The 121896-nt window shown below is 42.9% G+C and overlaps 1 protein-coding gene across 2 annotated transcripts; it reads left to right on the forward strand.

The window, feature by feature from the left end:
* The first annotated feature begins 5175 nt into the window (after positions 1-5175).
* LOC148013753 (protein EMSY-LIKE 3-like) lies at positions 5176-119922 on the forward strand. 2 transcript variants are annotated; one of them, XM_087668591.1, is made up of 10 exons: positions 5176-5426; positions 63612-63805; positions 67984-68093; positions 68310-68547; positions 68632-68796; positions 85210-85278; positions 85367-85681; positions 86005-86067; positions 86198-86264; positions 119275-119922. In XM_087668591.1, the coding sequence occupies exons 1-10, from the start codon at positions 5399-5401 to the stop codon at positions 119493-119495; spliced, it is 1470 nt and encodes a 489-aa protein (XP_087524717.1). In that variant the 5' UTR covers positions 5176-5398; the 3' UTR covers positions 119496-119922. The 2 variants fall into 2 exon arrangements, with proteins under 2 accessions (XP_087524717.1, XP_087524718.1); XM_087668592.1 differs by having other exon boundaries at positions 63618-63805.
* The last annotated feature ends 1974 nt before the right edge of the window (positions 119923-121896 follow it).

Raw genomic sequence — 121896 nt, forward strand, 5'->3', positions numbered from 1 at the left:
TGTATTATCTGGGTCAATTGACCATATTTTGGCAATGGATGTAGTTCCATGTGTATCTCTTTGGCATCATTGCCTTGGGCATACGCCTTGAAAGGAATGAAAATGCTTACCTGTTTTGCAGTATCTTCCGCCCCTTGACTACAAGTGCTTTGAGTCTTGTGATCATTATTTATATGATTTTCATTACTTTCATGGATGACTATATGCATAAGGTCTAGGCATATCCTATTAAGCATAAATTGAAAGTCTTGGCTATATTTCAGCATTGGCTTGCTTTGAGAACCAATCTAGGTATAGGTTGAAATGCCTAAGGTGTAATAATGGGGGTGAGTATGTCTCTAAAGCCCTTGAGCAATTTTGTGATGAGAGGGGTATCAAGCGTCACAACTGATTGCCCTATACATGCCACCCCAAAATGGTATGGATGAGGACATGAATAAGACAATTCAAGAGAGTGAGTTAGCAATATGCTTAGCTAGGCAAGCTTACCACAACATTTTTGGACAGAGACAATTACTACTGCCATCTACTTAATAAATCAGTTCCCATATACTACTCTTGATTATTAGGTTACAGAGGATGTATGGTCTGAAAAACCTCCCCTCGTATGCTCATTTGTGTATATTTGGTTGTGAGGCTTTCTGCCATGTTTCCAAGGACAAGGGCAATAAGTTGGATCCTAAGTCAAACAAATCCATATTTCTTGGTTATGGTGATGCTAGTGAGATGGGCTATCACCAATGGGATTTGCAGGCTCAGAACGTTATTCATAGCCATAATGTTGTTTTCCATGAGGAGAAAATGCGTAAGCAGCCTGAGCATGTCATTGAAGTATGTAGGGTGATATTTCAGGAGGAACCTCTGGCTGTACAACCAGTTAGACAACATGCAACAATAGTTGATGCCCCAATGGCCCAAGTCCATGATGCTCCACAAGATGTATAGGCCCCACATCCAGTTTTGAGGTGGTCTACTAGAGATAAACGATAGTTTGTGTGGTTTGAGTCCTTTATGGATTACATTATGGTGACAAGTGCTAGTGAGCCTCTTACTTATGATGAGGCCATATGTAGAGGTGATAGTCACTCTTGGAAGAGGGTCATGCAGTCAGAGTATGACTCGTTGCATAAAAAATCATACGTGGGATTTGGTTCCTTTACCTAGTGGAGAGTATGCTTTGCCATACAAGTAGGTATACAAGTTGAGAAGTACCCTTGGACACTCCAAGCCAGGATACAAGGCCAAATTAGTTACTAAGGGCTTCAAGCAAGAACTTGATGAAGTCTTTTCTCTTGTTGTGAAGATGACTACCCTATGTTTGGTACTGGCTTTGGTTGCTTGGCTTGACTTGGATCTTTATCAGATGGATGTTTAGATGGCTTTTCTTCATGGGGGGGACTTGCATGATGAGATTTACGTGGAGCCTAAGGGCTTTGTAGAACTTGGCAAGGACCATCTAGTGTGTAGATTGAGAAAGAGCCTTTATGGCCTTAAGTAGGTACCTAGGGAATGGCACCACAAGTTTGATGCTTTTGTGTATTCATAGGGATATTCCCACAGTGATATGGATCCATGTTTATACACACATAGAAGCCTTGTGATGGCAACCTTATAATTTTGATCCTTTATGTGGACGATATGTTGATTGTTGGGAGTGATCATGATGAGTTGGATGCCTTGAAAGGTTAGCTCAAGAAGAGATTTGAGATGAAGGACATGGGGCATGCCTCACATATTCTTGGGATGCACATTGCATACAATCACTCTAAGGGGCTCCTCTAACTTATCATAGAAGGAGTACATCTAGAAGGTCTTTAGGTGGTTTCATTTTGGAGGATGTTAAGCCTATTGGATGTCCTTTACCTTCTCTTGTGAAGGTTAGTTAAGTCGATTGTCTGCAGTCTAATGAGCAAAAGGCCGAGATGGCCGAGATCCCTCATGCATCCACAATGAGTAGTTTGATGTATGCCATGACAACCACTCATCATCCTAACATAGCATTTGCAGTGTGAGTTGTGGCACATTATATGGCTACACCTGGTAGATGGCATTGGGATGCTATCGGGGCTGTCATGGAGTACCTGAAGGGGGGGCACAACATCTATGTGCATATGTTATGGTGGCCAGGATACATGAGCCATGGGTGACTCTGATTATGCAGGACATACAAACAATAGAAAGTCAATCTCTGGCTATGTCTTTACCTTTGTTGGAGGCGTTGTTTCTTTGATGTCTAGGGTGCAAAAATGCATAGTCCTATCCACTATAGAGGCAGAGTATGTTACAGCCCACTGAGGCTTGCAAGGAGACTCTCTGGTTAGGTCACCTAGTGGCAGACCTTGGCATTATTGATGTGGTCCCTACATTGCATTTAAAATCTATGAGTGTTATTCAATTGGCTAAGAATATGATCTTCCATGCGAAGATGAAGCACATTGAGGTGCATTACCACTTTGTTCAAGAGGTCATTGAGGATAAGTCAATTGACCAAAATCCTATAGATCTATTCACTAAAAGTCTCTTAGCAGAGTGTTTTGCCTTATGTATTAGGAAGTTGATGGACATTGGATGAGATGGCGTCTTTCCTCATCATGTTGTACTTATGTACATTTGTACTTTGTCACTTTTTTCTTGTTCTCTCCTCATTAAGGGCACATTCACCTTTAATGGAAGGTTGTTGGGAATAAAGGCGCATATGCCTACCTGCTCATGTATTAGTTGCATTGACAGTACCCACATACCTGCACACCTATACACTGCAGGTGGTGAGCATCCATCGCTATCACTTCATTCTTTATTCTTTCAATGACATTTGAATAAAGGAAAGACCGGTCACGTATTGTGACCGTTGGAGTTTCCACATCTTGTGTCTCTTTCTCTCTTGCTCTTGCTTCTTCCACCATAGCTCTTGCTTCCACTCTGTGCTTCCACTTCAAGGCTCACTCCCTTCAAGTATATGGTGGAAATAATGGTATAGGCAATGAGGCATATAACCTCCTCAATAATTCTTTGGACACAGTTAGGTGCAAGCTCACCAAACAATAGGCACAAAATGGCATTCACCATTGAATACGAGTGTTCGCTTACATAATCATGTCTTTCAACTTGACTAATGTGCCTATGCCACCTTTTAGTGACTCATGCGTACAATCTTCAAGGACATGTTATGAAAGTGGCTTGAGGTGTTTGTAGGCAATCTTTGCATTCAAACAATTTGGTATGAACACCTAGACAAAGTTTGACTAGTCTTTGAAAGATGGTAATAATATGGTCTCTCTCTAAACTCCTTAAAGTGCCAATTTGGGTTAAAAATAGTTGCATTTAGGGCACACCACCAAAGAATGAGAAGAATCCATATCAAGCTATGATGGATCCCAAAACCTTATTGTATACCCAAGGATACTATGCTAGAAATGTATATTTATGACTACCAATGGTTCAACAACTCATTCCATCTTGAGCTTATGCACATTCTTGAAAATGGTCCCCAAAAACCTTATTGTATACCCAAGGATACTATGCTAGAAATATGTTTTTATGGCTACCTAAGCTTTAGTATATTGTTTCATCTTGAGCTATATGCACATCCTTGACAATGGCTCAACGGTGTCCAAACTATCAACTACCATCCTATTTGATCACTAAATTTCAAGTTATAACCATCGAACCTAAAATGAGGAACTCTACTAAGCTAGAGATTATGCACATGAGAAATGAGCTTGCTGTGCAATCAATAAATACTTTGATTATTGCTACAAACTTTTGGAAAGTCAAGGTGATAGTTGAACTTCCACTTTCAATAAACTATAAGGGTATCCAATGTTTCTTTGGCCACACACAGAGTAATATCAGTGATTTGTGTTGAGCTATGCATTGATTGCTACACCTCTATACATTGTGTTTGAGTGGACCAAAGATTGTCAATGCACACATGAGACACACTAGAGAGCACAACATGGGCTTCCAGTTTAGGGCCACTCGAAAGAAAAATATTAGGACAATAGCTAAGCTCTTATGGAAGCAAGTGATTTCTCGATTTGATTGCCCCATCAATATAATGAGTGACCAGGGCATGCATTTTATCGACAAAGTAATTGCTCACTTGTTATACAGCTTCATGGTTCTTCAAAAAAAATCCTCACCCTATTGTCCTCACAAAAATTGCCAAGCCAGAGCAAGATATAGTATCTTGATTAATCTATTGATGAAAACAATCTCAACCTCTAGGAGTGACCATGACAATAAGCTCATGGCAAGCTTGTAGGCATATTGAGTTGCCTATAAAACCACAATATGATGAACCTCATTCAAGCTGGCTTATGAAACAGAAGGCATCCTTTTGGTTGAGTTCTTTGTCCCCGATCAATGAGTTGTAGTGCGAGAATGCTAGGAGACTAAGAAAGATTGGACCAAGCATCTGATAGAGTTCAAACAATTATCAAAAACTCAACTCTTAGCAACACATGCTTTACAATGTGAAAATACAAGTAGGAAGGCCTAGTTTAATAAGCATGTTGTGACCTTGTGTTGCTTTATTCCATCAAAGGCCACAAATAAGAGATGGAATTTAGATGTATTGCCCTTTCCACATGCCTCAATTTAGTAAAATGAGCAACAAGGAGCTTGAAACCCTGAAAAGCAAAGGGATCGGCTTTTTTTAAACATGAGTTATATCGAGAAATACTACCCACCTATACATCCACTACATGAACAACCCATGCTACTACCACCCATTGCTATTTGCGTAGTGAGCCTCACGAAAATATACCCAAACGATGAGAAAATAGTATCACCAACATATCTTAGGGTAAAGCTCATAGCAAAAAGACAGTATATTGGTAGTCTCTTCTAGCCCTGCAAGTGCTTACGGCTCCATTAATGGTCACTCTAGGTGGTCCTCAGTAGTTTGTACTGTTGGCATGGTGTATGAGGTACCAGGGTGCTCCTTGATATCAATAGCCGTACTTTGGAGGCTCAAAGAGGTGAATTTGGATATCTAAGGTGGTATTAATTAAAATGACACTAAATGGATGGGAAAATCAGATGTGCAAAACGCGAACATGTGAACTCAAATTTGAAGTAGGCGGTGCGACAAGAGAATGGAGGGGCCTAGCACTCACACAAGCATTAAGCCTAATGAGGCTATAAAAGGCGCTTACTTTCAGGTCTCACACAAAAGCGCACTGGCCCTTGGGTACCTTCCTCCTTTTGGCGAGGGAACATTCAACAATCTCACACACACGCACACAAACACAGACACAAAACGCAAGCACAGCGGGAGTAGCCCAAGCCAACAGAAACGAGCTACCATTACCCACCTCGCAGATACAGGATTCAAGCCTTCTGACATGTCTTCCATGCCTTCCTCTCCTTCGTTCGCCTGAAGGCGCAACAGGCTATGGACTATGAACGCTCTGATAGCAGCGGTATGCACCTTTTTGCTCCAGTGCTGGAATTTCTCCTTCTTCTTCCCTTTTCCTTTTTTGTTCTTTTGGCTTGAGAAGTGGCGGAGAATCTCCTCACGAAGTTAGGGTTCACCCTAGAGCTGTCGTCTCGCTAGCTGGTTCCCGTTCCAATGCGGCGAAATCAGGCTGATCCCGATTTCTTTTGGACAATATTTTAGGTTTTACTGCATGCTTGCGAAATTTGCTTGTCCCTTCATGTCAGAACGCACAATTATCTGCAGGGATTTTCAGAGCTTCTACTTGATACTCACATATAGAGAGGGCTCTGTCTGTTAGCTACGTGCTGTTCTTATGCCTGTTGCTGACAGGTGCAGGAAGACGCATATTGTGCAAACTAGGGTTTATTCTGTATGCGTGGATCAACTCTTCATTTGATGGAGAACTGAACTCCTCCTCGGAACAAAACACAGATTATGTGTGAGAGTTGTCCCTTTTCGCTGATTCAAGAATTCACACAGTTATGGGGGGATTTCGTATTTTTTGGGCAAATGCATAGGGATATGATAGTTGAAGAACGGCCGTGGAGCTGTAGGCATGTGAAGATTTCCAGCCTTCAGGAACTGAGTATGCTATGCAGCATACTTGCAGTTCATCCTATAAAACAAATAATCTCATATTTTTATTTACAATAGATATCAGCAGTGTGAAGTCCCTTTACTGGTCCTTTCTTGGCATGTCTGACAGTAGTTTTTGATATTTATGATATGTTAGACTTTTGCATCAATCTTTTCTAATGCTTAGAAGGTTTGGCTTTCAAGCCAGCATTTTCTATCACTCCATGTGTATCACGATCTTGCTAATTAACCACTTCTCACATGAAGTTGGATAATATTTTATCTCAACCATGATCTTATTCCCTTTGGTGCATGAAACTTGATCATATTGTGCTTTTGCGCGTAGTTTGTTTCTTGTTTGCTTCTTTATGTGTCTATGCATGTGTAAAACTAATGAACATATAAAATACAACACTTCAAAACATGCACATACACACATGGCTGTGGAGCTGTAGGCATGTGAAGATTTCCAGCCTTCAGGAATTGAGTATGCTATGCAGCATACTTGCAGTTCATCCTATAAAACAAATAATCTCATATTTCTATTTACAATAGATACCAGCAGTGTGAAATCCCTTTACTGGTCCTTTCTTGCCATGTCTAACAGCAGTTTTTGATATTTTTGCTATGTTAGACCTGTGCATCAATCTTTTTCCAATGCTTAGAAGGTTTGGCTTTCAAGCCAACATTTTCTATCACTCCATGTGTTTCATGATCTTGCTAATTAACCACTTCTCACATGAAGTTGGATAATATTTTATCTCAACCATGATCTTATTCCCTTTAGTGCATGAAACTTGATCTTATTGTGCTTCTGCACATAGTTTGTTTCTTGTTTGCTTCTTTATGTGTCTATGCATGTGTAAATACTAATGAACATATAAAATACAACACCTCAAAACATGCGCATGCACACATGTAGGTGTGTATGAGTAAGAATCTTAAGGAACACGCACGTACATGTACAAAGAATGAGGACATTAAAGTTCTGGCAAGTGGAAAAGAAGCTTGAAAGTGAGTCGTGATATTAGTAAGAGTTTGGGTTTATTTGGTGACTTCTAGGTAGTCCTTGCATATCGATAGGAACGAACGACAAATAAAGGTTTGAGACCTTGGTTGAGAGTTAGCTATCCTCACCACTAGTTGTCTCGGTTGAGATGTCCCCCTTCGGCTACAACTCAAGTGTGTTGATGGTGGTGCTTATTTGGGTGAAGGGAATATGTATATTGGCATCGTTGACTTGAACGGATGTTGAAGCTTAAAATCTACTCAATAATGGTAAATGGCTTAATAGTGATGATGGTGATTCCTTCCACAAGGAACATTGAGAGTCTTTACATTAGGGTGGAGAGCTTGAGGGAGTAGGGGGTAGAGAGCTTGAGAGGATAGAGTTTGAAAGTAGAGAGCTTATCGAGTTTGAAATTTGAAATTGAAATGAGAGGGAAAGAATCTATTGTATGAGAGAGAGAGAGAGAGAGAGAGAGAGAGAGAGAGAGAGAGAGAGAGAGAGAGAGAGAGAGAGAGAGAGAGAGAGATGTGTCTACATAAGGCCACAGACACAATCTAGACTACATTTGTCTAATCTCTTATCATCAATAAAGCAAGATGACAATAAAAGTAACAATAAAATAAGTGGCCTTTGAAAATAAATGTACAATGAGACAATGCTAGAGTAACAAGCATGTCTAGTGTTGAGATGAAATAGATGTTCTAATCTAAAATCCAACACTACTACTATGTTGGAGACTATAGGTTGTGGATGATCCGAAGGTTTGTGCATGATGTTAGCTATGATGTGGTCCCTAGCTGCTCAGTTGTTATGCTTGGTGGTGAGTCTTTTGTCAGAAGTGGAGCAGCGGTGGAAGCATAAACATGTGCTGAAATAAACTGCTGAAACACAAGACAAAAAGAGAAAAGAAAAGAACACGATACAGATGAGAACTCAGATGTATGCACGGGAAATGGAATCCATATATCTGAACACGAGACAGTCGCATACAACAGTGAATCACTGGCTGCGTGGGCACTGGCACTGGCTCCTCTCTCCACAGAGTCTGCAGATGGTGAAGATGAAGTGACTGACTGAGGAGGAGCCACTGAGTATAAATAGGCTGAAAAAGTGGGGAGCAATAATGCTGGTCGGACAACATTAATGCTGGCCGACTGGTGCATAAAATGTCCCACTGGCATAAAATGCCACACCAGAAAAATACCTAAAATACCTAATAAAAAAATGCCCAGCCCAGATCAAGCTCAGACTCACACATGAGCTGACAAATACTCTGCTAACACCCTCTCTCAGATCATGAGTGATCTGATACAATACAATGGTACAATGAAAAGGGATCAGAAACTATACAACATAGAACCACCAAGTAGAACCATGGATACCCAAGCAGTGGGTGATCAAGCCACCACCAAGGTGCCTCGGAGAAAACCTGATGTCGATGTCGATCGTACCAAACATCTGAAAATAGAGAAGATCATAGAATGTCTCTGTGTCCATCACCAATGTCTCGCAGGAGCATACAAGACCATCCTGTCAAAAATGCCGCTGAACATAGGTGACCATGGATTCCCCGCCTTTGGCCAGACCGCCAAAGTGTCCCCTCATGTGAGCTCCAGACGAAAGCCTCCTGCTCTCTGTCAGATAACCAGCTCAACATGAACCTGGATGTCAATCCCAGCTCCAGGATTTGATTCCGCCAGACTGAAGTCGATGCGTCAGGGACGTCCCTCTCTGGAACCTGTGCACCTGTATAAAAATATAGATGAGGCGCGGCTGCCCCATCTGAACACCCGCTCACACTCCCTCTCTGGCACAAGAGAGTCGTGAGGGATGACCTCATCATCACCACTAGAAAGCAGCCGAGGAAGGGTCACCAAGCACTTCCCGCGATCCGAAGAAGAGGATCCCTTCCGCGCCTTGGACTTCACCTTGGTCGGAGGATCGGAGTCGGAGTCTGATGAAGGAGAGGACTCATCGGTAGAGTCAGCATCCCGCTTCGTCTTCTGCTCCTTCGTCCTGGAAGCCGCTAACTTCTTGCAGTCCTTCCGCAAATGTCCCTTCTTGCCACAGTGGTAACACTGGGCCTTCGACTTCTTCTTCCCGTCACCCCTCTCTGAAGCTACATAAGCCTCATCTCCATAATGTGCCGGAAGCCGCCCCTGTAATCTCAAGGATGTCTCATGCTCAAGAAGCATCGAGGTCATATGTAACTTATCATCAGTGGAAGTGCACGGAGGAGCCATATGGAGAGGATAAGAAGAGAAGTAGAGAAGAGATGGAATTTAGAGAGGAAACACAGCCAAAACACAAGCACAGACTACAGAAAATGAGAGTTCACATGCAATATAACCCAAAATCTGATCAATAGAAGACAAAATCTGCTGCAGAAAGTCAAAAAATCAGTCAAAAACTGCCAAAAACAACAAAAACGGCCTGAATTAACAGTCACCCAGCCACGAGAGACGCTGAACCAGCAAAACGCAGGCTGTAAACTGGAGAAAAAACAGGTAGAAAACTGTCGCCAGCAGCTGCAGATGAAAAACGCAGGCAGTAGAGGGTGCGTAGGCAGCAGAGGGTGCGGAGGCAGTAGGCGATGGCAAAACTGCAAAAAACGCAGGCTGAAAACAGCCCCAAAACAGGTCGCCTGGCTGCGACAGCAGTCGTCTGATCAGCAGGGGTACAAAACAGTCCTGAAATCAGCAAGAAAACACAGCAGAAACACAAATCCTGAAAACTGATACCATGTCAGAAGTGGAGCAGCGGTGGAAGCATAAACATGTGCTGAAATAAACTGCTGAAACACAAGACAAAAAGAGAAAAGAAAAGAACACGATACAGATGAGAACTCAGATGTATGCACGGGAAATGGAATCCATATATCTGAACACGAGACAGTCGCATACAACAGTGAGTCACTGGCTGCGTGGGCACTGGCACTGGCTCCTCTCTCCACAGAGTCTGCAGATGGTGAAGATGAAGTGACTGACTGAGGAGGAGCCACTGAGTATAAATAGGCTGAAAAAGTGGGGAGCAATAATGTTGGTCGGACAACATTAATGCTGGCCGACTGGTGCATAAAATGTCCCACTGGCATAAAATGCCACACCAGAAAAATACCTAAAATACCTAATAAAAAAATGCCCAGCCCAGATCAAGCTCAGACTCACACATGAGCTGACAAATACTCTGCTAACATCTTTGGCGTCTTGTAATGATTGCTTTGATTTGACTGTAGTTACTAGTATTGCCTTGGTCATTGTTCTAGTAGATGGGTTGTCATGCTTGACAAAGTGAAATGGCTCTGTCTTATGTGACTTTGTGGTGTGGAATGGAGATGTTTGGCAAGGTGGTTTTGTCTTTGCTAGGCTAATTGTGTTTGTAGGATATGATCTATGGAAAGAGTCTGTCATTGCTGTTTGTGTGGACCCCTTTGGGTGAGATAGCCTCCTATCTTGTAGTAGTGTTGTATGGCACATTTGGAGCTCCAAGAGGAAGAGCCCTATGCATATTTAATGCTCGTACTCTATAACATGATTAAGATGTCCAAAGCCATCACGAAAGAGGTAGTGGCACCATCCCCATGTGCCATAGTATAATGTACATCTATATATGTAGTGCTCCTCTCTTAGGTTTTTGGTCACAAAGCTAGCATATCCTATCCTCCATTGGGGTGTTTTTCCATCTGTTTATCTAGTTTGGATGTTGTGGGAGAGATGGTAGTCCATGTATAATGGCTGAATAGTGGATCCATCATCAAAGAGGCACAATAAGTGACTCTAGAACTCCATCCTTAGTTTTAGAGGGAGTGGTGGGTGGTGTCAAAAAATGACTAACAGAAGGGTTTGATGCCATGTCCAAAAAATGACTAAGGGACCAAAGGGATACTAGGGTTTGTGGGAAGAAACACAATGTGTGTATGGCAAACACTGAGAGAGAAGAGAAACTCAAAAAACACAAAAGAACCCAGTGATGATGGACTGAATCATCCTATGAGGAGAAAAGCTGATACAACGAAGCGGAAGCTTAGAAGATGATTGCATTGTCTTGTTTGAATTAGGTGGTAGCACCTATGGGAATTTGCACAGTGAAGGGAGCGAAACACAATCCTTTGGGCAATGGGATATCAAAGTAATCACTAGAAGGTGAAGGACAATTGTGGAGGGAGTGAGCCACAGTCTGAGCCATAGTCCTTTGATGCTATCGAAGATGAGGAAGATGATCACTAGTTGTCAAGGGAGCAAAGCATAGTCCTTAGATACCAAGAAGTCGACAAGGTACCAAAACGTCAAATAGAAGATGATGTTAGAAGCTTGGGAGATGAAAATGCAAGGTGGGTGGATGTGTTAGCAGATATGTCAGCTCATGTGTGAGTCTGAGCTGCAGAGGCTTGGGCACATTATTTAGGTTATTTAGGCATTTTTATTGTGTCAATTTATGGTCATATTGGGCATTTATTGCTGGCCGATCTAACATATTTTATGGCATTATTTGTGCCTATTTATTCTAGGCTTCTTCTCCTTAGTTGGTCAATTCACCACTTGGAGGTCTCGTGGAGAGAGGAGCTGGTGCCGGTGCTCACGTAGCCAGTGACTCACTGTTGTATGCGACAGTCTTGCGTTTGATATATGGATTCCATTTCCCGAGCCGACATCTGAGTTCTCATCTGTATTGTGTTCTTTCTTTTCCTTTCTCTTTTGTCTTGTGTTTCAAGAGTTTATTGCAGCTTATGTTTACGCTTCCATTGCTGCACCACTTTTGACATGGTACCAAATTTCAGGATTTGTGCTCCTGCTGTGTTTTCTTGCTGATTTCAAGATTGTTTTCACCCTTGTTGATCAGGTGACTGTTGCTCCATACAGGCAGCCTGTTTTACCTGCGTTTTCTGCAGAGTTGCCATCGCCTACTATCTACAGCCCCTCTGCTGCTTGCATTTTCAGTTTTCAGGCTGCTGCGACAGTATTCCAGCCTGTTTGTGGCAGTACTCAGTCTGCGTTTTGGTGTTCCTGACTCCTTCCTGGCTGGTCGACTGTACTTTCAGGCCGTTTTTACTGTTTTTGGCAGTTTTTGACTGATTTGTTGATTTTTTGCAGCAGCCTTTTTCTTCTTTTAGTTAGATTTTGGGTTATACTGTATGTGAACTCTTGTTTTTTGCAATCTGTGCTCGTGTTTTGGGTGCGTTCCCTCTTCGAATACCTTCTTTTCTCAATCCTCTACAGATGGCTCCTCCATGCATATCCACTGATGATAAGTTACATAGATCTGATTATCTTACATGGAGTGCTGTGATGAAGGCTTGGTTTATACAACAATGGTTACAGGGGAGGCTTTCATCAGGTTCAGGTGAGGCTCTTGCAGCTTTAGATAGGGGTTCGAAGACGAAGAAGTCGAAGGCCCAGTGTTACCACTGTGGCAAGAAGGGCCACTTGTGGAAGGATTGCAAAGAGTTAGTGGCTTCTAGGAAGAAAAAGGAGTAGAAGACGAAGTGGGATGCGGACTCCTTCGACGAGTCATCATCTGCCTCAGATTCTGACTTAGATCCTCCGGCCACCGAGGCAAAGTCCAAGGCGCGGAAGGGGTTCTCTTCTTTGGATCGTGGAAAGGGCTTGGTGGCCCCTTCCTCAACTGCTTTCTAGTGGTGGTGATGAGGTCATCCCTCATGACTCTCTAGTGCCAGAGAGGTAGTGTGAGAGGGTGCTGAGATGGGGCAGCCACGCCTTATCTATATTTCTATACAGATGTACAGGATCCAGAGAGGGATGTTTCTAACGCATCAACCGAAGCTAGGCAGGTACAAATCCTAGAGCTAGAATTGACATCCAGGTTCATGATGGACTGGTTCTTTGATAGAGAGCAGGTGGCTTCGTTTGGAGCTCACATGAGGGGACACTTTAGTGGTTTGGCCAAAGGAGGGGATCCATGGTCACCTATGTGCTGTGGCATTGGGGACAAGATGGTCACGTGTGCTACATTAGTGACATTTTTGACAGACATTGAGAGCTACTATGATCTTCTCTGTTTTCTGGATCTGGTACAATCGACATCGACATTAGGTTCTCTTCGAGGCACCTTGGTGGTTGCTTGACCACCCATTGCTTGGGTATCCATGGTTCTTCTTGGTGGTTCTATGTTGTATGGTTTATGATTGATTCTCATTGTATCATTGTATTGTATCAAATCACCCATGATTTGAGAGAGGGTGTTAGCAGATATGTGAGCCCATGTGTGAGTTTGAGCTGCAGAGGCTTGGACACATTATTTAGGTTATTGAGGCATTTTTTATTGTGTCATTTTATGGTCATATTAGGCATTTATTGCTGGCCGACCAACATTAAATGTTGGCCGACCTTTCATATTTTATGGCATTATTTGTGTCTATTTATTCCGGGCTCCTCCTCAGTTGGTCAGTTCACCATGTGGAGGTCTCTTGGAGAGGGGAGCCATTGCCGTTGCCGATGCAGCTTGTGGCTCACTGTTGTATGCGACAGTCTCGTGTTTGATATATGGATTCCATTTCCCGGCATATATCTGAGTTCTCATTTGTATTGCGTTCTTTCTTTCCCTTTCTCTTTTGTCTTGTGTTTCAACAGTTTATTATAGCTTATGTTTATGCTTCCATTGTTGTACCACTTCTGACAGGATGAGCATCTTGATTGCAAAATGCAAGCAATTGGGGCTGCAGATATGACGCTAGTTGCCAAAAGGCAATCGCTAGGGAGAGGATGATGATGGTAGGGGCTAGGAGTTGATGCCATGGGTGAAGGAAGGCCTCTAGATCCAAAACATAGATGCCAACAAGACGCTAAGTTGATGGGAGCTAATGCCAATTGGTGGAGAGTCTTGAGATGTGACAAATGCAAATTGCAGGATGACGCTAGATGTTGAGGGTTGGTGTTTAGATGTGGAAAGCTGATGTATGATGTGGGAAGATGATGCCAGGGAAGGAGATGGTGGAAGAAGGCCACGAATTGTGATGTCCTATGGTAGGGGTATGGGCAGTGGAGTGGAGAGGGAAGAGTGTCGGAATGACGAAGGAAGAGGGATGAAGAACGATTAAAGTGGGGTGAAGAATGAATGAAGTGATGGCCTATTTATAGGCATAAGTTGTCTAGGGTGGCGCACCATTGTGTAGGCGCCCCCATTGAAAAAGTGACCAAAATGAGGACACCAACCCTTTTTGGGGCTGTCAGTGTGAAACCCTAACTGAAATGTGTAATCTGAAGTAGTGGTTTCTCAACACGTGGGTCCATGTTCTCGCTGTCTTTTTCTGGAGGATATTAGCTCTAACTATTTGATTGACTAAGAGAAAGTGCAAGGCAGTCAAGATTGTAATGATTAATCAAATGGTGGGAGATGGTCAATATCCGAACCATGTAGGTTCCTCATCCAGATAGACATTTGTGAAAACCAATAGTCCTTGCCCTTTGTTGCTAGTTGTCTAGATGAAGTCAATGCCAATCTATAGTATTCTTATTGTGTGAGCTCCCATAGTCAATGCCAAAAAGTCATTTCTCTGAAGAGTGCCTCTGTGACTTTAGGCACGGTTTTGAGCTTTGCTCAGACGACGGGTTGTGAAGTGGAGGGTTTACTCTGAATCACATATGCTATCATCACAATTGATGGCCTCTCCATGCTATCCTACTCTCTTTGTTTCAATTCGATCAATAAATGGGCTTAGGCGCCTATGGCAGAAGTTGTAGCCCCATACCTCTGCTCCATATAGTAGTATAGATGTGACTAGGGTGTCAAACAACCATATTTTGGTGCGAGGCTCCTAGAATTGTATGTGAGCACATTGACTCTCAAGTCCCCCTAGTGCTACATAGCCTCATGCCAAATGGGACTTTGCTGCCCCTCTCCACGAAAATCATGAGCCAAACAAGGTGACTCCTAGATAAACATACTCCCTCACATGCTCCACACTTCCTCCTCCAAATATGAATTGATACATGGATCTAGTCACTTGAAGTGTTGAAGACCATGGTTTTGGTCTTTTCCAGGTCTATTTTGAGGTCTCTATCTCTACAAAATGCATGCAAAGCATTTAGTTGGCATTGTAATCCGCCCAGAGAATCCAAAATGAGAACAATGTCATCTGCATATAGTGATATCGATGTTAGCGCCTTTGCTAGGTTGGAGTTGCAACTCCTCCTTGGATCACTGTAATCGAACACCTCATCTATATATAAACCAAGCAACATGGGTGAAAGAGGATATCCTTATTTCACTCCTATTGTACTATTAATCCTCTTTGATAGCCCCTAATGTGCTTGTATATGGCATGCCATTGTCTTGTATACTGCATAAATACTCCATTGTATAACTTGTGGTACTTCAATATCCTGGGGTTTGTGCATGATGCACAGAGAGGCATCGTACCAAATGCTTTGTGAAACTCCACAAAGCTGAAGTAGATCCTTTTGTCTCTGGTGGCTCAACGCCCTCGATAATGGCTTTGAGTGTGAGGATGTGGTTCAGTATGGTATATACATGTTTGAAATCTATTTGTCCTTGTGCTCTTTTGCCTTGCATCTCAGCCCACGCATTGAGTTTCTACTCTAGTGTGGATCCATATATCTTGGCCAATGTATGGCTGATCATGATGGTGCTATTATTGCGAGGGGTCAAAGGATCACCACTCTTAAAGAGTGGGATTATAGTATTGTCTGACCAGCTCATAGGGAAATCCTCACATACTGCTCTATTGAATATGCATGCTAGTATATCATGAGCATGTGAGAAATGTTTTTGGTTATCCTCATCTTGTGCCCTCCCATTCTCTAATCTATAAATCACATCTCTAACCATTTTCTAGGTGAAGGAAGACCATTGTGTTGGCCTATAGGCTTGTGGGGCTGCATGGGTGGTAGTCTTGGCACATCATTTAGCTGTTTTCCATAGTCAAGACAAACATCTAAATATGTAATTTGTATGAGGGGTTGTCTCTCATGAAACATCTTCCATGCACTCTTGTTATCCTGCCCAACATATATATGATCTATCCCTTCCTTTTTGTTGCCAAGTAGTCTCACTTTTTTCCACAAGGCATTTGAAGAGCTTCCTTGCTTGATGATATGTCTGAGTGCCTAGCTCCACTTCTCTTTGTAAGTGAGGTGAGTAATTCTATACTTTGTCATTGTATGAGTTATTGTGGGGAGCAATAGAGCACGTGGTTCTACATTAGGGCAAGATGTGTGGGAATGCATACATGGTTGATCTACGTGGGGCCTCTACTGTCAAAAGATGATGTACCAGCAAGACAATAGGGTTTGCGGGGAGGAACACGGAGTGAACTCGGTAAACACTGAGAAGACAAGAGGAGAAGAGAGAAGAAACTCTGATGAATGGAATGATGAAGATTTGAATCATGGAGTGAATGTGATACAAGGGAATAAGGGTGCCGTAGCACAAGAAAGATGATGAAGACAGGCACGAACCACGAACCGCAATGTCCTCGTGAAGAGGTGTGAGGGTAGTGGAGAGGTTGGAGAGAATAGGTGACAGACTAAATGAATCAGCCGTGAGGAACGAGTGACAGAGGTAGCTTATAAATAGGCAAGAGACTGTCTAGGGTGGCTCCTGGAGGGAGGGCGTCAGCTGTCTAGGGTGGCGCCCCACTGTGGGCGCCCAACACCTTTTTGGGGATGTCCACTGTGAAACCCTAAACGCAAAACGCGAAACCCTAAATGCAAAACATAGAACACGAAATCCCAAACGCAAAACACAGAACACAAACTGCATGTGAAGGGTTTCTCAACACCCCCACTTAGGCCCAAAAAGATGAAGAAGAGAAGAGTGAGGTGGAGATGGAATGCTATAGGCTGAAGAATATTCATGCAATAAATGGCACTTGGACAGTGTCCCTCGTGGGGAAATTGTTCATTTGTCCAAGTGCCCTAGTACAAAGATGATGAATTATGCAATGCATAGGAGGAATGTTGGACTTTGTGTGTTGCCGAGAACCATAAGGATATGTCTGTACTTGATCTCGGGAGTTGGCTCCATGTTGACCAAGTGACCAAGGGAAGAAGAAGAAGAGGAGGAGGAGAAGATGTAGAGGATTTCTAAGATCCAAGATTTCCACCCGAAAGGTAACGTGCAGTAAAGAACAGTAGATAGAGTGAACTGGAGAACTTGAAACTCAACTTCGGGAGAGAAGCCACTAGCTCCGTACATCTATGCAAGAAGGAATACGAAGGCCTTGTCACCAAGTTGTGGCTGAACCTCCAAGGCGTCGGTCTAGGTAGATCCTCAAGATCCTGGGTATCAATAGGTGAGATGACTGCTAGAAGGAAGCCACCCCATCCAAGGGTAGAAGAAGAAGGTAAAAGGCCTCCGCTAGGGTGTATGAAGGTGTGAGAGTGCGCAACGGAAGAAGAATACGAACACAGAGGAGAGGAGAGAGAAAGCAGGGAATGAAGGAAGAAAGTCTGCACTGACTGAGATGAATGCTGAATACACTGAAATGGACAGAGCAGTCCCTGCACGCAGCTCGGAACGTCAGTGAGGGCACCAGAACAGACTGGAGGCAATGGCAGCACCAATGCCGGAGCGGGAGACGACGGAGACAGTGCTGTACCTGCAGAATACAATGCTGGAATGACTGGGGGGCTGCTATATATAGCCCCCAGGCTAGTAAACTGGCCGACGTGCCAAATCTGGCCGACCTGGCCAGATTTGGCCGACCAGCCAGATCTGGCCGACTTTGGCCAGATCTGGCCGACCTGCCCAGAAAACTAGGCCGACTGCACAAAAACAGCCCAGTATGGGCTGTGTGTCTCCCGCAGGCTGTGGACTGATGAAAACAGCCACTAAAGGACTGACAGAGCTCCTCTGTCTCCTGTCAGACTCTGACATGAGCTCACAACTAGGAGATGACAGACTAAGAATGATAAAGAGCAGGCTAACACCCCCTCTCAGCTCCTGGGAGGGTCTGAAGACCCAAGAACCGCATGTGATGAAGCAAAGAAGCCTGAGGCAAAGGCTTCGTAAAGAGATCAGCTGCATTGGCCGCCGTAGGACAATAGACCACCACCAGCTCCGAATCCACGATCCGCTCTCGAACATAGTGATACTGAACCTCAATGTGCTTCGTGCAAGCATGAAACACCGGGTTCTTGGCCAGAGCAAGAGCACTCTGGTTATCCACGCGTAGCTCCGTAGGTCCGGTCTGGGAAAAGCCAATCTCCGCTAGTAAGCGACGGAGCCAAACTGCCTCCATAGCGGTCGAACATAGGGCCCGATACTCAGCCTCTGTAGAAGAAAGTGCCACAGTAGGCTGCTGCTTGCTGCTCCAAGAGACAGCACCGGATCCAAGGGTGAAAGCATAACCTGTAGTGGATCGTCTCGAATCCACATCACTTGCCCAATCAGAATCACTCCATCCAGAAAGGGTAATCCCATCTCCATACATGATCCTGAAGGATCGAGTCCCCTGTAAATAGCGAAGAACTCGCAAGGCTGCCTGCCAGTGATCCTGGGTAGGAGTCTTCATAAAAGAAGACAATAAAGCCACCGCAAAAGAGATATCCGGCCTAGTGTGAAGCAGCCAGATGAGAGAGCTGACAAGGCACCTGTAACGAGTGGCATCTGTAAGGGGAACCCCATCTGTCAAAAGCTTGGACTTTGGGTCCATGGGGCATGAGATAGGCCGACACACAGCCATATCAAACTCCGAAAGAAGCTCGGAGATGTACCTATGCTGCGAGATAAAAATGCCTTGTGCCATCTGATAGATATCCAAGCCTAGAAAGAAGTGAAGGATCCCTAGATCCGTCATGTCAAACTCCTGCTGAAGAATGGACCGAGTATGCTCCACCTGCTGAGTGTCGCTCCCTGTAATGATAAGATCATCCACATACAAGATAAGGAACACAGAAAGAGAATCCACAACCCGCAAGTAGAGATTGGGATCATAAGCGGAGCGCGCAAAGTCACTCTGTAGAAAGAAGCGGTCAATCCGCTGGTACCAAGCACGAGGAGCCTGCTTCAGGCCATAAAGAGCCTTCCGCAGCCTGTAGACATGGTCCTCCTTCCCTTGCACAAGAAAACCAGGAGGCTGTGAAACATAAATCTCCTCCTCAAGAACGCCTTTCAGAAAAGCAGACTTGACGTCCATTTGATAAACAGGCCAACGGTGGTGAGCAGCAAGAGCCAAAAGAACTCGAATGGTGGACATCTTGGCTGTAGAAGCAAAAGTCTCGAAGTAATCCAAACCTGTGCGTTGTGCAAAACGCTTGGCAACAAGCCTAGCCTTATGCTTGTCCAAGGAGCCATCTGCAAGATACTTGGTCTTAAAGACCCATTTCACACCTATCACCTTCCGTTTCGCGGGACGCGGGACAAGTTCCCAAGTATGGTTTCGCTCGATGGAATCGAGCTCGGCCAGCATAGCCTGTCTCCAAATATCCTGTGCAAGAGCCTCCTTCACAGTGGAAGGCTCGGAATCCTGAAGAATCTGTGACATAAGAGCATAGTTCACACATAATGAACTATCCCGCTGGGCCTGTAAACGTGCTGAGCGACGTGGACCTGTAGAAGAAGCAGGAAAGTGAGTAACACCTGAATCCTGTATGAGCCGGCGATACCATAAAGGAATCCTGAGAGACTCCTGCTGCTGTGAGGGAGACCGGGTGGTCTCCGGAACCTGCAAAGCACCCAAATCGGAGAGGGACTCCCCCTCACCGAATGAAGGTAGATCCTCCGCATCAGAAGAAGGCTGTATATCCCGTGAAGATCCCGAAGTGGAGGTGGAAGAGCTCGTAGAAGACGGAGTCACATCCACCAAAGGGGAAAGGGAAGCTGAAGGAGGAGGAATAGGGGGGGGGGGTGCTAAGGGGTATCCTGGAAGGAAGAGAAGGTGGGGGGGGGGGTCCGTTGATGACGAAGAAACATCTGTAATGGAACCATCAATCGGATCCTCAGAGGTCGAAGCCTCATCAAAGATCACATCCCTGCTCACCTCAACCTTCCGCGTCATCGGATTGTAGAGCCGATATCCCTTCGTGGTCGTGCTATAACCCACGAAGATAAGCTTTCGCGACTTAGAGTCGAACTTCGTCTTCCTCTTCTTCTTGTCCACATGGACAAAAGCATCGCACCCAAAGATGCGAAAATGGGACACGGAAGGCTTCTTGCCAAAGAAAGCCTCGTAAGGAGTCATGTCCTGTAAAGCCGAAGTCGGAGACCGGTTGCGAATATGCACCGCTGTAGCCACCGCCTCACCCCAAAGGAAATGAGGAAGACTCCTATGCTCCAGCATAGATCGGGCCATCTCCACCATGGTCTGATTCGCACGCTCCACCACACCATTCTCTGATGGTGTGTTCGGATGGGAATACTCCACCCGAATACCATGATCCCTGCAAAACTGAGAGAAAAGGTGAGAAGTGAACTCGCCACCATGATCAGCTCGAACGCCATGAACCTTGGAAGTTGTTTGAGTCTCCACAAACACCTGCCACTCACAGAAACGGGAGTACGCCTCGCTCTTGTACTCCAAGAAATAAAGCCACATATAACGACTAAAGTCGTCCACAATCAACATCAAATACCTGGCCTTCCCAAGGGAGGCCGTGCCCATAGGTCCGCAAAGGTCGGTGTGAACCAACTCAAGTGGAGAAGTAGCCCTCCTAGAAGCAACCTGAGGGTGAGGCTGCCTGTGCTGCTTGCCCCTCAAGCATCTAGGGCACAAAGTGTGAAGAGGAGGGAAATCAGGAAGTCCCTCCACCATCTTTCTCCTAGAAGCCCGCCGAAGAGAATTGAGGTTCAAATGACCATACCGAGCATGTCAAAGCAGCCCAAGCTCATGGGAAGTCCTTGCAGCCAAGGCTGTGAGCGTATAAAGCCCACCCTCCTGTGTACCTCTCCAAAGAGCATCACCTGTAGAAGCATCCTCCACTGTGACTGCATCCTGTGTAAAAATGACTCGGGTACCTAGTTGAGTAAGGCCATGCACAGATAATAGGTTAAAACCCAAATCAGGAACATAGAGAACTTTGGCGGAGGAAGACCGCCTGTCAGAAAACATAGGTAAAGTCCCCACGCCTCGAACAGGGACTGTAGAGTTGTCACCAATGGTGACTGTACCCCCTCTGGAACGAAGATCCTGAAGCCAATCCTGATGGAAGGTCATATGTGAAGATGCTCCACTGTCGACGAGCCAAGGCTTCTCATGTGTGGTAGAAGCTAGGGCTGTATCCTCCTCAACAAAGACATGCACAAACGCAGATTCTGTTGTGGCTGGGGCCGCCTTCGAGTCCTTCTCCTTAGGCTTTAAATGGGGATACTTCTGCCAACACTTCTCCTCGGGATGAGTGCCCTTCCCACAATGGGGACATTTGGGCTGCTTCTCCTTCGCATCCTTCTTGTCCGCCTCCTTCTTGTCCTTGGCCTTCTCCTTCTTTTGTTTCTTCTTCTTGCCGCCACCTGTGCCGGCCGTAAATGCCTTGGTGGAGCCACTGGCTCCCACCTCTTTGAGTCGCTCATCATGCTCCAAGACAAGCGGGGAAAGCTTCTCCCATAGGAGTGTCTCACGGGTCCTCGAGGTGATGAGGCTGGCATAGAAGACATCATAACGGGGTGATGGCAGCTGAGTCAACAGAATCATCGCCATATCCTCAGACGATATCATACGACCAAGAGAGGCTAACTCGCCTCGCATATCCTCCATCTTCGTGATGTGCTCCTTCATGGAAGGAGAATCATCAAGACTGAGCATCCGCAACTTCTTCTCCAAGGAAATCTTGTGGGCAAATGTCTTGTGCTGATACAAAGATGCAAGCTTCTTCCATACTTCCGCCGCGGTTTGTAACCTGTGAACATGTACAAGAACGGAATCATGGAGACTCATAAAAAGAAAGGAACGGGCTCGAGAGTTGAGTCTATCCCATAAGGCTGCACGGTCCATAGAGGTGCCATCGGACGAATCCATGGGGGGACGGTCGATGGGTGAAGAAACAAGCTCCCAAAGGTCAAATGTATCTAGGATGTAGGCCACCTTGCATGACCAGAGGGAGTAGTTGGAACCATCCAACTTATCTTCCTTCGGAAAGGAAGGGAGAATCGGCACTTGAATAGAGGGAATCAAGGAAGGCATCCGCACATCTGAAGCAGTCTTCACGGAAGAGACCTTCGCGGTAGATGGAACCCTCTGAGATGCATGGACTGAAGAAGGACGAGTGCGAGGAGGTTCTTCCCGACGTCGAACCTCATGATAATCCCGCCTCCGCTCAGAGGAATGATGAGAAAGAAGTTCATCCTCTGAGTCATCAAAGCCTGAAAACTGGTAAGACATCTTCCAATCTGCAAAATACCAAAAAAAATTGTGCCGATGTCGAAATATGACCAGCAATGTGGTCACCAACCACCAAGACGCAGGCTGAGAATGCCTACAAACACCTGGATCTGCAAAACGCAAAGATAACTGATGACGATCACCAGAAAAGAGACCACCAGCACCAGGAAACAGCCAGGAAAGAAGTCGCCAGCAGGAAATGTGCCGCCTGGAGTGGAAGCGACCAGCAGAACAGCAAAACGCAGCGTGTAGATGAGTCGCCCAGCAGAAGGAGGGACAGCCTGGTGGAAAGCGCAGGGTGGTTGCGTCGCTGGATGACGTGGCAGCCTCTGTAGACAGCGTGGACAGAAAACACAGGCTGAAAAGCCTCCAGAAGAAGTCGCCTGGCAGTTGTTGATCAGATGGCAGCAGCAGTAAGGTATCTCACTCCCGAGGGTATGTCCTCCGTGCTCTCAATCAGGCGATGATACCATGTAAGAGTGCGCAACGGAAGAAGAATATGAACACAAAGGAGAGGAGAGAGAAAGCAGGGAATGAAGGAAGAAAGTCTGCATTGACTGAGATGAATGCTGAATACACTGAAATGGACAGAGCAGTCCCTGCACGCAGCCCGGAGTGTCAGTGAGGGCACCAGAACAGACTGGAGGCAATGGCAGCACCAATGCCGGAGCGGGAGACGATGGAGACAGTGCTGTACCTGCAGAATACAATGCTGGAATGACTGGGGGGGCTGCTATATATAGCCCCCAGGCCAGTAAACTGGCCGACCTGGCCAGATTTGGCCGACCAGCCAGATCTGGCCGACTTTCCAAATCTGGCCGACCTGCCCAGAAAACTAGGCCGACTGCACAAAAACAGCCCAGTATGGGCTGTGTGTCTCCCGCAGGCTGTGGACTGATGAAAACAGCCACTAAAGGACTGATAGAGCTCCTCTGTCTCCTGTCAGACTCTGACAGGAGCTCACAACCAGGAGATGACAGACTGAGAATGATAAAGAGCAGGCTAACAGAAGGATTGAGCGGTGGGTGGGGACTCCTTTGAAACTAGAGGCATAGGAGCCCCCTTTGAAGTCGCAGTAGATGTAGATGTCCCGTCTCAGAGGGCAAGGAAAGATCATCCCCCTTTGAATCCCCCTCTGAGGTAGATAGGGAATCCAAAAACTCATGGATCATGAACTATGAAATGTCTGAGGATGAAGAAAGTGTTGCCAGTCGTGTTGAAGGAGGTATCTGGGTGGTGAAGAATGCCCAGAGGTGGCCTCTTGAACTTGAGTAGGTGAGGGTGAAGGGTGGGGCTTAGATTGAGAAATGAGTGGGTAACAGTTGCTGCTTCTCAATGGAGTGGACACTGGGTTGGGAAGCCGAAGAAGAGGAAGGAGTTGAGCAGCCACTGTCTCTCGAAGGAGCGGATTGACGAGAAGACGATATTAAACAATCACTATCTGCCGATGGAGTGGACTGTAGAACTGCAGGCCGTGGTAGCCATTGTACTCGAAAATAGATGGGAGAAAATTGTAGCTGGCATTGTGACGATCTCCAGGAGGTCATAGCACTAATCGATCGTCCATGTGCTCAAAAGAACTTGGTGTGCATCGGATGCGTCTTATTACCTTGAGCATAGTATTCTGATAGCCGAAGCAAAACGATCTTTGTGGCCCAAAAAGGAGAGGTGGGAAAGGAGTGCCTAGTAGAAGAAGGAGTGCCTGGTAGAAGATGCATATACTCAAGGGGTGGGGAGCAAAGGTCAAAGTAAGCAAGCATCAGTGTCGTGTCCGCTGATGCCATAGTAGGAGCACCCAGTAGTTTGGTCATCTATTGGTAAAGAAGCCATGGACACTAGTGTGCCTTGTTGAAGAAGGAAGAGGTCAGCCATGAACCATGAACTGCAATGTCCACCTCGAGGGCTAGAAGGGTGGTGGAAGTGTTGGAAGTGAGCTGCTAGCGAGAGGAGGATGCAACCAACAGAAAAACGTAGGTGAGGAGAGAAAGACTTAAAATGCAGGTGAGGAGAGAGAAAGACTTAAAATGTAGGTGAGGAGAGTAGAAAGACTAAAAACGTAGGTGAGGAGAGAGAAAGACTAAAAACGCAGGCAGTGGAGAGCAAATCTGCTGCGATAGGTTGAGGAGACAAAAATAGCCGCTAGCAAAACAGGGAAGAGCTGCTAGCAATCTGGTTGAGCCGCCAACAGTAGGGAGGTGGAGGCAGCAGCAGCAACCCTGAACGCAGGTTGGAAAACAACAAATGCAAGAGGGAGCAGTTGCCAGTTAGGATGTTGATGTAGCGGAAGAAGAGAAGTGGATGCCAAACCCGCCACCGGTCTTTGTCTTCATTGGAGTGGGGGATCTTTGTTGCTATTTGAGTAGATCTAGCTCTGATACCATGTCAAAAGATGACGTGCTAGTGAGACAGTAGTGTTTGCGGGGAGGAACACGGAGTGAACTCGATAAACACTAAGAAGACAAGAGAAGAGAGAAGAAACTTTGATGAATGGAATGATGATTTGAATCATGGAGTGAATGTGATACAAGGGAACAAGGGTGCTGCAGCATAAGAAAGATGATGAAGACAGCCACGAACCACGAACCGCAATGTCCTCGTGAAGGGGTGTGAGGGTAGTGGAGAGGCTGGAGAGAAGAGGTGACGGATTGAATGAATCAGCCGTGAAGAATGAGTGATAGAGGTAGCCTATAAATAGGCAAGAGATTGTCTAGGGTGGCGTCCAAAGGGAGGGCGTTAGCTGTTTAGGGTGGTGCCTCACTGTGGGCGCCCAGCCCCTTTTTGGGGCTGTCCACTGTGAAACCCTAAACGCAAAATGCGAAACCCTAAATGCAAAACACAGAATGCGAAACCACAAATGCAAAACGCAGAACGCAAACTGCATGTGAAGGGTTTCTCAACATCTACTAAGTCCCTTGTACATTGCTCCAACAATTTGCTCAAATTCAGCGTTTGTAAGTTAGTTTGCAAGGAGCCACTATGGATATGTGAGGTATTCTCTATACAATAGCATTTAGGATGTTCAGGGAGGTGTGGTGTTCCATCTCTCATATGCCCACAAGAGATCACAAATGTCAAAATAGCATGATCTTTTGCCATGCTAGTTGGTCTCTTGGATACCTTCAAGTTTAGGATGTTTTGTATCAACGTTGGTGAGCCTATCAAGTAGTTTAGAATGCTGCCCCTTCTTTATGATTCCAACATGTTAAGAGTGTTTGATCCTTGTCATTGTGGTTGGCCATCAAAGATGGCTAGTCTACGTGCACTTTGTAGGACTAATATATGTCTCCCATTGGTGCTTACTTATTTGTCATGGGCTCTCTTGCATAGACCTACTTCATGCATGCCAATCTCTTTAGACATGGCACTATCATGCATAAAAAAGTCACTTTGTTTGTCTCCAATATGTGCATTGAAATTCCCCACTAATGGTGTATTCCTAATGCTAGCATATCTCATAATGTGCTCTAAAGTATATCAAAGGGTGATCCATCTTGTATGGCATATGAGGAGTTTGCAGAAAGAAAGTAGTATATTGCAATGAATATATCTCTTAGTCTCCTTAGATGTATCTTGACCCATGAGTATTGTGCATCATCATCTCTCTTCATTACCTGCATCATCCCTTTGAGGTCTTCGTGATATAGTACGCCCACACCTCTAGAATCCCTAGTGCTTCTTGGTTTTCTAGCTATTGGATGAAATGCACTTCCAGCATGTATCCCTGAACTTGTGGTAGGCAGCTACCTTTACATTGGTGTGTTTTTGTGTACATGGCTTTGTCTATGTTTTGGAAGCTATCTTCCAAGTAAACAACATTCAAGCGTAGGGCTGCATTGTAGTTCCATACTAATATCCTAAGTGTCTCATAGGCCTTGTACCGTCATGTGGGCCTTCTTTTAGTGATGATTACTTGTTCGCTGTCCCTATAAATAGTCCATTTTTTGTCATGGAGATGTGAAATTTTGATGCTTTTGTTAGCGTTTGATTAGGTTATTAATCAAATGCGCAAATGGGAGGTGTGTATGTGATGTGCAAGTTAATTAATTCACAGTGTTGGGCCAAGGACCCTGAGTAGTCAATGGGCTTTAAAGTCAAAAGTTGTAATAAGTTGTATCGGTCAAGTACTAGGTAGTACTTAAAGACAATTGTTGGTGTGGGACAATTTATTAGCCATTAATGTTAGTGGTGGCATTAAGAACTAGGCACTAATTGATTAATCAATACTAGTTCTAGGGCTAATAAAAGCTCAGGACAGCGTCGGGGACAAATTAGTATAGGCAATTTAATTATTGGTTGGCACAATTATTTCTGAAGCACAAATTTCAAAGATTAATTGATTTTTAGAATTAATGTTCTATTCTGAAAATTAATTGGGCTGGAAATTGCTAGAACCTGGATAAGGAAGGCTGCCACTTGGCAAAACTTCTTATGCGAAAGGTGGGAAGGCTGTTAAGGGCTGGAGGAGAGAGATAGAAACTGAATTTCAATTGTGAGCTGCTGAGGAGAGTTCGGCTGCTGGTGGTGACTGCTGTTTGGGACCATTGTCTGCAGTGGGAGCAATAACCTGCTGTTGGTGACTGCATTTTGCCTGTGGGGATCAGCTGTAGGAGAGTTTGCAGTAGTTGATGACAGCAAAACTGCATTCAGCTGCTGGTTAACATGCATTCACAGCAAGGCAGCATAAAATCTCAGCCAACTTTGGCAATGAAACTCTGAATTTTCTCTCCTTACAGCTTCCTTCTATTCTCTCAGCCAGTTCACAGCTTCCTTCAAGAGATGCTCGGCCAAATTCGGTCCTAGGAGGTTGCTATTGAAGAATTTCTGTCGATAAACCCTAATTTACAACAGAAACTAGGATTTGACAGCAACCTTTGAGAAGTGTGCTAATTTTTTGGAATGAGAACAGGAATGGGGTTGGGGATGGGGATTGGAATTGCCGTTGCCTCTCACCATTAGAGGGGGCTCAAACAAGGGGACATGGGATGATGGGCTAGAACTAGGATGTGAAGCTAGAAAATGGTCATCCCAATCACAGTCTGAAGTCTCAATTTTGTCTACAAGTGTCTTAGCATCTTCTTGTGGGCTGCCCTTCTCCTCCCATCCTAACTACTTGTACATGTATTGCCCTAGAGTGGCATTCATTGCCTCAGTCTTGTTCATTGATGTGTTAGAGAGTCATTCCTTGGACGGCGGATATGCAGCAGACGGTACGGATAGACCAATCGCAGAGCCACATCAGCAGGCAGTACGGACAGATTGGTTGGACAGTTGCCACGTTAGCAGCCGGTCAGGTACAGCAGCAGTTGGACTGATTTATGCAGTCAGCTGCATTAAATGCAGCCGACCTGATTCTGGTCATTTTTGTGGTATTTTCTCTGCTATATATATAGCAGTCCTATCCAGCACTTGGTTATCTTAGATATGATTGAGACAGCCTGCTGGTGACTGACAACATGTGGGCTGACGGAGATCGAGGTCCTCAAGGTGGAGACATGCAGATATTCTCTCTGCACCTGTGTATATTTCTGCATTCCTATACAACATTCTACATTGCAGATTTTCTCGAGGATCGCTTGTTCGAGGTTTGTCGGACATATTGGTGAGCTAACAACCATGTGTCTCCTGCATTCGTGGAAAACTGTATTGGGATGCGATTCCCAACAAAGCTTCAAGGTGGTTTACTTCACCTATGGAGCTTGTCTTTACGGATCTTTGTGGCCCAATGAGGACCGAGTTCCTAAAAGGGAGCTTGTGCTTCATGTTGATCGTAGATGACTACAACAGGATGACATGGGTCTATTTCTTGACGTTGAAGTCAGAGGCTTTCTCCCACTTTAAGGATTGGCTTCTCTTTGAGGAGAATCGATCTGGCTGGAGATTGAAGACCTTGCACTTAGACAAGGGTGGTGAATTTGTGTCTAATGAGTTCACTTGTTTTTGTGCAGATAGGGGCATTCACCAGGAGTTTGCTAACACCAACACTCCTCAAAAGAATGGCATTTTGGAGCAGAAGAATCGAAGTGTGATCGAGATGGCATGCACCATGATGGAGCACCGACAGACACCTAAATTTTTGTGGGCCAAGGCAGTGGTGGCTACTGCTGTTCACATCCTCAATTGATCTCCCACTTCGGCCGTTGACAGGATGACACCTTTTCTTTTGAGGCTTACTTTGGGACTAAGCTTGATGTCTCTTATTTCAGGATCTTTGGGTGTGACGCCTATATGTACATCTCAAAGAAGTAGCGTAACAAGTTTGAGGCGGTTTTCCGAAGAGAGGTTTTTGTTGGCTATAGCTCCCAATCTCAAGGTTATCATCTGTTTGATCCTGTCAAGCGGGATGTCTACACTAGCCAAGATGTGTGGTTCATGGAAGTTTCTGCCATAGAGAGGGGTGAGGAGCACCCTGTCCTTGGAGATCTAGGGGAGAGTTGGGCTTCCGAGACAGTTTCTTTGGAGCCAAAGCCTCTTGATGGAGATTCTTCTTCTAATTCATAGTCTTTCCTTCCACTGGCCATTCTAGTGGCGTTTCTACCGGTGGATGTACCCGAGTCTTTAGCAGATGGAGAGGGATGGGGAGAGATCCGGCCTTCTCCTTGTTGGGCCCGTGATACACTTCAAGATTCAAGGATCGAGGGGGTCCTTGAGGAGTGGGAACTGCAGGATGGACCGTGGAGGTCACAGAGGAATCAAGTACATTCTAGGAGCTTGTTTGCTCTAACTATTGTTTGATGACCTGTGTTATGCAAGATTGAGAGCGCACTACAATAAAGGAGGCTTTGCAGTTCGACCATTGGCGAACTGTGGGAGCTTTCGCTCAACCGCCAAGACCCTCGGATTGCTTATTGTTTCAAGCGTTCCAAGCCGAGCACTAATGGCTACCTCTCACATTGTCGACGCGCCATCCATATCTACGGGTGTAGTGAGCTTACCTCCATGCCGATCGAGTTACCTTCTCTCCCGCGCACTCCGGTAGCTTCACGATCCAAGTGCAAGCTTCAAGCAAGCTCCACCCTCCAAGCTCCATTGCCATGAGCAAGACAAGAGAAGAGAAGAGAAGAGAAGAAGAGAGGAGAAGATGGAGAGCTTCTTCTCCTTGGTCCCTCACCCTCACACACTCACTCTCTCACACTCTTACACTTCCTCTCTCAAGCACAAGCTCAAGCAAGCAAGAAGAAGAAGAAGAAGAGAGCCACTTTTGGCCACACACAAGAATGAGCTTCTCATTCACTTTTCAACTTTATATACAAAACCCTAAATCCCTTTTGGGTGGTCATCCCCTTATCCCATTTTTTACATGGCCGGCCGTGGCCTAGGCTCTTTTTCCCATTGTCCTTCTATCTTCCTACCTTCCTTTCCACCGCCCATCTACATTTACAAATTGCACGGGTGAGACCCCGGCGCTTCTTTAATTAAACCATGATGCGCTTGCGCTCTTTTACAAAAGTATTGACTTGCGTTTTTTCTTGCGCGTCTTTCTTCCTTATTTAGGACTTTTCTCCTTGTGCATCTCTATCTTCCGTTTCACTTTGCCTTGGCCTTTGTCTTCTGCTTTAGCTTTTTCGAATTTTTCACCTTCGTTCGTTTGAGGGTTAACATTACTCCCCTCCTAGACGAGTGCTAGTCCCATGGCACTCACCGTCATAGGTAGCAGGCTTTAGCATGCACCGAAGACGTGGGTGGCAAGGACGTCTGTGGTTGCCATGGAGGAGTGTTGGTAGTGGTGGGGAGGAAGGTCGTTGGGGGCACGTTGGTGGTTTAGGTGGCTGGTGGTAGGGCTATTGGAGTTGGTGGTAGGGCTTGTCTTTGTGGGGATTGCACTGATGGAGTACAAGTGACGGTTTGTTGGGGATTCTGCACATGACGATTCTTGGCGGGCTTGCAGGATGATAAAGGATAGGAATTTAGAGTTGAGTGTCGATGAAGAGTAAACGACATCTTCGTTGGAGTCTTCAATACGTGCAATTGAAAACCTCTCATAGGTGGTCTCTCCCTAGGGGTAGTGCTAGTCTTCTCTATCGTGCACAAGACATAGTTTAATTAGTTTGGGAGATATGTTGAACTTTAAGCAAGCTGAGAGTATTGTCCTGCACTTGAGGACCCAAACTGTGTATATATTTTGGTGCAGATATCAGTGAGTGCTCGTGCACACTTAGATATTACGTAGTTAGAAGACCGCGGGCTGGTTTCTCATAACGATGTGTAGATGAAGCAAAGTTATCCATATTGAGAAGAAGTACACGTAAAGGTATACGCGACATCCTTTGCAATGTGACTGCACGACGTAACATAATTGAACATAGGGACATTGCACTATCGGTAGCTGGTAGCTATTGGACTTGTGTGATGAGGACAGTGTACTTTTCATGGTCATTTGTGCGGTGCTTATCACAATTGATTGCAATGGTATTAAGACAGAGTGCAAGAGGGAATCGTGTGAATGGGTCAGGGTGATAGGTCTAACCATAGGCGAGACAAGCTCCCTAGGTATGTCCTGCCCTTGGTGTGCCCTGAACAATTGTGGGTGATGCTAAGGGGCTAGGGGACTAGGGACGGAGCCAGCCGACCAAGGTCACTTGACACACCTAATTTGAGGACCCCTAAGTGTTGTGCTGTGATCGTGGGTGCTTGTTATCTTTTCGTTCTTTTTTTTTTTCCCTTTTTTGTTTTATTTTTTTGTTTCTTTTTCTTATGCTTTTTTCTTTCTTTTTTTTTTCTCTTTTTTTTTTTTGACTTGCCTGAGTACAACCATTGCAATATGTTGAGGCTATCAGCCTTTTAATGGGTTGGAAAATGTCAAGCTTCGAAGGCTCAAGAAATGGATATTACAGTGATGATTGTGCCCTAGCCTCATTGTTAGAGAAACAGTTGTTGAGATGGGGAGATACACTTGAGATATTGCAAACCTCTATTGACATGCGATGTCGGTACAATTGAGGTAACAGCTGCCGTGAGCTAGTTGTAGAGCTTGACCCAGAAAGAGAGCGTAGCCCATGACTATGCTTTGGGCCATGCGATGTGGGCGGTTGGCAAGGGTGATTTTTCGCGTTCGGTAGCGTGGCTTTGTCGCGGTTCTTTGTGAGGTTGATGGTCTTGCAATGACTTGGGCATTGAACATGCTTGCACGAAGATTTGTGTCATCTTGCATTCACTTGCCACTTCATGAGAGTATTGTCAGAAGTGGAGCAGCGGTGGAAGCATAAACATGTGCTGAAATAAACTGCTGAAACACAAGACAAAAAGAGAAAAGAAAATAACACGATACAGATGAGAACTCAGATGTATGCACGGGAAATGGAATCCATATATCTGAACACGAGACAGTCGCATACAACAGTGAGTCACTGGTTGCGTGGGCACTGGCACTGGCACTGGCTCTGGCTCCTCTCTCCACAGAGTCTGCAGCAGATGGTAAAGATGATGATGATGATTGAGGAGGAGCCACTGAGTACAGCCCAGATCAAGCTCAGACTCACACATGAGCTAACAAATACTCTGCTAACACCCTCTCTCAGATCATGGGTGATCTGATACAATACAATAGTACAAGGAAAAGGGATGAGAAACTATACAATATAGAACCACCAAGTAGAACCATGGATACCCAAGTAGTGGGTGATCAAGCCACCACCAAGGTGCCTCGGAGAAAACCTAATGTCGATGTTGATCGTACCAAACACCTGAAAATAGAGAAGATCATAGAATATCTCTGTGTTCATCACCAATGTCTCGCAGTAGTATACAAGACCATCCTGTAAAAAATGCCCCTGAACATAGGTGACCATGGATTCCCCGCCTTTGGCCAGACCGCCAAAGTGTCCCCTCATGTGAGCTCCAGACGAAAGCCTCCCGCTCTCTGTCATATAACCAGCTCATCATGAACTTGGATGTCAATCCCAGCTCCAGGATTTGATTCCGCCAGACTGAAGTCGATGCGTCAGGGACGTCCCTCTCTGGAACCTGTGCACCTGTATAAAAGTATAGATGAGGTGCGGCTGCCCCATTTGAACACCCGCTCACACTCCATCACTGGCACAAGAGAGTCGTGAGGGATGACCTCATCACCACCACTAGAAAGCAGCCGAGGAAGGGGCCACCAAGCCCTTCCCGCGATCCGAAGAAGAGGATCCCTTCCGCGCCTTGGACTTCACCTTGGTCGGAGGATTTGAGTTGGAGACTGATGAGGAGAGAACTCATCGGTAGAGTCAACATTCCGCTTCTTCTTCTGCTCCTTCTTCCTGGAAGCCGCTAACGTCTTGTAGTCCTTCCGCAAATGTCCCTTCTTGCCACAGTGGTAACACTGGGCCTTCGACTTTTTCTTCCCGTCGCCCCTCTCTGAAGCTACATAAGCCTCGCCTCCATAATGTGCCGGAAGCCGCCCCTGTAATCTCAAAGATGTCTCATGCTCAAGAAGCATCGAGGTCATATGTGTAAAACTGACAGGAGTCGATGATGTCTGCGCCCGCAAAGCATTGGCCACTCCATCAAACTCCGGGGGGAGCTTATAGAGGACCGTCCCGACGAGATGCCCCTCAGGAAGAGCAGTTTGCATGTGCCGAAGCTGGTCCTGTACTTGCGTAACACGAAGAAGAAAAGACTGAATAGTATCTTTCGGCTCAAACTTCATCTGCTGGAGTTGGCCATAAAGTGTGACTGCCCGCATGGTGGAAGGTGCCTCCTACATGTGCTGCAACTTCTGCCATACTTCAGGAGATGTCCTACAGGAGGTAACCGCTGGTAAGACCGCTTTAGAAATACACCGAAGCAACGCCGAGTAAGCACGGGCATCGTCCGAGTCCCATGTGAGCACCGCTTCCTCATGGTTGTCCTCATCAAAGTCTTCAGGAAGAGGAAAAGGACGGAGAGGACGAGGAGTAGCTCCACAGACAATGTACCATAACCGCTTCTGCACAAACCAAGCTTTCATGACAGCACTCCATGTGAGATAATCAGGTCCATGTAACTTATCATCAGTGGAAGTGTACGGAGGAGCCATATGGAGAGGATAAGAAGAGAAGTAGAGAAGAGATGGAATGGAGAGAAGAAACACAGCCAAAACACAAGCACAGACTGCAGAAAATGAGAGTTCACATGCAATATAACCCAAAATCTGATCAATAGAAGACAAAATCTGCTGTAGAAAGGCAAAAAATCAGTCAAAAACTGCCAAAAACAGCAAAAACGGCCTGAATTAACAGTCACCCAGCCATGAGAGATGCGGAATCAGCAAAATGCAGGCTGTAAACTGGAGAAAAACAGGTAGAAAACTGTTGCCAGCAGCTGCAGATGAAAAACGCAGGCAGCAGAGGGTGCGTAGGCAGCAGGCGATGGCAAAACTGCAAAAAACGCAGGCTGAAAACAGCCCTAAAATAGGTCGCTTGGCTGCGACAGCAGTCGTCTGATCAGCAGGGGTACAAAACAGTCCTGAAATCAGCAATAAAACACAGCAGAAACACACATCTTGCAAACTGATACCATGTCAGAAGTGGAGCAGCGGTGGAAGCATAAACATGTGCTGAAATAAACTGCTGAAACACAAGACAACAAGAGAAAAGAAAAGAACACGATACAGATGAGAACTCAGATGTATGCACGGGAAATGGAATCCATATATCTGAACACGAGACAGTCGCATACAATAGTGAGTCAACTGGCTGCGTGGGCACTGGCATTGGCTCTGGCTCCTCTCTCCACAGAGTCTACAGATGGTGAAGATGATGATGATGACTGAGGAGGAGCCACTGAGTATAAATAGGTTGAAAAGTGGGGAGTAATAAATGCTGGTGGGCCAGCATTAATACTGGCCGATTGGTGCATAAAATGCCACACCAGAAAAATACCTAAAATACCTAAGAAAAATGCCCAGCCCAGATCAAGCTCAGACTCACACATGAGCTGACAAATACTCTGCTAACAAGTATATGCAAGTCACATGTGTCAAGTACAATGAACAAATGCAATCATATCAAGATATTACTTTTTTAAAATCTTATGATGCTGATTGCGATGCCTATTCCGGTGCTTGTTAAAGACGTGACATATATTAGCGATAGGTAAGAGAAGCGTGTACAAGTGGGGAGCTTTCCCCTTTAACCATTTAAAGACAAAAAGTTATGGCAGGATGACCTTTGTTAAGTTGCTTGCATATCATAGGAGCTACTCTATTTGCACAAGGCGGGGTGAGTCCGGGTGGTCAGGTGATTGAGGCTATGCTGGTGAGGGGCTCTTGTGAGGTTGGGCAGGGAAGATGTCGGCCGAGACTTGAATGGTGTAGTTTTTGGCCACAACCGTTTCCAAAATACTTTTGAACAATGCATCGAATTTTTCCTTGTCTCAAGCTGCCTTTTCAGCCTTTGAGCACCTGGTGCACGAGCGTCTATTGGGGGCTCGCACAATCGGTGTTGCCACGCCTTGTGTGCTTCTTTGAGCTTCTATTCCCTTGGCCTGGGGATTCTTCAACCTACGTCCAGGGTGGTGTTGCTTGGGAACTTGTTTCTTTGCATACCTTTTGAGGCTAGGCATGTAGCATACTGGCGGAGGAGCTTGTGCTGCATGTTCGCTTCGACGGCGGAGAGCGTTTTTGCAAGCCAGCTGCCCTAGGTGCTCCATGTCTTCCTCGTAGGGGGGACCTGCAAAATGCGAACGAAGAATTAGGCCTTGATACATAATAAAACCATTCACATGGAAGGGATTATAGTGTGGGTTATCAAGCGCATATGACGAGAAGGGGAGGGGTGAGGCATGCAGCGTTTGTTGTAGAGGGATGGCCCCCATGATGATGTTCGTTTGGCCTCCAGCCATTAGCAGATCTTGGCTTATGCTAAGTTACGTGGACTGGTTGTCAGGGAGCGGGACAGGGCTCATCCTCGAAAGGATAGACCATAAAGGGGAAAGGTGTATAGGAAGGGACGGTACCCTGTCCACACCCTGAAAGATGTTGGTTAGAGCTTCCTATGGTGGTGATGAGGGTTACATGCCCTTCACCTGGAGGCAGGAATGATCACACAACTTCTAAGTGAGGACCTGAGGAGCTTAGCCTGTTGAACCCAACTCTTCTCCCTGCGCTTGACTATCACTGCTTATGTGTGTTGACATTGTCTATACAGGCCCACAAAAGTCATTGTTCATTTATATACATATCTATGAATCCATGTTACTTCACGAGGATAAAAGCCAATTGTAGAACTCCGGATTGTATTGGAGCGTGGCACATGCATCTAGTACTCGTGGCAGCTTACTCAATACCGATAGATATTTTGCAACATCGAGTAGCATGGAACCTTGTCCGAGTCTACTGGCAACATGTAACTCCTCCTCAGCGAGAACCTTATCAGACAGAGAGTTCTCTTGGCTAGTTTCAGCTAAGTCCATACCTCGAATGGCAGTCAGCACTCCAAAGGAAGTTGGTGCCACATAGGTTGGGTCTCTTTGAGACCACCATTTAGCCAATCGCTCCTCTGAGACTGTCATGATCTGGGCTCCTAATTCGGCCATTGCAATGCGGTTTTCACACCAACGTTGTTCAAATTGACTCTGACCCTCTGATAGTCGCTTTAGTTGCTCTATCTCTAAGAGATTTGGTTGGCAGAGTAGAGATGAGTCGCATGCTTTCATACAAGAGCCTGTTATAGTGCTTGTCAAGATGTTCTTGCTTTTCCTAGGATAAGGGAAATGACAAGTATTCTTCAAGCTGCTCTTTAGGGAATACGCCCATGTCTGCCAGGACATAGACACGTGCGAACACTTTGAGCTTAGCATCCAACTCGGTTAAGCATTCTGTGACGCTTCTATGTTCAACGAGGGCTTTCTCGGTTGCTATCTCATGCAAGGTTCTAGAAGTTTGCTTGGGCTTCAGTATAGCTGGGGGCTCAGGCCTAGACGAGCAAGTTTGGCCAACGCTAGGATTTCTTATGCTCTTGGGGTTTCCATATTTCTCCTGAGGCTTCGTTATTGCGTCATGGTTCTCCTTGGATGTGACTGGTATGAATTTGTCACCCTGTTGTGATAGGATTGTATCCACTCTTGATTGGTCAATGCGAGTTCTATTGTCGGTGGATAGAGTGTTGGAAGTAGCCATTGATGGTAACGACTGCTTTGATTTTTCAGAGTACACGGATGCGTCTGAGGTTTCATTGCTATTAGGAGAGGCATCAATGGGGTCATTGGTGGATGGACTCCATGCTTTATTCCTCAGCTCTCCAGCGCTCTTGATGCCAATGTTCTTGGGGTCCATAACCACTTGTAACTGCTGTTGTTTTCGCTGTTTTCTCCTCTTTTTCTTGGTCAGTGAAGGTGCATCTCTCAACGACTCAGGACCCTGGACTAGGTCAACCGTTGATGTGCTTGGTTGGGCCTTAGCAGTCTCTCTCTCTGGTGTGTCCTCATGGGATATACCCGCGGCCTGTTGAATGGCCTCGCTAGGTTGTGAGGGTACAACTGTCTCTCTTTTTGGAGAGTCTAGCTCTTCAGCCAATTCCCTTGTGTTTAACTTCTCCAGCCTAGGCTTTAGGCACTTTGGAAGTGCTGGAGTTGTCAAGGAAGTTGGTTGCGACACCTCCTCCACAGGTAAACTACTAAGGACATGTTCCACAAGGGACATTGTCATGGCTGAGGGCTGTGGCTGCTGTGATCCCTGATTGGAAGTAGTAGCGGCTAGTCTAGTGGGCAGGCTACCCTTGGTGAATTGAGGTGTCAAGTCCCTAGGGCGATTGGAAGTGGTCGTGTCTTTTGTTGCCCTTTGAGTATTCATCTATGTAGATCGAGAATGAGCTGATCTAGTCGCATTAGGTTGCTTAGGCATATCCTTGGGCCGAGAGCTACAGATGGTGTCATGTCCCACCTCTTGGACATTTGGAAGCTTAGATGGAGATAGAGATTGGGATTGAGCAGCTGCCCTTGACGACTGCTGTTGTGCTTCCTGTGTGTGTTTGGGGCAAGAGGGTGTAGGAGATCTAGGACTCTTAGGTGGACGGGGCACATACTGGATGATTTGCTCGAGGCTATCAGACGATTGTGCTATTTGCTTTGTTGAGCAATGAGCCTTCTTACGAGCAACGTTGTGCTTCTGGTGCTCATTATCCTCTTGGGAAGTCAAAAGCTCCTTGAGCACTAATGGTCTTTGTACACGCTCAATGGTTACATATGACATCTGCTTATTAAGCGTGCTAGGTTGAGGCTCTTTCTTTTGAACACTCATGTTTGGTTTCTTGCCTCGAGATTTGGAGTTTCTCTTAGGTTTCCTCCTGTGCCTCGTTGCTTTTGGTGCAATCTAGCCTTCAGCTGATAGAGGTGGTTTAGTAGGGGGTTTTGGTATCCAAATCCATCGGTTACCTACGTAATATCCTTGAGCATATTGCAGCGCTTTGGATATCCATCGCGGCGTTGTGCTGACCCTCCATCGATGTCTTCGTCTATAAGGCTTGGGCTTCTTTTGGGGTCTTCTACGATATTTGTAAGTTCAAAGCCCGTCCTTGGCATTGTCTCTTGACCTTCTTGTTTCAAGTATGGCCTCACTCACTGGTTCTCGTTGTTCGACCTATGCTTGTATGAGCTCTTCCAACAAGTCCTTGCTCTTGTTCGTAGGCTTGACTGTTATGTTAGCACCTTCCTTGCCTTTCCCTTGAGGTTCGATGAGGTCACCCTTGCTAAAGGTTGTGACTATCCTCACACCCTGTAGTGTCAGGTGTATCCTTTGTGCTACATAGTCCGTCTCACACTTGGTCGCCCTTTTGAAAGGTCTTCCCAGGAGGTTTTCCTTTCCGCAAGTAGCATTATTTGGAGGAACATGAAACAGGATAGGCAAGCTCTCAGTTTCAATTGTCGCATTTTGTACTTCCCCATAAGTGCTTGTGGGTGTCCCCCGTAAGGGCTAAGAGTTGCATTAGTCGGTGTGAGCTCTGGTTGGCCTAGTAGAGTCCATGATTCATAGGTCAAGATATTAAAATCTGCTCCTTCATCAATCAGAGCATCTATAGTATGCTCTCTTTTTGCGGTGAGTTTGACACTAAGATAAGCAAGTGGTACTATGTCTTCGTCTTCCGGGTCTTGGCTTGTAAATTTAAGCCTTCTAACAAATGCCCTTGAGTCCTCATCTGCACGACCATATGTGGATTCTCCACTGATGTCTTGGATCGTCAGTGCAGTGCTATTCAAGGTACATCTCTCGTCAAGAGTGTCATGTCTAGTCATCTTCGCATTTGTAGCTTGCTGATATTGCATTTTGCTCTAACTAGACACGGTCTGAACACAATGTCTTTGTGTTCTCATGGTGTGGCCTTTTTGCTTTTGATGGCTAGTTTGGCCCATTGATGTTCTAGGGTCTTTGCTTCTCTCTGTTCGGGTATGGGCTTTTGGTTGCTCTTTTACGAGTGAGGATCCATGCTCGTGTAGAGCCATTACTACACTAGGGTCTAATTTGGAGGACCTGTCACGGCGTGCGTTTTCTCTCCAATATACTTGGGGGAGGTGTGGAGGGGGCACCCTCTGCGGGGGTCCGGGGGGAGCAGTCCCCCCGGGCCCGCAAGGCCGTTACGGTAAACATCGTGCGTAATATGGAGGACCGTTTATAGCCAAATTTTGAACTACTTACTCTAGGTTTCAGCCCAGTAATGGATCTGTGATGTGCCTTTAGCTCTACGTAGCCTTTGGGGTCAATTTCGGGGTTTAGATGCGTCAAAGTTTGTGTTCTAGATACTTGATTGATTTTGACAATTTTTTGTCTGATTTTCAGGAGTTCGATTATCAGAATCGAACGTCCAATTTTGGGTTGGTCCGATTAGCCCAGTGGTCCGATTTTGGTCACGTCCAATTTTTGGAATCGGACGTCCGATTTTGATAGGTGTCTGATTATGAGTGGTCTGATTCCTTGTGTCCGATTTCCAAGGTCCGAGTGTTTGATTTTCCGATCAGTCAGACAAGGGTGGTCCGATTCTGGGACTGGTTCGATTCTGGGGTGGTCTGATTCTGGGATTGGTCCGATTCTGGGAATTGGATCGGAAAGATGGTCCGATTTTTAGAGTTAGACGGTTTTCGAAGAGGTCCGATTTTCGGAGTCGGACGGTCCGATTCGAGGGATAGGGCAATCCTATTCTGGGACTCCGACGAACTGGTCCGACTGCGTGGCCGACGGCCCGTGAGCTACACGCGATGCCTCTAGGTTGACGTCTACTTCACCGAATCGTGCCGTGCCGCCTAATTAGATGCAAAGCCACAGAGGGAAATGCCTGGCGTACCTGAAAATGGTGTGGCGCTCGAATCGACCAGCACGTTGACGATCTCCTTGCAGCTCTCTCTCTTCTCTCTCTCCTTGGCTCTCAAGCACACTCTCTTCTCAGAGAGCAGGATGCCAAATGTCGCATTTCCTAGTTCCCTAGGTCTCTTATTGCCCCATCCCAGTTTGCTGTGACCTCAGAGGTTAGTCCCTCATACTTCTCCAGCCAGAAATTTGAATCTGTGCCCCTATTTCCCTGTTTCAGTCTGTTATACAGCAACAGAAAACCTTACTGTTTTACTTCTTTTTTCCTATCCTAACCTTAACCTAATGCAACAAAAATCAAAACCAGAGATGGAGATGGATTGTTCTATTCTAATATTCAACAACAAATCAAAAATCTACTTGCTAAGGAGATCGAATACCTCTTCAAACTTCCTCGCTTCCTACCTATCTACCTTAAGTATCGGTTCGGGGAAAACCCTACTTCAATGCTCGATTCGAAGCGCGCAAGCACTCAAGGCTTCAATCCGTTGGTCGCGGCAATGGAACCAAAATGTGGGAGCTTTCGCTCAACCGCCAAGACCCTCCGACCGCTTATTGTTTCAAGCATTCCAAGCCAAGCACTAATGGTTACCTCTCACATAGCCGACGCGCCATCCATATCTATAGGTGTAGTGAGCTTACCTCCATGCTGATCGAGTTACCTCCTCTCCCGCGCACTTCGGTAGCTCCATGATCCAAGTGCAAGCTTCAAGCAAGCTCCATCCTCAAGCTCCACGCTCCAAGCTCCATTGCCACGAGCAAGAGAAGAGAAGAGAAGAGAAGAGAAGAAGAGAGGAGAAGATGGAGAGCTTCTCCTCCCCGGTCCCTCACCCTCACACACTCACTCCCTCACACTCTTACACTCCCTCTCTCAAGCACAAGCTCAAGCAAGCAAGGACAAGAAGAAGAAGAGAGCCACTTTTGGCCACATACAAGAATGAGCTTTTCATTCACTTTTCAACTTTATATACAAAACCCTAAATTCCTTTTGGGCGGTCATCCCCTTATCCCCTTTTTTACATGGCCGGCCGTGGCCTAGGCTCTTTTTCCCATTGTCCTTCCATCTTCCTACCTTCCTTTCCACCGCCCGTCTACATTTACAAATTGCACGCGTGAGAGCCTGGCGCTCTTTGAATTAAACCATGATGCGCTTGCGCTCTTTTACAAAAGTATTAACTTGCGCTTTTTCTTGCGCGCCTTTCTCCCTTATTTAGGACTTTTCTCCTTGTACGTCTTTATCTTTCGTTTCACTTTGCTTTGGCCTTTGTCTTTTGCTTTAGCTTTTCCGGATTTTCCACCTTCGTTCGTTTGAGGGTTAATACGAACAGCTATGGAAGTTGAGTTGGAGGCTATTGAGAGGAATGACACTTGGTACCTTGCGTCTCGTCCCTCTCACAAGAAGGTGATTGCACTCTGTGGCGGACAACTATGGAAGTCGAGTTGGAGGCTATTGAGAGGAATGGCACTTGGTACCTTGTGCCGCGTCCCTTTCACAAGGTGATTGGCGTCAAGTGGGTCTTCAAGACCAAGTACCTTAGCAATGGTTCTTTGGACAAGCACAAGGCTCGCCTTGTTACTAAAGGTTTTGCTCAATGCCTAGGCATTGACTTCCATGATACTTTTGCCCCCATTGCTCGTATGGCAACTATTCGAGCTGTTCTTGCCTTGGCTTGCTATAGGAGATGGCTTGTCTATTAGTTGGATGTGAAGTCCGCCTTTCTCAATGGTGACTCGTAGGAGGAGATCTATGTAAAGCAGCCTCCTGGCTTTGGATACTTGGACGGGAACGTTTATAGGTTGCGGAAGGCCTTGTATAGCCTCAAGTAGGCTGTGTGTGCAATTTGTCTTCCCCTTTCGGGAGAAGACTGATAAGGCCTATCGAAAGACTCCCTGGCATTTGCCCTGAAGTGAAAATCTCTTGGAAGACCATCAGTAGGGGGTCCTTTACCACTTCCTAGTAGGTAGTGAAGAAGACCTTAGAGAGGCCATCCTCTCCCGGGTATTTTTGCTCGTCTTGTGTATGGAAAGCCTCCTCTAGTTCCTTCTGTGTGAAGGGGGACTAGGAGGGAGCGTCCCATCTCCTTAGTAATGAGGGACAAGATGTGATCCTAGACTTGTTGTCTACATCGCTGTCCTCTAGCTGAGGCTGTCTCCTGCTAGAAGAGGCGTTTGTAGTAGTCGATGGCAATCTCCATCACCTCGTCTGGGCTAGAGCGAGTCCTTCCATACTGATCTTGAAGGTTGCGTCTTTGCTCTCCTGAAGTGCAAGGCTGGTGCACTTGAAAAAACTCCCTGCACATCGTGTCCCCCTTCCGCGGTGAAAAAGCTGCTGAGGTGCGGAAGGAGAACTCCAAGCGCCTATCCTCTAAGCTAGCAATGGCTGCTCGTGCGCGTACTTCCTGTGCGTGGAGAGTGAAATCCCGTGGTGCCTCTTGTAATAATCTCTGCAAGGTCCCGCCAGAGTGCTCTCTCCTCCTCCCAGCTTTGCTGCTTGGCCTGTATGGCTGCCTCTTTGCAGATTCTGCTCGACTCGCCTATGACCTCTACAACCTCCTCTGCGATCCGGTCCCTATTGCCCCACTTCTTGGTCCAAATTTGCTCTATGTCTCGTCACCTCCTCCCTTCTATAGATCGAGTTAGGGATCCGATAGGATGGTGTGTCTAGGGCAGATGTTGGGGGATCTAGTGTTAGGAGAATCGGACAATGATCGAACAATGTGGTTTCTGCCAATTGTCCAATCTAGCCTCCACGAGAGCCTCTCCACTCTTCCACATAAAACCTGTCCAACTGCTCCAGCATGGCTTTACCTAGCCGCCTATATCTCCAAGAGGAGTCGAGCGACCTCTCCCTCCTATGGAAGGCAGGGTCTCTCCAGGCATCGCGTGCTCCTGTTGCCAATAGAAAGACCTCTCATGTCTCCTGCTCCTCCCCAGCCATGCCCTGGTAGTTTTTGTCTCTGCCCTACTGGTTCTCCAAACCCTCCAGGTTGTTGAAGTATCCTCCAATGATCTAGGAGTCCACCTTTGGGAGTCCATCCGTGATCTCCACCCGGAACTTGCTGTGTGCCCTAACCTCCGTAGGGGTATAGACATTGAGGACTCCAAGGCACGAGTCCCCAATATCCAATCTGATCCATAGAACCCTCCCTGCCACTATCATCCCGTGGGCTCGTACATAGGCGGTGAGACTCAGGCCGATAGAGGTGCATACGCCTCCACTCCTGCCGTGGGCACCTATAGCATGCTCCCAGTAAGTGTGCGAGCTGCTTGGGAGTACCTTCCCTACCCACTGGGCCTGGGTGGGAGTGAGCTTGTGCTCTTGTAGAAGTAAGATGTCGATCCGTTCGGCAAGGGCAGACTACAGCTTTTGCTAAACAATCAACTTCCTGGAACCACATGCCCCATTGTAGTGGAGACTATTCACATTTCAGGATGCAAGGTGTAAGCTCATGGGGGAACTTGCAACTGACCGAACATGCATCTCTTCGGTGTGGAGGCTGTTGATGAGGAGGAAAAGCTATGGGGCATGCAAGTCCACTTTGCCGTGGGCCTAGACCATAGGGGTGATAGATGCTCCAGATGGTAATATCAGGGCATTTATCAGCCATGCTAAGAGTTGTGACTCTGTACATTGGTAGAAATGGGCCGCTTGTGCCAAGGGCCACTCGATCACATCCCTCGGAGCTCTCCATTGTGGAGGGGCTCGAAAGATAATGCTCAAGTGTGGGACCTCGGCGCCAGCCCACCAGTTAATGTCCATCATGCAACCAGGCTACTATTGTGCAAACAATGCTAGTCCTTCTCCCATCCATTGAGAGATGTGGTCTGCCACCTGACTCTTCAACTCCTCCTTTATCTGTGTCGTCGTCCAATCCCCCTAAATGAGAGGATTGAAGGAAAAAAGCGTAGTTTGGTCCATTCAATGGTGCTAGTAGATGGACCTTGCCCCTTCTTGACTTACGAACCACGAAGGTTTCCACCTCTAGAGGTAGTGGGAACTCTCCGTGCTCCACAACTCTCAGGTAGAACCATGGGCCACTGTGGAAGAACTCTTGTAGCAAGAACTGTGCCTGTCTGGAAAAGTGTGATGGGCGGCACGGGCAGAAGAGCTGGTGACTGTGTGGGAGGGGGAAAACTGTTGGTGCGAGGAGAATGTAGGCGTGTGTAGCTCATCACCTCCTATGCGAGGGAGGGGGTGCGTTTGGGGGGGATCACCTACATTGGGTGCAGATAAGGGGAGTGCTTGGCAGGGGAGGTGGTGGGGGGGAAGAGGATCGAGGGATGGTGGGATAGTCGGAGGTACATGGTGGGTGTTGGGGGGGGGGCTGGTGGCCCTGGAAAGGGGGGGCTGTGGGCTAGGGTCAATGGGCGGAGTGTGGGAGGTGGGTGTGGGGGTTGTGGGATCTTAGGTGAGGTAGTCTGAGGCATGGGTGGTGGTTGTGGGAGACTATAGTCCTGCCAGGTGGGGCAGACAAGGGGGGGATTGCGGCGTGCTCTGCCAAGGGGGCGTTGCTTGCCCTCCTACTCCCTGCTGTCAAGGCTGCGTCTGAGAAACTGGCTGCGGCCCCCCCTGCCATCCCCCTCTTTGTTGTCTCTAGACCCGTGTGAAGCTGTCAACGACTACTTGCGGGCATGTTGGTGGAGCCGCCTTGGCTTTGAAACGCGTACAATCTGCTGTCTGATGCCAAAAGTCGTGGTAGCTCAGGCTTTGTCTTGGTTGCCTAGTTACAATGACTTGCTGCCTAAAGGAGTGACCTGGTGCCTCAATCTCCAGGGATTTTTGGTATACTCATTGTGTCTTTCACGGCCACTCGTACCTTTGGGACTCCTGCAGTTGTTACTGCATCTGCGAAGGAGGCAGGAAGAACTGTGCCGAAGAGTCGTCCAAAGTCCTCCACTAACTGGTGGTACTCTACCGCCAATCCGGGGAAAGGTAAGGTGACTAAGTGTCTGAGAAATCTGTTGTGGAGTGCAAATGACTTCACTGTGAAGCCGCTATACTAGGGAACCATGTAAATGATCCCCTTTGTGGAGGCATAGGGCGAGCTCTCCACTAACTCACAAGGTGCGTCGGCAGAGGTGAGTGAACCATGAAGATCCCTCGGCCCATGAGGACTGCCTCCACGATCTACGTTGTGCCAATGCGTAGCGTGGAGTGGAGCCAATCCCGTAGGTGGGCCCTCGATGGGGAGTGTCCAACGACCTGACTAAAGATCGCTTTTTCTTTCAACTCCAGCTCTTTGGCACGGATGACTAAGAGCTGTTCCTCAGAGAGGATGATGCGCAAGGTGTTTGACTAGGGGGCAATTGCAGAATGCACCAGTGTTTGACCAGAGGTTTCCATTGTGGGTCCTTGTTGGGAACCTACCTATCACGTTGTTGTGCTACCGCGGGCAGGGGGGGAGGGAGCAATTGGAGGTTTGGGGGGGGGGGGGAGTTGATGGTGAGGAGGGAAAATTTGCTGTTTTCAAAATGGTGGTGTGATCGCCTGGTTGGGCCTCAAGGCGGAAGAGGCAAGGGAGCACGTCTAGGGGGGGGGGGGGAGGGGCAGCGGGCGACCAGGGAAGAAAGACGGGGGGCGTAGGGCAGGCAGTCATAGGGTAGGCGGCGGGCGCAGGGCGTGTAGGTGGGCATAGTGCCGAGGGGGAGGGGAGGATTGTCGAGCAAGAGGGGGAAGGACAAACCAGAGGGCGCAGGGCGGGGGGAGGAGGACTGGCCCAGGCAGGGGGAGGGGAGGATTGGCGCCTGGGGGAGGATCGTCGAGCGGGAGGGGGGAGGACAGCGAGAGGGCGTAGGGCGGGGGGAAGGAGGATTGGCGCAAGGCGAGGGGGGGGGGATTGGCGCAGGCCTGTGGAGGGAAGGATTGGCGCAGGCGGCCGTCTAGTCGGTGATTGGGGGGGCAGTGACACGATGCGATGGCGGGAGCGAGTTCTTAGTTATCTCAGATATGAATAAGGAGTGAATAGGTCACAACTTGTCTACAACATCAAACCATAGATATGCATGACTGCGTTACTCTCATGGTATTATCTAGTGTCTTACTATTGCATTTAGAATTTCAAATATGATTCATTCGCCACTATTGCATTTTAGAGTTTTAGATATGATTTATTGGTCGTCGTTGCATTTTGGACTTTCAAACATAGTTGATGGAGGTCACATTAGAGTATTAGGAGCTCATTCCAGTCACGTTAGTGCATTCCAATCATGTTAGACCATTCTAGTCATGTTAGAATATCATGCACTCATTCCTATCATGTTAGCCTGCCACGTTAGATATCACGAGCTCATTCGAGTCGCGTTAGTATGTCAAGTTAAACAATCACATTAGAGCGTCTTGAGCATTCTAGTGACATGACACCATAATGGTAGAGCATCACGAGCATTCTAGTGAATCTTAAACCATTTAGTCATGTCTCACATCGGTTGTCAAAGCATTTCATAGAGAGAGTCATGTCTCACGTCACAACATTCCACAAAGAGTTGTCAGAGCATCATGAGCATTCCACAAATTGAGAGAGAGAGAGAGAGAGAGAGAGAGAGAGAGAGAGAGAGAGAGAGAGAGAGATACATGTGTACGTGTTGTGGGAGAGGAAGCTTATACAACACCCATAACAATACCTACAACCACTTCAAAAGTAACCCCAAATGGTCGTGAATAGACACTTTAAAAGGGTTATATGGGTCAAATAGTTTGGATTGGACACCATTGGACAACATCAGATAAGTCGTACTAGACAAGACGGATTGGACTAGTCTATGTGTCCATTGAATGTGGACAATTATGGGCTAGGAAGCCCCACCACAACCATGCTGTCACACTTTCGCTTAGGCATTGGAGAGTTGAGGAATGACACCACCACTAGGTCTAGAGGGTGGAAGAGGGGGCCTTAATGGCCTTTGCATTCCTTGTAGAAGAGGAGCCCTTCAAAGCCTTGGCCAAAGGGCTTGAGTCGAATTTTAATTCCAAAGATGATGTGGATGATGACTTGTCAGAGGCCTCCTCCTCCTCCTCTTGCTGCGCTATTGGTATCTTGCATTCCTTTTGAAGGTGCCCCTTCTTGCCACAATGGTAACATAATACTTTCATCTTCATCTACCTGTCACTCCTCTATGAAGTTGCAAATGCTCCATCCGGACCACCATATTGAGGTGGTAGCCTCCCTTATAAATGCAAAGAAGCCTCATGCTCAAGCATCATATAGGACATATGCCCAATAATAACAAATGTTGCCAAGGTTTGAGCTTGTAAGGTGTTGGCCATACCATTAAACTTTTATAAGAAGCTTGTAGAGAACAAATCCCACAAAATGGGCTTTCGAAGGGTGGATTGCATGTGCCTAAGCTGATCCTATATTATGTCATATGAACAAGAAATGATTGAATTCTATTAGCCACCTTGAATTTGATAGTCTATAGTTGAGCATAGAGGGTTAACAAGTTGCATGATCAATGGAGCCATGTATATAAGTTTTAACTTCTCCCATGCTTTTGAAGTTGTCATGTAGGAGGTAGCTGCCAGAAAGACTTCTCTAGAGATGCATCTAAGAAGAGCAGATTAGGCACGAGCATTCTCTCTCTCCTGAGCAAGAAGTGCCTCCTCATAGTTGTTGTCAAAAGGACATGAAATTTTAAGATTCTTGAATCTTGTTGATAACATTTGATTAAGTTATCAATCAAATGTGCAAGGTTGTTTAAGCACATGTGATGCACATGGCAGTTATTTCATGGTAATAGGCGAAGGATGTGGAGGATGCAGTGGATATCAAAGGCAAAAGTTGTAATAAGTTATGGCAGCTGGGCTTTGGAGGTCAGTTGGTGTTAGTTTTGATCGTGGGACAATTAGTTGGTCAATAAGTGTTGGTGGTGACACTAGGGAATATCATTATTAATTAATTAATGCCAATCTAAGGGTTAAGAAAGGTTGGGAACCACTCTAGGTTGCAAATGGCCTAGCCAATTTAATTATGGATGGGCACATTTAATTTTGGGTAGGGTTAGAAGGGCTGAAATTAATTTTGAGGATTATTTAATCCTGAAAATTGATTAAATGGTTGGATAATGCTGAAAGATGGGTTTAGAAGGTTGTCACTTGGTAAAAATGCCCATGCAAACTGAGAAAACGTTTTTGGGAGACTAGGTCTTAGCCATTCAATTAGTTTACAGCTTGGGAGAGGGAGAGAGAGTTGCTGGTCCATTTTTTGATCAGAGAACATCAATTTGCTGTAGAAGACAACCATCTGGGTGTTAGCAGTCATGTTTGTCATGCCTTGTCATCTCTTGTCTGTGAGCCTCAGTCTGAGTTAGACGAGGACATTAGGAGCTCTGACATGTCTGTCATGTGTTATGATGGGGGAGGCTAGTCACTCTTGACTGGCTGTCTTAGGATATGTATTTCTTTTTGGCCTCTTTTAGTGGGTAGCCACTGGCTGCCCGGCCACTTTTATGGTCACTGATGTGGGCCGCCCATTTTAGGGCATTTTTAGGGTTTGCGCCCATTTTAGGGTTAGGATTAGGGTTTGTCCTTTTGCCTATTTATAGGCAGCCCCCCTCCCCACTTGATCACTTGTCTTCTTGCAGATTCTGACACTCCTTCTCCCCCGTGGTGGTGCTGCCATCATCATCAGCCTGATCTGGTGCCGTGCCCTCACTGACGCTGTGGGCTGCGTGCAGGGACTGATCAATCTCCTTCCGCCTTCCCGTTTGTATTCAGCATTCATTTCAGTCAGTGCAGATTTCTCTTCCTTATTTTCTACTTTCTCTCTCTCTCCCTCCGTGTTCGTATTCCCTCTTTCGCAGAGCACTCTCACATGGTATCAGAGCCGAAGGAGAGTACACGGAGCTGAGATTTACGCAGGAGAACACCCACAATCTTTGCTTTTGCTGCTGGTCTCTTCCCCAACAGCCAAGGCGGCCCTTCCAGGAGGTCACCAACCTTGCGTTTGCTGCAGGCGCCCCCTCCAGTGGCTGCCACGTCATCAACCACCACTTTCTGCTTGCGTTTTCGGTCAGGGCAGCCACTCCTACAGTTGGGCGACACTTCTCCAGCCTGCGCCTTGCTGTTCAGGCTGTCGTTCCATCTCCAGGCGGCTCTTTTCCTACTGGCGACCTATTCCCAGCTGCGTTTTGGTGGTGGCGGCTTCTGTCTTGGTGACCTTCATCAGACAACCTTGCGTTTTGCAGCTCCAGGTGTTTGTAGGCCTCCCCAGCCTGCGTTTTGGTGATTGGTGACCATATTGCTGGTCATTCTTCGGCATCGGCAAAGTTTTCTTTGGTGTTTGGTGTTTTGCAGATTGGAAGATGTCTTCTCATCAATTTACGGGCTTTGATGACTCAGATGACGAGCTTTTGTCTCAACACTCATTTGAATGGAGGCGTGATTTCTATCACGAGGACCGTCGTTCGGAGTCTATTCCTCTTTCCCGTCCCCCTTCTATTCATGTATCTCGGCGAGCCCCTTCCAGTGGGCCGAAGATGCAGCCTTTGGTACTCCCTGTACAGGTACCTGTACTTCCTCAGCTGCCCAAAGAGGACTAGTTGGATGGCTCCAACTTTTCTCTATGGTCCTGCAAGGTGGAGTGTATCTTGGACTCCTTCGATCTTTGGAAGCTTGTTTCTGTTCCTATTCCTCGGCCTAAGGTGGATCCCGTAGATGGGACATCTATGGATCGTGCAGCCTTATGGGATTGGCTCAATTCTAGAGCTAGATCTTTCCTCTTTCTGAGTTTGCAGGATTCTGTCCTCGTTCATGTTCACAGGTTGAAGGCTGCAGCAGACGTGTGGAAAAAGCTCGTGTCTCTCTATCAACAGAAGACGTTTGTCCACCGGATATCTCTTGAAAAGAAGTTGTGGATGTCCGCTATTGATTATAGTCCTTCCATGAAGAACTACATTAACAGATTATAAGATATGAGGGATGAGCTTGTATCCCTCGGTCGGACGATATCTTCTGAAGACATGGCTATGATTCTCTTGACTTAGCTGCCATCGCCTCGGTTTGATGTCTTCTACACCAGCCTTCTTACTTCGAGGACCCGTGCCCAGCTTCTATGGAAGGAGCAATCCCCGCTTGTCTTGGAGCATGACGAGCGACTTAGAGAGGTCAGTGCTAGTGGATTCGACTCCACTAGAGCCTTTGTTGCAGGTTCAGGAGGACAAAAGAAGAAGAAGAAGTCAAAGGCTAAGAAGAAGGATAGTTCTTTAGGCTCTGACTCAAATTCAAAGAAATCGAAGTGCCCACACTGTGGGAAAGCGACACATCTCGAGGAGAAATGCTGGAAGAAGTACCCTCACCTTTGTCCGGGAGCGAAGGGTGGGTCTACATCGGAGCCTTATTCTACCTCTACACCAGCTGTTACCCATGAGTTATTGTTCCTTCATATCCATGCTTTGGAGGAGGATCCTTCTTCCGTGGCTGCAGTGTCTTCTGCGCAGCCTTGGTTAGTGGACAGTGGTGCTTGGAGTCATATGACTCCCCGAGGTGATTTGTTACAGGATCTCCGTCCATCAGAGGGTTCAGTCATTGTTGGTGACATTTTATCGGTGCCTATTAGTGGTATTGGCACATTGCCTTTGTTTACCGACCGACCTTCGAGCTCCTTTTCACAGGCCCTACATGTTCCGGATTTGGGCCTTCCCCTCCTCTCAGTTTATGGCCTTACGAGGCTTGGCACATGAGTGATCTTCACCGAGCATGCCGTTGTTATTGAGGATTCTTTTACAGGAGCTGTCTTATCTACAGGTTGGCAAGAGAGCGGGCTTTACAGGCTCCATTCCCCTTCTTTGATGCAGGGTCCTCCGCGGCAGTCTATTGCTACACCCGTTTCCGCTTGTGCATCTTCTATTCCACAGGTTCCGTCCCATCCCCCACCTTCTCCTCCAGTGGTTCCCTTGTACCCCCCATCCCTTTTAGGGGGGGACGATCTCGGTGATGCGGCTGTGGATTCCTTGGCCCCTAGTGTTTTAGAGGGGGATTCCCAGGATCATGAGGAGCTCCTTCAGCGGCAGTCTACATCAATGGACTTCATCGACATTGGCATTCCTCTTGCCACCCCAGGATCTATTTCCTCTTCGGCCTTCAGCCACATCCAGGATCTGAGAGGGGGTGTTAGCAGTCATGTTTGTCATGCCTTGTCATCTCCTGCTTGTGAGCCTCAGTCTGAGTTAGACGAGGACATTAGGAGCTCTGATATGTCTGTCATGTGTTATGATGGGGGAGGCTAGTCACTCTTGACTGGCTGTCTTAGGATGTGTATTTCTTTTTGGCCTCTTTTAGTGGGCAGCCACTGGCTGCCTGGCCACTTTTTTGGTAATTGATGTGGGGCGCCCATTTTAGGGCATTTTTAGGGTTTGCGCCCATTTTAGGGTTAGGGTTAGGGTTTGTCCTTTTGCCTATTTATAGGCAGCCCCCCTCCCCACTTGATCACTTGTCTTCTTGCAGATTCCGACACTCCTTCTCCCCTGTGGTGGTGCTGCCATCATCATCAGCCTGATCTGGTGCCCTTACTGACGCTGTGGGCTGTGTGCAGGGACTGATCAGTCTCCTTCCGCCTTCCCGTTTGTATTCAGCATTCATTTCAGTCAGTGCAGATTTCTCTTCCTTATTTTCTGCTTTCTCTCTCTCTCTCTCTCTCTCTCTCTCCCTCCCTCCGTGTTCGTATTCCCTCTTCCACAGTGCACTCTCACACTGGGAGCCTCAACAAGCAGGGGACAGCAGGGAGTCACCTTCTAGGGGTTGACAACAACATTGTTGATTAGGTGATAGCATTTTAGAGATGTTTAGTAGTAGGTGACTGCATTAAATGCAGGCTGGAGCAAGCAACAGGTAGAATTTAGGGTTTTCTTGCGAAGAAAATCAGATTTTTCTCTCATCTTGGCTTTCTCTCACCTTCTCTAACTATTCTTAGGAAATTTTAGCATTTCTTAGCCATTTTGAACAAATCTCAGCCAAATTTGGTGGGCAGCAGAGAGATCTCTGCGGTAAAGGCTAAATTTTGGATTTGACAACCACCTTAGGATCTGTGCCAATTGGTAAAGGCATCGTACACTGAATTCAGCACTTGAAATTTGTGTAATTGTCAGGGAATTCAGATGCCAACCCATTCATTGTAATTTGGGGCAGCATTTGGCTAGTTGGTGGTTCCATTTGTGCAAGTCTTGGGTGAAAAATCAAGGGGCAATTGACCCAAATTGATTACTGATTGTTGCCACAGCAAAAAGGCTTTTAGAACAGCAAAGGAGATTGTAAATCTTAGCTTGTACTCATTCCATTAGCAATCAAGTTTAAAAAATATTGAAAGGGGTGCCAGTTTTGAGGCCAACAGGGTGTCCAATGTTTGAGCTTATCAACGTAATTGGTGTATTTTAAGTTATGTTCATTTTCTGATTGCTGTAATTAAGTGCTTAATCTAGGAATTACCACCCTTTCCAAGAAGGAAGGTTGGTTTCAGTTGTCTTGGTCCCAACCTTCTAGAATAGAAGATGGCATTTAGGGATTCAAGATGGCTCCTGAAACAACATGCCATAGACGCTTTTGCACAAACAAAGTTTTCATCATAGCACCCTAGGTGAGATAGTCAGGTCCCTTAAGCTTATCATAAGTAGAGCAACATGGAGATGCCATTTGAGAGGAGGTTTAGAGAAATGAAATAAAGAAAGGGGTTAGAGAGAGCTATGTGCCAAGACTCGGCCAGCCTGAAACCATGAGTTCAGTGCAAGCAATATAATTCAAAACACGAAATCATGCTCAAAACATAGACTAGTGGAGAATAGATTTGTTAGTAGATTAGTCAATTCATGTGTGAGTCTGTGTGTTTAGTGGGATGTTGCAATCTTTTGATTTCTTTCTTTGCAGTGTTCTTCTTTTCTTTGCAGTCTTTCTTCTCTCTCTTGTGTTGTGCAGTCTATTATAGTAGTTTCAAATGCTTCCATTGCTGCACTTGCTTTTGACAAGATATGTGAAAATAAAGTTGAAGAATGCTGCACAACAACGCGATTGTTGGTTGAAATAGCAAAAAGCCATGAAGGAGATGCAAGATTTCAGCTATTTTGTCAAAAATGGCAGCAAATTAGGTCAAAATGCAGGCAAATCAGCAAAACATAGACAGTAGGTCACAAAGCACATGCTACAAACAGCTGCTTGGGTCATGGGAACTGTCACCTAGGAGTGTGCAAGCCGCTTGGGTTGTATGGATGTGGACACTAGCAAAACACCAACTTTGGTGGTAGTCTACGTACGAACAGACATGAAAACACCAAGTAGCATTAGAACCTAATGGACAAGCTTTGAAGAGCTCAAAGAATAGAGAAAAATATTGCAAAGAACACAAGAACTCAAAGAGAGTATGCTCGAAAAATGGAATCATAATCACCCAAGGATGGGGAATCGGCGAAATTAGGGGATGAGGGATGGGAACCTAGACGACACTTAAAAATTATATGTTTTCTAGACATAATAGAGATACTTTGTAGAGAAACTAAACAAATACGATTCTTTAAAAGCCTTCTTAAAATGTTACATAAGAGTTGAAAACAATACATGAGCCATGAAAGTTGAGACTTAATTGAAGAGAGAATGCTCAAATTGAAAAGTAGAAGTAACAATACCAAATGATGACTTTAGGTTTAGAACTTAGAAATGCCATATGACATGAAGACTAAAGTCCAACAATTAGCACCAAATAATGAGTACTCAATTGAAAACTACAAGAAATAGTGCAAATTGAGTACCGAACTTAGAACGGTAAAGTGTTAAGGCTCAAAAGGAGTGTAAAGTGTACACTCAATAATCAAGTATTGGTTATAGGCCCCATGTGTTCCAAAGGTTGAATGGCACATGCTCATGCTCGAAGCTTGGTACATGATAGCATTATTTGAATCTTTGTTGGTGAAAATGTCTGCAACATTTTCCTATGTGGGTAAATACATCAAGGTGATCTCTCTTGCATAGCACCTCTCTTTAGCATAATGGTAATGCACCTCAATGTATTTCATGTGCGCATGAAACATAGGATTTCATGCTACTGCAATGTCACATTGACTATCAAAAAGAATGGGTGTAGGACCCTCCAATGGTAATTGTAGATCAACCAACAATTTTGTGCAACCATACGTGTTTCACTATGGCCATGAAAGCTGCCTTGTACTCAGCTTCACAAGACAAGGTAGCCGCTAAGAAATGCATAAGTGGCCCGAAAGAAACAATGTCTACTAGTAGGCTACGTAGTGTCTGCATCACTAGCCCAATTTGAATCACTGTAAGCTTGTAAGTGCAAGCCTCCCCCTCGGGAAATAGTAATGCATGTGATTGAGTACCTTGCAAATATCTGAAGATTTGCTTAACATCTTACCAATGTGTGGGCTGTGGGCTGTATATATATCCATTCATTTGAGATACTGCACACTGAATGTCAAGGTGTATATTGCAAAGGTAAATAAATGTGAGAAATGCTTAGTCCTCCCCCACAGTCTCCAGGATAGTCAAACCGGAGTCCTCTTTCTTCTCTTTGTCCAATCTCTTCTTGCATTCATCAATATAGTGACTGAGCTTATGGTAGTAATGATAGTTTCCCTTCTTCGTAGACTTTTGTGTCTTGGGTAGCCTTATTTGATGGCTGTCCAGCATCAGCCTTTTGCTGATTTTTACATTTTGCTTGACTTTTCCTTTGCCTTTGTACTTGGAAAGCATAGCTACATCATTTGAATGTAATGCAACATTCTTCCAAGTTTGTTCCTCTTGTAGCAAGAGGCTTTTTTGACTCCAGAAATGTAAGGGGCTGCTGCCCTCCCTCAAAGACAACATGAAAGAGGTGTGGAAACCGAGATATGACTTAGAAAGAGAGTTTAGTGAGATGTTTACCAATGTAGCATCGTGAATGACATCATCAACATTGAGCAGCTACTCATGCAAATCTTGTATGTGAGTAAGGTGATATGCCATGCTATCACCCTCATCCATTTACATTGGCCAACTCTCTATTGATATAGAATATCGTGGTCTCATTGCGTGTTGCAATCATGTGCTCAAGTACATCCCAAGTAGATTTTGTGATTCTACAAGACTGAATGTGCGGAATAATTGCCATTTTCACTGATAAGGCAATCAAAGAAAGTACATGTGCATCCTTTGAGTTCCATTGCTTGTGATACTGTGTAGGAGGGGGAGGAGGGGCAATAGTAGCAACAGTAGCACCACAACTTGTCTTGGAGCATTACACTAAGGTGTTTGAGGTGCAAGACCTCTTGGTCATTGTAGATTACCTATGATATAGTCCCACAAGTCCTTTAGCACAACAAGGTTACAGACCATAAAACTCCATAGCAGGTAGTTTGTGTCATCAAGTTTATCCTCTTGAGTGAGGATACCAAGGATGCTACTTTGATCATTATGCCCTTGGCGTGCCATGTTGTCAATAATGCAAAAAAATCAGCAGCCAAATACTTTATAGCTGAAGTATAGAGTGTACTCCTCGGAGTACCAAAAATCCCTGTGGGATTAGAGTACAAGTACCAAACTGTCACAAATATGTGAAAATGTGTCCAATGTCACACAACTCAGCACTCAGACTGCAAATAATAGCAATGCATTGCTGCACCACGCATGCCTCCAAATGCGTGCCCACACAAGTACAGTTGACAGCAATTTAATGCAGTCTCACCAAAATTTATTGAAAATTTTTGAAATTTTTTGCTCAATCTGATTGTAACAGCAATTAAATGCTCTTGTACCATGTGTTTTTTGCCTAGGAATGTGTGTCGAGCAAGTGCCCCAACTTTCTTCACAAAATTTCAAAGAAATTTATATTTTATAATCTGAATTATTGTAGAAATATCACCTCAAGATGCATGCCAATAGTGAACAACATCTAAAATTTGCCTTTGATGAGTGTTGGAGCCTCGAGAACAAAAAACCCTAAAATTCTTGCATAAATCGAGATGAAATTGTGCAATGTTGGGTTGCTGGGTGTTGGTCTGTGGGTTGGAGGCCAAATTGACAAGAAGCCCCAAATTCTAGACACCTCAGGAAGCATGCATAGGGTACAGGACCTTCGACTAGCTTGATGGCAGCGGGAGGTAGATTGATGGCTTTGTAGACAACTGTGGGTGAACTAGGTGGCAGAATGTCGTGGCATTGGCTGCGAACAAGCATAGGGTAGTGGAGCTAATAGCCATTGGTGGTGGTGCAGGAGGAGCATCAGCAGCATTGGGCAATGCTGCTGGCACAAACGGCAGTGGTAGGGGGGCTAGCGGGGTGAAGCATGTAGCCAATCGAGAGCAGGTGGTGGCACTTGTACAAGCAGTGGCTAGAGGGAGCATAGCCTTTTAGTAGAGTTGGCAGGCGGTGCTAGTGTTTGGTGCGTAGAGTGTAGATCTAGGAGGATTAAGGCAGGTGTAGGCAGCATTGGGTAGTGGCGAAGTTGGCGAGGACAAGTGTGGGTGTCGATGGTTCAAGCGGTGTAGGATGGTGCCTTGGTGGCAGTTGCAGCATGTTGGCTGGGTGGTGAAGTTGATGGTGGTGTAGGTGGCAATTGTCAAGGTGGAGGTGGCAGCTATAATAGAATCTGAGTTGGGATGAGTAGCTTGCATCTTCCTCTTTCTCGTGTGTACAAAGGTTGGTGGCAGCAAGACCTCGAGTGGAGCAGGACTATCGGATAGTGGTTGAATGGAATGTGCAAGGGAGTTGTTTTTATAGTGGTTGAGCAGTACCGTTGGACAGCAGTTGAGTGGCACCGTCTGACAATGGTTGAATAGAACCCATAAGGGAGCTGCTTTGATTCCAAATGTGAGAAAAGGAACTAGCTATGGAGAAGAGGGAAACTAGACAATGTTGGCTAAAGTATGAGTGTAGGGTGTGCCTGAAAATTAAAAAGATAAAGAGTGATGGTACAATTTTAGTTAGGTCAAGTGTTGACCTAACCAGCCCTCCACCAATTGACTAGAGTTAAGCTAACTAACTCTAGTCCCTAGTGTCACTACTTTTAATGTTAAGACACTAGGTACACACACACACACACACACACACACACACAAAAGTGACTTATTTAAGTGTCCACACTACATGAGTTACATGGGTATTACCTAGAATTGGCAAATTCTAATAGCATTCTCTCACCGTGTTCGTGTTCTTTCATTTTGTACTCCCACATGGTATCATTGCCAGAAGAGATCCTTAAGAGGTTCGAAGAGGAGATACTGTTTGGTTCATATTTGTCGCAAATAACACAGATTTTTTTGTTTGATACAACTTCCTTTTGCAAGATGTAGTTATTTTCTTGTTTGTTTGGGCAGCCCGATCCCAAAACATAGCAGTTTATTGTGTGTTTGTAGATCTTTGAAGAGCTATGGATTACTGGTTCAATGCATTTGATGACATCGATGAGGAGTTAATTGATTCTTTTGAAGATAGGGATACTCACTAGTTAGATTGTCGCGAAGAGCCATGCGAAGATTGCTGATTAGAGCCATGATCATTAGGAAATCGTTGCTTTGATAGATCCAAAAGATCGGAGTGGCCTTTTTTCGCCCATGCTTCTCTATATGTCTCTAATAGGGCCCCTATTGCGAGTCCTTGTATGGCTATTTTGACACCATCAGTGTAGGTGGCGGTTCTTGCTTCTTTGCCTAAAGAAAACTGCCTGATGGCTCAAGTTACTCTCTTTGGTCGTGCAAAATGGAGTGCAGCCTTGATATCTTTGATTTATGGGCTTTTGAAATCTTACTAAAGTGAATATAATTTTGGCAACACCATTTGAGAGAGAGGTAGAAATCAATTAAAATTTCAGAGGGCATGACATTAACTTGAGGGATCTAACTAAGGGCATCGATAGTCATATTAGCTGTATCTTTTTGATAACGAATCTCGAAGTCAAATTTTTGCATAAGCTTTGCCCATCTTGCCTTATGGTCACAGACATTGTGTTGATCACAAATAATGGCGCCATATTTTGATTGTATGGATGACCACCAACAATTCCTTCTCGAGTGGTGTAACGTGTTTAGGTATATGCGACCTTATGGCTCTCAAATTGGGTAGGTTGGCCATCGTGCTACTGAATAACACCCAAAGCATAATACTTGTATCTGTATGAGCCTCATAAGGTTTATTTGGATTGATAATCTACATCATTAGTGTAGAAGTACTAGCCGTTTCAATGTATCAAAACATTAGTTGAGTTCACTAGTCCAAACAACTGGTGAAGTAACATGTTTTTTATTGCTTAAAATACCCTTAAAGCAAACGTGTTAAGGGCTCAATAGTATGAGCATAGTCCTTAATGAATTTTTGAAAAAATCCAGTGAAACCCAAAAAAAGGTTCTATTTTCCCTATGGTCCTTGGAATAGGTCACTTGAGCACTATTCAAACCTTTTTGGGATTAATACGAATGCTATTAATCAAGATGATGTGTTGATGATATAAAAGCTCCATATGAAAAGTTCACACTTGGATAGTTTTCAAAACAATTGCTCTTGTCTTAAGAGATATGTAAGATGATACACAAGTGATTCATATGGTCCTTCATTGATGTACTATAAACAAGTATGTCGTTGAAAAAAATGACTTTATTTTTCAAGATACAGACAAAACAAATCATTCATCATTTGCTGGAAACTTGTGGGAGTATTAGTTAATTCAAAAGGCAGGACCAAAAATTGATAGTGTCCATACTACATTTGTTTTTCCTCACGGTCTCTGAATTCAGCCTTCATGTTATTGTAGAGAGGGAGGAAATTGGTTTTGAAGTTGTCAAAACTCATTTGTCCTAGAATAGCCATTGTGTTGTCATTTTGATAATACCAACTTGATAGTATATGTCGCGAAGAAAACACGATTTATCAACTTCTAATGGATTACTAGTTCAACACACATGAGATTATCAGTATACCAAGCGCCCCATGTATTTTGTTGTTGTGCATCCATGAACAGATTCCAATTCTTTTTCTTCTTATTCTTGTGAACTTTCATTGACCAAGACTCTTGAAGCTTTTGCACAATCTCCCTTGATGTTTGTCTGGAAAATCCTCAATGAAGGACAAGTCTCCCATTGTCAACCATTCTTCTTGCTTCTATTCTTTGAGTTTTGCTCCAGACATCTAGCTACAAGAGTGCACATTTTTGTAGCTTCAGAAGATAGTGAGAACAATATATCGTATAGGGTTTTTGAGATATCATATAAAGCTATCCGTATCTAATGGTAGTTGGACCTAAGATCAATCTTGGTGAAATATCATGCTGTGTGCATCACAAAATTGATATGTAAGGTCATCCATTTGAGGTAACACTAAATTCCAAAGTGGATATCATATCATATGTAGATTAGTTTCAGTGATCTTGGAAGGTGAACAATTCTTGATCGCATGATAGTGACCATTAAGTTCAAAAGATAGTACATGAGTTTTATAGTCAATGTTTGAAGATGGTCATCTATCAAAGATCCATTGCATGCCAAGAATGACATTGACATGGCCAAAACTCATTAATTGGAAGTTAGAAGTTCGTAGTACTGCTTGAAACAAAGATTCAGTCTTAGGACCATTTGATCCTAGCAATCCATAGTAGAGCCCTCTACATAACGGACACGGTGTGCTCAATTAGTGAGTACCATGTGGAGCTGAAGTTTTTGCCCCATTTGAGAAGAAATAAAATCATGGTAGAGCCATTATCAAACGAGCTTGTATCTTTTTTACCATTAATACAACCAGGACCTTTAAAAGGTCATGCAGACCAAACACAATTTTATTTATGCAACAACCATTACAAAAATTCAGAAGAAATATTTGGAACTTCAACATTATTTACCAAAGCCTTTGAAGTAGACTTTGCCTTCTTGTTCTGAGGACACTTTCTACCACCACAAAAGCACATTGTCTGATGGCAAGCAAAGGAGTGACCCTTAGAGCGATCCTTACTATGAGTTACTTTATGCTTACCATCCTTCTTCTTGTGCAACTTTGAAGGTGATTGATGAATTGCTTTTGGGGTAGAAGGTTTCTTTGGCTTGAAGGTGGAGGCAGCTTGATGGGATCCACTTGTCGAAAGTATTATCAAAATTTTTGGCGTATTTGTAGACGTTGTCTAGAGAATTCAAAGGGTTTTGGAACACCTCGTTTTGGTAGTATGGCAGTAACCCGAAGAGATATTGTGTGTAGAGTAATGCCTGTGGGTTACCAAGGCCTTTGTTTTGTGAAGAAGATTGTTAAATTCTTGTGAATACACATCTAAGGTCCTCTCTCCCATGTCGAGCTTAGACAATTTGCAAAAATTTTCAATGTGATCATCGGTTACAAATCACTTTTGAAAAACGGATTGGAAATTTTTCCCATGTCTTTGGCTTGGGGTGTAGCCGTATCCACCAAGCATACGCCTTCTTCTATAATGTAATTTGTATTTGTTTGATGTGTCGAGTGTCGTTGGACTGATACAAATCAAAATAAGCTATCCACTTGGCTAGCCGTGAATCAATGTTGGTTTCATCACATTCCTTCTTCTCCCCTTTAAAGGGATTAGGATGAAATTGAAGAGGCAACATCCTCATGGCTTGGGCAAAAATGGAAAATGGGGGGTGTGCATCTGCGCCAATTGCTGTTGCATGTCATTAATTTGAGCTTGGAGAATCGCCGCTAGCGACGAATCTCCATCAGATTTCATTGAAGATCATCCTTCGGGACGTTGGCTGCTGTCGTACGACAAAGAGCATATGGCCAGGAGACAGTATGTCCCTGAACAGAAAAACTAGCAGAAGGGGAAATATCTTCAGGGTATTAAGAAGGGAGGTATGAGTATATTTCAGGGTATATGATTCAAAGAAGAACGAACTTTCAGATTTCATAATCTGAACATGCATGTTGCATGTGCATATCACTTTTCGTCATGCTTTTTCCATAAAACTTTCTGCAATCCATAATTTTCAATGTGGATGAATGTTACTATGAAGCAATGCTTCTGTGTGTAAAAATCTAACCGTAGAATAGTCTTGAAGTAGAACAGCCCTGTTCAATCTGCCCTGTTTAGTAGTGAATTCAGCCCACAAAATCCCTTTAGATTTCCTGCACAAATCTTTATGACAGCATCCATACTTGTAGACAACAAAACAGTCCATGATTCTTCTTCAAACAAGCTTTCTATGAGCATGCAACTGTAGGTGAAAGTGAATTACAGCCCTATTCTGGAGAGTATTCAGCAGTGATTCTCTACATACATTGCCCCTTCCTCAATGCTTCCCCTTATACAAGATCTGTCCATTCCCATCCAAAAGCTTGTGTTTGTGCCTTTCTTCTGCCTTCCAAACTCAAAAGCTTGTTGTGCTTTTCATCTTCCCCTTGATGCATGCAGTTGTGGCAGCCTTGTTGGTGCCTGAATTTCAGCGTGAATTTCTCAAGTTCAGGCCATGACAGTTTTCAGCAAAAGCACTCCAATAATTATGTAGAATAAGCTCTTTTGTCTAAGGTATCCAAAGCACACAAAAAACACTCATGTAAAGTGGACTTTTAACTCTTTTAAGTGGCCCTAGGATCTTGAAGCTGGACTGCCACCGTATCATATCCCTGCATTATCTTCTCTCTTCATGTGGACAGGACAAATAATGTCCCATATATGGTTAAATTCTTTGTGAAGATGGTCATTTTTGTGACTTCCATTCACTGGACATGTAACCTCAATAAATCTGAGCAAATAATATCCTATACACATATAGATGAAATATCCAAGTAAACAGTCTTTCCTATGTTTTTCCATCAGTGAACTTGTAGCCACATGACACCATGCATGTGTTCGTTCAGAGAAGTTGGTTGGGCATCCTCCACGTGGTGAGATTCAGTAGCAATGGGTTTATCAAAATGAGACACATCGTGAGAAGTCATGGTGTCGATAGGAGAAAGGAGCATAGAGGGGGAAGAAACAAAGGATTGGGAGAGAGAGAAAGTTAGAGATTGCTGTTTAGATTGATTACAGAGTAGAGAGAAAATAGTATGCTTTTAATGCAGACCTGAAGATTTTCTAAAAAATAAAAATAAAATAAAGAGGCAAGGGGATAGCTTAGGGGGACTTGCTTGAAAGGGTGTGCTTCTTTATTTGTTGCTTTGGCTAAGGGAAAATTGAACTTGAGTCAAACGTTTTAACTAGAAGAGGGGATTTCCTTGTGGGCCTTCCATCGTCTAAAGCCATGTGGCCTTCTACATAGACCTATGTAACTAGGCAATCCTTTGGAACTCTTCTTCCACGTGATGAACAATGTACACCTTCCCCTCCATTTGTTGTGCTGGAAGCACACAACCATCAGCTACCTTGCTGTGGCACTGACAACCATTAGGCCTATCGTCATGCCAACTAGGCGCTGACTGCCATCATGTAGTCCTTTGTGGGCAACAAGAAGGACCCCCCCCTCTCTCTCACTGTTGTGTGTTGACATCACTCATCAATATCCTCTCTTTCATCAACACACACACTCTCTCTCCTTGACAAAACTTATGTCTCGATACAATTTATCCTCTCTCTCCTCACCTCGACACCATTATCAGAAATCAACATCAAAGCTAATATAGACAATAACAATGATGTTAATAGTGGTGTGATTGTAACAAAAACATTAGGTACCATTGTTAACATTAAATGTGAAATTGACATTACATTCAATGATCAACTTAAAATTAAATGTCATCGCCAAAGCAAAAAGATCAATGCCTATATTGACCACAAGAGGTCGGCAATGGATGATGGTCTACCATAGCCTTGGAGTGGCAGCTCCTGGGATTTCAATCACTAGAACCATAGAAATCCTTGTGCACAAGCATCACCTCAACACAAAATTTAAACACAAGTATCAGACAAGCTTGACGTACCCACTACTAGCATCATGTACCCCTTGTGCATGCCTCCTGCTAGTAGTTTCCCACACCACTCTAAGCGGGATAAAAACGTATGTGTTAGGTGTGAACCATCACGGTTTCATAAATGAAGTGGTTTTGTGGATGTCATTAGAACTTGCGCTAGATTGCAAGTTGATACTTTGATACCACTATAGCGTTTGCAACAAATCTTATGGATCCATCATGCTAGGAAATCCCTCTTGTGCCTAGAGGGCACCTCTAGAATCTCATGTTTATGCCATTCCATCAAATTATCCTTGCTTCAATTGGTCGAACTTCACAACTGGTTGAATCTTATGCAACAAGCCGTTTAGTCTCAAGGACTTTGAGAGCTTGTCCAAGAGGTTAGAGCTTGATCCATGTTTTGTATTTGTCAGGCATTTACTCTATTGGACGTGATATTTGGTTGTAACTCTAGGTTGGCCATTCCAGTTTAGTCCTACAGGTGGGGGTATTGTGGCACATAGTCTGTCCACTTATCAGTCAAACTGCAGCCCTCAGTCTTGGTACTATGTTCAGCAGTTCTCTGCCTTGGGTGTGCGTATTACATCTATGTGATTCATTGAGTGGCTTTGCAGATTCACAGCCATGTGGGCAGCTTATGGTAAGATTAGTAGTTTGGCTTTATGTCTTGACAAGTAATTGACTTGCCAATGCTTCATTGTTGACTGCATATAGATTAAACCAACTCTGAGATTTATGTATGACAAATACTCCCCATTTGTGTAAGTACCGTGAACTATTACAGTACCAAATAAAACTAACGTCTTGGGACAGGGGCATGTTTCTGTTTGATTACAATTTGTGCAGCAGTATTATGAATTAGGATGCAGCCCATTAACTAACAAAAATGGCAACACACTTGTTAAACAGCTCGTATTTAAGAATAGATTGAGGTAAGGTTTTGATTCCTTAATTATTCTGAAATCGGCTGGGGAGTAATGCATGCTCCAATATTGATCAGAAGGGCAGATGGTTCATATAATAAGGTAGGCAGCACACTGCACAGGGTTGTGGTTCATTGCAAGGATTAATGATAATATTTTTTGTTGATTGGAAGATCAAGTTTTATTTATAGCTCCTTTAAAGATGCCCCTTGCTCCTTTGGTGCTTTGCTTGATTTTTCAGGCACCTGTCTTTTGCTAGCTAGTCTTTGATCACTTAATGTTGGAGCAGGAACAGATGATGACCTTCCACCAGCTCAACCTGGTCGAAACTTCAGAGCTGGAAGAGTGAGTGGAAATGGAAGGGTGGGTGGTGGTCCACAGTATGGACGATCAACTGCAGATCAACAGCTGCGTAAACTGGAGCAAGATGCATATATTGCTGTTCTTCAGGCCTTCAGCGCTCAGTCTGAAGTCATTACTTGGGTAAACTACATAGAGACTTGAGTTTTTGTTTGAGGTTTTCTACTGGATGACACTGGTCTGTTTCCATTTCCTACTAAATATATTTTTTGTTCAAAGTTGTTGGGATTTTCCCATTTCATTGTTTCACGCTAGATTCTCTTTACAAGGTACATGAACTACTGATGTGGTATCTCCAAATATCTCCTGATACAGGTTTTTGTTTTCCTAGAATAAGTGTTGCCATCTTGAATGTGCTGGACCGTTCTGTTTAGTTTTCTTGTATGACTAAAATAATGAAGTTTTTACTGAGAGAGATGGATAAGAGTCACCAAAGGAGGTTTGAATGACTCAATTGAATTGTCAGTCAGAGGAGATGACCAAAATGACTGACAATAAGAAGGGTTTCCAAGCGTGCACAAGCTGGTCAATTCCTTTGTATTTACAAGCATCTATAAACTCAGCTTGAGTGCTAGAATTAAGGTTTCCCAAGGGACAAATTATGCAATTGCCATTATTGATGTCAGGTAGGTCTCTTGCTGAATTGACTGCTGATTGAGGCACTTCCTTTACGCTTAGCTTGGGTCACACATTTACTGCAAAGTTTTTCACAAATTATGTGCCTTCCTCCCATGTGCCCCTTAGTTTGACTCAAGTTCGAGACCTCCTTGTAGTTTATTCTTTATTTGTGAGACCGCAGTGTGTGCTGCTCACACCACAACATAGTTGTCAGGTATGAAAGGTACGATACCTTATGGTACAATAAAATGCAGTACTAAATGGTATCTTAAGATTTCATAAGGTACAGTACGATATTAGTACAAAAAAAACCATTTTGGGTATTTTGGATTAAAGATGATAGAATAAGTGTAAAGTCTAAAGAACAATGCTATTAGTGTATATAAGATGATTACTTGAGAGTAACATGCCAAAACCTCTCTGGTATATGCCTCATGCGCAATATGCACTACAACATACAAGTTACAAGTAAATGGATGGGATTGGATACATCATACATAAGATGATCATACAAATAAGAGAAGTGTAGGCTTGGGGGGGGGGGGAGAGAGAGAGAGAGAGAGAGGGGTGTGGGAAGCTTGATAGAGAGAGAGAGAGAGAGAGAGAGAGAGAGAGAGAGAGAGAGAGATGTTGCTCCTTGGCTGGATATTGTTCGCTTCACTCTAGCTGTCCTTTTTGTGTGATATTTGTGTGTTATGGTCTTAGATGCCTTTTGGCTTGATTTGTGTTTGTTTTGTTTTTCTTAGTTGACTTGATGGTCTGATATAAATATTGTCATTTAATTCAATTATCTTCACGAGAGAGAGAGAGAGAGAGAGAGAGAGAGAGAGAGAGAGAGAGAGAGAGAGAGAGAGGGTTGTGTGTGTGTTTGCCCTTTTTGAGTTTAGATTGTTCTTGCCTATTCCATTTCCTTAGATGGATAGCCCTGTGGCATATATGGCGTACTCGCAATGCCTTTATTTTTGATTCAGCATCGGGGATCCATGGGCATGTGGCCTATGTGCGTGGAATAGTGCTACGGCAAATCTCCTCTATGATGTCAACGGACCTGGTTCTTCTGGATATTGCTGCTCCCTGGCTGGCGATTGTTTGCTCTACTCTAGCTGTTCCTTCTGTGTGATCTATTAGTACTGTTCATATAATAGGTTGTTCTGGTTGTTCTAAGAGCCTGCAGGCCTCATGTAAATATTAGTTATAGAGAGACTGAGAGAGACAGAGTATGTTGATCTGATGGTCTGATGTAATAGAAAATAAGAGATACAGAGAGAATGTTGACCTGATGGTCTGATGGAAATATTAACTACCTAATTCAATTATCTTCACGAAAAAAAAAGAGAGGGTTGTGTGTGTGTTTGCATGTGTGTGTGTAAGATTGATGCTTGAAAAAAAAAGAGGTTGGGGGGGTGTGGCCAGAAGTATTCTATTTTTTTGTACAAAATTGTACTAATATGTACCATACCGTACTGTACAGAGACAACTATGCACCACAAATATAAGAAATTTATATCATTGGGGGATTGTTACTGGCATTATAGACAGTTATGTACAACCCTCATTTCACACATCTTGGCCTAGTGGTGTGAGTCTCTCTTTCCCTTTTGTTGTCAGATGATTGAGCATGTTTCAGCTGTCTAGGTAAGAGTTTGTGGTCAGATTCATCCATTTATTATGGTTCATTATAAACTTGTCATTCGCAAGGATTGTGAGCAGCAGACTCACAACATATACCTAGCTTCTAACACAATAGTGTCTTGTCACTTATGGACTGAAATTTTCTATTTTTTAATGCTGTTGGCTGTACCATATGGACATGTGACTGTTACTGTGTGCACCAACTCGGAATGCTTGTAGTAGATTGTGTCTTTTCAAGAGAGTTGGGGCATATAGTTAGTGCTTTGTGTGATCCCAAAGTCAAGTATCCAGGTTTAACCTTGGGCTTATATTGCTGGACCTCTTCAGTACCTGAGGCCTCCAATAAAGCTACAAGAGAAAGATGGTAAAGAGTGCTGAAAATTCATCTTTTCAGTTGGTGTGAAAGGGGAACCATCAATGGAAGAGCGCTGAGTATAAAGCTAGTAGAATCTCAGATGAAATTGATGAACTCTTGTTTCCAATAACAACAAAAGTATCCTGACTAACCTACTAATCTAAGCAATGTCTGTCTGATACCGTGACTTCTTCAGGAGTGGAAATGAAATCATGACCTTCTGCCCCTATTGTGGTCAATTGACCTTTGCTTTTATTAGTCTACAGAGTGTGGCTTTGCCAAATATGTCTTTCGGAGCTGGAGTTAAGCTCACTGTGTGAGTTGATGGATTCGTCAGAGAGAGAGTTATTATTTGACTTATAGATTGTGCTAAAGGTCACATTGTTATGTGACTATATACATATTCTAAGGGTCACATTCCAACCTTTTAGAAAAACGATCAATCATTTGGAAAGTCAAGCATTGTATAGATGGGTGACTTGTTAGGTGGAACCATTATGATGCACATGGGCATCAAATCTTATGACAAGATTTTTAGCCTGCCTTATGAAAGACTCTTTGGCAGGAATAGAAAATATGAATAGACCATACACATTTGTTCGTTTTGGTTTAGTTGGTCTTGAAATATGAATAGACCATACACATTTTGGCTAGGGGTATGGATGGAGACTGGAGTAGGATGGAATGTAAGAATGACCTAAGGGGATCAAGCTAAGATGTCGACATTGCTATCTGGGAATGACCTAGGGGATTATGGTGGGACCTCAAGAATGGTCTAGAGGATCAGAATTCGGGGATGTATGGCCTTGAGTACAATATACCTAAGGAGTAGTCCTAGATAACATGGCCAGTGTTTGGATCTGAGCCGTGAGACAGTTTTGAGGCTGAAAGGGAATTCTCAATCTTCATTGTGCATTCATACACATAATCTGAAACATGCTCGACACTTTTTGTGTGTTACTTTTGAGTCAAGGACATTTCTTGAACTTCTCCTGCTTGTGGAAGATCAGGGTTCCTAGTGATGAACATGCAAAGATGCTTATTAGGAAGATGAATTTTGTGATTAAGTTGGTCTATTAGGTGTTGTGTATGCAAAGTATCCATCCATGCAATAACTTCTTGAAAAAAGAGAGGACTAAGTGTGAAAATGGAAAAAGGAGTAGCAACATCTGATTTGGGTGGGGGATATAACAAAGTACTGAAGTGAAGGAAGGCAGTTGGCTTTGTGGACGTGGAAAGTCTGTTTAAAGGAGTAGGGCAACTGTTTTTTTGATTGAAAGGTGACAGGCTGGTCAACAATTGTCCTCTTGATGCTTGTGTGGGAGGATCAGTGAGAAGAGGAGCTGAAACACTAATCTACGTGCAAATGAAAGTGTGGAATGAATTAATTATCCATATGTAATTGCAGTTGTTCTGAGAGGCTTTATAAATGAAGCATGGCAAGGGAAAATGTCAGTATTTGCTCTTTTGATCCATTAGTTTCTTGGTAACGTGAAGTTCAATAATCACAGAACTTCCCTGCAGATATTTTTTTTGCACTAAAATTTATTGTGTTTGCTTGTATGAGTAGCAAGCGTGCTATATTGCTAATTTGACCTGCAAATAATATAATCTTGAATCTCCTGTTCACCTGCCTCCGTAGTGGGGTTCACATGTGGTTGATGGAATTGGCATGTGGTTGATGTTGATTATATAGGCCAAGGAACAGCTCATGTCAAGCCTACGGAAAGAGTTGAGAATTTCAGAAGAACAACATTTGGAGTTTGTAATGGGCATTGAATCGAATGGTACTTCTCGTCAGATCAGGTAGTTATTTTGTTTATGCATGCTTTTTGTTTAAAGTAGGTATTGATGGCATAGCTATTCAATAAGTAGGTTAAATGATCTAATGTGTGATGCTTTAACTGTTACATTGAAAACTTTCTGATATGTTTAAGATGATTAGTTGTAGTGTTGCTTCAACTTTTGCATTCATTGCTTTAAACTTCATGTGCTGCAAGGCTTACTTGTACTGGCTAACAGGGAGCGAAGAATGCAAGATGAGCGCATGAGTGCGATGTATGCTCCTCCAATCTTGGAGCCTGCGCCAACTTCTGCTGCTGCTGCCTCTCGCAAGAAACAAAAAACGACTCATGTATCACAAGCAGCTCTACCTCCACCTACGATAAAAGCTGGGCTTCCATCTCCCCCATTAGCTCCAGGTTCATCCGGAAAGCGGGTACCACCTGTTGGTGGATCAAGAGGCAAGAAAGGCAAAGGGGTATGTCCTATACACCACTGTTTTTGAGTTCATATGTATAGATTCTGTGCCATTTGTTGTTGGTTAATTCAGCTGGACTTCCAGGGTCGACAGCAATCTGGTATTCCTGCTTTGTCTTCAAAATCATTAGGAGGTGCTGAGGGATCAGCTCAACAGATTGATCCTTGGGTTGGAACACGAGTGAAAACACGATGGCCAGCCGATAACGAATTTTATGATGCAGTCATCACAGATTATAATCCAGAGACTGTAAGGTCTTCTAGTTCAATGCTGTTAATTGCTCTATGTAGGCCACAATGATGTACAGGTTGAGTTCAAGGTTCCTATCCTTGGTCAATAATGGAAACTACAAATAATTTTTTTGTAAACAATAAATAAACAAAAAACCATAGATTGTAGCTGTATATATTCAGAAACTATAGCTTAAAGACCCTGTGCAGACGTAAGGACAATTGAAAATAGCCCTTTTGTCAAGATACTGCAGTTATGATAAAAAATACAGGTAGTTATCACACAATTCTCTGCCACAACACTAAAATGGGACCAATCTACATATTATATATGACTATGCAAATGTAAGCACTATACATGTTTTACCTAGGGGATGCACAAAATTCGTATCGAGAGTGAAATGTCTCATTGCTAGGTTTAGCTTTCTATCTGATAACTATTTAATGTAACATGTCAAATATTTGAAACTTGATTATTGTTGTATAAATTTTGATTTGCAAATTTGCCTCACTTGTATATATGAATGCCAAATATATGTTTCATCCATGACCTGCCCAGGGTGAAGCATTTCACCCTGTACCGTTATCTTGATTATCAATATGGTTAAGACTGAATGATAAGATATATTAGAATTATCTTGAAGACAATAGTTTTCATTATTACAAATGCCTTGATAATAATTTTTATTTTTAGATTTTAGACTCACCACAATTATTGCTTGCCAAATGTGTTTGTAGTAGTTGAAAGTCACATATATTCTTTTTCCATTCATGCTGGAATCCACTATGGAGAGGAAAGAAACAAGAATGCTGATGATGCCCCTCTTTTGTTGATCACTCTATGCTTCATACTTCACCCAACCAAAAGGGAAAGATTAAGACAAAGAATGAAAGGAAGAGGAGGGTACTTGAAGCTTGCATTGAAACATAGAGGCTTGATGTGAGTGCTTGAGTGCTTGAGACATTGTATAATGAGTGGTGAAATATGAAAACACACCTCACAACCCACGGATGAGACAAAAAGGAGTGTGTGTGGGGACAATGATTTAGGCAAAATCGACAGTTTCAACTAGGTACTCAATCATAACACTATACAACAATGATGCAATGGAAGACACACCCCAATGCCTCTATATCTTAGTGACAAGGCAATAACTAAGCTTCTCTTTTCTTTCTCAGCTCCTCAATATACCGACACAAATTCATAATGCCTTTTGTAGCTTAGTGGCAAAGTAATCTAACCTCAAGTGAAGATTTCTCTTCTTGAAGATAAACACATAAGCACACTTTCGAAACCCAAACACAAGATGTCTATATGACTCCATGATAGAAATGTTTCCAATCAATCGGCACATCTCTATTTTTTCAAAATATTATTGAATCGATACTTCTTTTAAATATGCAATAGTTTTTAAACAATCAACAATTGATAGACCTCACAATTCTATGTTTTTTTCCAAAAAAAAAGGTGATTGAAACCATTCTTCCTTCTCGGAGAGGATGGTAATCCCTTGATTAAGCACTAATTATAGCAATTAACAAATTCACGAAACTGAAATGTATAGTTTACCATACAATCTTGGACATTGGATAGGTTGTTGGCCCAAAAATTGACGTCACTTGTGGTATTTCTTTATCTTATATTGCAAATGGAAGGAGTACAATTGAGATCCTTTGATTTTCTCTGTTAATCCAAGTGCCTCTTGTTGTCAAAATTGACCAACAAGCCTCCAAATCAATGTGTCTCTTGGTTTGCTTGGGAATTGGCCTTCACCTTACTCCTTGAAAACAAATTCAACCCCAAATTTGATATTGGTTGGTTGGCCTTTTGAATCTCTTTGAAAATCCTCAATTTTAGTTGTTGGAGTTCAAGTCCTTGGCCCTCAATTTTGAGCACGCATCTCGAGGTGGCCGTCAAAACTCTAATTTTTGTTGTAAACTAGGGTTTACAACAGAGATTGATTGAAATATCTTCCTTTGATGGCTCAAACTATTGGAAAATGTTGAGATAACTTGAGAAATGACTGGGAGATGAGAGAGAATGCTACAGAGAGTAATTTCAGAGTTTCATCACGATGAGAAACTTGAAAAGCTACTACTGCCTTGCTCAAATAGCCATGAAAGGTGTCATCTACAGCTTAGGACTACTAGAAAGACTGCTACCCTTTTCTATATGTTGTCACTTGGACTAAAGGACCTTGGGCTGTTGTCACTTGTTTCTGGAGGGCTCCAAATTGCTGTCACTTGTTGTAGGATTGGTCCATGGTGGCTGCAAATCACATTTGTAGCATCTCGTTGCTTTCTACCAGTCTCTTTCTCTCTTACAATGGCTGGAATAGACTCCTACGAACCCCTAAAAACGTTTTTTTCACTTGCATGGGTAAGTTTTGCCAAGTGGTAGCCTTTTAATCTCATTATCCAGTATTATCCAGCTTATTAAATTAATTTTGAAAATTAATTTAATAATTTTTCTAGTACTCAACAAATTAAATTGGTTGAGCCAATTTATCTTCCAAGTATCCTTGAGCAGTTATTGAACCTTACACTAGCATTAATTAAATAATTAAGGCATAATCTCTAATGCCACCACTAACATTAGTGGCCAATAAATTGGTCCAGGCTAAAATCTAACACTGGGTACCATCTAGTATCTATCAGAGTATAACTTACTATAACTTTTGCCTTCGACATCCACTGTGTCCTTGTGGTTCCTTGCCTGTTACCATGAAATAACTGCCATGTGCATCACATGTGCTAAACAACCTTGCACATTTGATTAATATATCTTAATTAAATGTTATCGACAAGATTAGAGCATCTCAAATTTTCACGTGCTTGTGATAGACCTCCCCATTGAAATCCTTGCAATGGTCCTCAATTGCAACCCATTGTACTAGAATAAAAGCATATTGCATCAGAATTTTCGTAAAGCATCACAGTGACAACATTGGCCACTGTTATCCAACCATACCATATGCCCCAAACTTGCTGCCGACATTGTTGATGCATTTACTAACATGCTATTGTTCATGGAACTAGCTGGAAACCATTGAAAACTGAGCATAATTTGATTATAAATTGATTATTTGCTAATTTGAGAATTGATCACATGAAACCAACCTTTCTTTTTGGAAAGGGGGACATTGGACATCTTGTTGGCTCCAAAACTGTTGCCCCTTTTTGGTATTTCTTTAACTTGATTTCTAATGGAATGAGTACAAGCTGAGATTTACAATCTCCTTTGCTGTTCTAAAGGTCTCTTTGCTGTAGCAACAATCAGTGATCAATTCGGGTAAGTTGCCCCTTGATTTTTCACTCGGGACTTGCACAAATGGAACCATCAATTGGCTAAATGCTATGCTAAATTACAATGAATGGGCTGTCATTTGAATTCCTTGATAATTACACAAATTTCAGGTGTTGAATTCAATGGATGATGCCTTTACCAATTGGTAGGGGTCTTGAGGTGGCTGTCATGTTGAGCTAAAACACGCTTTTTTAGCTGACGAGCATTCTTAAACAGCCCCAAAACACACTTAATTAATGAAAAATCCTTAAACGGAAAGTGGTCTGAGAGAGTTTCAGTGGTCCCCCAAAAACGCTAATTCTTTGGGGCACCCTTCAACATCTATAGATAGACAGGTTATCTCCATTCAGCCTCATTCCTCCTGTGTAGGTTTCTCACTCTTATGTCCAGATCTCAGCCATCAATCTCCCACCACATGGCGGTCCAACAGCCTTCTCGACTATTGCCATCACCTTGTTCTACTGCGGTGTTTTACTGCAGTGTTCTATTGCGGCGTTTTACTGTTACGTTTTACTGCCGCATTTTACTGTGACATTGTACTACAGCATTCTATTGCTATGCTTTGCTGCTTTACCCTCATCATAAGGTATTATCCTTTACAGTCGCCTCAGTCTCCTCACACTTTGGTGATTAGCGTTCGGTGTTTCTCTCACTCCGTCACTCCGACTAGTGGTCGCAACACTTAGGATCCGTTTTTGGTGGACGTCACTCTCTGACACATTGCTTTGCCCTTGAGTATCTGTACACTTTTATATTTATTTGGAGTATTCATTCACTTTAGAGTTGTGTTCTTCTCTCCCTTCTGTTTGTGTTTGAGTTTTGAGTTTTGCGTTTACAGTTTGAGTTTTGCTTTTTGTGTCTGTCTCTTTGTGTTTTTGTCGTGGTCGTACACTGTGTTTCCTCAGTGCAAACACTAGTAGTTTTCTTCAGATGATATTAGAGCCAATGCTCTTGTAAAGAGTATCCTATGGATATTGTGGAGAGCTAGTCTTTGTGCGAGGCACACAATACGACTCGTAACCGAATCACAATGTCCCAGACACCTTCTCCAGTTCCTATGATGTCCTAACAGGCTTCTCCATCACTGGAGGCCCTGAGACGGCATTATGGATTCGGCGAGGAGGATGCCACTCCACTTTCATCTTCGCCTTTTTGTTCTACTCCTATTCTAGATTTCACTAACATGATAGAGGAGGACTATGAGTACTATCGCAACAAGTATGGTAATGTTTACAGCCCTCCTAGAAGCTTTGCTACCACATTCGGACGAGTTGGTGAGGTTGGCCATCTCTCCGATCATGGAGGACATACGACATTTGGAGAGTTTGGCGATCCATCTTCATCATCTCAGCCAAGTCCAATGTCAGGTTTGTACAATCATTTTGAGTTGCATGAATCAAAACCCTACTTGTTTATTCTTTTGAGGTGCAAGATCTGGATGGCTTTGCGTGTGTGAACTTCAATAGAGGGGGCTCACGAAGCAGATGAAATTTAGGTACATCTACAACTTCTATGTCATTTGAGCATATAACTTACACTTCTCACTTCCCTCCCATCCCACCCTCTTCTATCTCCACGCATGAACATCTCTCTTCATCCTTTGAAATCCCAGATTACACTCCATCCACTTCACACACACATACACACACGGGGTTGGATCCTCCATCTCTGCACCTAGCACATTTTCCTTCTCTACCCCATTCTCTACCTCTTTGCACCATGGTACTTCATTAGGGGGAATGCCACCCTTTAACGCAGTGCCCCTCACCTTTCTGCAAATGAGCACACCCATTGCACTTGGGACGGCTGTGTTGGGCATCCCCTTACTATCCCCAGATTCACCTCTCACATGACCACTCAGATACAAGTGATTCCATCCTCCGCTCATGGTGCGTCATCCCACTTACCTTGGTTACATCTACGTAGGGATTTCCATCTTCTGCTCCATGTGTTCCCATTCCACCTCTACCATGGGCTACTTATATGGCTTCCATGCCCATGGCTAGTTAGTCCATCCCTACCTATGGATCCACCTTGCATTGTCCTTAGCTTTTTCATTTTTATGTCTTGCACTGCATTTACTCACACATACACATTCATTGGATTGTCTTTTCAGTTAGATTTTCTCTTTGTTATTTTTTGCTTTGAAACATCTTACCACTGATCTCTGTGTTTGTAGATTCTTATCTCTTTTGCAGGGTTTTGTCTTTCAGTGTAGGGCTAACTTGCAGATTGCTTTGGTCCTACTTGGGCTAGAGATGTGGGGATGTGCACTGTTTCTTTCATGGTTTCATAATCCTAGGAGTGCCTGCTCTTCTTCCAGCATGGAGATTTCCCCTCCTGAGGCAGATCGTGCAACATATCTCTTGATGCTATCATGGCGGTGACTTCTACCTTGCTCTTCTAGCGGGGTGCTTCATCTATTTCATCTTCTTCCATTCCTTATGGTTCTCGGCACCACATGAAGACCACAATTCGGCTTCTCTTTCATCTTCGGCATCTACATCTAGGTTGAGAGGGGGTTCTGTTACATTTATGGTGTAATACTGGGGAACAAGTGCGAGAGAAGACCGTCCGAGAGCCTTGGGCACTCGATTGGGTCAAAGGGAGCCTAGAAAGTGAGCGAGTTCTAAAATAGTATAACTCACCTTAAGGAGACGGCTGGCGAGGGAGACACAATGGATGAAAAGTCTAGCCAGCACTTCCTAGACGTGGCTTCTCTTTCATCTTCGGCATCTACATCTAGGTTGAGAGGGGGTTCTGTTACATTTATGGTATAATACTGGGGAACAAGTGCGAGAAAAGACCGTCCGAGAGCCTTGGGCACTCGATTGGGTCAAGGGGAGCCTAGGAAGTGAGTGAGTTCTAAAATAGTATAACTCACCTTAAGGAGACGGCTGGCGAGGGAGACACAATGGATGAAAAGTCTAGCCAGCACTTCCTAGACGTGGCTGGGAGGAAAAACCAAGGAAGACTCTCTTGTGCTTGATGATGGATAACAGAGGGAGACTTAGCAGAAATCTCCCGCATCTAATATTGACGGGCATCTAATACTGCGGGCATCTAACACTGGTATTAGAGCCGTCGGGTTATGTCTTCTTGGAAAGAGCCGTCGGGCTATGTCTTCTTGGAAAGAGCCGTCGGGCTACGTCTTCTCGGAAAGAGCCGTCAGGCTACGTCCTGTCGAAAGGGCTTTCGTCCTCGTCTGCAGCAGCGTGAACAAGTTCCATCTTAGACATTTCCGCGTTGATGACAGCTGCAGGATTAATGTGGACGGCAAGATTCGAACTTGCGCCAGTGCAAGTCGTGTCGGGCAAAATCCCGCTTTAAAGTGACAACAGTGGTCACAGTTTGTTCATATGTGACCTGGCATGGGGGTGTTTAATGCCCTTCTTATCTTGCATTCTTGCCCGACAGACCTTATTCCCACGCGACCTGCACAGATTGGAGGAAAGTGGAATTGTTCCTTACGTTTTTGTTGCTATAACTAAGCTGTAAAGGCCATTGACATCTGCCCTATCATTGTAATCAGGGAAGTACCTCATCTTTGTACGCAAATTTCTTATATTTGCTTTCTAATTTCAGTGTATTAATGGAGGGGAAAGAGAAAGAGGGGGTAACCGAAGGCTCTAGTTCCGGGGACCATCCTATGGTGGATCCCCATGAAACGGAAATTCAAGAAGAACAATGGGAAGAATTTTTTGCTACACGAGAACAATTTGATGATCTAACTGCTTGTGTGCAAGCACAGGGAGTTCAAATGGAGTTTCTAACTCAAGCACTCACATAAATAAAATCTCAAATAGCCTTATCACTAGAAAGAGATAAAGGTAAGGTTGAAACCTCAGACATTCCATCTTCATCAAAAGATCTAGATGTGATTATGCGAGACTTTAGGAAACCCCACCAAAAGCTGAGGGATAACCCAATGTTAAAAGATATGAAGCCCCCTCAGTTTCATGGGGAGGAAAAGGACATAAATAAAGATACTATCTTTAATTTCCTCCAAAAATGGGAAGATTTGCATAAATTAAAGAATATTTCACCACATCTTCAGGCGCTGGAGGCTAGTTTAACCTTGGGGCCAAAGGCATATAAATGGTGGAGAACTTTAAAGGAGGCAAATAAAATACCTGAAACTTGGGCTCAATTTGAATCGGTCTTTTTGAAATAATTCCTTCTTGAAAATGAAATGGAGAGAAATTGGGAAGATTGGGATTTTGTCAGACAAAAGGGAAGACCTTTGCTGACATATCTCGAGGAGTATCGTGAGATAATCCTCAAATTGGAGGGAATAGATGAATTTCAAAAGACAAGAGGATTCATAAGGGGACTAGATAAGGTCTGTAAAAAGGAAGTGAAAAGGAGTTCACCTAAGACTCTTGAAGAGGTAATTGAATTTGCATTAATCAATGAAGATAATACATGTCGAGGTGCACTCACTAGTCTTAGCGATACAGAGCCCAAGACTAAGGAATTTGAAGCCTCAAAATTTGTAGGCAAATTTAAAAGGAAAATGCCATTCCTTAAGGGTAAAAAACAACCCTTTGAAAAGAAACAATATGTAAGGCTGAAGTTAAGTCAAGATGACTTTGATAAGGCTAAAAAAGAAAGGCTGTGTTTCAATTGCCTATCCCCTAACCATGCTGCCTAGAATTCCCCTCAAAGGAAAAAGTGGGAAGATAAAGGAAAGGATAAGGACAAGGGCAAGGGAAAAGACAAGTCTTGCACAAGGATGTACAACACAGGTGTTGTATGTCAACTTCTATGTGGCAGCCTACTTTCGGGCCACATGATTTAGTTAGAGTGCATGGATTGATAGCTGGAAAGATTGTTAGAGTCATGATTGATGACTCTGCCACCCACAACTTCATAAATTATGCACTTGTCAAAAAATTGAAACTTCCCCAACAAAAGAGTGGCCATTAATATGTTGTTCGTATGATGCAAGGTTAGGATAATAAAATATGGGATACAATGGTATCCAATTTGGAAATTGAGATGCAAGGATATAAAGATAAACTTGATTTCCAAATTATGAATATGGAAAGAGCTGATATTGCTTTAGGGAGGGAGTGGCTATGGGGATTGGAACCATCCTTAAAACGTAGTTATCATCATAATACACTGGAATTTGAAAGGGATGGTAAGACTTTTGTGATTCAAGGTGAACATGAAGTATCTGATAACCCTTTGATATGTTCCATTGAAGTTCAGAAGCTGATAAAGAAGGAAGCTTGTGAGGTATATATGTTATGGTCCCTTCTTGTACATGACACTTTTACTTTTTGTAATATAAAGTAACAATTTTATTATGTTTGTGAGTTGAATGTAAGTAATGAATTAAGTGGTTGGTTAGATGAATTTAAAGATGTGTTTTCTTCTGATTTACCAAGTAGCCTTCCACCAGATAGGGGTGATGTAAATCACCTAATTGACATAGATAGGGATACACACCCTATTTCTAAACTACCTTATAAGCTAAGTGAAATACATCACCAAGAAGTGGAAAGACAAATTAAGGATTACCTTGATAAAGGGTTTATACAACCCATCAATTCACCTTGGGCTTCGCCAATTTTATTGGTAAAGAAAAAAGATGGTTCTATGCGACTTTGTGTTGATTATAGAGCACTTAATAAAATAAGGGTGAAGAATAAATTTCCTATGCCCAGAATGGAAGATCTTTTTGATCAATTACAAGGGGCAAAATTCTTCACAAAGATTGACTTAAGATCAGGCTATCACCAAGTAAGAATTAAGGTACAGGATGTTCCTAAGACAACATTTCGTATTAGATATGGGCATTATGATTATTTGGTGATGCCTTTTGGCCTCACTAATACACCAGCTACTTTTATGAAATTGATGAATAGTGTGTTACGGCCCTATCTAGGACACTTTGTAGTAGTTTTCTAGGATGATATCTTGATCTTTAGTAAATCAAGAGGAGAACATTTGGAACACTTACGATTAGTATTCCAATTGTTAAGAACACATTCCCTTTATGCGAAGAAAACTAAATGTGAATTCTTCGCACAAGAGGTCAAATATTTGGGGCATATTATCTCGAAAGAGGAAATCAAGATGGATCCAGAAAAAGTAAGGGCAATTATTGAATGGCCATCTCCAAGGAACCTGGAAGAGCTGCAAATATTCCTAGGTTTATTTGGATTTTATCGTAGTTTCATTTGAGATTATACCAAAATAGCTGTTTCAATGATGGACCAACTTAAAGGGAAAGGGAAGAGTTTTAATTGGGGAACAGACCAAAATGAAAGTTTTCAATAACTTAAGGTAGCTATTGCTACAGCTCCAGTACTATTAATTGTGGATCCCAATAAACCATTCGTGGTTGAAGCTGATGCCAGTGATAGGGCAGTAGACGCGATCTTATTACAAGAAGGTTGACTAGTTGCTTTTGAAAGCAAGAAATTAGACCGTGCAAAACGGAATTATTCTGTTTATGAGAGGGAGCTATATGCAATAGTACATGCAATGAAGAAACGGAGGCTCTATCTGTATGGTACCAAACTTTTGATCTTGTCGGATCATGAAAGCATTAAGTGGCTTAATGACCAACTGGATCTACAAGGGCGTAAAGCCAGATGGGCCGAACTTCTCTAAGAGTTCAACTACGAAATAAGGTATAGAAAGGGAAAGTACAATATAGTGGCTTATGCACTCAGCATAATGCCCATCATAAATGAATTGAGTTTTACTCAGTTCACTTCTAATTTACTCGAATCCTCAAAAGGGAAATGCCAGGTTGATCCGGCATATTCCAACATATGAGAAGCAATAGAAAATGGGGATTCAAATGGAAGAGTCTCCATTGAGAAAGGAATATCTGAGGATGTTCAACAAGGAAACGGAGCATCAGGGGCTGCTCAAATGGGATTCAAGTGGAAGAATTTTACCATTGATAATGGTTATTTAGTCTACAAGGGTAGGGTATGTGTCCCGAAAGATGAAGAAATAAGGCGCCAGATACTCTTTGAGTGTCATGATACCCCTAGTGTGGGACATCCAGGAGTTAATAAGACTTATAGTCTTATTAAAAGGCAGTTCCATTGGCTTGGAATGAATAAGGACGTCCTTGACTATGTGGTCAAATGTAATAAATGCCAGGTTACTAAAGCTAAAAGATTAAAAATGGGAGGACTTCTCCCCCCTTTAGAGATTCCTTCGGGAAAATGGGAGAGTATCTCCATGGACTTTATTGTTGCGTTACCCAGAATACAGAGGGGGTACGACTCTGTGTGGGTGATTGTGGATAGGTTAACCAAAATGGCTAGGTTTATTCCAACTTTAATTGATGTTAAAACACCAGAATTGGCTAGATTGTTCATAGAGAACATATACCGATTGTATGGCCTTCCGGAAAATATAGTTTCTGATCGAGATAGAAAATTTGATAGTCAATTTTGGCGTGCTGTATTTAGGAAGTTGGATACTAAACTTAGCATGAGTACAGCAGAGCACCCGCAAACTGATGGGCAAACTGAAAGGGTTAACCAAATCCTTGAAGATATGCTCAGAGCATATGTAAGTAAAAGGCAAACTAATTGGGAAGAGTATTTACTGATAGCAGAGTTTGCATATAATAGTGCCAAGCACTCTTCCACTGGATATAGTCCATTTATGCTAATGTATGGGTTTTAGCCTAGAGCTCCTCATGCAGTAGGACTACATAAGGAAAAGGTTCAGGTAGCCAAGGACTTTTTGGAGGATATGAATAATATATTAAAATTTGCTCAAGAAAATATTAAGAAAGCTCAAAATCGAGCAAGAGCTTATACAAATTCTCATTGAAGAGACATCTCCTTTGAGGAAGGAGAATTGGTCTACCTTAAGGTTCTTGAACAAACTAAAACCATGAAAACGGGACGATGTTCAAAGCTTTCACCCAGGTATTGTGGTCCTTTCACAATACTTAAAAGGGTGGGAGAACATGCTTACAAGCTCCAACTACCTGCTGGTATTAAAACACATCTAGTTTTCGATGTAAGCAAGCTAAGAAAGAAGCTGGGTAATAAGGATAATCTAATTTTAAATGATAATATTGAGGATCTATTAGATGATCAATCTAATCCACATGAACTAGAAAGAAATTTAAATGTTCATAACAGACGAATAAGGAATACTATTTATCAAGAATATCTAGTCAAATGGAAAGATTGCTCAGAAGAAAGCTCAACATGGGAGCGAGTAAGTGCTTTAAGGAAAAGGTTTTCCAATTTACAGTTGGACCTTCCAAGTATCGTTTTCGAGGACGAAACCGATTCTTAAGGGGAAGAAAATGTTACATTTATGGTATAATACTGGGGAACAAGTGTGAGAGAAGACCGTCCGGGGGCCTTGGGCACCCGAATGGGGTCAAGGGGAGCCTAGGAAGTGAGTAAGTTCTAAAATAGTATAACTCACCTTAAGGAGATGGCTGGCGAGGGAGACACGATGGATGAAAAGTCTAGCCAACACTTCCTAGACGTGGTTGGGAGGAAATTACAAGTAAGACTCTCTCGTGCTTGATGACAGATAACAGAGAGGGACTTAGCAGAAATCTCCCACATCTAATACTGACGGGCATCTAACACTGCAGGCATCTAACAGGTTCCTACCCTTCCTGGTATTCTGCAGGCTTTAGCACTTTGTCTTCGACATCGGCTTCTCCCCCCCTGTTGTACCTTTTCCCTTTGCATTGCATGATTTCATCATCTTTGTACTAGGGCACTCGGGCAAGTGAACAATTTCCCCACGAGGGATACTGTCCAAGTGACAGCTGTTGCATGAGCATTTTTCAGCATGTAGCATACTTTGCATCTCATTGTGCAAAGCACGACTTGAGTGGATCCTGAGTTGTTTCCACTGACGGTGGTTGTCACCGTACAACCATACTCCTTTATCACATGGATATCTCATTATTATTTTTTCTCATTATCAACACGCTCGAGTGGATGGGTAAGCTTGTATTGTTTTGTGATGTGTTGGGTGTACCTTGCCTACTCCGGTCTTTTGGGTCACTATTATTCAATCGGCCGCTTTTCATAAACTTTAATTGTCACTTAAATGTTTTAAAAAAAGTTTAATGTGGTTCCATCCGTCTTTGTAGGTCTTGGTAGGCCACTGGGCAGCCGACGTGCATCCTTTGTCTGATGCCCTGTCCTCTCTAGGGTGACTACTTGGACTTCCTTGGTAAGATAACCATTGCCTTTGTAGTTTGGATAGGCCACTAGGCAATCGACGTGCACCCTTTGTTCGATGTCCTGGCTGCCTTGGGGTGGGACGCCTTGGGGCAAGTAAAAATCAAAGTGGTTGGCCTAACGTTTCAACTCAGTTTTGGGCCTAAGAGGGGATGTTGAGTTGAAACACACTTTTAGCTGATTAGCATTATTAAATAGCCCCAAAATAGACATGGAGGTTTAAGGCCCCTTCATACAACATTCATTGATTATTTGCATTTCTTTACATGGTACCAAAGCTAGGTACCCACATTGATACTTAAGCCTTGATTGGAAAGCTTGGGATTGAAGAGAAGTGAGAATGCAAGAGGAGAATGTCTCGTTTTCTGCTACGAGAGCTTTATAAACCTATGTTTTGGCTTCCTTTCCCCTCCTATTGGGCTGGCTTCTGCTCTTTCTGTTGGCCAACTGTCTTTGGTGTTGGGCAACCTCTTTTTCCAGTCTTGAGAGTTGTTTTTCTACACTTCATTGATGATGTGTGTGCCTTGGTCACTAACCAACTCTATGGGACAAACAAACTATGAGATTACTTGCTCTCAAAGGAACTTAGGTGTGATTCTAATGTCACTTTTGTGAGTTGCTCGAGCTACCATCCACTTGGTGAGATAGTTTGTCGTGGCAACAATGATGTATTTGGCTTGTGATTATTATGTTGTAGCGCTGATTGGACCAATGAAGTCAATTTTCCATTTTTCAAATGGTTGGCATGTGAAATCATTGGGATTAATTTCATTTTGTCCTTATGAATAGGGACTTTGGTGGTATATTTTCACTTATCATAGTGCTTCACAAACTTAGCTGAATTGCGGAATAGAATAGGCCCCACAGTTGAGACTGCAGCATCTTGTGTGTTGTGGTGTCTCCACTGACATGTCCTCTAGAAATCCCACCTTGTGCTTGCATGAGCACATTGTGCATTTCATGTTCGCGGACACATCTCCTTAAAAGTCCATCCTGTCTTGACCGATACAATTGACCAACAATTAGCTGATAGGGTTGAATCTTCAAAATTAGTCTCTTTAACCTAGCTTTTTCTATGGATTGTTTAAGCAATCCATTCTCTAAGATATAGACTATATCATTGCCCAATACGGTGTGAGATCTAAAAGATGTACATCTGGTAGGTGTATTGAGAGAGGGAGAGAAAACGAGAGAGAAAGAGAGGGAGAGAAAGAGGGAGGGAGAGGAAATGAGAGAGGGCTCCTAAAATTTAGGGATCTCCTAAAATTTAGGGACCCCCCCAATATGGGTGTCATATGAAAGCTTTTTCCGTGTACATCGCAAAAACGGTATTAGAATCTTTATGTGACTTTCCTATGCAAAGAAATATGCATTTCAAGCTTTCAGCCCACACATGCACATTATACAAGCATTTCATGATTATGCCATCTTGTTGATTGTAATTGGCTGTTCTGGTGGATCTAGCCCACACTTCAAGGCATCAATCTTTTCTGTGTGCGAGTCTAACCCTGATATATGTGAGTTCTGGTCACAGGCGCCCAATCGGGCCATATAGGTGGATTACTGAAAAACCCTAAAACAGAAAGCGGTTCAAGAGAGTTTCAGTGGTCCCCCCAAAAACCCTAATTCTTTAGGGTACCCGTCAACATTTATAAATAGATAGGCTGCCCCATTCAGCCTCATCCCTCCTGTGTAGGTTTCTCACACTTGTGTGCAAATCTCAGCTATCAGTTTCCCACCACATGGCGGTCTAGCCTTCGCGATTGCTGCCATCACCTCGTTCTACTGCGGTGTTTTATTGCTGCATTTTACTGCGACGTTCTATTGCGGCATTCTACTGCTATGCTTTGTTGCTTTGCCCACATCATTAGGCATCATCGTTTGCAATCGCCTTAGTCTCCTCACACTCAGGTATCAGCATTTGGTGTTTTTCTCACTCCGTTACTCCGATTGGTGGTCACAACACTTGGGATCCATTTCTTGTGGACGTTACTCTCTGACACTCTGCTCTGCCCTTGAGTATTTGTACACTCTTATATTCATTTGCAGTATTCATTCACTTCAAAGTTGTGTTCTTACTCCCTTCTTTTGTTTGTGTTTGAGTTTCTGTGTTTGAGTTTTGAGTTTTGCATTTAGGGTTAGAGTTTTACTTTCTGTGTCAGTGTTTGTGTCTATCTCTTTGTGTTTACAATAAAGATCTCTTTGCTGTCCATCAAATTTGGCTGAGATTTGCTCAAAATGATTGAGAAATGCTGAGATCTCCTAAGAATAGGTTGGGAAAGGTGAGAGAAAGATGAGAGAGAAATCTGATTTTCTTCGCTAGAAAACCCTAAATTTTGTATGTTGCTTGCTTCAGTCTGTATTTAATGTGGTCATCTATTGCTAGGCCAGACACCTCCAAAATGTTGTCACCTGATTAGCAATGCTGTTGCTAGCCCTTGGAAGGTGACTCCCTGTTGTCCCTTGCCTATCGAGGTTACTAGATGGCCGTCTTCTGCAACAAATTGCTGTTCTCTGATCAGAAAATAGACCAGCAACTCTCTCTTTGTCTCTCTCTCCGAAGCTGTAAAACTAGTTGAATGGTTGAGACCTAGCTCCCAAAAACGTTTCTCAGTTTGCATGGGCATTTTTGCCAAGTAGCAACCTTCTAAATCCTTAAAGCAATGAAAACTTACCTGTTCTTCTTGACATTCGGCAGCTTCAATGAAAGTGTGGCTTATCCTAGTAAGACATCAACAATCTTGGCCAAGAGACATCAAGTGTTTAAAGCAAAACGAAACCAAAACTGTAGCAAAGATCCTAATCTAGGTACACAACCATAAAAATCTAAGCTACACAAATGCAGAACAAATAGTTACACATGCAAACAAACACCTAAATTTACCTCCCTTGAGCAGTGCTAGGCGTTTTTTCTGTTTTTGTGGAAACACATGACAGTGTGATGGAAAGTGATGAGGAGTCTCCTTTAAAAGAAGGCAGCAGGCAGAATTTTGAATTCATACTCCAAACAGCCAAAAAAAGTCGAAAATTGGCACCAGTCATTTTTTGAACAACAATGCGAAGTGGTGAGTTTTTTTCACAACACTTGGACCATATGATTTCATATGGATTGTACACATCTGGTTGTTTTGTAAGGATCATATGGGCACATATTGCTCATGATGCATATACCTCAGAGGTTTTGGCATGTTAACCTCAAGAAATCAGCTTGTATACTCTAATAGGATAGCTATTTAGACTTTCCATATTTATTCTATCATCTTTAGTCCAAAATACTGAAGGTGGTTTTTTTGGGGGTAATTATATCGTACCGTACCTTACTAAATCTTATGGTACCATATAGTACCATATTTTATCACACTGTATGGTATTGTCCTTTTGTACTTGACAACTATGTTTAGAAATTTGCAAGAAATGCAGAGAACATTTGATGTATGTATTATTAAGATCAGTGATCTCAATTCATAAACAGTGATAATTCATTGCTTCACATAACTAAGCAAAAATGTTTCAAGAGGTTAGTGCCATTGAACACATGGGACATGATCATGAAAATAGATGGCGTAAATTGTATCAAGATGCAGTTTTAGAACCTTAAGGTAAACAATACATAGATATAGGTAAGTGAAAGCTAGTTAATAAAGCAGACAATCAGCTGTTTCCAATGCATACATCAGATAGACTCACAATGTTTTTCTTTTAAGTAAATCAGGCTGATGTTTCCGCCTAAGTTTGTGGGGACCTAGAGAATGGAATTCAAAACTCTTTTTTCTTTCTTTTTTTGTTTTCTTTTGGGGGGGGGAGGGAGGAGGGGAAATTTCAAGTGTTTTCTTGATCTGGTTGAACATTGAATGTCTTCTTTAAGAGCATGCTAAGCTGGATATACTGAAAACAAAACTAAATATCATGATGTGTTCTGTAGGGTCGGCATGCTCTTGTGTATGAGATGAACACTGCCAATGAAACTTGGGAGTGGGTCAACCTGAAGGAGGTTCGTAAATACATTAATGTCAGAGTTTGATCTGTTTACAAGCCAAGTTCTGTGAGCTCATGGTTCTACTGTTGGCAACTTTGTGCAGTTGTCACCGCGTGATCTGAAAGTAGTTGGAGGCCCTCCTGTGTCTGTGGTTGGAAAGGGTCCATCAACATCGGCAAATTTTGCTGGAGGTGGGCGGGGAATCGTGGGAAGAGGCACGAAAAAGGGAGGTGGAAGAAGTGGTCTAATTTCTCCGGGTGGAAGAGGCAGAAATGCAAATAAAGGGCCTACTAGTTCATTCGATAAGTCTGCTCCAACTGGCCTCAGAAATTGGAAAGGTTCGGGACCTGAAAATGGCCTGGATACAAAGGGTTCCAAGCAGATTCAGTTGCCCTCTCTAGATGCTCTTGTGAAAGAGGTGAGTGCATTTCGGAAAGTTAACTTCTCGATCAAGGTTAGACAATCTTATTGTTTCCTTTGCTCAAAGATACTTGTCAATGTGATTTATCTTGAGGATGACATGGTTTGTCTTGCTGACTGAGACGTTTAAGGTCCTTTTTACACTTAATCTCAGTATGTGAGCTGGTATGTGCATTGCTTTTGACATTTGAACCAGGAATTTGTTTCATGCTTTTAAGATTTAGCATTTGGCCAGTTTGTTTGGTCATTACCTATGCAAATATCCTGTGGTTTATTTTGTCTGTCATTTTGTGGACATTGAAATTTAAACCTTATGGGCAGGTTGACAAGATTGCTGAGGAAGATGATCTAGCAAAGATCGAAAGTGTTAAGCGTCAGGCCAAGGTTTGTCTTATGGGTTATGAAGTTAGAAAGAAAAATATTGCATTTGTAAATAAACAAATTGGAAGTATATGCATTGTTCAAGGTTACCCAGGAACACACTCAAAATCTGCTTTGTGTAACATGGCTGCAGGAGCACGAAGAGATGCTGAGAAAGGCCTTGGCAGAGATTGGTGAATCTTCAGAGGAGGGAGAAAGTGGTGAGTTCTTTAGGTGGCTGAGTGATTGTCACTTCTACTCAAAATTCTTTCTTGATGCCTCCCCCTCAATATGTGTAAATTGAGTTGGAATTATCCATTAAGTGTTTATAGAAATTAGTTTATCACTATATAAAATTATATTGCAGTTTCAGCCTTCTTCTCTAACAAAGTTTAACATCAACCTTCATATTTTGTAGACCATATGACCTAAAAGAGAGTCTGGTGACCTTAACTTGTATAGACAAGTGTACACTTGGTACTGCAAGTAATGGTGCCAAATTCATTGTATGTGTATAATGCCATGTTGCTTCCTTATCAAGGGAAGGCATCAGCATGTTGGATAGTCTCCATAACTATTGGATTGAAGTGGTTAGTTGCACATTCATGCTTTCTTGACCTGCCCTCTCTCATCCATTTGAACTCTAAATTGCAAGGTGATCATCCTCTAGAGAGATTTGGCTTAAAAGGTGTTGGATACAAATATAACCTTAGGATTAACCACATTTCTATTAGCTTTTCTATAAATCTTCTAAATTCTTTCTTTTGGCTTTATAGAAGAGGGAACTGAACTGGTTACAGGATGTGGTTGTGGTGTAAGCATGGGTATAAGTATGGGGAAGAATGTGAGAATGACAATACTTTTAACTTAGCCAACTTGATCAATTATCACCATAAAAAGAGAGAGAGAGAGAGAGAGAGAGAGAGAGAGAGAGAGTCGACACCATGTTGAGAGGGGAACTGCCCCTGCTCCTTTATAGTAATTCATTGAAACAAACCATAGGCACTAATTGCCTAAATTATATACAAAGGACTGATTTGCTGTAAATTTAAAAATTAGGGTTTTAAAAACCTAATTTCTATATACTCCAGATAATAAGCTGAATTTTTTCTTTAATGCTTGGACTAGTTTAAGCTAAGTAGAAATTGCTTCTTGGATGAGTGATAGATAGGAGAGTATAAAGCATATGACTGAGATTTCAACATGAGAGTCTATTCAAAATGAAGAGAGAGATCTCCAATATATAGTTATGGGGCTTGGGTGCTCAAAAGTGAGAAGTAGAGGCTATAAATTACAAGTATTTGTTGAAAATGACAAGTATAAGAATACTTGTTTCTTCAAAGTGTGTGCCATTCTAGATGCCACATGTCACTTTTCTAAATAAAGAAGCTTTCAAACCTTCTTCTCTAAAAATTTCTCAAATGGTTAAGAATTTGAGATAGCCGTCGAAAATAAAATTGTTCTTTGTGAAATTTTAGAGCCTTTGATGGAAACGAAATTTTCATTTGAGTAATTTGCAAAAATAGTAACTTCCTAAATTTTAGGAGGTGTCAAATTTAGATTTGGAGAGCTTCTTATGTAGGTTTATTGGTTCATGGATTGTTTCTTTGATCATGAGTATTTGCTTTCACTTTCTAAAACTACCTATTATATGGGTTTCTAGTCAATGTGACTACCTGAGTGTAAAAGTCTTAGTTATTTAAGCTTTCTGGTTGATTTGCATGCTCGACTAAACTTTTAATTTCTCTTGGGCATCTCGTCAATGACAATTCAAGTATAATTATAGGGTATTTTAGCCATTGGCCATCCTTGAATAGAAAGATAAACATTTAATCATATTTTTTTGAAACAGTTAAATAATGCAAATCATCTTTCAAAGTATATGAGGATAAAATTAATTTGAATCATCGAACCAATATGTCTTGGTAATAATTGGTATATAAAAAGTTGGTTACAGTAGGAGTCGCATATGTATCTACTCGCATACTTGCGTGCATATATACATACTTATGCATGGACGCGTATCGCATAATGTGAAACTAGCCTTTAGTGAAGCAAAGGATAATAGAACTTTGATTGAACATAGTTTCAACACTTAAAACACAATAGAAACCAAAGAACAAGTGAAACTAGAATATTCTCGTACAATCACTTAAAAACTTCACGTAGACAACATAGATTGATCCAAAAACGTAGTTGTTAGAATTTTGCATATTAAGTTTATGACCACTGCCCATTTAGGTTTCCTAAAGCCCAGTTTCATTGTTCCATTGCTATCAACTTTCTCAAGGGGGTGAGTCTATGGTTGTTGAGATTCAAATACATAAAAAATCCAATCTTAGCAATATGTGCTTTATATGTATTAAGTATTTTCATTTGTCCATGGTTGATAGTTACCACTAGATGTGGGTGCTATGGGATGGCTATACGTGGAGTGATCATGTGCAAAGTAGATAAATCATTAAAAGTAATATATAAGGAAAATACAAGTTGATATATGTTGAGTGTATTGTTTGGTTGTGTTGAGTGTATGCATGTTTACATTGAATGCTTTCTCGTGCTCGAAATATATCACTAGTCGTGGATCTTTTGGGATGGCCATGAGTGTAAGTCTTGTAAAGTAGTCAGTGAGGGTAATTGACACATCTAGTGGAACACAATGCTTGTGCAAGCATTTGTGTGTAGTATGTAGGTTTATGCTTGGTTTTGTTTTAGTTAACATTGTTAATATGTTATGAGTTGGTTTTTGAGCATTTGCTATAGTTTGTATAGGAACAAGTAAGAGACATTGGTTAGAGTGATGTGATAGTGTTGTCCAATTGTGTGGGATGATTGTTTCTTTGTTGAAGTTAATAAGCTATTTGGGAATTTGCAAATCCTTTATAATGTACAAGAGAATCCAGTCACTCATTGTAAACTGAAATGCATTGCAATGATATCTATTCTTTGTGACTACCTTATGTTTTGCCTGAGCTCTTTGGAGAGCTAACCTTGCTTCCCCAACTCATCCATGCAGAACTATTTCATTGATAATCGACTAAAGCATGCTATCAAGCTATAAGATGTCTTCACGAAACAATCTAATCATATGATTTACTTTTATTTACTTTCTCATTGGAGTAAAATTGATTTCCTTACTAAGCTCATGCAAAATAACCATTTACTATCATTCTTTGCCAACGCATTGGGTTGAATGCCTCCAAACACATTTTTTGCATCCCCTTGCATAGCAAATTGAAAACCAACATTATTGTTCTTGAATAGAGCTTGGCTTGCCTTAGCTCAATGCCTTAGCTCAAAATTTGATAATCATTGTAAAAGTATCACGGATGCTTAGATGACCATGGAATAGTTTGTTGTCCATGAATTACTTGTTGGAAATTATTGCCTTATCCAACTAAACAGCACCTTGCTCAAAGTGAAATTCTACAAAGAAGCATGGTGCACAGTAGGCATACTTAAAGGCTATCAAACTTAGCATCAGCATATCCTTCCCTTCATAGCGGTCCAAGGACGCTAAGCCACCACAATGAGGGATTGACCATTAGTATATTAGCCATGTGACTTGCCTTAAAATTCACAGCCACACTCAACAGATTGTGTGTAGGCAACAATCCATCAGCATATGTAAAAACCCCAACTCAAGTCCATGACTACAGCTTGCAAAGTCATGAGTACATTAGCCGTGATAAGTTGTAATGAACTGCATAACAATAGTCCACGTTATTGCTATTTCTTTGACTTGTGATTCTTTCATAGCCAAATCTATGCTTGCACATAATTGCCAACAACACACAAGTGGCGAAAATTACTAATGCACCCAAAAAGCATCTCAAAGAATCCTCAAGGGAAGACACCTCTTATGACATAAACATGTGTCCTCAATTGTGTCTTTGCTATTGAATCATTGGAGGATTCATAATGCCTTTCATGTGAGTCTTCTTAGACCCTTTCAAGAGATGTGGTAGAGAAATTTTTAAATATGATTTAGCCTAAAATTGAAGAACTAGATGAGATTTTGACACATGGGGAAAGGAAGTTAAGAGGTAAAGTTTCTCGTCCTTATTTGGCAAAGAGTTATTTTGAGAAGGGTGACCTAATAGATTCACCTTAGTTGCCACTTTAGCTAGAAGCTTTTGAGTTATAGTGGCTTTGGTTGAGGTTTCTTTAGCTTCAATAGAGCTGCAAAGATTAAGAGCATCACATGATGCTCAAGAGGCAAGTAGCATCTCCATTCCCTCAATGTAGATTGGGTCAGAGATTTTGAAGTCGCTTGACGATACTATATGTTCATCTAAGGTGCTTGGTCTTCTTCTTCTTCCTTGGCTTTCCTTACTCTCTAGGTTGGCAATAGTATATGAATGCTTATTTAGACCTCGAGTATCATTATATCTTCACTATTGTGTGTGACAATGACCATGTCTATCATAGTATGCTTTAGTATCTTGGTAAATGTAGTGGAAATATTTGTATGAACTTTATGTATTTCAGTTTTGAATGCCTTTTGGTCATTGTGATGAAGGACACTTGCATTTTGTCAAGAGGGGGTATGTTACCAAGATGTGCCAAGCTTGGGATTAACATGTGATTAACTCGTAGTTCTTTGGCAAGCCAAAAAGCGTGTAAGTTGTATATGACATGGGTAGATCGATTAGTGGTATGGGTTTGAGTAGTTGAGAGCCAAAGATTAATAATTATTCAATGTGCAAGTGCAAAGCGCATGTTTCAATAATTGGGACTTTTCAAACCATAATTCCAAAGTTTGAATTAAAAATATTAAATTTGGCTAGTAGGGCTAAGGTATCCAAAATGTAATATTTATGGATAGGGATATGCTTTGTATGCAAGGAAAAAGATGAAAAAACGTAAGTCCAGTTTATGTGTTAGTTTTGGCGAGGTAGACCCACCTTGACTACATCTAAAGGAGATGAGAAAATAGTATGTCTATGTCTATGTTGACTTGCATACATTGTTAGAAAGTGAATGTATGGATGAAAGTGACTCCACAAACATTTTTTGGTGAAAACGTCTTTGGTTCTAGATGGGGAGACAACTGGATCCAACTCTTCCCTGTCTCATCTCTCAGAATGTCAAATTAATGACTAAATTCAGCTTAGACTAGTTGAGGAGGAGTGTAGAACAATTTAAGCTATAGTTAACGGTGGGAGCCAACCCATGTAAGCTCATGCAAGTTGCCATTTGTGAGTACCAACATTCCTTCTCAACCTTGACTTCTAGCAGTCTAGAGGAGGCCAATGTTAGTATGAGGTATCTCTAGCAGGAGAGCTCCCATAACTTGTGTATGAAGATCACTACTCTAAAGAGTGCCTCAAGAATCATAGGTGCTGTCTCAAGAGTGTGTGAAACCAGTCTTCCTTTTTGGAAAGGGTGGTAACGACATGATTTAACACTAATTACAATAAGTAATAAATTTACATAAATTGAAATTAAAATGTTACCACTTAAACTTGGAAATAGACAGCCTATTGGCCCCAAAATTGCGCCCCTTGTGATTTTTAACTTGAATTGTAGTTGGATGAAATAAACTTGCCACTTCTTGAATCTCCTTTGCTGTCCAAAAGCCTCTTGCTGTAACAAGTGACTACCAAGCCTTCAAACCAATTTGCCCCTGTTTTGCTTGGGGATTGGCTTTTAGTATGCTGCTTAAGTGACAGATTCAGCCCCAAACTCAATGCTACTAGCTGGTCTCTCAAATTTCTTTGGAATTCCTCTAATTTCTGCTGCTGAATTTCAAGTACTAGGCCTTGAAATTTGAGGATGCGTCCCATGGTGGTTGTTAAACCCTAATTTTTGCAATAAATTAGGGTTTACAGCAGAGAATCCTTGAATTCTCCACCTCCAATGTTTGAAATGACTAGAATTTGCTGAGGAAACTTGAGAGGTGGTTGGAGAATGAGGGAGAATGTTGAGGAGAGAAAATTCAAACTTTTATTGTGAGAAAGAGGCTGAATTTGTTGCTATCCTTATCTAACAGCCCAAAGAATTGCTGCTTGCTGCCCAAAAGCTATTGCATGGCTGGAGCAACTCTTCTCCCATTGTTACCTATTGTTGTGGGGTCTCTGGTAGCTATCAGCTGCTCCAATGGCTACTTTCCTTGGTTGAGAATGGCCACAATCAACTGGCGGCCTGGTCTCTTAGCCTCCTCTCTAGCTGGCCTATAACAAAAATACTCTCCTCTCTCTCTCCTAGCCTCCAACCAGCCTCCTTTCACTTGCATGAGCAAGTTGTGCCAAGTGGTAGTCTTCCTAATCCATTTTTCAGCAATTTCCAGCCAAATTAAATCAATTTTTATAACATTAATCTTAAAAATTAATTTAATTAGTAATGTGTGTCAAGAAAATTAAGTAGTCAAGCCAACAATTGAATTGGCTAGGCCAATTTGTCACCCAACTGTGCTTGAGCATTTATTAGTCTTTGAACTGGCATAGATTAATTAATTAATGTGTAGTTCCTAATATCACCACTAATATTAATAGCTAATAGAGTGATCTAGGAAAACATTTGACACTAGGAACCACATGGTGTCCATTAAATACAACTTAATGCAATTTTTACCTTTGGCACCCATTGATTTCTTAGGTTTCTTGGCCCGTCATTGTAAAATAACTAACCTGCACATCACATGTGCACCTCACTATGAAGAAAAACCCTAACATAGAAACACAAATAGAATTGTATGACAAAGCAGAAACTGAACAAAACACAATTAGGGTTAGGGTAATTTAGAGACAATGAACACGGTGAAGGGTATGAAATGAATGAATCTGTATAAAACAATGCTCATGTAGCGAACACACTATGCAATGAATGAATAATGTATCCCAAACACTCGTGTCTTGAGGATTGAGGTTGAGATAATGAGCTGGAGAGTTGGCCGTACTCTGATGGATCTCGAAATGCAGCAAGGTAGCCTCCGAAGGCATCTAGCAACAACGAATACAGTAGTCGATGCCATATTAGTGTCATATAGCTAGAAGAGGGTGAAAATCAGCAAATGCAAGATTCTTGGGGTGAAGATAGCTTGGGTGGCAGTAGAATGAGCAAAACACAACTTATGATGGATATGGTGCAATGGGCGGCAGCTGGTTAGTCAAATGCAGCATTGTAGAGAGTCACTAGGTGGCATAGGTAGCAAATGCACCCAAGAAATAGGTTTGTTAAACTAGCCTTTTTGGGAAGGAGATGATAGTTGGTGGCAGCAAATGAGGGGGAAACCTGTGCAATGAAGATTGAAATCTGCTTTGCCCTTAAGGTACCTCATGATACCCTTCATGGCATCCCAATGTTTCTTGCGAGGTATAGCCATATAACATGCCACAACTCCAACTGTAAAAGCAATATCTGGACGGGTGGCTATCATGGCATACATAAGATTGCCCACGGCTGATGCATAGGGAATCTTGGCCATCTCGGCCCTCTGCTCATCTGTCTGTGGACAATCGGTATGTGAAACCTTCACATGAGAAGGTAATGAACAGCCAATAGGCTTAACATCCTGCATGCGGAAGTGCTCAAGGACTTTATGAATGTATTTCCCTTGTAACAGATAGAGTAGTCTCTGAGATCTATTGCGCGTAATGCGCATACCAAGGATATGAGAGGCCTGTCCCAGATCTTTCATCTCAAAGCGCTTCTTAAGCTGAGCCTTAAGGGCATCTAGCTCCTCATGAGCTGTCCCTGCTAAAAGCATGCCATCCACATAGAGTACCAAAATCAGTAAAGAACCGTCACGGGCTTTCTTTGTGTACAAGCACGGATCCATAGCATTGCAGCTGTAGCCCTGTGACTATACGAATGCATCAAACTTATGGTACCATTCCCTAGGTGTCTGCCTCAAGCCATATAGACTCTTCTTTAGTTTGCACACTAGGTGTTCCCTGCCAGGGTCTGCAAAGCCCTTAGGTTGCTCCATGTAAATCTCATTATGTAAGTCCCCATGTAGAAAAGCCGTCTTGACATCCATCTGGTACAAGTCCAGGTCAAGCTGTGCAACCAAGGCCAAGACTAAGCGTAGGGTGGTCATCTGGACCATAGGAGAAAAGACTTCATCAAAGTCAACACCATGCTTGTGCTTAAAATCCTTAGCAACTAATTGAGCCTTGTATGCTGGCTTGGGGTGTCCAGGGGTACTTTTCAGCTTGTACATCCACTTGCATGGCAAAGCCTTCTTACCCTGAGTGACAATCACCCCTACGCATAGCCTCATCATAAGTGAGAGGCTCTCCTGCATTTGTAACCAGTACATAATCCATAGAGGGCGCAAAACGGTCAGGAGGTCGTCTATCTCTAGTAGAATGCCTCAATCCAGGCTTTGTTGCTTGACCAACATCCTGTCTAACATAAGCATGTCTAGCATCTAGGCCATGAGCATCAAGTGATGTCGCACGTTGACTAGCTGGTAGTGGAGCGGGCTGAACAGGAGCAAGTGGCTCCTCTTGAAAGATAACTTTGCATACCTCAACCACTTTCTCAGGCTGCATATGCATTTTGTCCTCATGAAAGATGACATCATGGCTGCAGATCACATTCCGCGCTTGCGGATCCCATAGACGGTAACCCATCTCTCTTACATCTCCATAGCCAATGAAAATACATTTGACACTTTTAGGATCCAGCTTGTTGCATTTGTTCTTGGGTACATGGTAGAATGCCTTACATCCAAAGACACGCAAATGATCATAAGAGGGGGGCTTGCCTGCCCATACCTCCTTCGCAACCTGAAAGTCAATGCCACTGCTAGGCGACTTGTTAATGAGATGTATTGCAGTAGTAAGTGCCTCACCCTAAAAGTGTTGTGGTAAGCCAGCCTGGCTAAGAATACTATGGACCCTTTCGTGAATGGTCCTATTCATGCGTTCAGCCATACCATTTTGGGGAGGGGTGTAAGGGGCTTTCAACTGACGCTTAATACCCCTCTCATCACAAAACTGCTCAAAAGTACGGGATACATACTCACCCCTATTATCTAACCTTAAGCATTTTAGCCTTTTCCCAGACTAGTTCTCTGCCAATGCAAGCCAACGCTGAAATGTGTCTAAGACATCAGATTTTCTCTTTATGGGATAAGCCCAAACCTTACATGAGTAATTATCTATGAAAGTAACAAAGTACTTTGCTCTACCAAGTGACTAATAGGGCATGGGCCCACATACATTTAGTACACAAGAGCCAAGGGCTCACCCATGTGTATCTTACCAGACTTTTTATGCGTATTTCTAGTCTGCCTGCCATACAAACAATGATCACAAGAATCAAAATGTGAAGAGTCAAAAGGTGGAAGATACTGCAAAGCACGGAGCATCTTCATTTCTTTAAGAGACATATGCTCCAAACAAGCATGCCAAAGGGATATATGGGGAATAGAATTCACAGACAAAACATGATCCAATGTAGCTCTAGATACAAGTAAGGGATAGAGGCTGCCAGACTTGGCATCTCTTGCAAGTACAAGCTTGCCATGAGTAATCTTTCATGCAGAGTCTCCAAAAGACACAAAATACCCTGTATCATCAAGCTGTTGAGCTGACATAAGGTTGCGAGTCAACGCAGGTACATGGCGTACATAATGCAAAACAAAAGAACTGCCAGAAGGAAACTGCAGCCTAACATCTTCAATGCCGACAATGTCAAGAGACCTATCATCACCAAGACGCATAGAACCAGACTTGGTACGATAGGTATAAAACCAATCTCCACAGGGTGTCACATGAAAGGACGCACCCGAATCCAAGAGCCAGTATTGGGCATACATAGAATGTATCTTAGAAGTTTGTAAAGCATCGCATGAAGAAGCTGCAAGTATGTAATTATCATGTGAATCAGTGGCTTGCATGACATTAATCTCTTCTATCTTCACACTAGACTTTGCAAGTACAATACTGCGCTCAGAAGACTTTTCCTTTACTTTTTCTTTTTCCTTTTCCTTGCACTTATCATCACGCATTTTATGGCACTGTGGCCTAATATGTCCTGCTTTCCCACAATAATGACAGGTAAGATCAGACTTCTGTCCACAGGACTTACTCCGACCACGTGATTTGGACCTGGACTTCTGGGAGTCCCTGCCCTTATGATCATTATCATGTCTGCCATGTCTGCCACCTCTAACTGTCAATGCATGTGAAGAGCGGGAAGCATCATTATTTCTCCTGTTGATTTCCTCAGTCAATAAAGCACTCTCAACATCTTTGATTTTCAGCCCATCAAGCTTGTTTGTGCATATGGCAGTACGGAAGACATCCCATGATTCAGGCAAGGTGTCAAGCAGAAACAATGGGTGCAAGTTGTCTTTGAACTCAATACCCTGTGACAACAGACTCTTCATGATAGCATGAAACTGATTGAAATGAGATGAAAGGGAGGTCCCCTTCTTCATGCGAAGGTCCATTAACTGCTTCAACCAATACACCTGTGACGCAGGACTCTGCTGCGCATAGAGCTCTTGAATTTTTCCCCATAAATCCCATGCACTTGATTCTCATCTTCAACAACATTATGATGGACCTCTTCTGAGAGTGACAAAATAATGGTAGACTTGCATAGCTCATCAACTTCCATCCAAACATCGTCATCCATATCCTCAAGTTTAACACCCTTGAAGCGCAAGGGTTTAATCTGCAATTTCTGCACCAAAACCTGCCATATTTGGGACTTCCAATACCCATAGGTGGTACCATCCAACTTGGCAATGTTAAAGAGAGCTGTCTTTCAAATGACTAGCCATACTGCCCCAAATCAAAGCAAAAAAGAAAAATTGCAGGTTGCTGGAATCAGCAGAAAATGCACTAAAACCATTGCTAAAACTGGCTGAAAGGGTGGGTTTCACCAAGAGAAGCACCTATCCACCAAATATGACCAAGATATCATCAAATAGTAAGCATTACTCTTATAGAAGTGCTCAAAATCTGTAGATTTCAGCTTGCTGTAATAAATGACAGCAGTATGTAAAACTGTCCCAAAATGAAGCAATCACTGATACATATGTCATTGCAACCGCCAGATAGCAAGATACATCCAACAGAGTTTCCAGTGGCAAGAAGGTACTAAGAACTGTCAAACCAATAACCTGTGAGGCAAGAGACATCTCATAGGTCCAAAAGTCATGCATGTAATGGGTCTCGGGGTTAGAGAAGAGACCAGGCACAAGCATAAATAGGAAGCTCAATACATAACCATCCAAGATGCATACAAAACTGACAAACCTGTGACAAAGATAGGTGCCTGTTCCAATAGGCGTATCAAATCAGCCCACTACAAACAAACTGTAGACATAAAGCTCTCAAGAGAGCAAATGCATGTAACTGTTCCACAAGCTCAAGCTCATCTGTAAATAAGACTCTGTGTACATCCGAATATACCAAGAGGCTCCCACTGGAAGTGAAGTCAGATGTAAAGAGAGTAAGCAATGCTCCAATACATCAAATACATAGCATCAGACATGTCAAATCCCAGTAGGGTAGATTCGGAGCATAAATCCCAAGCTATCTCAGACCCATAAAGCATAAGCGTGAAAGCATGCAAAGAGCATGTAACTGACATTCAAATGTAATGCCCAGTAGATCCAAAATGCTCAAATACATCGGAAGATGAAGCTCCAAGTAACTGTCAAGCATGGGCAAACCAAGTGGCATCCATATCTGACCAAAGCATAAATGCAAGAAGTCTAAATGTCAAGTAATGACAATAGGCATAAACCGGTCCAAAGCATGCCAACTGAAGCCAAATGCCAGTGAAGAACAACCAAGTCGGAGCTTAATGCAAGCTTAAAAGCATTCCGGAACCAAGAATAAGCATTTGACAACTTCCAAATACATCGGTATGATCATTCAAACCTCCAATGAGCACCCCGTATCCATGAACAAATGCATATACCAAGTAAATGAGCTTCAGCGCACAGTATTACAGCAAGCAATTTACTGTTATATGAAGTTCAAACGGTGCTCAAATCTGCTCCAAATCAGTCCCAAAGCATAGACATAGCATCCCATAACATCCGGGCATCAATATGCATCAAATGGGCAATGCCAAGAAGCATTAAACAGTAATTGTCAAGTGCTGCCCTGTTTTGACAGTCTTGGGACTGTGTATACAGCAAAGGGCTGAAGGGGGAAGAACTCGAATCGATCACCGGGAGTGAAGCACCAATGCCGGGGAGTGGAGCAATGCTCGGGAAGGTTACCAAGAGTGCCAGGAAGCTGGGGAGGAGCAGGCGAATGCCGGGGAGCAGATCAGCCCAGCCCCCTAAAAATGCGCTGAAAATTGCGCTGGCTGTTCCTGGGGAATTTACAATAGTCCTCGGGGGAACTAGGCAAGGTCAAGGGGGCTCCAATGCAGCCCGGGAAGAAGCCGATGAAAGTTTGGGAGCTCGGGGAGGAGGTCGAAGATCAAAACGTACTTGCAAATGAAGGTGCCATGGCTGCCATTGAAGCTCGGGTTGAAGCTCTTCAAATCCGGGCTGAAGAGAATGCCGGGCAAGCTTCAATGCCTTTGCTCTGATACCAATTGAAAGGGAAGTGGAACCTAGGAGGAGGAAGCTTGGCGGTGAGAGCTATGGAGGCATTGCTCTGATACTAGTTGAAAGGGAAGTGGAACCTAGGAGGAGGAAGCTTGGCGGTGAGAGCTATGGCGGATGGAGAGTAAGAGCCAAGAGAGAGAGACTCAAAAAGTGGGAACTCTAACAACCACAATGTGTGGCCGGGCCTTCCTTTATTCAAACTGCCACTAAAAGAATAAAGAATAAGTGACTGTGACGGGCGTCTGCCACCTGCAGTGTGCAATGGCGGGTACTGTCAGTGTAGCAATACACGGGCGGCTAGGCGGATGCGTCTTTACCCCCAACAACTCTCTCGGACTGCTCCCAATTTAAAATAATGGTTAAAATTCATTAGTTAATTTGAGTTTTGGGGTTTAATAAAAGATAATGATAATTTAGCTCAATACCTCCTCTTAGGTGCAAAGCTGTAATGCGAAAGGGACTGCAAACATGCACAAGTCTTTTTTCTATTTTTTTCTCGAAGGCTTCCTATCCCAAAGCAACTAGGACATCGAGCAAAGGGTGCTCGTTGGCTGCCCGGTGACCCATCAAAACTACAAAGGCAATGATAATCTTACCAAGGGAGCCCAAGTGTTTACCCCAGAGAAGATGGAACATTGGACAGAGGGTGCTCGTTGGTTGCCTAGTGGCCTACTAAGGCCTACAAAGGCTGATGGAAATACAATGGATTGTCTTTAAAAAAAGTTGGGAGGTTCTTGTTTTGATTTTCAAAAGATTTAGCATTGGAGTATTTTCCAAAAAGTTTTCGATCGATCGAGCAATAATGTCCCAAAGGAAAATAGGGATTGTATGTTTTAAGACCTTCACAAAACAAACAAATCTATTTCAACCACTAACTACTTGGTGTTGATGGGTATATGGAGAGGCAAAAAAGAAGAGCAAAAGGCAAGCTAAACATGCTAAGCAAGTAAGGGAGCTAGCCTCAGAGATTGCTATTTGTAATGCCACGAATATGGTGAATCCAAAGCTAACCACTCCAAAGAATGAAAAGAGATAAATGCACATAGATGCATGTTTACAAGAACAAAATGCCAATGCAATGAAGTTTTGCAAGAGGGAGTAGTTGCAAAATTTGATGTAATGGTGCCATTTTGACAATGCCCTCACAAGGGAATTGTTTGCTTGCTCAAGCACCCTTTTACAAGCATGGCATCTTGATGATGCAGATGAAGATACAAAGTGCAATATGCATAATGTTTGAATAAAAAATTGTTAACAACATCCTGTCACCATCAAGAGAAGAAAGCCACTTCCTCTCAAACTGAAAGCAAAAGTTGGAGGAAAGCATCCTCTTCGCGTCAATCTAAAGCAATAGGGAAGGATGTATCCAAGCTGATCCTGGGTAGTAAGTATTGAAGCATCGGCCAATTGATTGCCTTGGTCAATATGTCTGTAAAATTGTTTGATAAAGGCACAAACTCTAGGTGAATAGTGCCTAGCTCAACTTGCTCTCTGGTGAAATGAAAATGTACTCCAACATACTGTGTCCAAGGTGTAATGGTTGGGTTACTAGCTAGTACTATTGCACTCTGGTTGTTGCAGTAGAGCACAATCGGTGCAACACATGGAAACTGTAGTGTTACAAGTGAGCTCCTTAGGTAGATAGCCTCTGTGGTACAAAAAGATCCTTTTATCCGTCCTCGGTTGTAAAAATTGCCATAATCTCATGCTTAAGACTGACCCAAGAAATGGAAGCCGTACCAATGGTAAAACTATAGCTGCCATGGAAATGTAAGGTGTTAGTAAAACCAGTCTTTCTCCTTTGACAAGGACCAGGTTGGTGAATAGCATGATTAAGCACTAATTACAACAAGCATAAAATTCACTTAAACTGAAAATGTACACTTTACCACTTAAATCTTAGACATTGGACGCCTTGTTGGTTCCAAAATTGACACCCCTTATGATATTTTTGTATATTTTATTACAAATCGAAGAAATACATCTGAGATCCTCTGATTTTCTCTGCTAATCCCAGTATCTCTTGCTATTAAAATTTAAAAGTGATGGAATACATTTGAGATCCTTTGATCTCCTCTGCTAATCCGAGTATCTCTTGCTATTAAAATTTAAAAGTGACGAGCAAGTCTCCAAATCAATTTCCCCCTGGTTTGCTTGGGGATTGGCCTTGACCTTACTCCTTGAAAGACAAATTTGGCCCCAAATCTGATATTGGTTGGCTGACCTCTTGAATCTCCCTAAATTCCTCATTTTAGTTGTTGGAATTCAAGTTCTAGGCCCTCAATTCTGAGTATCCATCTTGAGGTGGTAGTGAAATCTTTTTTTTTTTTTTTTTTTTTTTTTTTGTAAATTGGGATTTATAGTAGAGATTGATTGAAATCTCTTCCTTTGATGGCTCAAACTGTTGGAAAATGAAGAGATAACTGGCAAGATGGCTAGGGGATAAGAGAGAATATTGTAGAGAGAAATTTCAGAGGTTCATCGCGAGAAATGCTGAAAAAATGCTGCTGCCCTACTCAAACAGCCATGGAAGCTATCACCTGTAGCTTAAGACTACTAGATAGACTGCTGCCCCCTCTTGTATGTCGTCATTTGCACTAGAAGGACCTTGGACTACTATCACTTGCTTCTAGAGGGCTCCAAACTGCTGTCGCATGTTGTAAGAGTAATCTCTAGTGGTTGTAAATCACATTAGCGGCCTCTCCTTACTCTAACTTTCTTCTCTCTCACAAGGGTTGGAATAGACTTCCACCAGCTCCCAAAAACCTTTTTTCCACTTGCATGGGCAAGTTTTGCTAAGTAGCAGCCTTTTAATGTAAATTTTTAACATTATGTAGCTCATTAAATTAATTTTCAAAAAATTAAATTTGAAAATTGATTTAATAATTAGTCTAGTGCCAAGAGAATTAATTTCACTAGTTAATAATTAAATTGGCCAAGTCAATGTGTCTTGCAAGTATCCTGAGTAGTTATTGACCCTTAGATTGGTATTAATTAATTAATTAATGCCTAGTCTCTAATATCACCATTGCCATTAGTGGCCAATAAATTGGTCTAGGCCCAAATCTAACACCGGGTATCCCCTCGTACATGTCAGGCATAACTTATTACAACTCTTGCCTTTGACACCCATTGCATTTTTGGGATCCTTTGCTTATTATCAAGAAATAACTGTGATGTGAATCACATGGTAAACAACCTTGCACATTTGATTAACAATTTAATCAAATATTATGAGCAAGATTAAAGCATAGCCTCCGTTTGCAAACGCAAGCGTGATGAGGTGACGCTAGTTGCTGGGAGTGGCGGTAGATGGTGAGGATGAGCCAGATGCTGAAAATGCAGATGAAGATAGCTGTTGGGAGTGAAACTCCAGCTGTGGAGTGATGTCACAAGGGTGAGAAGCAGCCAAGAAGCAAACGCAAGGTGCAATTGCCTTTGATGAAGGTGACACTTGTTGGAGAGAGACGACGCGAGATGGTGAGGAACCTCCCTGGCAGCCAAATGCAAGAAGGTGGAGCCACTAGAAGGGTGGAGGATGACGCCAGATATGGTGATGTTGACGCCAAGAGAGTGTAGACTCCAAATGCAAGGTATAGGAGCATAGAAGATGTTGTTGCCAACAATGGAGGATGGATGCCAGTGTAAGAAGAGCACATTGCCACCATAAACGCAACCAACTGGAGATGAAGGCTGGTACTAAGAGAGTGTGGAGATGGTGGTAGGAGAGGAGAGAGAGATGATGGAAGAGAATGTCAGAAGACTGATGAAGAGAGAGTGGGAGTGACGAATTGCAGGATCAGCCGTAAGGAATGAATGAGAGAGTGGCCTATAAATGGGCACAGTCAGTCTAGGGTGGCGTCCCTTTTTGGGGCTGCAAACTCTAAACGCAAAGCGCAGAAACACAAAAACACAAATTGCAAATGAAGGGTTTCTCAACAGCCGTATGCCTCAAATCTTACTAAAAATTTCCAGCCAACATATACATGACTTAAATATGAAAAACAGTCAAGAATTGTTGCCAAAAACCCATTGGATACATCCATAACTCATGTTTCTCAATTGTTCTGACTATCAACCATAGAAAAACATTAATTTAGTATAAACCATGGCTGAAATTATCAATGGTGTTTACTAACATGCTACTATCTATGGAACTAGTTGTAAACCATTGAAAATTGAGGATAAACTGATCATGAATTGATCACTTACTGGTTTGAGAACTGATCACAAACTGCTACAAATTTGATCCCAAATTGATTGCAAAAACTGATCAGTAACTAATGCAAAAACTGATCTCAAAAGTGACCATAAATGATTCTCAAATTGATAAAAAACTGAGTTGAAATTGATCAGAATTTTTATCTCAAATTTGAGGCAAAAACTCATACCAAACTAATCATAAACTGATGCTAAAGTTTAGTTGCAATGCCCAGGTGAAACTCATACTCATCTGCATACATCTCACAGTGACTAGTACACCGAGTAGTGACCTCATGTCAGACATACTGTTAGCACGGTACCTTGGATGTATATTGAATACATAGGAGATCCACTTTATATGAGAGTTATCCACAACTGACGGAGTGGAAGTGCTACCTCCTCCTTGAGCATCATGCAATGCTTTGGATCTCAGCTCTATTGAACATGATTGAGCCTGAACCAAAGTCGTCTCTAATTCAAAGGCATCTCGGTAAAGTTACAACAACTAAGGATGGTCTGCCAAGTCATCCTCTTCCATCCACTTTGTATCTATTGGTGAAACAATGTTGAAGCTTAACTTAGGAGTATATGAAAACTTTACCTCTAACTTTACTTGCCTCGAAACCTCCACAAGGTTGTAGGCCTTTCTATCCCTTGAGCATTCCAATGCTTTATACTTTTACATTACTACAATTCCAACTTAACTACTATGCAACATTGCGTCTAGTTGACTAGCCCCTCATTTGTACGTGACATGCTAGGAGCATCAGATACATTAGGAAATATTTGCATAATTTGGACCACTGCAATTGTTGGGAATAAAGGGCCATCGTGCCTTTTACATGTGCACGGGTGTGAACACACCCTTAGCACATTTGTACTTTTATATATATATCTATCTAAGAACCTAAAGAGGCATACTCGTCATTGTATCCACAAGCCGTGCTCACTCTCCTCTCTACTCTGCACTCTCTGTCTCTGTCTCTCTGTTGCCGTGTGTAAGCACTGCGTGTCTCGATCTTCATGCCAAAGGTCACAACAAACTAGTATTAGAGCGGGCAAGGAGTGCACACTTCTCGAGACTTTAGAAGTAAGCCGGGTTGCAGAAGGCGAGCAGGTCGTGAGGTTGTGGGCGATAGTTGCTGTAGGCGCGACAGGGCAGCTGATAGGCGAGCTCTCGGCGGGTAGCAAACTGATAGTCGATGGGAGGGTTGATTGTTAGATGGGCAGAAACAACGTCACACGAAGTTAGACGAGTTGACGACACGCAACTAGGTGGGACCAGCTCGGCGTTGATGGACAGGGCAAGTCGACAGGAGCCACATAACGGGCTGGAGACGCTAGTCGACCCAGGCCAGGGGGTCAACGCACCCCCCTCCTCGTCACATTTTTTCAAAAGTCAAGTTTTAAAAAAAAATGTATTTTATCCCCTTTTCCCTCTGATGGGGTTTCACGCGTGGAAGCATAGTGCAGATTTGTGCAAGCTTGGCTCGGAAAATTGGGGTTTTTCCTGGATTTGAGGATTGTGATGCAGAGCAAGACCATTTGTCTCAGAAATTGCACAACTTGTGACATTTTTCCTCCGACATTTGGGGCTTTTCATGTACATGCAAAAATTGGGCTGAATTTACCCAATTTTTGGACATTGATGCACATTGGACCCCATGTAATTTGGGGCTTTTGCTGTTTGGGAAAAATTTGTGCGCCATTTGGTCATTTTATGTACATGCGGGTTTAATTCCATGCAATTTGGACATCTAGCACTTGAAAAATTTGGGGGTTTTGCTAAAATTTCTCTATTTTGGCAAAATTGGCCTATTCTATGCATGTCAGAGACAGTGCAAATGTATGGTTGATGCTTTGAGTACGAAAATTTTGGGGCCCTGAAAGGCCTCTCGGAAGAGTGCTTGTATAAACAGTCCGAAAAGACTTAGGAGGTCTGTAAGGTTGAATTTTGGGAAGAAACACCTTTTGGACAACAAAATGTGCCCGCTGTACAGCAGCAACTACATGCTGTAAATGAACCTGCAAATGCAGAAAATAATGCTGGAAATGATTAGCCAGCTATTGCTCATAATAATGAGTCACTAGATGTGCGGGAATAGCCAGGACAACAAGTTGTTAATGCTGATTTACAGGCTGAAATGCTAGGATAGCAAGCTGAAAATGCTCAACAGGCAGCAAATAATGATCATTGGGTTAGGAGATCATCTAGGGCTACTAGACAACCTGATAGATTTGTTACTGGTGCAAACAATGTGGCTGATTATGTCATGTTGACAGATTGTGGTGAATCGTCTTGCTTCAAAGAAGCAATGGACAGTTAGGACAATAAGAAATTGTATAAAGCCATGTTGTTAGAGATGGAATCTCTCGAGAAAAATGGCACTTGGGACTTGGTGCAGTTGTCTAAAGGGCAGAAAACCCTTCCATGTAAATGGGTTTACAAGATGAAGGTCACTTTTGGTTTCTTGCCAAAGTACAAAGTAAGATTAGTTGCGAAGGGGTACAAGCAGGAACATTGAGTTGACTTAGATGAGATCTTCTCTCTTGTAGTCAAGATGACTACATTGAGAACCATTTTGGGCTTGGTTGCAGCTGAAGATATGGAGCTCATACAGATGGATGTAAAGACTCCATTCTTGCATGGTGATATACATGAAGATATATATATATATGCAGTAGCCTGAAGGCTTTGTGGAAAAAAGGAAAGAGAAGATAGTATGTAAACTCCTTTTTGCATGGTGATATACATGAAGATATATATATATATATGCAGCAGCTTGAAGGCTTTGTGGAAAAAAGGAAAGAGAAGATGGTGTGTAAACTCAAAACGAGTTTGTATGGGCTGAAACAAGCATTAAGAGAATGATATTATAAGTTTTATACATTGATGCAGTCTCAAGGTTTTCATAGAAGTCAATTGGATCACTGCTTGTACACCAAGAAGGCAGCAGATGAGAGCCTGATTATCTTGGTTCTGTATGTTGATGACATGTTGATTGTTGGCAGGGATACTTATTCCTTGGACTCACTGAAGCTAAGTCTTCATGGCAGCTTTGACATTAAGGATCTTGGTGATACAAATTACATTCTTGGCATGCGAATACTTAGAGATAGGCCAAATAGATTACTCTATCTATCGAGCAAGAGAATATCTCCAAGGTTTTGCAATGTTTTAATATGGAGGGGGGAGGGAACAATTGGGGTTTCATTGCCTCCATATGTGAAACTCAGTACAGAGGATAGCCCTACATCTGATGATGAGAAGGCTGAAATGGCCAAGATACCATATGCTTCAGCTGTTGGCATTTGATGTATGCTATGGTTGCTACATGTTCTGACATTGCCTTTGCAGTTGGAATGATTAGCAGATAAATGGTAAACCCTAGTAAAAAGCATTGGGAAGCAGTGAAAGGTATTATGAGATACCTCAAAGGCACAAAGGAGTTGTGCATTTGCTTTGGAAAGCTGACGGCATTTGTCATTGGCTTTACGGATGCAGACTATGCTGGTCATGTGGATTGCAGAAAGTCCACTTCTGGGTATGTGTTTACCTTCACAGGAGGAGCAATCTCTTGTATCTCTAGGCTACAAAAGCGTGTTGCATTGTCTACTACAAAGGCAGAGTATGTGGCTACCACTGAGGCATGAAAGGAGGCTTTATGGCTTTCACATTTGGTGGGAGAGCTTGGCATTACAGGGTTACTTGTTCTCCTCCATTGTGGTAGTTAGAGTGCTATCATGCTAGCACAAAATCGTGTTTTTCATGCAAAGACAAAGCACATACAATTGAAGTATCACTTCATTAGAGATGTACTTGACAGCAAGAGCATTGAGCTCGTCAAAGTGCATACAGATGATAATCTTGTAGACCTTTACACGAAGGGTCTTCCAGCAGAGCGGTTTGCTCATTGCCGACAGATGATGGGAGTTGGATATATATATGTGTATTTCAACTTTGTACATATCTAGACTTAGTTGATTCTTTTATTTTCTTAAGACACATTGCCTTTAGGTGGGAGGTTGTTGGGAATAAACGGCCATTGTGGCTTTTACATGTGCACGGGTGTGAACATACCCTTAGCACGTTTTTATTTTCATATATATATATATATATATATATATATCTATCTAAAAACCTAAAGAGACACACTCGTCATTGTACATAAGCCGTGCTCACTCTCCTCTCTACTTTGCACTCTCTCTCTCCGTCTCTTTGTTGCTCTGTGTAAGCACTGCATGTCTCGAACTTCGCGTCAAAGGTCACAGTTATTGTACCCACAAGCCGTGCTCACTCTCCTCTCTACTTTGCACTCTCTCTCTCTCTCTCTCTTTGTTGCTGTGTGTAAGCACTGTGTGTCTCGATCTTTGCGCCAAAGGTCACAATAGCAATGTGACTATGCATGGGAATTTGCATAGTGCCAACCATATAGATATATATTTTTCCATCAATTGTATGTATTACTAGGTGCATTTTTTCTCATGCAGGCATTACTAGTAGCATTTTTTTAAATGACCAGAACTATACGGAGCATTTGCATGACTGACATTAATATTATGAGTTCCAAACATAGTGGTTGCATATATGCATTGCTAAACTTGCCAATTTGTGTCCCAAGATCATACCAACATTGTTATACATGGGCTATGCATATTACGAGCCATACCCGGATACATTGAGCCTTGCACACCACGCATTGGTTGCTACATATGGTAAGCACTTGTGTCATACATCCCTGTATGTAGTCCCTAACCCACCATAGCATGGAAACTATTGCCACCACCTGGCTGTCCTATAATTGCATGCATACCTTGTTGTCCAAAAAAACGTTGGATTGGCACTTTCAAGTTGGCCTTGTATATGCATCAATTGCCCCACTAGCATCATTTTCTTATGCCCACTAGCCATGTTTGGAACATCATGTCGTTGTCTTGGCTCTTTTTTCAATGCATCTTGTTGCCTCGAAGCTCTTGAAGATAATTTCCTCTTCTTGCCTTGCTGATCTCCTTTAAGGGGTTAAAAAGCACATGAATCAAGGATCCATTGCCAATTGCACAAACATTTCAGCTATTGTCTTTAGCTAATCTTAAAATTGGTCATCAGAGTTCTCTTCTACTTGTTGACCATCATCTTCAAGAGACCTAGAAGAACCCACATTTTTGTCTAAACCAACATTAACAGCTTGTTGTCCAAGATTAGGCGTTACATTTTCCTCAACACTTTCTGAATTTTCAGATTGGGAGTCATCTTCTCTGCTCGATCCCATTTTACTATTTGAAGACATTCTTGTTGTAATGCTCAGTTGTATACAATTTCAGCACTAGAGCAAAGTTTCTCACTTTCAATCAGGTGCCTTGGGCCCACAAATTCGTGGGAATTGATGATATCTTGGCAATGAAAACTTGAAACCAACCTTTCTCTTTTTATAGGGTGGTGAATAACCTGATCAAGCACTAATTACAAGAAGCATAAAATCCATGTAAATTGAAGATATACGCTTTATCGCTTTAATCTTAGGTGGTAGACACCTTTTTGGCCCCAAAATTGGTGCCCCTTCTACTACTTTTGTATCTTATATTGTAAATGGAAGGAGTGATCAGTAACCCTGTAAATCAATTTGTCCCTTGGTTTGCTTGAAAAAATTAGTTTTCACCGTCCTCCTTGAAAAACAAATTCAGTCCGAAATTTGATATTTGTTGGCTAGCCTCTTGAATCTCCTTAAAATTTCTCAATGTCAATTGTATGAATTCAAGTCCTAGGCACTCAATTTTGAGCATGCATTCCTAGGTCATTTACCAAATCCTAATTTCTACTGTAAATTAGGGTTAATAGTTAAGATTGATTGAAATCTCTTACTCTGATGGATCAAATTGCTGGAAAATGCTGAGATAATTTGAGAGATGGTTGGGGGATGAGAGAGAATACTGTAAAGAGAGAAATTTCTAAGTTTTATCGCTTGAAATGCTGAAAAACTGTTGTTGCCCTACTCAAACGGCCATGAAAGTTGTCACCTACAGCTTAGGACCACTAGAAAGATTGTTGCCACCTCCTGTACGTTGTCATTTGCACTAGAAGAACATTGGGTTTTCGCCGCGTGCTCTTGAAGGGCTCGAAACTAATGTCACGTGTTGTAGGACTAATTCTTGGTGGTTGAAAATCATATCAACAGCCTCTCCTTGCTCTCTAACAGCCTTCTTTTCTCTCACAATGGTTGGAATAGACTTCCACCAGCTCCCAAAAGCGTTTTTTTCACTTGCATAGGCAAGTTTTGCAAAATGACAATATTCTAATTCCATTTTTCAGCTTATAAAGTTAATTTTTAGAATATTAATTTTAAAATAAATTTAATAATTATTCTAGTGCTCAAAAAATTAATTTTATCAATCAGTAATTAAATTGACTAGGCCAATTTGTCTTCCAAGTATCCTTGAGTAGTTATTGAATTGTAGATTGAGATTAATTAATTAGTTTATGCCTAGTCTCTAATATTACCATTGACATTAGTGGGCCATAAATTGGTCTAGGTCCAAATCTAACAACAGATACCATCTAGTACCTCTCAAGCATAATTTATAATAGGTTTTGTCAATGACACCCATTGCATCCTTGGAATCCTTGGTCTGTTATCGTGAAATAATTGCTATGTGTATCTCATGTGCTAAACAAATTTGCACATTTGATTAGTAATTTAATCTAATATTATAAGTAGGATTAAAGCATCTCAAAATTTCACATCCTTGTGATAGTCAGGATCTCTTGCCCAATCAGAGTTTGTGTATCCTTGTAAACATCAAAACCAAAACCATAAGTTAGGCCATAAGAGTAGGTATATGTTAAATATCTCAAAATATGAAGATATGCAATTCTTTGTGACATCCTAGGTGGAATGAAAAATTGATTGAGCAAACTAACTGAGTAAGCTAAATCTGGCCTAGTATGTATCAACTAAAAGAGTTTTTCTACTACGGATCTATAGGTGTGCTCATCGAAGGATTGATCTAGGGTATCCTCAGACAAGTGGATAGCTGGATTGGGAGGTGTAGCGACAAGATGTATCTGATCTTGGTAATATTGATCCACCAATTGAAGAGTGTACTTTTGTTGTGACACATAAATACATCCCCCTAGATGGAACTACCTCCATCTCAAATAATGTAGCACATAGCTTGGTTTTAATTTCTGCTATGGCAATAGAATTTGAGGTAGTGATATAGCCATAGTTGTGAGGTACGAAAGGTACGATACGGTACGGTACGATACGGTATAGCCAATTCATTGCAGAATAAGATGAATATATGGAGTGACTATCGCGGTCGCATGGGCTACGTAAAAGATGCGATACAACTACAGTCTAGTATATCTGATACAAAAAAAAGAGAGACCTATGTCATATGAATCTATGATGAGGCATCACTAGTATCATCATCATCAGAACCATTTGAGTGCTCATCAAGAGAGTCTGAAGATGACTTCTCGGTATTCGATGATGAGACACACTCATATCATCCTTACTAATGAGATTACCATCATCATCAAATGATGGCTCCCTGGGTGGTGGTTGTGTAGCCAAGGGGGGATGTCATCATGAGGCATAAGATGTGAGCTATTAGAGCCCTGCCTTACATATGTCTGCAAGCCACTCGAACCACCCCTCCTCAATGATGAAGGGCGCCGAATGACCATGCCCTTGCTACCACCTACTCGAACTCCTCGCTCACGAGCACGCTAACTGCGAGTGTCACGAGTATCTGTTGCTATAAGCTCTCTATAGAGCTTTGCAAAAATCATCTCCTCCTCCTCGTCCACCTCCTTATATATACTCGGAAGAGTGTCGCCTGCCAACTTGAATGTATCAACATTGACCTATACAATGCAGTAATGCACGTAAGATTGATCATTGTAAATGCTAAAGTCTAAATTGTAAAGTATAAACTTCAAAGTTCAAAGTTTAAAAGTTAAAATAACAAATTTTAAAATTTAAATGTTATGGTTAAGTGTTTAAAGTTTACTTGCTTCAGACTATCCATGCTCATCATAGCTCTCATCATGCATAAGTTAGTGCGGTAATAGACTAGCCGCTCAACTATTGTGTACTAAGCTCATTGCGAATCTTTGAGTGAATGAGAGAATAGATACTCCAGTTTAAGGGCTGAAGGGTCTCTAGTGCGTATCCAAAGTTTTGCCACCAAAATAAAGGCTTCACAAGTGACTCTCTCCTCCAACAAGTGGGAGAAGCAAAAGCCACATGCCCTCTTTGATCTGCGTAGCATCCTAGCTCCTTCGACACTGCATTGTGGTCATCCATAGGGACCACACGAGCTAAATAAGCAAGCTGGTCCGAATGGAATTCTCTATCATCCATGACTGCCGGTGACTTGTAGGCCGGATGTACCAATGCAACAAAACCATGGGTGGGCTTATGCATCCACATCCATCTCCTCTCTGCTATCTCTAAAACATGTGCACGCTGTGTCTTTGTGATCACTGTACAAGTACGTACCTCTACCAATGCCGCTCTAAAGAAGTGATGAGAAGGCCCATGGTGGACCCCTTGCAATCACTCATACGTAACACCCTATAAAAGGGAGTCACGACAATGACAACGGCACATACTTTTTGCCAAAACTGTTCATTAAGGCACAAGTGCTGCATGGCTTTGGCCTCCTTTGTCTCATGCTCATCCCACTCATTCCATAGAGTGGACACCACTTTCTGGCACAAGGCGGACTACACCTCATAAAGGCATTCCAGCAATAACCACATGTAAGCAAAGCGAGTTGAAGAAGGCTTCTTCAACTCCAATGTGCTATGCTCATGATACATCGCAAACACCTTTACCTTTACCGTGAAGAATGTGACAATTGATGTAGCTGTGTGGACCACCCTCTTCACCCACTTGAGCTTCGCAATGTCCTCCATGAGCAAGTGCAAACAATGACTTGCACATGGAGTCCACACAATCGCAGGGAACTGAGACTCAAGCAAATGGCCCATGCACCGACAATTCGATGCATTGTCGGTAACAACTTGCACCACATTTGAGGGGCCCACCTACAGCCATAATTTACAAATTACAAGTATACTTATTACTTAATACTAACAATACTTGGAGATTGGAGGTTAGAGAGAGAAAGAGTCTAGAGAGAGTTGAAACTTGAGCCTTGCGGCTTGGGGGGAAAGAGAGAATCGAGATAGATCATAGATACTAGAGAGAAATTAATTATTAGAATAGGAAGATAGATAGTTATGCATATGCCATTATTTATAAATTAAATTTCAATTATGAATCATGATATTATCATAATGAAAGAAAGTGAAACAAATTTAAAAGGCAGCAATGTATACCTCAATTATAGCTCGTCAAATGTGGCGGCAGACAAATGTGCTTGTCGTTTTTCTCCCCCTCTTACTGGTATTGACAACTTGCAAAAAGTAAGTGCCAAGTAGACATGAGACGAGTATATTGATGATGCCACGTTTCTTATGATCACTCCATCCGTCGGTGAGAATGGAGCAACCACATTTTATCCATGCGGCCCGAATAGAATCAAGGGTTTTATCAATCGTCTCCTTCTCTTCATCAATCTTTTTCGTCCTTATGTCATTGTATGTTACATCGGTCCATCCTTGACATGGACCCACATTCTTCCATTGCTTTTGCTTTAGGATATTGAATGCGAGATTGCACTCAATCACCGTGCGTGTAATTTCAATGTCCGCAAGCCGTTGCCTTTCTCTAAGAAAGGCAACCGATCCACACACATGACCAGGAGCTTGAGAGAGAGAGGATTGTCTCTCCAGCACCGCATGAGCCTCCACTCTTTGCCTTTTACCGGAGCCGGGTGCGGATGTGGAGCCCCAACCACCAATGGTAGAGGCCTCCCCCGCATTGGTTGAAGATATGCCCACATTGGATGCTTCCTCGTTAGTAGGCATAGGAGTTGGTGTTGATAAGCCACTTCCTCCTTCTCTTGTGGATCCCCCTCTCATATTGGCAAGAATCTTCTCTGCAATGTTTTGAGGGATCTCCTTGCATGGAGCAACTTGTCCCCCCGTCTTGGAAAGATGTTGGAGAAGCCGAGTTGCACCACTTGTATAGCGCTTCCCACAATACTTGCATGTCCAATGGTGGGAGTTGGACTTCTTTGTGTCTCTCTCCACATGGATCGCATGCAAATTGAAGGCCTCGTGCTTCTCACAAGTCATGGTGCTGTTGACAGATAAAGAGGCCATAGAGAGAGAGAGAGAGAGAGAGAGAGAGAGAGAGAGAGAGAGAGAGAGAGATGCTTGAGTCTGGACTCTTGAAACTCGAAAGTTGAAAGGGAGAGAAACTTGAGAGGCCCGAGGGTTGGAGTAAAGTTGAGAGAGAGAGAGAGAGAGAGAGAGAGAGAGAGAGAGAGAGAGAGAGGATGGGAGATGAGAATGGCAAATGCTTTGATAGGGTGCGGGATAGAGGGGATGGGAGATGAGATTTGAGAATGGCAAATGCTTCCATAGGGTGCAGGAAAGAGGGGATGAGAGGTGGGATTCGAGAATGACAAATCACAAGTCCATTTAAGAATCAAGATCCAAGAGAGAAAGATGAGAATGGTAAGTGCTTGCTGAATTGGTGTGGAAGCATGGAGGAGAGGAGCACCTTTTGTAGATGAGAGAAGGGTGAAAGTTCAAATAGTCAAAGAGGGGTCAACGGTCAAAGAGAGGGCTGCTAGCTAGAAGGAATTTAAAGAGGGCTGGGGAGGGGAGTGCATGGCTGGAAAAGGGGGTGGGATGAGGTATCCAAGGCTTCTCACCCTCCAAAAAGTGCCACGCAGGGAGGTGGAGTAAAAGCTAGGGCGTAGGAAACGCATTCATACGGATACGTACCGTACAAATTGTATCTTATGAATCTGTCCATATGACGTACGAAGGCAACTATGGATATATCTGACCCCCTCTAAAGTGGTATAGACAGAAGTTTGGTTATACGGGGTAGAATGGTATCCATGAGTTTGAAGGAACTCATCCATCCTTTGGAGCCAAAATTGCAATGCTTGCTTCAGCCCATAAAGAGCTTTCCGCAAGTGAAAGATCTCATCTTTTTGGTTAGCAGAAGAAAATCTGGGTGGTCGCTCCACATTGACTTCCTTTTTTAGATAACCATTCAAAAAGGTGCTTTTGACATGCATCTGATAGATTGGCCAAGTGTGGTGAGTGGCTAGTGTAACCAACAAATGGAATGATGTCAATTGTTCAGTAGGAGCAAAGATCTCTTCATAATCAATGCCTTGCTTCTGTCGAAACCCTTGGACTTGTGTAAGTCCCATTAGTCTTTAGCTCGGTCCTAAATGTCCATATTGTCTAGATAACTTTCTTGTGACTTGGATTGGTGTCTCATTTCGGTCAATACTCTCTAGCTCTTTCTCTATGTCCTTTTGCCATCGGGGATGTTGAAGAGCCTGCTATCAACTATCTTGTTGATAATATAGTATGTAATCAGTCGTAAATAACGATGCAAATGAAGCTTGAGATGTAAGTTAGACAAATATTCTAAGGCTTTTTGGAGTGGAATTCGATGGAAGGATCCTTAAATCTTGCATGATCTGCAAGTACCAGCGAGAGGTAATAGGTCTCACGAAGGGGCGTGGGAAGTGAAGAATTGTGAGAGTTGGATAGTTGACTTGACTTAGAAGGTACCATCTCCGATGGAATAATTTGAGGAAATGGTGTAGAGTCTAGTGTAGAAGACTTTACAATATCTTATAAAAAATACTCTCTCTCCTAACAATCACCTTGTTTGTCTTAGGAATAAAAAAATGATAGGCCGTCACTTTTAAGAAGTATTCTACAAAAATTAGGAGCTCAGCCTGAGGAGTCAACTTTTCTATCTTATCATTAGGGGTGTGCATTGCATATACACACAATTCTGAAAGGCTCTAAAGTGGAAAATGACAAGGTGAGAGCCAAAAAAAATGCTCATACGGAGTCCTTTGAGGGACAATTGCAATTGAGCATCGGTAGAAGATGTATATCTAAGTGTCAGTAGCCTCTGAAGGAATTTTACTGCGAACATTATAGTGTGACATATTCATGATGGTCTGGTTCCTATGCACTTCATTTTGAGGGGGGGAATTGGTGGAGGTAAGTTGAAAGAGATGCCATATTACTGTAGAAACTCAAAAAACTCATGGGAGGTAAACTTGCTACCACTAACACTTCTCATGATAACCAGTTTGGTTATGAACGAGTAGTACCCAAGGAAAGAAATAGGTAAAAGCGTTGGCCTTATGCTTGAGAAAATACACCCACATGTATCTAGAATGATCATCCACAAAAAAAAAAGAAGTACAACGCGCCATCCAAAGCAGCAGTGGGGATGTCAGCCCACAAAGATTAGGATGAATTAATCTAAAGAGGCGCCTCAACGCTATGTGTGGATTGCTGTGGGAATGGGGTATGGTGTTGTTTCTTGAGTTGATATGCTCTACATATATCTTGAGATAGCTTTAGGCGTGGAAGGCTCTGAACCATCTGGCTACAGGACAACTCATAAAAATATTTGTATCTGAAATGTCCTAAGCGAAAATGTCATGGATGGTTGGTGTCCGTAGGCTCTTGTGTAGTGGCTAAAGCTTGGAAGTGGTAGAATTCGGAGCCCTCATCTATTGGCTTGGAAAGAAACCGAGTCATATGGTACAGGCCACTAGGCTGGCCTCATCGTGAGCAATCACTTAACTAGTCTAAGAGTCAAGGACCTCAATTGTGGTGGTTGTAAAGAAGACCGCTAGTCCTAACTAGCAAAGTTGTTGAACTGTTAATAAGGTCACTCCAAGTTGGGAAACATAGTAAACATCATTTACCATAGCGAGATCTGAGCCTTGGTCAGTGGCCCCCTCTTCTTAGTCGGGCAATCCTCAATAGGGGAGGCAGGGTGGTGGCAACCCTTAGCAAGAGATGGGGCTAGACACTCGTTGCCATCTATCAACCATCATAGTCTACATCATTCGCAACCCTAGAGGGTATGTTAAATTGGTTTGTAGAGGTCCAGATTGTCTTCTTAGAGACAATTTAGAGAGAGTCAAGAACATGTCTCATTAGATTGGACCAAGTAGTGAAATTAGACTTGTTAAAAATGAGTCTTGTCAGTAAAGGCATGTTTGGTTGATGACCCCCCAAAGGGTGAAGGACCCCCCAAGTGTGGTGTGTGATGGCATATGAGGTGCACTTAATGGGGATGGAAAGGAAAGATGCAACAGAAGTAGAGATTGTTGGAAATGATTTTTGTTCCTTTTGTCCATTAAATGCATTGAATGAAAATGAAGATGGTTCACCTACTTCAAAATGGCATTGAGAAGGAAAATTGAAGGAAAAGAAGGGAGAGAACTTACAAGTACTTGAATTAATCTTTTATACTCTTTACCTTTCTTAGAGTTTATGAATAAAAGTTTGTCTTCTTGCAGACTTATGAACCAATATTGTGATTTCATAGTCTCTTCTTCATGAGAATCACCTACATCTTGTTGAAAAGAAGAAGTACACTCAAAAAGATGAAGATGTGTAGTATTGCGTATTTGACAAAGATAGATGAAAGAGGTAGAGATGGAGATGAGAGAGGTAAAGAGATGAAGGGTTTGTATTCCATGCCGATTTCCACATCAAGATGGCTAGTCCTTTGTGGAGCTCTGTCCTTTCTACAAAATCATTAGACCAGTGCACTGAATCTAAAGGGGAAATTTTAGATTTACCTTCAATTTGTTGTTGAGCTTGATCCATGAGAATGAGATTGTACTCAGCTCTAGAAATCTCGCCTGTTCTTTTGATTCCATGGTAGTCTGATGTCTCTTTGACCATGTTGGATGTTGGAGAAGCAAGTTGTGCAGTCCATTTCCTTTCGTTTATCAATGGATTTGACTTGAGAGAATAAAGCAATGATGTCGTGTTTGAAGTCATCTTGTCCTCTTGTTAAAACTGTTTCTTACAAAGGGCTTTTAGATCAAAGGTCTAGGTTTCTTCTAAGCGATCCTAGCTCTGATACCATGTAAAGAAATACCCTAATACAGAAACACAAATACAAGTGTACAACAAAGCACAAATTGAACAAAATACAGGTAGGGTTAGGGTAACTTAGAAACAATGAACACAATGAAGAGTTTGAAATGAATGAATCTATATAATACAATGCCCATGCAACAAACACACTATGCAGTGAATGAATATTGTACGTCGAACTCTCGTTTCTCGAGGACTGAGGCTGATGTAATGAGTTGGAGAGAGTGTCATACTTTGATGGATCCCGAAACATAGCAATGCAGCCTTTGAAAACCTTTGGCGATGGCAAATGCAGCAATGCCAATGCTGGATTAGTGTCAGACAAGCAAAAGAGGGTGAAAATCGGCAAACATAGGATTCTTGGGGCGAAGACAGCTTGGATGGCAGTAGAATGAGAAAAATGCAGCCTCTGATGGATGTGGTGCAGTGGCTGGCAGCTGGTCAGTCAAACAGAGCACAGTCTAGTGGGTTGCCATGCTGCACAAGCAGCAAATGCAGCCAAGGAAGAGGCTGCCAGACTGAGCATAGCCTTTTGGGAAGAAGTTGACAGCTGGCAGCAGCAAATGAGGGTGAAACCTGCGCGGGGGAGGTGTGAAATAGGCGTGGGATGGGGAAGACAATGTTAGGTAGCTTCGGCTGAGATGTCCTCCATGAACGGGGTGCGGGCAGTGCAGCTAGAGCACTTGAAACCTGCATAAACGAGATAGGGCTGAATGGGAGGGCAGGCTATCTATTTATAGAAAGTTTGGGGTCTCCCAAATTAGGGTTTACATGTGGGACATTGAATCGCTCTCGAACCGCTCCCGGTTTAAAATAATGAGCTGTCCATCACTAGAGGAGTGGAAGTGCTACCTCCGTCTTGAGCTTGAGGCAATGCTTTGGACCTCTTCTCTGATGCACTTGACTAAGCTTGATTAGAAGCTGGCTCTAACTGAAAAGCATTGAGGTAAAGCTGCAACAACTGAGGATGGTTTACCTAGTCATCCTCTCCATCCATTTAGCATCCATTGGTGAATAATTTTGAAATTTCACTACTAAGTAGCATCTAGTGCTCCTAACTAAAGCACCTCTTAATCCAAAGGCTTATCAAGAAGAAATGACTCAAATGATGTTTGATACTTTCAATGTGCTTGCCATTTGTGTTGCTATTCAAGCAGTTCTTTCCCTTTACACTAGCAAAATGACAACTGGTATCATGCTTGACTTTGACTTTGGTGATGGTGTGACTCATATTATTCCTATATATGAGGGCTATGTTCTTCCTCATACTATTTTATGACTTGACCTTACTGGGTGTGACTTAACTGACGCACTCAAAGATCCTCAAACAGAGTGGATATTCATTCACTACCACTACTGAAAGGGAAATTGTGAGAGACATGAAGGAGAAGTTGGCATATGTGGCCTCTTCAGCTGTGCAAAACAACCAACCCAGCAACCAACAAAGCCCATCAACTACACACCACCACTACCCCAACCGAAACCCAAACCAGCACCACTACACACACCCCACCCCTCACACCAACACTTCATGGTTGATGGCTGATGCCTCACAGGAAGAATGAAAGTTCTATTGGAGACGCCTTCTTATACAAGTTGGCTGAGCCGCCTCAAGGACCGGTAAAGTGTTACTGTCCATTGGGTTGTTAGCCACACCATTACTGTGTAGTCCCCATTTGACTTGCTTTGCTTGTAAACATCCCCTTCTATGAGTTGTCAAAATGCTTTGCTGGTGTTCCTTATGGCAATGGAGCATCGCCTTGGGGTAATGATGAAAGTCTACAATAAGGACTTGAGTTTGGTGAACTGTACATTTGAGTGTTTGCCTTCATAATTCAGGATAAATATTTCAAATATTTTTGATCCTAACCACATAATCTGTGATAATCCTCAATGTCTGGTATCTTCTCCATGAGCAATTTGTTTGGTAGATAGATGATGGCTCAGTTTCTTTCTTAGGCTAGAATCCTCATGTTGACCGAGCTTTAGGCTCATCTCTAGGCTATAATGTTCTCATTGACTGAGAGTTTGAACCTTGTGCTCAAACAGAGCTAATATAATTCTGAGAGTCGATTTTGTGTGTGTATTTTATTTTCCATTTGGGGGAGGGAAAGTTTTGTTGTTTGTTTGTTTGTTTTTTTTTTTGGGTGGGGGTGTGTGCATGCGCTGTTCAGGGTAGGGAGGCTCTGCATGTGGGATTGGAGTTACGAGAAAGGGCTTCGTGTTTGATTTGGTGAGCCCTTTTATAACATATTTGAAAAGTTGCATCTTAATGTTTGCACTTTGCTCTTATTTATTTTGCATTCAGGCGTTTCAGGAGCTGGCAGATTAGACTTTTCTTAGCAAGTTTAGTTGTGATTTTACAGACAGCTGTTCAAATGTCTAGTTTTGCTGAGCATTTTTCTTGAAAAAGTGAAAGCTATACTGTATTTCTGGATGATTTTACATTTTTTCTGGATTGCAGATGATGAACATGCTCCCTTTTCTCATGCACATTCACTTGACCGTGAGAGAGAACGGCGAAGCCGACAAGACAGTAGAGATCAGCATGGTGATGATGATGAAGATGATACAGCAGGGGACAGAGGGGAAGGCTCTGATGGTGAGCACTTGGTTGGAGACGGTGGTGTTGCTTCTGATGGTGAGGATGATCACCAAGATGGGGATGATGGTGATGATGGGTAAAATATAGTCCTTTGAGAAGCAGATGCAACAACAATAGGTCTGAACACAATCACATGCAGAAGATAAAGGGGAAACTTGCTACAAGCATTTCTTGTTAACATGAAGGTGGTCCTGGTTAGGGACTCAGCACGCTTCAAAATTGCTTCAGAGAAGTTTCCTGTAGGATGTTCTGCAGTTACATCACTTTCTTGTAAGTGCGACCATACAAGTCTTTGCGCAGATTATCCTTGATGTAAAAGTTTCCCTGGTTCCTCTCAGGTGGGAGAGCGAATGTATCCACAGCAGTCCCATTGTCTTCTGACTTGATGTGCTGATGTGTGTTTATCAGCAATAGAAGGCTCTATTGCAACACATGATTCAGAGATTAATGTAACAATATGATTCTGCAGTTTGAATTTTCAGGAGGTGGAGAGGTGAAAGTGCTCTATTAACATCCAGAAACCTTGGTTGACACCATGTGTGAAGCTGGTGACCGTGGAGGTTTAGTTGTTTTGTGTCTACCTTCCTCTTGCATGGAAGCTCATGTCCTGTACTTTGCAATCTGTTTTGTGGTGAAGAGGACTTAAATCAGATTATGTTTTGTTTAGTGTTAATGAGTTAATCTAAATGTTGAAAGGCTCGATATTTGATTATGCTCCATTGACGACGACTCTTTTGGCTTGCCTATCGAAGCCATGCTGTTGCTTAGCTCATGAGGAACTTTAATGGAAATGAAAAAGAAACAGCATGTCATTTCTAATTTTTAATATGGTTGATAATGGCCAAGAACTATCCACAAATAAAAAAGTATGCTCTAGAATTCTCTGGGAAATAAGCTTGCAAGAGATCAGAAATTATAAGGGAAAGCAATTGGTGGAAGGATTAATATTTCAATCACCAAAATCATGAATGGTCTCATAGAAGCTTGTCTTTATAATGCGGGCTGTGACATATCAGATGCAAAATATGTTTACTATGAATGATTTTGAGACTGTATTTTAGTAACAGAGCTTCCCCAAACTAAGGAATCAAACAGTTTGTTTGTTTGGAGTATACACTAAAGGGCTTCATGGTTCTCCAGACTATGCAAAGAAAGGGTCTCCATCTGCTTTATCTTCCAAATCTCCCCGGAACATTTTTATATGTGGAAGTGGTGTATATCTCACAATGGCTTCCAATTGTAGCATGATATATCAATAAGTTGTTCCATATTTTGGACTATAGGCTTATATTTCAAAGGTGCTCTAATCGAGTATTTAGAATCTATACAGCATGATATGTCACACACACACACACACACACGCGCACGCACGCACGTTGAAAAGTTGTCTAGTGAACAAATAGTTTTGATTTGGTTGTTGCAACGTTGATGTACTGTACTTGTGTGGACAACCTTTTTGGTGTAAGATTATGGTGAAAGCCTTAATAATTGCTTCCTTTGGCACTCTAAAGTGGATACGGATTGTTCCTACTTGAACAATCCGTATTTGAACAAAGATTCATTCAAGGTGTATTTAACAAAGATTTGTCAAGTATTTGAACAAGGCCTTGATTGTTTTGCAAGAATGAGCTTGATGATTCGAAGATAGTTATGTGCTAATGTTCAGCTTTTTAGGACTCTTGATCTTTTGAAGATAAAGGATTGGCCCTATCCCATCCTCTTAGATGCCACATTGAGGGATACTTTGCCCATCTTGTATGTGTTTATGACGACACAAGAAAGTAAATAATGTGGTCACTTGCAATTGATTGTGTGTATATTAAATAGGTATACTAAAGGTATGCAATGCAATTATAGACAAACTCTATGCCCAACCTAATACACATGTAAGTTATGCAATGTAGTTATGAAAACTGTGTTGAAATTTATGCATACAATCCATTGTTGAATCCAAGCAGTATTCTCAACTTACATGCTAGTATGTTCACCACTTAGTTGCCACACAAACGGAAATGGCCTTGTGATGTTTATTACAGCACATTCATAGGGTTGCCTACTACGCACAAACATGATGTCCCTATCTTAAACTCGAAGAATTAGAAAATGGAAAAACTAGAGAAAGCACCCTACTCACTTTGAGTGGCTTTACAAAAAGGCATTGCCATGAGATTTTCATGCTCTCCTTTTTGGTATGGGATTTCTCTTCTAGGGTAGGTACTCCTTGTGTAATAACTAGAAAGAGTATAATTGTATGATATTTAGAAGTGTTTTTGAAATGCTTTTAATTATATTCGATGAAATTTTTCTTATTGCTACCATCTATTTTAGTGAAAGCACCCTTACAATACATAAGGGATCTTATTTTCTTTCATTCAAGGTATTTCTTCTTTGCTTTCACTAACAAGTCAACCTTTTTACTTTTTAAAGCCTTGAGTTTGATTTCTTATGTACTTTCCATATCTACATCACATGTCATCATAG

This window comes from Lygodium microphyllum, chromosome 26, assembly GCF_053477565.2.
Source record: "Lygodium microphyllum isolate KBCC chromosome 26, Lygodium_microphyllum_v1.1.10, whole genome shotgun sequence".
NCBI lineage: Eukaryota > Viridiplantae > Streptophyta > Polypodiopsida > Schizaeales > Lygodiaceae > Lygodium > Lygodium microphyllum.

What these genes read in the sequence shown, in the direction of transcription:
- LOC148013753 (XM_087668591.1), top strand. Translation starts at nt 5,399, where the DNA reads ATGGACTATGAACGCTCTGATAGCAGCG. An exon ending in GGTACTTCTCGTCAGATCAG is followed by an intron (nt 68,094 to 68,309) that starts GTAGTTATTTTG and finishes ACTGGCTAACAG; the next exon opens with GGAGCGAAGAATGCAAGATG. An exon ending in GAGGCAAGAAAGGCAAAGGG is followed by an intron (nt 68,548 to 68,631) that starts GTATGTCCTATA and finishes CTGGACTTCCAG; the next exon opens with GGTCGACAGCAATCTGGTAT.